Source organism: Martes martes, assembly GCF_963455335.1.
Source record: "Martes martes genome assembly, chromosome: 10".
NCBI classification, from domain to species: Eukaryota; Metazoa; Chordata; class Mammalia; order Carnivora; family Mustelidae; genus Martes; species Martes martes.
The window spans coordinates 5,903,669-6,040,029 of NC_137898.1; the positions used below are offsets into that span (position 1 = coordinate 5,903,669).

At 52.3% G+C, this 136,361-nt stretch overlaps 8 protein-coding genes across 14 annotated transcripts; 3 read left to right on the top strand and 5 right to left on the bottom strand.

Annotated features, from left to right (window-relative positions):
* The first annotated feature begins 5,487 nt into the window (after positions 1-5,487).
* Positions 5,488-10,491, top strand: CTSF (cathepsin F). The gene is made up of 14 exons (XM_080817738.1): positions 5,488-5,800; positions 6,014-6,112; positions 6,409-6,493; positions 6,586-6,647; positions 6,793-6,868; positions 7,469-7,582; positions 7,707-7,852; positions 7,941-8,037; positions 8,117-8,197; positions 8,880-8,999; positions 9,080-9,144; positions 9,244-9,334; positions 9,783-9,841; positions 9,924-10,491. The coding sequence occupies exons 1-14, from the start codon at positions 5,591-5,593 to the stop codon at positions 9,996-9,998; spliced, it is 1,380 nt and encodes a 459-aa protein (XP_080673864.1). The 5' UTR covers positions 5,488-5,590; the 3' UTR covers positions 9,999-10,491.
* A 135-nt stretch (positions 10,492-10,626) lies between these two features.
* ACTN3 (actinin alpha 3) lies at positions 10,627-24,417 on the bottom strand. 3 transcript variants are annotated; one of them, XM_080817656.1, is made up of 21 exons: positions 23,780-24,417; positions 19,787-19,901; positions 19,492-19,611; positions 19,108-19,194; positions 18,939-19,026; positions 18,374-18,452; positions 18,208-18,289; positions 17,426-17,511; positions 17,024-17,116; positions 16,334-16,564; positions 16,079-16,226; positions 14,843-14,993; positions 14,132-14,240; positions 13,894-14,034; positions 13,476-13,658; positions 12,895-13,029; positions 12,619-12,798; positions 12,067-12,213; positions 11,913-11,978; positions 11,007-11,165; positions 10,627-10,924 (listed from the first exon to the last, which is right to left on the bottom strand). In XM_080817656.1, exons 1-21 carry the CDS (start codon positions 23,924-23,926, stop codon positions 10,766-10,768), a joined length of 2,706 nt encoding a protein of 901 aa, XP_080673782.1. In that variant the 5' UTR covers positions 23,927-24,417; the 3' UTR covers positions 10,627-10,765. The 3 variants fall into 3 exon arrangements, 2 of the variants coding, with proteins under 2 accessions (XP_080673782.1, XP_080673783.1); XM_080817657.1 differs by having other exon boundaries at positions 24,079-24,212; XR_013967600.1 differs by lacking the exon at positions 12,895-13,029 and having other exon boundaries at positions 10,632-10,924; positions 12,619-12,684; positions 13,463-13,658; positions 23,780-24,001.
* Positions 24,418-24,792: 375 nt separating this feature from the next.
* ZDHHC24 (zDHHC palmitoyltransferase 24) lies at positions 24,793-30,139 on the top strand. The gene is made up of 3 exons (XM_080817659.1): positions 24,793-25,115; positions 26,411-26,688; positions 29,585-30,139. Exons 1-3 carry the CDS (start codon positions 24,835-24,837, stop codon positions 29,878-29,880), a joined length of 855 nt encoding a protein of 284 aa, XP_080673785.1. The 5' UTR covers positions 24,793-24,834; the 3' UTR covers positions 29,881-30,139.
* Positions 30,140-39,688: 9,549 nt separating this feature from the next.
* Positions 39,689-56,556, bottom strand: BBS1 (Bardet-Biedl syndrome 1; the record flags this gene model as incomplete). Its single annotated transcript, XM_080817658.1, has 17 exons — positions 56,495-56,556; positions 56,077-56,153; positions 55,943-55,977; positions 52,595-52,867; positions 52,434-52,480; positions 52,253-52,291; positions 52,062-52,134; positions 50,115-50,246; positions 48,257-48,363; positions 46,807-46,927; positions 46,496-46,654; positions 45,105-45,174; positions 44,552-44,710; positions 41,935-42,068; positions 40,773-40,907; positions 40,002-40,088; positions 39,689-39,775 (listed from the first exon to the last, which is right to left on the bottom strand). Exons 1-17 carry the CDS (start codon positions 56,539-56,541, stop codon positions 39,689-39,691), a joined length of 1,782 nt encoding a protein of 593 aa, XP_080673784.1. The 5' UTR covers positions 56,542-56,556.
* Positions 56,557-57,255: 699 nt separating this feature from the next.
* DPP3 (dipeptidyl peptidase 3) lies at positions 57,256-92,764 on the bottom strand. Of its 4 annotated transcripts, none has more exons than XM_080815388.1 (18): positions 92,362-92,764; positions 91,030-91,307; positions 79,634-79,723; positions 78,962-79,099; positions 78,373-78,447; positions 77,692-77,785; positions 74,640-74,770; positions 74,397-74,527; positions 74,263-74,321; positions 71,025-71,219; positions 70,732-70,844; positions 70,301-70,393; positions 69,014-69,076; positions 68,790-68,914; positions 68,554-68,674; positions 67,239-67,418; positions 60,853-61,015; positions 57,256-57,805 (listed from the first exon to the last, which is right to left on the bottom strand). In XM_080815388.1, the coding sequence occupies exons 1-18, from the start codon at positions 92,411-92,413 to the stop codon at positions 57,633-57,635; spliced, it is 2,274 nt and encodes a 757-aa protein (XP_080671514.1). In that variant the 5' UTR covers positions 92,414-92,764; the 3' UTR covers positions 57,256-57,632. The 4 variants fall into 4 exon arrangements, with proteins under 4 accessions (XP_080671514.1, XP_080671515.1, XP_080671516.1 ...); XM_080815389.1 differs by having other exon boundaries at positions 91,030-91,304; positions 92,362-92,384; XM_080815390.1 differs by lacking the exon at positions 92,362-92,764 and adding an exon at positions 92,058-92,315.
* A 2,494-nt stretch (positions 92,765-95,258) lies between these two features.
* PELI3 (pellino E3 ubiquitin protein ligase family member 3) lies at positions 95,259-104,645 on the bottom strand. The gene is made up of 8 exons (XM_080817493.1): positions 104,524-104,645; positions 103,233-103,385; positions 102,629-102,700; positions 100,450-100,579; positions 99,699-99,800; positions 98,721-98,915; positions 98,225-98,413; positions 95,259-96,894 (listed from the first exon to the last, which is right to left on the bottom strand). Exons 2-8 carry the CDS (start codon positions 103,382-103,384, stop codon positions 96,325-96,327), a joined length of 1,410 nt encoding a protein of 469 aa, XP_080673619.1. The 5' UTR covers position 103,385; positions 104,524-104,645; the 3' UTR covers positions 95,259-96,324.
* Positions 104,646-115,982: 11,337 nt separating this feature from the next.
* Positions 115,983-119,236, top strand: MRPL11 (mitochondrial ribosomal protein L11). The gene is made up of 6 exons (XM_080817632.1): positions 115,983-116,018; positions 116,197-116,389; positions 116,744-116,839; positions 117,427-117,520; positions 117,607-117,766; positions 118,940-119,236. The coding sequence occupies exons 2-6, from the start codon at positions 116,267-116,269 to the stop codon at positions 119,043-119,045; spliced, it is 579 nt and encodes a 192-aa protein (XP_080673758.1). The 5' UTR covers positions 115,983-116,018; positions 116,197-116,266; the 3' UTR covers positions 119,046-119,236.
* A 10,582-nt stretch (positions 119,237-129,818) lies between these two features.
* On the bottom strand, positions 129,819-134,592 carry NPAS4 (neuronal PAS domain protein 4; the record flags this gene model as incomplete). Of its 2 annotated transcripts, XM_080817706.1 has the most annotated exons (8): positions 129,819-129,847; positions 130,553-131,988; positions 132,110-132,245; positions 132,591-132,700; positions 132,882-133,143; positions 133,262-133,364; positions 133,550-133,701; positions 134,418-134,592. In XM_080817706.1, the coding sequence occupies 8 exons, from the start codon at positions 134,590-134,592 to the stop codon at positions 129,819-129,821; spliced, it is 2,403 nt and encodes an 800-aa protein (XP_080673832.1). The 2 variants fall into 2 exon arrangements, with proteins under 2 accessions (XP_080673832.1, XP_080673833.1); XM_080817707.1 differs by lacking the exons at positions 132,591-132,700; positions 133,262-133,364; positions 133,550-133,701; positions 134,418-134,592 and having other exon boundaries at positions 132,882-133,053.
* Between the last annotated feature and the right edge of the window lie 1,769 nt (positions 134,593-136,361).

Here is a 136,361-nt window from a genome sequence, read left to right on the forward strand (position 1 = left end):
CGCTGTGTCTCTCTCCATCAAATGAAAAAAAAAAAAAGAATTGGATTCAAACCCGGCTTCCCTTATTTACCATTTCTGCAACTTGGGGAAGTTCCTGATTATCCTGTTGTCCGTGTTTCCTGTCTCAAGGGGGCAGTTGTGGGGGTTACATGGGCTAATGCATGAACGTGGTGAGGACACTGAGGGCCCAGCATGTACTTAGTGCTCACAAAATGTTAGACATTATTTTTACCGTGGTTCCTCGGTTGGTGTGCCGAGCACCCTTCTGGGGAACGCCTGTGGCGGGCATACACTAAGGTGACCCCCACGATCCCAGCCTCCTGAGAGTCAGATCTCTGTGGAGTCTCCCCGGTAAAAGCTGCCTCCAGGCAACAGGCTTGAGCAAAGGAATATAGAAAGGGCCCACAGCGATCACCACCGACCACTGAGCACTGAGCGGAACATACCCATCTCAAAACACCCACAGGCCCTAAGCGACCAATGGGCTACTTACAACCAGGCATGGTTACCAAAATAGGGAGAAGTCCCCAGAAGCCCTCACCTTCTTTTTCTTTTTCTTTTTTTTTCTTGTTTATTTATTTTTAAATATTTTATTTATTTATTTGACAGAGACAGCAAGAGAGGGAACACAAGCAGGGGGAGTGGCAAAGGGAGAAGCAGGCTTCCCGCTGAGCAGGGAGCCCAGTGCAGGGCTCGCTGCCAGGACTCTGGGATCATGACCCAAGCCAAAGGCAGACTGAGCCACCCAGGCGCCCTTCGCCTTCCCCCTTTAAATACCACCCCACCCACTGCTTCTCTGTCCTGTCCTCTGCTCCCTTGCTGTATTCGATGTGCTTCTATCTCCTTTGTTTGCCTGGGGTGAATCCTTTCACGGCTCATACCCCGGCTTCCACCGATCATTTGGAGGCCCCTATCTGATAAGGAGAGACACGACATTCTCCCCTCCCTTAGGTGTGAGAAGATCTGTGGCGGGCTTCTAAAACCAGTAACGTACAGCACAGCAGGGCACAGGTAAAAGATACATGATAATGTGTAAGTGATTATTTCAGACAAGGTGGTAATATCCTCACTTTCCCTTACTGGCATTGATGAGGGAGCAGAAGGCTGGCCGAAGACCAAGGACAAGCTGACACCTGCCTCCCACCCCTGGGTGGGGCACAGGTGACATTCTTCCGGGAACCTCCCCACGCTCTTATTGTTAATGCCTTGCTAGAGGGGAAAACAACCTTAACTTGACAATGGCAAGGCCTCTGGTATCTTGCAGGTCTCCTGAAAGTCTTTTGAAACCTCCCTTTTCCTTACTTTCCCAACTCCCCAGTACGTAATCACCATTTCTCAAGATCCCCGAGCAGCAGCTCTTTCTCTCTTTCTGCCCACGGGTCCTGTCCCCGGGCTTTAATAAGACATCTCAGGACATCTGCACCAAAGACATCTCAGGAACTCCTTGGTTGTTGGCTCCAGACCTCACCCCACCGAACCTCACCTATATTCCAAAACCACATCAGCTTTGAGGAAGAAAGTCCACGTTGGAAGGCCCATGTGGCAAAAAAGCTGAGGGCAACTGATCGCCAGTCAGACTGCAAAGAACTGAGGCTTCAGTCCAGCAGCTCTCAAGGACCTGAACACTGCCAGTAACCACTGAGCTTCCAAGCAGAGCTTTCCCTGGGCCAGTCTCCCAGGACAATGCAGCCTCGTGATTCATTTTGCGGTGCTGTTCCCATAGTAACAGATAACTAATACATCACCCCTCACCTTCCAATCTCTTTGCTCCTGTGATTCTCTCCCCTTTCTCCTGAATCATCAATATCTCGCTTTCCATTTGGTCACTCACACCGACCCATAAGCGTGCTCTAGATTCTGCCATCTTTTTCTTTTTTTTTTTAAGATTTTATTCATTCATTTGAAAGAAAGAGAGAGTGAGAGCATGATCAGGGGGAGGAGGAGAAGCAGACTCCCCTTCTGACCAGGGAGCCAGATGTGGGGCTCCATGTGAGGACCCTGGGATCACGACTAGAGCCCGGGGCAGATGTTTAACCAATTGAGCCATTAAAGATTTTGTCAGAGAGAGAGAAACAGAGAGACAGAAAGCCCAGCCGGGGGAGCAGCAGGCAGAGGGAGAAGCAGGTTCCCGGCTGACCAGTGAGCCAGATGCAGGACTCGATCCCAGGACCCTGGGATCATGACGGGAGCCAAAGTCAGACGCGTAACCTTAGAGTCTGCGGTCTTAAAAAATACTCTTCCAATGCCTCTTAACTGGCTAGTTATTATCTTGTTTCTCTAATCTCCCAAATGGCAAAACTTCTTGAGATCCTTGTCTCCAGCCGTTGTCCACATTTCTCAAATTCTCCCCTCAACCCACCACTCTCAGTGAGGTCTCTAGTGACCTACATGTCACCCAATCCAAAGGTCACGTCTCTCTCATCTTACTTGGCTTCTCTATGGCATTTGACACAGCCAGTCACTTCCTCTTCCTTGAAATACACCCTCTCCTCTCCCACTTTATGAACATGACCTTCCCAGTCTCCTCTGTCACTCCCTCTTTCCTGCTCAGCTTCTGAATGTTGGCACGCCCCTGGTTTTGATGCAGACGGGCCAGGTCCAAGGTTCCGAGAGGGGGTCCTACAGGACCAGCCAAGAGGGCCCTTGGCTTCACATAGGATGGAAATCAAACTCGAGCCAGCGGGAGGGGAAAGCAGAGTTCGTTGAAGATACAGAGAAAGCAGGTACACGTGGAGTGTCTGTGAGCCTCGGAAAGCAAAGAAGCATGAGTCTTTGGGTGGGGGGGGGTCTGGCGTACAAGTCCTCTCAGGCATCCAGGAACCGGTGCAATAAAGATGAGCGCTCGGGTGTCCTCCGTCAGTCACTTGTGCCCTGGAGCCAGGGGTCTTGGGGGTCAAGGTGTTTGCAATCAGGGGTCTTGGAGAAGTTTATGACCCCACCCAGTCACTCCTTAAATGTTATCTTGTTTGCTGGAAGACTCCAAAAAATCACTGACTCCTTGGGCACCTGGGTGGGTCAGTTAAGCGGCTGTCTTTGGCTTGGGTCATGATCCCAGAGTCCTGGGATGGAGCCCCACATCTGGCTTCCTGCTCAGCGGGGAGTCTGCTTCTCCCCCTGCCTCTCCCACCCACCCCCACCCGCTTGAGCACACTTGTGCTCTCGCTGTCGCTCTCTCTCACAAAAGTAAATCAAATCTTTTTTTAAAGATTTTATTTATTTATTTGACACAGAGAGAGAGAGATCACAGGTAGGCAGAGCAGCAGGCAGAGAGAGGGGGGAAGCAGGCTCCCCACTGAGCAGAGAGCCTGGATGTGGGGCTTGATCCCAGGACTCTGGGATCATGATTTGAGCCGAAGGCAGAGGACCAATACACTGAGCCACCCAGATGCCCCAATAAATAAAATCTTAAAAAAGAAAAGAAATCACTGACTCCTTCACCTTCACCCAGGGGACATACATTAAGGCCTGTGTAAGGCAGGGGTACACGAATAGGGGCAGGTAAAGGAGCAAGGAAAAAAGACCCAGATTTTTCTCTCATGGGGTCTGCTCAGTTTCCCTGTCTCGGTTTCAGTTTCCTCACTTAGAATATTTCTCTTCCAGGTTGTTGCGAGAATTGCCCAAGGTAACATACATGCGCCTTAAAAAAATACCCTGCTCCCCTACCGATCCATACATTATCATTATGCTCTCCTGCCTCACTCTGCCGTGAAAATGAGCCACCAGACACTTTTCCGGTGGTTCCAGCATTCAGGGAACAAAGTCTGAGAAAGATGACCGTTTCCCACAAAGGCCGACGTGGATCTCCAGAAACCTGGACCTAAGAAAAGTCCCCTGCCTCTGCTGGGGACTTAGCAATCCCTATTTTTAATTCTTTCAGCTTCAGACCTGTCAGGAGATGAAGTGCGTGTGAGCGTGGGAATGGGACCTGCCTTAGATGCAGGCAGGCATTTCCAAGATTCCTCACATCACTTATCCTTCTAGAAAATGAAGCTGTGCATTAAATAACAGTTGGGTGACGTCACGCCCACGCCAGGGCATGCCAAAGGAGTCATGCATTCATTCAACAAACATCTGTTAAGCAGGTATTAAGTGTGTTGGTACTGTGCGAGGTACCGAGGAAGCGGCAGCGAGCAGGACAAGGTCCCTGCCCGGACCCGCTCCTGGCCTTCCGGAGGACAGCCACAGGTGACACGGAAATTGCAGCCCAGTGTGAGAGGAAGTTCAGGGGCTAGGCATCTAGGAGTACAGCGGCAGTGGCAGCTGGCCCAGCCAGGGGCAGTGGGGGTGGCTCAGGGATGGGTCCTGGGGAAGTGTCCTCTACACTGCGAAATGAAAGATGTCTGGGTATACGGCGGAGGGAAGAGCAGTGGGAAGTTCCCGAGGTGTGCAAGAGCTTGAACTTGAGACGCAGACAGACGGAGGCTGACGTTTCAAGTGCACAGCACAACATGAGGACTGACTGGTCGGCACTGGAGGGGCTCTAGATGCTGCATTAAGGACCTGGGATTGTCTCCTGTAAGACACACAGAGGGCGCCCCAAAAAGCTTAAACTGCACAGCAGGGAGAGGTAAACACCTGCTGGAAACCTTCACGCCATCTCATCTCAGAGCTCAGCCAGGCTCCAGCACTTATTTCTGAGTAACTGGAAAGTCACGTCACCTTTTTAGACCTCTGCTGCTGTAACAAGTCAGATTTGGACCGGGTGACATTTAGTGTTAGTCCTCCACGCTCTCTAAGCCCAAACTATCTCCATCCCCTTCTGGGATTTCCTCCATTCCCTTAAACTCTCTCTTCCCTGTTTCTCTCCCTAGCTGGGAACACCCTGCAGGACAATCTAGTTCTCAACTGTCTCTCCACTAGAGCTCCAAGCAGGCAGCGCTGTGCCTAATACAGCTATTCATGCATCTTCTTGCTAGAAGGCCCTGGAACACAGCTGTGAAAGCTTGAATGAACCACAGAACAGTCCTACACGCGGCACCTCGCTTTAGTGGTTACCGAACGCGTGCAGATCTGTGTTAGATCCCCACGACAGCGGTAGGCACTGCCAGTCCAGGGGCTATTACCTGCCATCTTGCTGATGAGCGGAGGAGCCTCAAAGGGGCAACTGAAACGTGAACCGAGGCTCTAAAACCAACTGTTAATTAACTATTGTCACTTTCAGGCCTGCATCCCTTCCCCTCCCTAAAGGTCTCCAAAACCTAAGAGGATTATTCCGAGACTGCAGCTGGGCGGGCCACGTGTCCACAGACTGACCGATCTGCTGCGAGGCTGCAGGGCAACCACCCCCTCCTCCCCCTCCTCCCCCCAACCTCCTTCCCCACTCCCCCTCCCCTCCCCTCCCCCTCTTCCATCCCTCCCCCTCCTCCTCGCGCTTTGGCAAAGACTCGCCTGCGCCGCAGGCACGGCCCACGTGCCTCGCGTAAATAAGCGAGTGCGCAGGCGCACCGGGCCCGCGTCCATTGGCCCGCGCCCCGCCGCCCCGGGGGCAGGGGGAGGGACGTCGGCCCCTCTGGCCGCGGGCTGCGCCGCCCTGTCAGTTGGTCCGCGCGTCCGTCGGTCGGTGCGTCCGGGCCTCCGCTTCGCCCTCGCCATGGCACGCTGGCTGCCGCTGCTGTCGCTGCTGGGGCTGCTCCTGGGCGCCGCTCCCGCCCCGCCCCGCCGAGCAGCCGACGCTCAGGCCCGGGAGGCGGCGTACCCGGAGCTGCTGGGGCCCGCCCGCTTCGCCCTGGAGATGTACAACCGCGGCCGGGCAGCCGGGACGCGGGCGACGCTGGGGGCCGTGCGCGGTCGCGTCCGCCGGGTGAGGACGCGCCTGGGGTGCGGGCTTCCTGGTCCTGGTGCGCGGGGCCCTGGTCGGAGGGTTGGGAAGTTTGGTCTGGGCCCGGGGTGGGGGGCGCGGGACGCCCGAGGGACGAATTCTGGTGGTCGGGAAAGGAGGGGGTAGGGCGGGGCTGTGGGAGGGACCGGCTGCGGAGCGAGGGGATGTGCCCGCCTCACCCGTTCCTCCATCCAGGCGGGCCAGCGGTCGCTGTACTCCCTGAGGGCGACCCTAGAGGAGCCTCCCTGCAACGACCCCACGGTGTGCCAGCTCCCTGTGTCCAGGAAGACCCTGGTGAGTGGTAGGGCTCCTGTGACTCCTCAGCCCCCCCCCCCCCCCCCGTGATGAGTTTGGGTCAAGTGATGAAGAGGCAGCAACTACCCCACCCTGAGTCATTTCCCAAGGTTCTGCGGGCCAGAAACCAGAATGCACTTAAGAGTGGGCATGACAGGGTGCTGACTTTGCCTCACTGTGCACTGTGGGGGGTGATTGCCTTGGAGGGGGTCTTCACGTGAGGCCCTTCCAGCGCCATCTTGCCAAGGCCTTGCCCCGTTCCCAGCCCCCAGACTGGCTTCCTCCTCTCTCTGTAGCTCTGCAGCTTCGAAGTCTTGGACGAGCTAGGAAAACACATGCTGCTGAGACGGGACTGCGGCCCAGTGGATACCAAGGTCACAGGTGCTGGGATAGCCCAAGGATGCCGGCGTCGTTCAGCCCAGACTTCACTCAGGGTTCAGCCTTGACTTCTTCTCTGTTCTCATCCTATCCAGATGACAAAAACCAGACTTTGAGTTCAGTCCTTCCACTGTTGAACAAGGAACCCCTGCCCCAGGTGAGGAGCCCAGCTCCATCTGGCAGCTGGCCGCTGCTTTATTTCCTCTTCTCTCCCCGCCCCCACCCCCCCCCCCCCCCCCCCGCCTGGGTTCCCTGGTGAATCTGTGAAAGATTCCTTGTAAAGATCCCTTTGCCTCTTACAGGATTTTTCTGTGAAAATGGCTTCAATCTTCAAGGAGTTTGTTACCACCTATAATCGGACGTATGAGTCGAAGGAGGGTGAGGACCCAGCCTTGGCTGTGCCTGTCCCGGTCCAATGAAGACCTTACCTCCCTTTGGTACCTTGGTGTTGGGGAGGGGAAGGACACAAGAGGCAGTGCATCCATTCAGGGACCCCTTAAATCCCCAAGTTCTTGCCCAGCCTCATAGGACTGGAGAGCTGCCTCAGGGACCTGGCCTCTTCTCGCATATTTTTTTTCTTGATCAGAAAGCATGGGTCTTCATCATTCTGGGTAGAATAGGAAGGAGCAAAGGCCAGATTTTCTCTGCTGGTACCCCCATCTCCCCAGCATGGTAGTCTTTTCCCATGGCCCCCTGTCTGAGGATACTCTTTGAAGCCTATTTTGCTTCTGCCTTCACTCCTGGGATACCATCAATTCAGTGTGACCCAAAAAATGGTTCCTACCTCCCCCTCATCACTCACAGGTCTGGATCTCTCCTCACCTCCAGCCCTCCCCAGAGTTCTGTCCTTGAAAAGAGCTTGAGGCCTGATCCAGAGCCCACCTACTCCCCAGGGAAACCTTGTGCTTGTTAGTCCCAAGTGCCTTTTATCATCTGCCTGGGGTCCAAACCTTTCCTTTCCTGCTCCTTGGTTCTCAGAAACCCAGTGGCGCATGTCTGTCTTTTCCAACAACATGATACGAGCACAGAAGATCCAGGCACTGGACCGTGGCACAGCTCAGTATGGGGTCACCAAGTTCAGTGACCTTACAGGTAGCAGTGGTGGCCAGAGCCCTCATGGAGCCTGGAAGAGTCAGGGTCTCCTCCCAAGGCCCCCGATCAGGGCTGCCTTATACTTTTCCCCATCCCCCCATCCCCTGCCCACCTTTGCCCACAGAGGAGGAGTTCCGTACTATCTACCTGAATCCTCTCCTAAGAGAGAATCACGGCAAGAAGATGCGCCTAGACAAGTTCACTGGCAACTCTGCCCCATCCGAGTGGGACTGGAGGAGAAAGGGGGCTGTCACCAAAGTCAAGGACCAGGTTGGACCTCTAAGAGGCAATGGTGGGACACGAGGACTGCGCTAGGGTGGGGAGGGGGCTCCGGTCTGACTCTGCCCCTCTCTTGCAGGGCATGTGTGGCTCCTGCTGGGCTTTCTCAGTCACTGGAAATGTGGAAGGCCAGTGGTTCCTGAAACAGGGGGCCCTGCTCTCCCTCTCTGAGCAGGGTGAGCATCCTACTCAACGCCCCTGCCCCCTGCCCAGCCCCTCCAGAGGGCTCCTCAGGACCAGGCTTCTGTCTCCTAGAGCTCTTGGACTGTGACAAGGTGGACAAGGCCTGCCTGGGTGGCTTGCCCTCCAACGCCTACTCGGCCATAAAGACTCTGGGTATGCATTCACGGGGTCAGGAGGGGCAGTGGAGGTCAGTGCGATTCAGTGGGTTCGGGTGTTGGTGTCAACTCTTTGACTTCATCTGTGAAATGGGGCTCATCTTGACCACTTCGTGTAATTGCTCTGAGTATCAAGTGAGGAGATGATACCTAAAGTCCTTGGTGCACAGCAGGGGTTTTGGTGTTTTTGCTGCTTGGAGGTGTGTATTTCTGTAACAACATACCTCATCCGTGAGGAGGTATTGACTTAAACTGGCAATTCAGTTCCGTGGTGGGCTTCAGCGGCCCAGGGATGAAAGCCTGAGGGACTGGAGTGGCTGTGCAGAGACTGGGAGGCCGGCAGGGGTCTGGGCCACCCTGGGAGCAGACTGTCTGAGCAGGGCAAGCCGGCCAAGGCAAAGAGCCCTAAGAGTTCTGGGATGAGTAAGGATCAGAAGTTGGGCGTCGAGTCTCATCTCAGCCGTATTTCTCCTGGTTCCTCCCTCGGCCCCCTTAGTCTGTTTCGTCATCTCTAGAGGGGGGCTGTTGTTCGGAGGCCAGGGCCTTGGTCTGGGGTGGGCGAGGACCTTGAGACCTCGCAGAGGGGCTGAGTGTGGCCCCTGGCCTGGAGAAGGCGAGTGTGTGGCACACAGGGGTCCCTATTTTCTCTCCCGGCCCTATCCGACCCCGCCACTCCCCAGGGGGGCTGGAGACGGAGGACGACTACAGTTACCGCGGCCACATGCAGACCTGCGGCTTTTCTCCAAAGAAGGCCAGGGTCTACATCAATGACTCGGTGGAGCTGAGCCGGAATGAAGAGAGTGAGTAAGGGCCAGGGCGAGGGTGGGGGCAGGCCGGCTGCGGCCTGGCTGTCCCTGACGTGGTCCCTCACATGTCTCAGAGCTGGCGGCCTGGCTGGCCGAGAAGGGCCCCATCTCCGTCGCCATCAATGCCTTTGGCATGCAGGTAAGGCCCCGGCTCTGATGCCCCCGCCCATCCCTGGCCGGCTCCCTTCCCACCTCTCCTTGGAGGTGGCCCCCTACTCCTTATTCTCCCCACCCCCAGTTCTACCGCCATGGGATCTCCCACCCACTGCGGCCCCTCTGCAGCCCTTGGCTCATCGACCACGCTGTGTTGCTCGTGGGCTACGGCAACCGTGAGTTCCACTGACTACCCCCCCCCCCCCGCCATCCTCTGCCCAGCCACTTTGGGTCACGGGCAGGAGTTGGGCCACAGCCTCTCATGACCTCTGGATGGGGAAAGAGAGGGAGTGCCTGGGAACCCTGTCCTTACCCCGCTGTGGGTCTTGGGCCAGGCAGGAGTCCTCTGTCCCCTCTCCGATGGGAATGCTGAGGCAGGGGGATGTTGAACTGTTTCAGATAAGTAACCTGCGGGGGGCGGGGTGGGGGCTGGTTGTCCTTCGCTGACCCCAGAGCCACACCAGGTCTCCGGGAGGGTGGTAGGTGGGCCTGTCTGGCTTTCTGCTCTTTTCCTAGTACCTGTCCCGGTAGACCACAGCAGATACTGGTAGAGTGCAAAGGGCTGGGGGCCCTGACTGGAGAATTGGGGGCCCCTGACCCCCTGCACCCCGCACTGCTCCCCAGGCTCTGGCATTCCCTTCTGGGCCATCAAGAACAGCTGGGGCACAGACTGGGGCGAGGAGGTGAGTCTGGTCTTCCTGGCCCCGGCCCGCCCACCCCGGTCCTGCCTGAGCGCCCTCACCAGCCCCCTTGCCTTCCCGCCAGGGTTACTACTACTTGCATCGTGGGTCTGGGGCCTGCGGTGTGAACACCATGGCCAGCTCGGCAGTGGTGAACTGAGGAGCACCAGCGCGGGACCTGGTGCTGACCAGAGCAGCCCCTTCCTCAGCCTGGCCTGCGCATCCAGGCCCCTTCCCAGGAGGCACAGCTGGCTGAGGGACAGGCACTGGGTACCTCAGGGTGAGCAAAAGGCACTGGGCTAGGGCAACACCCCTACCCCCCTCTCCCCCCGACCCTACCCTCAAGTTCCCCATCGGCACCTTTGTTGACTTGCGGTAGCTAGGAGGCCCTTGGGCTGAAGGATGGTGTCCTGGCAGCTGAGGCTGGGGCAAGAACCTTGGGCTTGGGTAAGGAGCAGGTGGGCAGAAGATACTCTGGTTTCAAACCCAGCTTTGTCCTCGGCAGGCTCTGGCTTCCTGCCCTGCCTTTCCTCTGTCTGATGCTATACATTTCCTGGTTCCCCCTGGATTTGGGGACATTGTTTCCTTCCACATCTAGAGAAACTATTGTAACTGCCTTTTTCTAACAGCAATAAAGAGGTGTCCTAAGCCCCAGTGTGGTGTGAGTGCTTGGTACCTAAGGGAAGAGAGGGGTGGAAGGGACTCCTGGACGGTCGAGGCTGGGCAGCTGGTCCTGCCCAGGAGCCTAAGGGCCCAGCTTCTGCTTCGGGAACCGAAAGAAGAAGAAAGAGAGGCTCACAGATGGGTCTTTATTCAGAAGGACGTGGTTGGCTGTTCTCTGAGGCCCTTGCTCCGAGACATGGATGGGATCGGCCAGAGGGAGCTCCCTCTCCCTCTGACTCCTGCAGAGACCCTTAGAGGTTGCGGTCAGAGGTCACTCTCCCCGTAGAGGGCGCTGGAGAAGGCCACGTAGTCCAGGGCTCCAGCGGGCGCCCCGGAGCCCTTGTAGGGCACCATACGACGGATGCAGTACTCGGCCTGCTCAGCGGGGAGCTCCCGCCGCAGCTCTTCGGGAGTGATGTAGTTCTGGGGGAGAAAGGGTTGTTGAGAACCCATAGACCCTGGTCCCTGTCACAGCCTCCCAGGCCCCTCCACCAGCGGGACTCACCTTATCTCCTGCCAGGATCTTGAAGGAGGCCACAACTTGTTCAGCTGTGTCGGTTTCAGCTGTCTCTCGGGTCATGAAGTCGATAAAGGCCTGGAAGGTCACGACGCCAGTCGCGTTGGGGTCCACCATGGTCATGATGCGAGCAAACTCCACCTCTCCCTGTAGGGACAGAGGCCAGACACCGTGTCTGTCGTGGGTGCTAAAGCCAGAAGTCTCATGTCCCCTCTGGGCACTGTCTAGCTCTGGCTTGACAGCCTGGGTTACAAAGCACTCTCTTGCCTCCATGGACTGTGCCACAGCCTTGGCTCTGGGTGTACGGGGAATCCTCTCTACTCGGCTGAAACCTGCCTCTTGCCCCTGGCAATGCCCCCCGTTACCCTTGGGTCCTGATTTTTTTTTTTTTTTAAGATTTTATTTATTTATTTGTCAGAGAGAGAGAGAGAGGGAGAGAGAGCGAACGAGCACAGGCAGGCAGAGTGGCAGGCAGAGGCAGAGGGAGAAGCAGGCTCCCCGCTGAGCAAGGAGCCCGATGCGGGACTCGATCCCAGGACGCCGGGATCATGACCTGAGCCGAAGGTAGCCGCTTAACCAACTGAGCCACCCAGGCGTCCCGGGGCCTGATCTTTTTTCTGGAGTTCTCTGTAATGCGGTTTCTCTGGGTAAAAATGTTGTAAGCTCAGGCTTTCGGGTCACATACAACCAAGTCCAAATCCTAGCTGGGTCCTTGAGCAAGTTAATTTACCTGAGCCTTTGACATCCCCTATGAGAAATGGGGTCATTCTGCCTAGCCTCAGTGGGCATGCTGAGAACGAAATGCATGTGAAGGTGGGAGGGATACAGTAGGTGATCACGATGTAGGAGAGAGGTACTGATGGGACTCCTGCGACAAAGGTTGGGGGCACTCACCAGGTCATACCCCATGGAGATGAGGCAAGCCCGGAAGTCATCAGGCTCCATCATTCCGTTCCGCTTCTGTGGCACACGAGTGATTATCAGACTTGGTTGTCCAACCCCACCAGCCCCCAAGTCCACCACCCCACAGAGCTGGGCCCCTGCTGACCCGGTCAAAGTGGTTGAAGGATGCCCGGAACTCGTTGAGCTGCTCCTGGCTCAGGCCCTTGGCATCTCGGGTTAGTACCTGGTTCTCCACCTCATTGATAGTGCGGGCGATGGAGGTGAGCAGCTGCTCCCAGCCTACGCGGATGTGCTGGGAAACAAGTGATGAGTCAAGTCAGTTCGAGCTTCACTCCCAGTCCACTGTGTGACCTGGGCAAGTCTGCCACTCTGTTGGGCCTTTGTCCCTATCTGGAGGTTCCCTATGTGCTGAGTGACCATCCTCGGCCCTTCCTGCCTTGAAGTTTGAGAACTTACTATGCACTAAGTGTTGATCACCCAGTCCTGGCCAGTCCTAGCCTGGCTTCAGATGGCTATGTGACTCTGGACAGGTCAGTTTCCCTCGCTAGATCTTAGTATCCCTGCGGGCGCCCTGGGGGACCCAGCCAGGCTGAACTGGCGTCCTCCCTGGGGCACACGTGCTGGGTCCCACCATGGCTGCCCCGGGCTTCCCCAGCCAGCGCCACCTCCCCACCCCCTCTAAGCCGGTGCCTCTCACCTCCATGCTGTAAACCGTGTGCTTGTTGTCAAACACCAGGCTCTCCTGCAGCAGCTGGTGGTCCCCCTCCAGCCGGTCAATGTTGCTCTTGTAGTTGATAATGTTCTGCTCCTGCTGCCGGAGCGCAGCCATCTGGTCCTCCAGAGAGCCGACCATCCCTGTGGCTAGGCGCCCCACCTCCTGTTGGGGGACACGGGCAGGATGAGCACTCCCAGGCCCCCCGTGGACCCCGCCCTGGCCTCATTCCCCGAGACGGCCCCACCCTCCGAGCCTTACCTCCACCTTCCCCTGGATCCAGGGCCCAATGGCATTGGCTTGAGCCGCAAACTGTCGCCGGAGCCTCTCGTTCAGCTGCTGCCGGGCGAGCTCTTCCTGCAGCGTCTGGTCCCGGCTGGGCACCAGCTTTCGGACCTAGGAAGAAGGGTGCTTGTGCCCGGGGCAGCTCTGGGAGCCAGAAGATCACTTTGAGGGGAGATGGGCTCCATCCCCTAGAAGAGCCCCTGCTACTCAGAGCCAACATGTCTGGGCTCATAAGGACAAGCTCTTGGGCAAGTCACATGACTTCCAGGTTTGTTTCCTCATCTGTAAAATGGGGCCAGTGATACAACAAGATGTCCATACCCCAGGCTGAATTCTACTTCATATCAGGCCCGACAGGAAAACACTGCCGTTAGGGCCATTTCGCAGAGGAGGCCGTGAGAGGCAGGGCGATGTATCCAAAGCCCCACGGAGGCTGTGACAGACCCAGATCCGAAGGTGGACTAGACTCTCCGTAGCTCGGGACGCCTGAGGTTCCGGGGTGGTTAGTACGCACAGGGCTGGGTGGGAGGCAGGGAGTGGTCACGGGCAGCACTGACCATGTCCCACTTGCTGTTGATGTCCTGCGGTGTGAGGCTGATGTAGGGGTTGGTGGAGATGGGCCGCAACCCGTACGTTTGGCAGATCTTCTGGATCTCCCCCTGGATCCCCAGGATGGCTCCTCGCTCTCGGTCAGCCTCCGGCAACGTAGCTTTGAATTGCTCGTGCGCAGTCATCAGGCTCTGGGCACGGCGGGCAGGAGGCATGAGCCAGCACCGTCCAGTTCCCACAGCCCACGTGCTGCAAGCCCCCCAGTGGGTCCGCAGTGGGCCTCCTGTCTCCCAGCCTAGCATCTGGGGACTGGGGCTTCCCTCTCATCTCCATGCCCCGGGCACCCAAAGAAAGGGCTGACGGGAATCGAGGCCCACTTCCCTGCCACCCCATCCAGCACCCCCCAACCTGGAACCCTGCATCCACCTGGGTCTCCTCCACCGAGTGCACCAGCCACACGTCCTGCAGGTCCTCCACGGCCCCGTCCAGCCAGTTGTTGAAGGGCGCTGCCCGCCGGGCAAACTCCAGCTGCAGCTGGTCGATGGTCTCCAGGAGCTTCTCCATCCGCTAGGCGCCACGGGGATGGCGAGTCAGCAGCCCGCCCAGCCGGCCCCGCACCAGCCTCCAGTCCCCGGCCCCCAGCTCCCTGGCCCCCCAAAACCACCTCCAGTGCGTCCCTCCTCTTCTGGGTCAGTGTGCCCAGGGTGTCCCACTGGTCGCAGATGGCCTGGCAGCGGCTATTCACGGAGGCCGCCTCGTGGTAGTCCAGCTCACTGCGGGCCAGAAAGGGGATGAGGAGGGGGTCAGACCACAGCCTAGATTTCCCCAGCCACGGTCCTGGGGCTGGAAACTGTGCCCCAGATGGTGAAGGCGCAAGGGAGCCAGGCAGGTGTGGGTGAAACAGGGCATTCATTCCTGGGGGGTGGAGGTGAGGTTTCCAGTGCCTTCGTTGGGTAGGGGGCGCCCGTGGGTCCCGAGCTCCAGTCCCCTGTGGAGCGTCAGTGGGGGGTGGAGGGGTGCGACGATGCGAGAAGGGGCGGGTTTACAGGAGGAGGTGGGGAAGCCAGGGCTGATGGGGAGATTTTGAACTAGCGGGCCAGGGACCGCAGCTGAAGGGGGCCACCAGGTTAGGGGTAGGCGGCGGGGGGTGAGGCAGGAACGGGGAGGGAAGAATGTGGGTGCCGCATCGGGGACAGGGTTAGGGGAGGAGGAGCAGAGCAAGTGGTGTTGGGGAAAGACGTGGCACCAAGGCATGGTTCCTGAACTGGGAAGAACGAAGTCTTGCGTAGGGCAGTGGGGAGCAGGGCAGCAACAGGCAAAGCCAGGTAAGGTAGTTGGGGGGGGGGGGTCGGGCCCAGGGGCAGACCACGCCTACTTGAGCTCCTGGGCCAGCGCTGCGATGTGCTCCACTCGGTCCTGGTGTGCAGCCAGGTCGCTCTCAAAGGCCTCGTGGCGCCGCAGCAGGGCCCGAACCTCCTGCAGGGAGGCCGACTCGTAGTCGCGCTGGCTCAGCATATCCTCCTTCCCTACTCGGAGAGAGGCCCCGGCTCGGGTCACCCAGCAGCGGCCAAGGCGGGAGCTGGGTTTTCGAGCGGTCTGGGTGACCCTGCAGAGTCCTCCCTCATCTGCGAAATGCAGGTGGTTACACCTGCCCAGCCCATCCTAGGGGTCTGTTCTGCCATGCCAGAGTGATAAAGTGAAGGTCCTGGGCATGACCTGTAAATGACGTCAGCGTCCCTGATCCCACACATCTCACGGTGGCCCTTGGTACAGTTTGGGTCTTCCAGGATCATGAACTACCTCCCAACGACTCTGAGCCCAGGGAGCCCCTGACCTGGTTTCCTTGGCTCACCAGGTTCTCCAGAGCCTGGCACAGTGCCTGGCACTTGATAGACCTTCTAGGAATATTTGTTGGATGAATGAATGATGCATGTGAAAGTGCTATGAGAATGAATTACATTACACAAATAAAACCATAATAATAATAATCGCAGCCCCTACTATTTATGGAATGCACCTGTATTTTGCAGAGATGCTATGAGGCTTAAAGATTCAGAAACCTCCTCGGAGTCCCATAAACAGCTGTATACTTAAGGAGTTCTTGTTATATCAGACCCCTGTTATCCTTCATGCCCATAATCCATTACGAACGTTTGTTCATTACTTTAAGGCAGGGCTCACTTATCTGTAGGATTAATCCCTGATAGAAGACAGAACGAACGCTTTCATACGGATGTGATGTATTTGACCCACGCAGTATCCTGCCATGGATATGCTGAGTCCAGCATAAGTGCTGTTAGGGTTGAGGACTCACCTGCCACTGGCACAAACAAAATGCTACATGACCTGTGAGTCAGAGCTGACCTACAGAAGCCCAGAGACCAGAGACAGGGGCCCAAGTTTACAGATGGAGAAACTGGGACCCAAAGAGGAGCCGTGACTCGGCTGCACAGCAAGTCAGGGTGGTTCTAGAAAACAAGTCCCCACCTTCCTGCCAGGACACCTGTTCCTGACCTGTGCATTTTGTCAGGATCCCCCCCCACCCACCCCGCCCTCCTCCCATACCAGTCTCCACCCCGGGACAGACTCAAGCCCCATGGGGTGTACCTACCTCGGGTCCAGGCCTCGTGCAAGGAGGCCTTCTGTTGGAACTTCTCCGCCAGGTGCTGGAGCCGCTGCAGGCGTCTGATCTCCGAGAGCAGCCAGTCCTCGTAGCCCTTCTCCGCTTGCTCCAGCCCACGCCATGCGTTGGCGATGTCCTGTGGGGCAGGCAGAGGCGCCTTCCAGCATGGTTTGCCCCTTGTACAGATGGGGACCCAGAGCCCTATGTCACCTGGAGGATGTGGGCAGAGTGGGGGTGGCTCACCGAGACGAGCTTGCCCTCGGAGGGCATGAAGGCAGGCCGGTGGCTCAGCCGCAGTTTGGTCTGCAGCGTGTTGAAGTTGATCTCCAGCTGGCACTTCTCCTGCACCCGGGGCGGCTTGTGCAGGCGCCGGTAGTCCCGGAAGTCCTCCAGCTTGCGCTGCATGGCCCTCATGCTGGGCTCGCCCACACGGTTCTCCAGCCACGGTATGGTGCGGCGGATCCATTCCAGCAGCTGCCAAGGCCCGGCAGGTGCGGCGCAGAGAGATCAGAGCTGGCCGGCTCACCCCGCCCAGCTCTCACCCACCCACGCCCGGGCTGTGGCCAGAAGGCCAGGCCCCAAGCAGAATGGGGGTCCCCACTAATCAGGGAAGGAGCCCGATGGTCAACCTCTGAGCCTGGTCAGGGACCAATAGAGACTGGCACAGAGCAAAGGGCCATGCGATTGCCTAAATATGGGTGAATGGATAAAGGAAAGAGTGAACGAATGAATGATGAGCGAGTCCGTGAATGACCAGGAGCTTGGACAGCCAGAAGCGGGGGGAGGAGATGGGTGAAGAGGGGAGGGGGAAATCAGGAGGAGGCTGAGGCCACTCAGGGGCAAGGGAGGCTCCGCAGGCCCAGGCCTGGGGTGGCCAGGGCTGGGGGACCACCGGTGTGGGAAGGGGAAGGGCCTTCTCTGGCCTCGTCTCACCTCACTGGCAAGCTTCTCATACTCTTCCATCAGCTTCTCATTCTCCTGGTTCACGGCCAGCACCTTGCAGATCCTATTGGCGGCCGTCTCCGCCTGTCGTGGGAGTCGGAAAAGGCGGGCACTAGAATAAGCTACAGCAGGCACCCCAACCCAGCCTTCCTCTGTAAAGCCCTTAAAACCTGGGTCTGGGCAAATAGGGCAGCACGTCTTTTTAGACGAGGAGGGAGCTTCCAGGCCAGATGCCTCGGCTCCTGAGTTCCCCAGAGACTGAATCTAGGCAGCTGGGACAGTGGCACTCCGACCCACGTGGGGCCCAGCACCTCCAAATGTTGGGATGCCACCAGGGCTGGGCCCCTCGGTCCACACGCTCAGCCCAGGCAGCAGCAGCCGGGGCCCCCTCACCTGCTCAGCCCCGGCGAAGGCATGGTAGAAGCAGGAAACATAGGTCATGATGGCCTTCTCATCAGGTTTTGGGGTGTTCACGATGTCTAGGGGATGGCAGTGGGGTATGTATTGGCCAAAGCCAGCCTTGGGGAATGGGCTCACACCTCTAACCAAGCAGAGCGCTCCCTGGACACAGGAGGGGTGGAGACATCTAGTCACAGCCACCAGCTGCCAGCTACCCCAAACCCAGTGTCTGCCTCTTCCCCGAAGCCCTCTCTGATCGCCTCAGGGCCCAGGAATCTGTCCTCTAGGGGGTGACTGAGCAGATGCACAGGCCTCGAGAAGCAACAGCCCACGCTGCCTAGTGTCTCCAACCATCCCATCGCTCTGTGGGTCCATCCATCTGTCTTTTCCCCAAGTTCTCAGCCATTGGTGCCCACACATCTAGGGCACCAGACAGTCAGCGCTCAGAAAATATCTGCTGCCTCAGTTGACTAGAGCCTTGCTTGGGCAGGACAAGAGGCAGGACCTGCCCCTAAGGAGCTCCCATGCTCCCAGGTGAGCCAGGTGATGGAGATAGGAACCAAAGGGTGGCGACCCAGGGAAGGGGAAGGAGAGGCACTGGCTGGAGAGGGGCGGGGAGCAGGAGAGAGGGCTCCTGGGGAGGGCGGCCTGGGAAAGGAAGGATTTTTTACTAGAGGGCGGACTAAGGAGGGAAGAGCAGGGGCGGAGGGCTGGAGGCTGGACGGTGCCTCTGGTCCGGTAACTGGAGTCCTCGCCTGGGCGGGGCTTCGTCTCACCTTCTGCATCTAGCATCCTGGGGATGTCCAGGTACTTCTCGGCTACCTCGAAGGCAGTGTTAAGGTTGCCAACGGGGTCATCCTAGGTGGGTTGGAGCAGGGACAGGTGAAATGTCAGCCGAGGGCAGAGGCTGGGGAGTCGGGGCTAGGGGTGGCCGAGGCCCACCTTGCGCAGCTTGGCGTAGTCAATGAGGTCGGGGCGGTGTCGGTGGATGAGAGCACAGAGGGCCAGGCCATCCTTCCAGCTGGACGGAGAGAAGGGGGATCAGGCCTGGATTCAAGCTGACGCCCGTCCTCCCCTTGCTCCGGGAGGGTCCCACCAGGACAGCCTCATCGGTCAGATGGAGTGGAGCCTCAGCTCGTCGGCTTGGCGCCAGAGGCCCTTCATTACCAGACTGGGACCATCTCCTCCGAGCTCATCATGATTCCTTCCCATACCCTGTGCCTGGGTCACACCACTAGCCGGATGTCGTGGGGCTCCCGGTTTTTGCTCACATGGTTCCTTGTGAATGAAACGCCCTTCTAGGGATGTCTCCAAGGAGCCCTCCCTCAGGGATCCTCCCTCCCTCAGGGATCCTCCCTCCCCACCCCCAAGTTTCAGTTCAACATCCACCGAGTCCTCCTACTCTCCGACACCATTCCAGGACCTTGGCCGTGAGGGCCCCTCCCCCGGGGCCGTGTGCCGTAGAGCCTGGCAGAGGCCCACGTGCACGTGCCCACCGCAGACAGACCTGGTATGGAAATTCTGCACGTTGACGTTGCGGTAGGGCGCCGTCTTCCGCTGGCACCACAGGAGCAGGCCTTCCTTGGCGGAGGTTTCTGGGCGGGGATGGAGACAAGTGTCAGCTGGGGAGGGGTCTGGGCCAGCCCTCTCACCTTCCTGGCTTCCCCGCCACTCACCCTCCACAGAGATGTCCTGGATGGCGAAGCGCAGGATGATGGTCCAGATCATGCCCAGGGTCATCTTCAGGTTCCCATCCACAATCTCTGCAGGGCGGGGAATGTGCATGAGTTCCATCCGGCATTCAAGGCCGGTACTGCCTCAGCTGCACCCCCCGCCACACCGCGCTCCATGCCTTGGCCCTTGGCCCCCAGGCCAGAGCTGGTACCTAGTCAGTGTTCAATCACGGAACACCTGCTAGTCCCGGGCACAGTTAACAGTCCCTCCTAGGAGGCTCGGGCGATTAACCCCTCAGTAGAGAAGACAGGCTCCCGGAAGTGACGTGCTGATGTCAGCACCGCCCTCTGCTCCCCTCCCGGGCCTCCTCCTGCCCCCCTCCTCACCTTCAGCGCCAATGGACACCAGCTTAACCCCCTTGCTGGCAATGAAGTCCAGGGCCTTGTTGACATTGGCGATTTTATGGAAGCGCATCTTGCCTTTGTCTGGCCTGGGCAGCCTCTCTCCTGGGTGTCAAGGGGAGAGGTCAGGGGCCAAAAGTCACAAGAAGAAGCTGAAGACACTGTCCTCAAACTTCCCCCTCCCCCTCAAGGTCCCCTCATGCACGGGGCTGTCGTGTTCCCCCTGCTCCCTGGGTTCCCCTAGGTCCTAGGGTCCCTGTGCCTTGATTTGCATCCTTACCTGAAATGACCTCCAAGAGCAGCATGAGTTTGAGGCCGTTGCGGAAATCCTCCTCGATGTTTTCAATCTGGGTGCCGGCCTTGCGCAGGTGTGAGTTGCACCAGGCAGTGAAGGTCTGGGGGCAGAGGACAGCACTCAGACCCTAGCCCTGGGTTTGGAGGACACTGGGGTTGAGCTGACAGACCTGGCCCCAGAGTCAAGTCCTGGCTCAACCACGACGTGCTATGTGCCTAGGACCGGTCCCTTTTTCTCTCTGAGTCTTTGTTCTCCTGGAAAAGGAGAAATGGGCTCGAGGTCCCGCACAGGTCCGAGTCTGGACTTGGGGCATGCCAGCTGTGGCCAGTCTTAAGCCCTGGAGGGGTTTCAGAAAACTGTTAGGCAGGGACGCCTGGGTGGCTCAGTTGGTTAAGCGGCTGCCTTCGGCTCAGGTCATGATCCCAGTGTCCTGGGATTGAGTCCCGCATCGGGCTCCTTGCTTGGTGGGGAGCCTGCTTCTCCCTCTGCCTCTGCCTGCCACTCTGTCTGCCTGTGCTCGCTCGCTCTCTCTCTAACAAATGAATAAATTTAAAAAAAAATTAAAAAAAAAAAAAAAGAAAACTGTAAGGCATATACTCCAAAGTGTGAGACCCTCTGGGGGCTGAGGCGGGGTGACACTGCCCTTCTAACGCCTGAACAATCGTGGACTGAAGCACACCCAGTTCTGGGGGGTTTTGCCTGAAGGATTGTGCACCTGCATTATTGTGATCTCAGCCCCACTGACCTCCTGGGGCTGTTGTGAATCTGCCTCCAAGTAGAATGTTGAGGGTACAAGATCTTTCCAAGTCATGGAGGACACAAGGACCAGCCTGACCCAGTTCCCGGAGGTAACTGCCCTTCCCCTCTCCCCAGAGTCAGCCTCAGCCTCCATCCGGGACAGGAGGGCTGCCCTGCAGCTCTGTGTATATTGGGGATCAGGGTGACCTGCAGCCTGATAACACCAGTTCCACCAACCTACTGAACCCTCAAACCCTGCATTCTGCCATCAGCTGTAAGGTGCTTGGTAGAGTCTCTCCTTGGACTCCAAGCCCAGCTGAGACGCTCACTCACCGTGACCTGGGATATACACTTTGCCCTTTCTTGGGCTCATTTGTACAATTAACTGGCCAGACTTCATGACGTCCCAAGTCTTTCTTCCTCCAGTCGGGTAGGATTCTAGAATTCAGAGCATTCCCCCACCACAAAGCAATTAATCCTGGGAGATGGCCCTGGAAGTCCTTTGGGATTATTTCCCTCAGCCAGCTTCCTTCCCTGAGACCAGCTTTTTTGCTGCCCTAGAAGCTGGACGTGAAAGATAATGCTTTAAATTCTTGAAGAACTGTCATTGCTAAGGAAAGGGAGTGAGCTTCCCGTCACTGGAGGTGTACAAGCAAGTGCTGAGCACTACTTGATGGGGCCCCAAGCACGGGAGAAGGCAGTTGGATTCTCTGTAGTTCCCTCCAACCCTGGAGTCTGAGACGCTCTGGGTCTAGATAAAGCAGGGGGAAAGGCGGGACCGGGTGGGGCGTCCATGGCGAACAAAAGCGTATTCTCTCATGTGACAAACATGACTTAATGAGATGGGGTCCTTGCCCTAAAGGAGCTCACAGTCAATCAAAGGGTCATGTTGGTCTGAGAAATGCTGGGAGAGACTAGTGTCGGGGAGAAGAGGGAAGGGGTCTTCGAAACGGGCAGGGGACCTCTTGGGGGAAGGCTCATATTTGATCTGAGCTGCAAAGGAAGATCAGGAATTTTTCAGACAGAGAAGGGCAGGCAAGGGCATTTCAGGCAGGGGCAGCCACACAGGCAAGTGCTCGGCGCTGAGAAACAGTTGCTAGGTTTGTGGGGCGACAGCTATCTGGGTGCCGCTGGAATGAAGCTGGGGGTGTTGGGGTATAAGAGGCGAGAGGCGGGCCGGAGGGGCAGCAGGGGCCAGGTCATGCACGGTCTGGGGTGCTAAGCCAGGGAGTTTCAACTTGATCTGACAGCAACAGGGCATCAGGGAAGATTTGGGGCAGAGGGAGGTGGGCAGAGCTGAGTTGCAGAAAGCTCTTTCTGGTGGCAGAGTGGAGGCAAATGGCTTGGGAGAGCAGGAGGGAGACGTGAGAAGGTGGCGTGAGAAGGTGGCGTGGCGGGGTGGGGGGTGGCGGCAGGGAGGGGTGAGAAGGGGTTTCAGGGAGGGGAATGGGGCAGGGTCAGAGGGATGGGACAGAAGCACTGTTCCTTGCTGCAGGGCAAGCTTCCTGAGGCAGAGGCTTTATTTTGTTTCCCGCTGAAGTCCTGACACCTGACACAGTGCCTGGCCCAGAGGAGGAGCTCCCTAAGAGATACTGAATGAATGTTTTGGAATGAGATTGAACCAAGAGGACTCGGGCATCAGGCAGGAGCAGGAGGGAGCGCTCCGAGTCACGGGCAGGAGGGCAGGGGTAGAGCGGGGCTAAGCTGAGTAAGACGTACTCAGGCTGGAGGAGAAAGAAACTCCAGAATGGCTAACTTCCAGGGATGCTGAGGAATTTACGGAACATCGAGGTTGTGCCGGCCGCTGAATGAATGGACGAAGTGGGTGGCTGTAGGCTGGGTTGGAAGGGTATTCCTGGTATTTTGTTAAACGATGCAGGCAAATTACAGACTAGCATGTGTCTCATGAAGGGCATGCGGACCTGGATCTGAGGGAAACCTGGTGGGTGGGGTGGGGGTAGGAGCTGTTGCAGAGCAGATGGCGGTGGGAGCCAGGGGCAGGGATGACATCACTGGGAGACTGCCAGGCCTAAGGACCGCAGCCCTGCTTGGAGACAGGTGCAGGAGGAGCCAAAAGGGAAGCATGCCACTGGGGGCACCCCAGCTCAGTCAGCTGAGCCTCCGGGACTCTGGGGTCATCTCCTGTCATCCAACCCAGCAAAGGTGCTCTGATTCTAAATCCTAGGATTCTTAGATCCTGCAAATTCCACTGAGTGCTCCTGTTCCCTGCCCCTTCCTGGAGTCACACACTGTTGGCAAAGGCTCAGCAGGGTCTAATGACTTCACGGAGTCCTCCCTCCCCCTGGTCTGCCACTCCCCAAAGTCTGCTCACTCCAGCCCGGATCATTTTCTCTTTTGGGAACCCAGGTGTCCTGCCCCCTCCACTTGGGAAAGTCTGGGAGTGAAAATAGATCAGGAAGGGGGCCCGAGTGCCCTACAAGGCTGGGCCTGGGCAGCAGCTGCCCATGTGCCCCACTCCAGCTCCCCCAAGCCGCTGCCTCAGCACAAAGAGTCCATCTGGCCGGAGAGTCAGGTTACTGTGTAAGGGGACCCAGGCTCCCCTCTTCCTTGACCTTGTGGCCTTTTCAGCAGACTTAGGGCCCCTGTGGTGGGGAGGGGTATCTTGGGAAGGAGTGGGGGTGGGGCAAGCAAGGGGCAAAGACCCTTAGGTTGGGAAGGGAAGCCCTGTTTTCTGAGAGTATATGATTTGGGTCCTATCTCTGCCCTTTTCTGGGCCTCAGTTTCCTCATTTGACAATTGGGATGGGTGGCAATGAACCCCAGGGTGGAGAGGATAGAGATGAGAGAGTCGGAAGGGTTCTGGGATGGTTCTCTCCTCCCCCACACTCCAGGTCCACTACTTGCCGCTGCAAGTGCTCAGGGTGAGGTCTAAGATATTCAACTAGAGAGCTGGGGGTCCGGAGAGAAAGATCATTTTCCCCACACTCCCCGAACTTGGATCTCCTGGGCTTCACCCAACCCCTTTTCACCAGCAGAAGTGGGACAGTGCGTCCAGGGTAATGAACTCGGGGGAGGTGGGGACCCGAGAAACTCTCCTTGTTATCCTAAACCCCTCCTGAGGACTCTGGGAGACAGTGGAGGACTGATGGGCAGAGCCCAGGCTAGAGAGTGGCACTCTGGGTCTAGACGGGCTCTGCCCCCAACTTGCCGAGATGCCAGGGACAAATCGCCCGGCTCCTCAGGCCTCAGTTTTGCCATCTGCAAATGGGTGAGCACTCACTTTCCGCTGCTGCTTCTCCCAGGCCGGGTCGAGCAGTAGGTCGCGGTCCCAGTCCTCCTCCTGTTCCATGTACTCGCCGCCCCCGCTGCCGCCCACGAAGGGCCCCTCCCCGACCCCCAGACCCTCGGGCTGCATAACCATCATCATCTTGCTAGGGCTCCTGGCTCCGCACGGCTCGGCGCTCTCCGGAACACCGGGGCCGCGTTAAGTAGCGCCCGGCCCAGCCCCGGATCGTATTCGCGCTAAATATGGGGGAGGAGGGAGGGGCCGGATGGGGGCGAGGGTGCTCGGGTCTGGACGAGGCAAGTGGTTGCCCTGGGACCAGGGACTGCAGGATTTGGGGGCGCTGGGGTGGATCCTATGGCGGAGGTTCGGGGTTCCCGTTCCGGCGCCGCCTTTTGGGCGCTGTGTGACCGTGAGAAAGCCACGCTCCTCTCTGTTTCCTCACGTGGACAACGGAGATAACGATAATAGTAGCGACTGTAGGCCGCTCTACAAGCTGCGCCTTAGGCCTCCTCCTGACCGTCTCTCTGCGCCGCGCAGGCGGGAAACAGAGAACCCTACCCCCATTTCACAGTCAGAAACACCGAGGTGCCGACCTGTTCGAATGTTTTCTGGGGTGATGGAGACACTCGAGCACGGGGAGGGGTTCCAGGCCAGCTGGATGAGCCGGTGCAGGGCTATTAATATCGGGGCGGCTGGGGGCTGAGGGGGAATGTGCTGAGCTGGGAAACCCCGACGGCACCGAGCCTGCAACTCAATCCTCCAAACCAGCCCGCGAGGCCAGAAGGCGGGGCTTCTGCGGGAGGGGCGGGGCTCCGCGGGTGGGCGTGGCCACAACGAGCAACCCCCGCCGGCTGTAGCGCCAGGGGCATAAGCGTCTCCGAGGCTCCTGCGGCCGTCCAATCACATGTCTGCATCTGCCGGCGCTCCCCGTGACGCTAAACTCCGTTCGGAGCTTCTATTGGTGGTAGCAGGCGTCCGTCTGCCACTATCCCCGCCCCAATACGGAAGCGGCGGGGTACTCGGGATCCGACTGCGGTTGGGTCCAAGCCATGGGGCAGCCCTGGGCGGTGGGGACCGTGGAGGGGGCGCCCACGCGGCTGCCTCTCGTGCTCACCGCGCTGTGGGCCGCGGCTGTGGGCCTGGAGCTGGCCTATGTACTGATTCTGGGTCCCGGGCCGCCCCCGCTGGGACCCCTGGCTCGGGCCTTGCAGCTAGTGCTGGCCGCCTTCCAGCTGCTCAACCTGCTGGGCAACGTGGGGCTCTTCCTGCGCTCGGACCCTAGCATTCGGGGCGTGATGCTGGCCGGCCGCGGTCTGGGCCAGGGCTGGGCGTGAGTGGGGCGCGGGAGCTGGGGGTTGGGGTGGGGGAAACAGGCTCCTTGGATAGGGGGAGGTGCCCTAGGACCAGAAGATGTTAGAACCAGATTACAGTAGGACCCGCTCGTTAGCGCCAGAACACTCTTACAGTCTGGGATGGTAGATCCAGAAGAAATATCATTCATTCACTTACAAATATTTAATGAGCACCTACTGTGTGCAAGGTACTGTTCCGGCCACTGGAGATCCAACAGAATAGATTACTGACCTCCTGGGGTGGGGGGGGCAGGTGATAAGCTATAGGTGTATAAATAAGGAAATTACGTAGAATGTTAGAAGATGGTATGGACACAAAAAGTAGGGCAGGGTAGAGGGTGTCCGGGTTGCAGTTTTAAATAGGGTAGTCAAAGTAGGCATTTGACTAAAGACTTTAAGGACGTGGGGGAGTTAGCCATGTGGGAATCTGGGGGAGAGCATTCCAGATAGAGGGAACAGACAGTACAAAGAGCGAAGCAGTTGTGTGCCTTGCGTGTTCCAGAACAGCAAGAAGGCCAGTGTGGCTGGTGTGGAGTGAAAGGGAGGGCTGGAAGGGTAGAGATAGAAAGACCCTGTAGGACACTGAAGGTTTTGCAACTCACTGCCAGTGAGATGGACAGCCATTGTAGGGTTTTGAGAAGAGAAGGAGGACACGACTCAGATTTTTTTTTTTGAGGTTTTATTTGACAGAGATGACAAGTAGGCAGAGAGGCAGGCGGTGGGGGGGTGGGGTGGGAAGCATGCTCCCAGCTGAGCAGGGAGCCCAATGCGGGGCTCGATCGCAGGACCCGGAGATCATGACCCGAGCCGAAAGCTGAGACTTAACCCACTGAGCCATCCAGGCGCCCCCACGACTTAGATTTTTAAGGATCAGCCTGTCTGCTGGGGTGAGACGATACCAGGAGGAACCGGAGCTGGGATCAATCAGGGAGAGAAGTTAAGAGTCTGCTGTGGTAATCCAGGTTAGAGTTCATGGTGACTTGGACCAATGTGGTGACCACGGAGGAGGTGAGAAGTTGGCTCCCGGATGTTGGAAGCCAGAGAAAGGCCTTAAGACTGGGCTGTCTGAGCTGCAAGAGCCCTGGCACCTTCAGTGCTCGAGCTGGAAGGGCCCAGGAAGGGGTGTCCGGCCTGCGTTTACGTATGATGGAGTTGAGGCTGTTAGGGCAGTGGCTGTGCCTGTTTCCCCAGGATGGGCTCCGAGGCTGAGCGGGCATGATGGGGCGCACTCCGAGCTGCTGGCGGAACTGACGCTGTGGTTCCTTCCCTGCAGTTACTGCTACCAGTGCCAGAGCCAGGTGCCACCGCGCAGTGGGCATTGCTCCGCCTGCCGCGTCTGCGTCCTCCGTCGGGATCACCACTGCCGCCTGCTGGGCCGCTGCGTGGGATTCCGCAACTACCGGCCTTTCCTGTGCCTGTTGCTTCACGCTGCAGGCGTCCTGCTCCACGTCTCTGTGCTGCTGGGCCCGGCCCTGTCTGCCCTCCTGCGAGCCCACGCGCCCCTGCACACCGCCGCCCTCCTCCTGCTGCCCTGGCTCATGCTGCTCACAGGTGGGGAGCTCGGGAGGCGCCCACAGAGGCGGAGGCCCTTGCAGTGGGTCATTCTGGTGGGGGAGGGGATTTCTGGCTGGTTCTCCTGGTTACATCCTGGGGACCCAGTTCCAATGTCATTTATGGGGGGGGGGTGAGGGCAGCCTTGGGATTCGACTGGTTATGCGGTACTGTAGAATACAGGGCCTTGACACAGGTACAGAGTTCTGGCTAGGAGAATCAGGCAAGGATTCTAGGTGTTGGCAGAGAAGGAAGGACCGGTGGGAGTTGGGGGCGGTGTTGGGATGGGAGGGAGCATTCTAAGTGAGGGGGGCAGCCCGAACAAAGGCATGGAGGATGGGCAGGGGGTAGCTTCAGACTGGATGGTGGAGACCATCCCTGAATGCTGGTATGAGGAGAGAGAGCCCTGACTTGCGTGGACACTGGGGAGCCGGTGAAAGTTATAGGCAGAGGGAAGCTCCAGTCTTTGGAAGTTGGGAGGTGAAGGCATGGATCAGGAGGCTGACTGAGAGGCCGTGTTCTGCATGACGCAGTTACTCCTCCCTGACCACTCTGAACAGTGGCCGTGTCTCCTCATCCTCTCCAAGCCCAGCTCTGGCCCTTCCCTGCAGCCCGGAGGGGTTGGGGAAAGGCCTTGGGAGGCCCCGTGGGGTTGTCAGTGTCTTGCTGTGACCACGCTGGCTCCCTGAGCAGCCCCCCACTGCCTCCTCGATGACCCACTGCTTCTGTGGAGACGCAGGCCCCCGGGCTATACTTCCCTGCACCCCACCTCTCTGTAGCCATTGCCCCCTCAAGCCCTGGGCCATGTAGAAATCGCGGGTGGCTGCGCGTCTGGGCGGGCGGCCCACTCAGTGCCTCAGTTGCTCAGCTTCTGGCCCTTCTCTCCATCTGACCCCCTTCACCCACTCCCACATCCACCCTACGCCTCAGAGGCCAAAGTGTGTCACGCCATGAGCTGGTCCCCCTCCCTGTCTGCTCCCCGCCTCCTCGCCCAGCCGGCTCTTACTCTTACACTCCAGGACGCCTGCCCTGTGAGCTCCGGGCCCCCCCCTTTCTGTCCGTGAGCACCCATCCAGCCTAGAGCCCTCACTTCCACTCTCCTGCCAACATCTCAGCCCTCTTGGCTCTGTCCTCCAGGTTGCCTTTCTGTCTTCTGTCCGCTGCTGCTGGGTGCTGAGAGCTGGTACTTTGTGGCCATTGGTCCCATGTCACAGTCATGGCAGCTGACCCCAGCTGGCCCTCATTCGTGTCTGGCCATGCTGGTTTCTCATAAGCTTGCTCCCCCTAATGACTGTGGCTCCAACCTTCCCACTTTCCTGTTCTCCAAGGCCCCGCCTCCCTTGAAATCTGTCACAGAGAAAATGTCAGTTGGTATGTCCTTTGTCCCATTCTCAGATCCGAAGCCAGGCTGACTGCCCCCACCTTCTCCTGGTGTCTGGCCCTTTGTCCCTGCTTGGAAGCCTCACTGTGGCCTGCTTCTTCTCCTGCCGACCCAGGCCCCCTCCACTGGCTTTTCCTGTACAAACCGTCTCGTCCCCACATCCTCCTCCTCCCTAGCTCTTGCCTCCTGGCTCCTCTCTTAGCAGCCACGCTTCTCGAAGGACTTCCCCGGGCTCATAGGCTGCTTTTCCTCACCTCCCACTGACTCCTGTACCTGCTCCAAACTGGCTTCTGCCCCCCTCCCCCTCCTGAGAATGCCTGGGTCCCCACAAAGCCCAGAGGACCCTTTTGAGGTCTCTTTGCTTCACGAGACCTTTCTGCCGCATAAAACTGCTGGCCTCCCACTTCCTGGAAAGGCTGTACCCTGGGCATCTCCAGGAGCTCGTACTGCAGGGTTTCTCCCTAAAGTTTTGGTTTCCCGCTCTTCTCTTGATCGGGTCCCAAAGGACCCGGTCTTCTGATGCTGAGGTCGTGGCACTGCTCCCATCCCTCTCTACACTCTGGCGGGTCTTGGAACAGCCTATGCCAACCACCTGCAGGTCTGCATGTTGGGGTTGGGCTTCTCTCCGGAGCTTCCAGAACTATCCACATACTCGTCTTACAGGCCCCTCTCCATCCTGCCTTAGGACCGTCAAACAGAATGTTTTCTCCCCTCTTTGCCTAGCAAATACGTCCTTCAGACACCCCCCAAGATGTCACTTAATTAAAACAGATGAAATCCACTTCCTTTAGCCTCCGAAGTCTGCTTGGCATTTCCCCACATAGCCTCTCTTTTTTAATGAAGTGGAATTCATATTACATGAAATTCGTCATTTTAACCCCTTCCTAGTATATCATTCAGTGGAATTTAGTGCATTCACAATGTGGTGCAGCCGTCACTGGTGCACCACCATCTTCATCAGCCCAGAACATTTTCATCAGTAGTCACTCCCCACTTCCCCGTGAGTCCCCCAGCCCCTGTGTGTCTCTGTGGATTTGCCTGTTCGGGATATTTCACAGACGTGACATCGTTTATGTGCCCTTTGTGCCTGGCTTCTTTCACGGAGCAGAATGACAGCAGCCGGCAGGTCATTATTTCAGCTGACTCGTAGTGCCCACTGTGGGCCGGAAGGCGCTCTACTTTCCCACTGTAACACACATCCCATCCGTAATTAAGTGAGAAGTCATCTGTCTGTCTGTGAGCGAGACACTGGGGTCAGAGCTGGTGTCCGCATTCCTCCCGGTGTCTGCCACCGCGTCTAGCACGTGGGAGGTGCTCACAGGTTTGTGACGAATGCAAGTCGGGTGTTGGGCAGGGGGCCGCGTGGGCTGGCCAGGGAGTAGCCCCTCGGCGTTTGCTGAGCAGAGGAATGAGCCCTGCTTTGTGGCGGAGGGTAGGGAGAGGAAGGGCAGGAGCTGGGCTTGGGGAGGGCTGGGCCCGCAGCTGCCCCCTGACGCTCTCGCTTTCTCCTTGCAGGCAGAGTGTCTCTGGCGCAGTTTGCCCTGGCCTTTGTGACCGACACGTGTGTGGCAGGCGCGCTGCTGTGTGGGGCTGGGCTGCTCTTCCATGGGATGCTGCTGCTGCGGGGCCAGACCACGTGGGAGTGGGCTCGGGGCCAGCACTCTTATGACCTGGGCCCTTGCCACAACTTGCAGGCGGCTCTGGGGCCCCGCTGGGTCCTCGTCTGGCTCTGGCCCTTCCTGGCCTCCCCACTGCCTGGGGATGGGATCACCTTCCAGACCGCAGCAGATGTGGGCCTCGTGGCGTCCTGATTCCAGGAAGAGCCAGAGGTGTGCAGGGAGAGGGTAGCAGGAGAGGGCGGCTTCTAACTCCTTTCGGGCCCAACTCCGGCCTCCAGTCCCATCCTTGGCCTTGCCCCTGCCCAGCTTGGACTCCGGTATCCAGGGCTTGGGTCCCGCAGCTCTGCCTCTGTTGGCCCCCCCGAGTAGAGCGGATGGTTTGGTAAGGGGCTGCTTGGCCAGCCTAGTCACCCCTTTGCTGGGTTAATAAAGTGCCCACTTGGTTCTTGGACTCCCTCCATCTTTCTGGGTTTCTGGTCCCTCGCTGCTGCCCGGGCTGCTTTTCTGGTTTCCTCTGATTGTCATGCATGGGAACCACAGAATGCCGACGGCTGAAGGGGCTGGGGCTCTGCCTCCTGTGGCTTTGGTGTGGTGGGTCTGGGGCAGCAGCGGACCAGGGCGGCGCGTGGTGATCAGGGAACGAGAATCCAACATCCTCAGGTTCAGGGCTTTACAGTGAGAAGCATCTCCGCCGGGCTGTGCCTCTCGGGCTAAACTGGTTCCAGGGGCAGCAGTTACGAGAGTTGATGTGATAAGGTCATGGGGCAGTGAATGGAGGAGTCAGGATTTGAACGCAGATCTTTGTGCTTTCTCCTTCACCCTTGCCCGGCTGAGGTAAGTGAGTAGCAAAATCGAGGCAGAGAAATCAGGGGGGACGTTCAGGCATCGGCGGGATCCTGCTCAGAAGGTGAAGCTCTTCCTCTCTGGGCTCTTCGGGAGCTCCCTGTTAAACGTCTTTATTTAAATATAGTGAACAGGGGCGCCTGGGTGGCTCAGTGGGTTAAGCCTCTGCCTTTCAGCTCAGGTCATGATCTCAGGGCCCTGGGATCGAGCCCCGCATCGGGCTCTCTGCTCAGTGGGGAGCCTGCTTCCCCCTCCCTCTCTGCCTGCTTGTGATCTCTCTCTCTCTGTCAAATAAATAAATAAAATCTTTAAAAATAAATAAATAAATAAATATAGTGAACAGACTTCCAGTTAAATGTGGCAGGTTTAAACACATGGGTTTACCTCTGTTTCCTTTTAAAATCTAAAATGACAGTAAAGACATAAAACATATACATCCACAAAGATAAAGAAACTAGAAGGGAGACAGGAGTAGACCAGAGAGCCTGATGACATTCTGAAAGATGGGAAGAGGCGGCTCATTTCCTCTCTTAGCAGAGAATTAGAAGTTAATTCCTGGATGGGCCGAGAGGCAGCCAAACTGCGCCCCAGAGCCCTGGAGAGGCTCAGAAACTCCTGGCACCATAGAAGGCAGGGTTTGGGACTGACAGTAGGGACTGACCTGAAGTTTGTATGATGAGCAGCTAGGTTGCCCCTCCCCACCCAGGGCCCCCAGGCAACTACCCCTCTGAGGTACAGGTGGGGGCCACCTGAAGAAGCTTGGGGTCTCAGGGGAAGGTGGGGGGTGAGGGGCTGGACCAAAAATGGGGTTAAGTGAGAAAGTCTGCAGATGCTGCTTTGGGTGGGGGAGATGTCATCCAGTGACACGGCAGGCTTGTCGCCCAGGAGCCCTCAGAGAGGCCCAACTTTCTGACAGGCCCTGTCCATACCCACAGAGCTTTGAGCTGCTAGGACTTCTCGATTTCCCCAAATGGCATGTTCAATTGCTAGTTCTTAACAGTTAGGAATGTGGCATGCCTGGCACTTGGGTGCTGCACAGAAGCACTGGCTGACTTGTTTCCTCCTCTGCTTTCTATTGTTTTTATTAAGTAGTAAGGAGATGCAAGAAAATATTTATAAAACAAACTCCCTCCATCCCCGCATTTAAGAAATAGAGACCACTTCCTTTGACGCCCCCGCTGTGCCCTTCCTGGGTGGAGAAAACACTGTGCTGTCTGAATCATTCCCTTGCTTTGCCTTGTAATTGTATTACCTAGGTTTGTATTGGTTTTGCATACGTTTGAATTTTATGGAAATGGAACCATACCGTGTTTATTCTTCTGTGACTTGCCTTTTCACGCAATATTACGTTTCTGAGATTTATCCAGATGAATGTGTAGAGCTGTAGGGCATTCCTTCTTGGTATATAGTGAGTCACTGACTGTACCACAATTAATTTTTCCACTTTGTCACCTCTGTTGTATGACTCCCTAAGTCTTGGTCCTTGCTCTTCCATATAAATTTTAGAATGCACTTGCCAAGTTCCACCAATAAAAAATCCCTTTGAGATTGTGAATGAAACCCAACTGAGTCTATAGATCAGTTTGGGAAAGATCAACATCCATATGAAATTGAAATTGCATTTTTCAATTCATGAACATGGTATGTCCATTCAATGTTTTCAATAAAGTTATATACTTTTTCTCATAAAGATCATGCCTTTTTTGGGTTAGATTTATTATTATTATTTTGAGAGAGAGAGAGAGCATGAGTGTGGGGAGGGAGAGGCAGAGGGAGAGGGAGAAGCAGGCTTCCCTCCAAGCAGGGAGCCTGATGCGGGGCTCGATCCCAGGACCCTGAGATCATGACCTGAGCCAAAGGCAGACGCTTAACTGACTGAGCCACCCAGGCGCCCCACAGATGGATTTTTAAAAATCTAGACAAGACTGTCTTCCAGTTAAAACATTTTGTCATTTATATTTATTGCAGTTAATGTACTTGGGTACATTATTTCTGCCACTTGAGTTTGTGCTTTCTATTTGTCTCACCCTTTGTAGTTCTTAGTTTTTACCTTTTTTTTTTTAAATTTTTTTTAATTTGACAGAGATCACAAGCAGGCAGAGAGGCAGGCAAAGAGAAAGGAGGAAGCAGGCTCCCCACTGAGCAGAGAGCCCGATGTGGGGCTCAGTCCCAGGACCCTGGGACCATGACCTGAGCCAAAGGCAGAGGTGTTAACCCACTGAGCCACCCAGGTGCCCAGTGTTTTACCCTTTTTATTTAAAGTTCCAGGGTCCTGGAGTCCCAGGATCAAATCCTGAATCAGCCTCCCTGCTCACAGGGAGTCTGCTTCTGGCTCTGACCCATCCCCACCTTTGCTTCCTCACACACTCTTAAATAAATAAAATCTTAAAAAAAAAAAGTTCCATGGGATGGAGTCCCGCATCGTGCTCCTTTCTCTAGCAGGGAGACTGCTTCTCCCTCTACCTGCTGCTCCCTCTGCTCTGCTCTCTGACAAATAAATAAAATCTTAAAATCTTTTAAAAAAAAGTTCCTTTGTGCTGGGTGCAGAATTCTAAGTTAATAGTTATTTCCTCTCAATATGTTAAAAATACTATTCTGTCTTTTGGTTTCCATTGTCGCTGTTACAGCAACTGTCATCTATTGTTTATCCTTTGAACATACTTTTGTCTCCAATGCTTTTAGGATTTTTTGTCTTCAGTATTCTGCAGTTTACTGTTATGTGCGTGAGTGTGGTTTTCTCTGTATTTACCCTCATGAAATTCCTTAGGTTTCCTAATTCTGTGAATTGATGTCTTTCATCAGTTCCAGAAGATTCTTAGTCACACCTTCACATATTTTCTCTGTCCCGAATGAAGCTCTGATGAGACCTTTCTACTCCAGCCTCATATTTTCTATGTTTGGCATTCTGGATAATTTCTACAGATCTACTTTCCAGTTAGGTCTTTGTTCAGCTGTGAAACCCATCTATTGACTTTCTTTTTTTAGCGGTTGTGCCCATTCCTCCATGAGTTTTACACATTAAATATTTTATTCTCATTTCTAGTTTTGTTTGCTTCTTTTTCAGATTTGCTTGGTCATTTTATATCTTCTCTTGCTCTCTACTTATATTTTAGGGTTTTTTTTTCTTTAAATATCTTGAAGACACACATCTTACATTGTTTGGTAATTCCAATATTTTAAGCCTCTGAAGCCTGAGTACACGGGCTATTGTTTACGGTGGCTCCTCTTCACAATGTCTTATTTTCTTGCAATTTGTGGGTCTGACTATGAGTTCATATTTCTTGGCATTTTATAAAGGGGGATTGTTTTTGGGAATGGGTCAACAGTAAATTCCTCCAGAGAGGAAAATGTGTTTCTAAGTCACCTGATGACAAATCCTGCACCACTTTATTTTTTAAAAAGATTTTGTTTGTTTATTTGAGAGAGAGAGACAGCAAGAGACAAAATACAAGCAGGGGGAGTGGGAGAGGGAGAAGCAGGCTTCATGTTGAGCAGGGAGCCCGGTGTAGGGCTCAGTCCAGGACCTCAGGATCACGACCTGAGCGGAAGGCAGTTGCTTAACAACTGAGCACCCAGGTGCCCCTGCACCACTTTATGCTAACTTTTCAGCTGTGGGTCTTTTGGACCACCCAGGTATTGTCAGTTTAGGTTGTAAACCTAGTCATGCGGGCTTATGGGCAAAAATTCTCAGGAGATGGGGCGCCTGGGTGGCTCAGTGGTTTAAGCTGCTGCCTTGGGCTCGGGTCATGGTCTCGGGGTCCTGGGATCGAGTCCCGCGTCGGGCTCTCTGCTCGGCGGGGAGCCTGCTTCCTTCTCTCACTCTCTCTGCCTGCCTCTCTGCCTACTTGTGATCGATCTCTCTCTCTGTCAGGTGAATGAATAGAATCTTTAAAGAAAAAAAAAAAAATTCTCAGGAGAGGTTTTCCTCCTGCTTCTACCTCGCATTAGACTTGGAGATAAGCAGTTGCCCTGCTGGTTCTGATGAGATTTCCGAGAACCAGCTTTTAGTTTTGTTGATTTTTCTCTACTAATTTCCCGTTTTCAATTTTATTGATTTCTGCTCTAATTCTTTTTTCTTTTCTTTCCTCCTACTTACTTTGGACTTATTTTGCTCTTATTTCCTAAAGTGGAAAGTTAAGTTATTGATCTTAGATCTTTCTTCTTTTTTAAAACATGCATTCAGTGCTGTACATTTCCCTTTAAGCACTGCTTTTGCTGTGTCCCACAAATTTAGTAAGTTGTGTTTTCATTTTCATTCAGTTCAAAAGATTTTTAAATTTTTCTTGAGATTTATTCTTTGACTCATGTGTTATGTAGAAGTTTGTTGTTTCATTTCCAAGTATTTGGGGATTTTCCAGCTATCCTTTTGTTAGTGATTTCTGGTTTAATTCCAATTTGACCTGAGAGCAATGTATTCTTTTGATTATTTTAAATTGATTAAGGCATATTTTATGGACCAGAATGTGGTCTGTTTTAGTGATTGTTCCATGTGAGCTTGAGGGAAAAAATGTGTATTCTGTTGTTATTGAAGTAACTCGCTAGAAGTCAGTTGTTGACTGATGGTTTGCTGGGCTCAACTATGTCTCTGAAGAGATAAAATAAAGATTGAACAGAGAACAGAAAGAGTTGAGAATTAAAATAATAGAATTTTAAAAACAGTTCCAGAGCAGAGCAGAAAGATAAAAATCCCTCAGACAGAAAGACAATGTGAGAACAGAGAGAATTAAAATAGATGATCAATCCTCTTCTCTCTGGAATTAACCATTTATCAGGTGCTGGGTTTAATGAGAATTCCAGAGCTAACAGAGACAATGGGAAAAAATCATCAAGAAAACAAAAGTTTGTAGAAGTGAAGGATATACATCTCCACACCCCACAGCACAACAAATAATGACACACAGTAAGGCATGTCCTGACATTTTAGAACCTCAGAGAAAGAGAAGGTCAGGAGCAAAAATGGTATGGAACTTCTCAACAGCATTACCAGAAATCTGAACACAAGGGAATAACTGCCTTAAAAATGATTTTTTTTTTTAAAAAGATATTTATTTATTTATTTATTTGACAGAGATCACAAGTAGGCAGAGAGGCAGGTGGGGGGCGGGGGAAGGCAGGCTCCCCGCTGAGCAGAGATCCTGACGCAGGGCTTGATCCCAGGATCCCAGGATCATGACCTGAGCCGAAGGCAGAGGCTTTAACCCACTGAGCCACCCAGGCGCCCCAAAAATGATTTTCTTGTGTGAAATTATTTTCAACTTCAAATTTTATGATCTGCTATCACACGTGGATGAATGGAATAAAGATTTTTTTAGACCATGTTTTAAAACTTTTAAGTCTAGTGACTTTTTAGAGAAGGTACTTGTGGATATGCTTCACCAAACGAGGGGTAAAAGAACTATGAAAGCTGAAGGCACGGGGCCCGGGAACCAGAGGATCTACTCAGGAGAAATGCTCTGCAGCCGTTTTAGGGAGCCAACAGTTCTCACTGAGCCAGGGGATGAAGGAAAGTGTCCGGAAAAAAAGAACCGTTAGACTGGAAGGGGGAAGAATGAACAATTGGTATATATACAAAACAAAGCAAAGGAAAGAAAAAAAAAAGGCAATTGTTAACTCCATGAAAAATTCAAAAGTAATTGAATTATATCCCAATTTTTGACTCTGCAGTGAATAACTTTCACATTGTACTATAAATAGCAATTTAAACAGTGAGTATTAATTTACCTAAAAATTGAGGCAAGAAGGGAGCAAGGTCCTGTCACAAGGGAGCTAAAGGCTCATCTGTTAGAAGAGAGCCAACAGTGTCTAGAATGAGAAATCAAGCAAGAGTAGTATAAGCAAATATATATATATATATATATATATATATATATATATACACACACACACACACACATATATTATATATACATATATACACATATATATTATATATACATATATATGTGTGTATATATGTATATATATACATATATATATATAAATTTTTCATTTTTTTCTTAGAACAAGAGCAGGGGGCAGAGTAGGAATAGAGGGAGAGAGAGAATCTTTTTTTTTTTTAAAGATTTTATTTATCTATTTAACAGACAGAGATCACAAGTAGGCAGAGAGGCAGACAGAGAGAGAGGGGGAAGCAGGCCTCCTGCCAAGCAGAGAGCCCAATGTGGGGCTCAATCCCAGGACCCCAAGATCACGACCTGAGCCGAAGGCAGAGGCCCAACCCACTGAGCCACCAGGCGTCCCAAGAATCTTTTTTTTTTTTAAGGATTTTATTAGAGAGTGAGTGAGTGGAAGAGCTCAAGCAGGGGGAGGAACAAAGGGAGACGGAGAAGCAGACTCCCCGCTGAGCAGGCAGCCCGATGTGGGGCTCGATCCCAGGACTCTGGAATCATGACCCAAGCTGAAGGCAGATGCTTAACCGACTGACCCACCCAGGCGCCTGGGAGAGAAAGAATCCTAAGCAGATTCCTTGCTCGGTGTGGAGCCCGACATAGGGCTCCATGTCCTGGCCCTGAGATCATGGCCTGAGTCAAAAATCAAGAGCTGGATGCTTAACCCACTGAGCCACCCAGGTGCCCTGAAGCGTATTTTTAAAAGAAATAGCTAATGGGGCGCCTGGCTGGCTCAGTCAGTGGAGCACGTGGCTCTTGATCTTGGGGTTGTGAATTCAAACCTCACGTTGAACTCAGAGAAATTACTGAAAAAAGTAATAGCTAAGAGAACTGACAATGACTGTAGCAAGGGAGCAGTCGTGGGTAACGGGGAGAGGCTATTTTCTTGTAAACTAACTCCGTAGTTCTGAGTAGGTACGTTTTTAGAAAAAGACCTTTTACAAAGACACCAACCGCCCTCGTCCCCAGTGCGGACAGCCCCCTGAAGCTCTGACTGGCGAGGGCGCGGGGCGGCGCGCGTCGCCCTGGCTCTCTGTTGCTCCACGTGTCCACGGGGACACAGTTCGCACAGGTACGGCGTATCCCACCACACGGACTCTCAAGAGGCACTGGGCTTTGGAAGTTTCTCCACTTTCCTCATCATGAAAGAGCTACGAACAGAATCCAGATCAGACTCTCTGTTCCAGGTTCACATAGTCGTCCCTTGATCGGGGTAGAAGAGAGTCTACGGTCACGTGGCCCAGCACACACACCCTGCGAAGAGCTAGCCCCGTCCCAGAGACAAGGGGCTCATTTCCTTCTAGAGCAGGCCTTTCCAACTCTGCTAAGCTCTCTCAGGAAGTTCTTCAGGTTAAGTTAAAATCTCTCCGACGGACGGTGACACTCGCTGTGTTTCTCTCTCCATTTCCGGGTGAACCGCCTGCTTGCTCCGACCGCGCCCCACTTGGCTCCATCTAGAGAGCCCTCACCGTTCTGATGCAACTGATCTATGTCTGCGAGCGGCCAGACTGTGCACAGAGGAGGGGGATGGGCTCTCTCTTGGGTCCAGACCTCATGCTTTCTCTTTTTTAAGTAGGCTCCACACCCAGCAAGGATCCTAACACGGGGACTGAACTCCCCACCCTGAGATCAAGAGTAAGATGCTCAACCGACTGAGCCCCCCATGCACCAGCCCCCCTTGCTTCTCTTAACCCGGCCCCAGAATGCATTCCTTGGAAGGGTTAGGGGGTGGGCTGTGAGCTGTGCACGCCAATCCCTCACTGGTGTCCTGGACACAGAGGCCACTGCCTGGGCACAGCAGTTAGGTTGGGGCCCTTGGTATCAAGGGCCAGAGCTCTACAGTTATCCTGTCAAATATCTCCTTTCTGCAGTTGACTCATTTCCTCTAGAGGGGCTGCCCAGCTCCCACCATGCCAGAGCTGAATCCGCTCAAACCACCTCCTCCTACATGTGGGGAAAGCAAGCCCGGAAGGGATTGGTTACTTCCCACATGCCTGAGATACCTACCACATGCGAGGCTGCTCCCGGTCAGACAGAGGAAGATCCAGGTCCTCAAGGGGCAGGGTCCTGGCTCACAAACGGCTCGGGCTGGCCCTGGTAGCACCAGCCTTGCAGAGGGCTGAGAGGTGGGCCAGGCAGACCGGCCAGGGCTCCAGGAGGCCCCGAGGGCCAGGATTGTGGGTCTCTGGTCCTTGTGGTCTAAACATGTGCCTTCCCTCAAGATTAAGCCGCACTCAACGCCTCTGGTCCATGTCTTCCCAGCTCATTCTCTCACCCTGCCGCACTGCCCAGTGAACTTCCCACTTACATGACTGATCTGGGCTCCAGGGCACAGAAGAGCCATCTGGGCTTCTGCCTCCTGTGCACCTCCCCAGGACCCCAGAAACACCCGTGCACCCCAGCCCCACCTCTGCTCTAACTGAGCCTTCTTCTCCTGGGATGCCCTTTCTGGGCACAAACATCCAAATCAGGACAGCAGCTGTGTGCGCTCCAGAAGCCTGGTGGGGGCAGGGGTCACTAGCTCCCTGCAGGGCCCTCTATGCCCTCCTGCACCAGTTCCTCCCTTGGGTATCGTCACGGAGCATCACAGGCCTGAGACCTTGGTTGAGCCCAAATTTCAGGAAAGCCCCCTGTGGGGAGCCAGCCACTCCCCTGGCCCCCTGAATAGAAAGAGGAGGTCCCTTGTTTAGCTCACAAGGAGAGCTCAGAGCACGTGATTTGCCTGTCAGCTGAGCTAGGCATCAGCCAAGCCTCTGGAACCCCAGGCAGCAACAGGGGGCTCAGCCTTGCTCAAAAAAAAAAAAAAAAAAAAAAAAAAGCCTCTGATTATCCCAGGTCAGGCCGTAGCCAATTCTGGCCTCGACCTGCAGCCACACAGGCGTAAATGTGTCTAAGGAAAGCAGCGAAGGAGAAGGCTGGGCCTATGCCCCTCCTCCCGCCTTTACCGCTTCCGAGATCTTCCTTCAGCCCCGGGTGTGATTTCCGGAGCAAAGTGGGGAGATGGAGGAGCGGCAGGCATCCAGGGGGCAGATGCCTGGGATTTCCTGAGGGGAAGGAGCTGAGCCTCCTGGGTACTCACTGACCTGCTTCTACAGGTCACCCAGCAGCCAGGGTGGGGAGAAAGGAGACACACAGGAGAAGGAAACTGTAGCCCCAACACACTGCTGCTTGGGGAGTGGGCCTGGGGCCCCTCGCTCTGCCCAGCTCGGTGCAAGGGGCTGTATCTTCCTGGTCCCGATTCCGCAGGGCTCTTAACACCAGTCCGGGGGTCAGGCGGCTGCCAGCCCCTCGCTCAGGGGCATGTTGATATGGGCACTCAGCAGGGGTGCGCTCTGGCCTTCTCGGAGCACCAGCACCTACAGAGCAAGTGCCCGTGGCAGGAGGGGCAGGGCCCTTGTCCTCCCTGCTCCCTGCAAACCCAAGCCTGGCCTGGTCTGCACCGGCCCCCGTCACGGGCGACCAGGGCTCTGTCGAAGGGGACTGGGAGGCTGCAGATAGCCACCCTGACCCGGCAGCCACCCGAGGGCCTTGTCCACCTCGCTCTCACTGGCCCCCCGTGTAGTACTCTCACTGGCCACCTACCTTGATGATGTCTGAGATGCCCTTGTCACTGAGACTCTCCACAAAGGTCTCCAGTGGGTAGCTGAGTCCTGGCACCAGCAAGGGGACCTGAGTTTGGGGACAAAGAGGTAAGGAGATCAGCCCTCGTGCCCGGACAGTGTTTGCCAGATTCCAGGGCGCTCTCACGCCTGCTACAGAAGCTGCGTTCGCTGTAGCCTGAATCCAGGGGGCAGCGCGGGCAGGGCAGGGCAGGCCCGTTCGCGGCGCATGGGGTTCAAGGAGGGGAGTAGACGCTCCAGGACCACATGGATGTCCAGGATTAAACCCAGACCTCTCGACTCTCAACCAAGTCCCAGAGTCTTTCTCGGGTTCTGGTCCTCCCAACTTAGGGTCCAACCCGGACCCGGCGGGAAAGCAGGCCCCTCGCTGTGGGAAAAAAGTCTCCTTGGGGCAGAAAGAAGCTCCCAGTCCCAGTGCAGGTATGGCTGCAAGGCAGGACGGGCTCTGGGATCCCAGGACTGACAGGTTTCTGAGAGAGGCACAGGTGGGAGCCCGAGTCTAGCTGTTCTCCCAGAACCTTCCGTGTGGCTCCCCGAAACCTCTCTCAGGCGGGGAGAAAAGCAGGGGGGCACGTCTTGGGCGTTCTCCCCAGAGGTCTCTGCCTTGCCCCAGCCTGGTCTGCGGCTGCAGCCCCCGGCCAGCTCCCTCACCACCGGTCTGTTTGGGTCTGCGGGCACCTCCCCAGGCCCTAGCCCGGTCTTTCTCACTCCGTGTCTCAGTGAGGCCCGGTACCTTGAAGAAGGCCCGGGGCAGAGCATAGAGCGCCTCGTTGTACAGGAAGCAGACCAGCAGCCCCAGGATGGGTCGGGCTGCTGACGTGTTCTGCAGGTGAAGTGTGAGCTTAAAGGTGGGGCCCAGGCCCTGAACCTGTGGAGAAGGGGGGTGGGTGAAAGGCCTTAGAACCGGCAGTCCTGGGCGCTGAATCCCGTGTGCCCTGCCCTCCAGCTTTCTCACCAATGTCCTCGCGTCACCTTTTTCCAACTGCTCGAACGCACTGTCCTGCCTTTCTTCCAGGGCCCCTCGGAAGCCCAGGAGGCCAGCTCCTCTTTGTACGGGGACCAGCAAAGGCCCAGAGAGGGGAAAGGGCTTGGTGCAGGCCACTCAGTTGTCAGAGGCAGAGCTGGCTTGGGGACGGAAGCCCCAGCTCCCACCCGTGGCCCCACCACCGTCCCTGCCCCTGTCTTCCCAGGCTATCCCCACTGCCTGCTCTCGTCCTGTGGTGGCCACAATGACTTCTTTTTTCTCCCTCTTAGCCTCAGTTGCTCTGCAGCCTGTCCCCCACTCCCCCCACTTCCTTTAGAGAGAGAGAAATCAGAAACCCGGTTGGGTCAGACAGCACACCTCCGGGACCCACTGAGCCCTGGCCAGAACCCAGATGTCCTCGTGGGTCCCAGATGTCCCAGATGTCCATGTGTCTGAGTGCAGGGCTCTTCCTCCTGTGTCTGGGCCAGTCTCAGGACTTCCCCTCCCGGCACCTGACAGTCCCAACACCTCAGGCTGCCCGCGGGTACTCCAATGAACCGCTTTGTTCCTCGTCGCCTGGCTGCGAGAGTCCCTCCAGTGCCGGGAAGAAATGTCCCTTGGTGGCTACTTGTGAAGCCTGGCCCAAATCTAGGGGCTTGTGTGAGGCACAGCATGGGAGCCAAAGGAGCTGGGGAGTCCGGCCCACTCTGCAGCCCGCTGAGGAAGAGGCAGCACGGCAGGGAGGAGAGACGGCGCCCGCTTGAAGGAAGATAGAGACTTGGTCTCTGGGCCTTCGGGGCTGAGACGTAGGCACAAGGCCTCGTGGGCTCCGAACTGGCTCCGGGGCTGAGGGGTTCCTACTCACCCTTGACCTCTGTCCCTCCAGCCCCGAGGTGGCCTGACTGGCCCCCACCCCGGGGTGTTCACTCACCACAGCGTGCAGCTTGAGGGGCTCCCGGGCTGTCACGGACACAGGGTTCAGGCTGGACTCGAGGGCCTGCACGTAGGCACGGGCGGCCCGGAGGCGCAGCAGGTAGAGGTCGGTCTGGAAGGCCCGGTGCATAGCTGAGGACAGGGGTGATGCCAGAGGTCAGGAGGGTAGGAGGGGGCAAAGGTGGGGGAGAGGGGTCTCCCGCGTGGGCAGCTGCTCAGACACGCGAGAGGAAGGCCGGCTCTGCGCGGCAGGGAACGTGAGGAAAGGGAGGACGGAGGTGACGTGGCCTGGCCTCCCAGTGACACAGGGCGCTGTGGGCCACACGCGGCTCCCTCCTTCCTGATTTCCGACCACAGGGCTACCCTCACGCACAGTCCCAGTCTCCCGGACCGCCCCTGCGACGCTGCCGGAAGGGCTGGTGTCCCCTCGAGTCTTGCCCTCCGTCCCCCTCCTCTGGGCGACCCTAACGTCCCACCAACACCTCACACTCAGCACCGCGGAAACCCACCTCGTCTCCTTTCCTGAGTCACCACACCCCACACCCACCAAGTCACCCAGGCCCTGCCCTCGAGGCTCGTCATTTGCCAAGGCCCGAGGCCTCTTCCTCGAAGCCGTCCCCGGAGCCCACGCTCCCTCTGTTCCCCCGCTAGGACTCTTCCAGACTTCGCACGCTGGCTTTCCAGGCTGATTCGGCTCCTTTCCTTGTGTGCGGGGCCTTCTGCCGCTCAGAAGTTTTCTGTCTTTACGGTAGCCCACCATTAATCTTTCCTTTTTCCTCTGGTACTTTTACAACTTATTTTAGTTTACCCAGAATGAATGTTTGCGTTTGGTTTGAAGTAGAGTTCTGTTTGTTTTTTCTAGAAGCAAGTTGTCCTAATCATGCTTTTTGGACAGTCTCTCCTCTCCCCACTACTCTAAAACAACACCTTTAACATATACAGACCTACTTGGAGGAGTGTCCGTTTTTGGACTTTCTAGATGTGGCCCGGATTGGCGGCAGTTCCCATAGTCCTACCACGGCTGCCAATTCCTACAGCCTCATAGATCATTCTCCTGACGGCCAGGTCCCCTCATTCTTTAATTCCCCCCTCCCCCTGCCAATTCTTAGATTTACTTTTAAAATCAACTGGTCAGGGGTGCCTGGGTGGCTCAGAGGGTTAAGCCTCTGCCTTCAGCTCAGGTCATGATCACAGGATCGAGCCCCGCACCATCGGGCTCTCTGCTCAGCAGGGAGCCTACTTCCCCATCTCTCTCTCTGCCTGCCTCTCTGCCTACTTGTGATCTCCTTCTGTCAAATAAATAATAAAAATAAAATCTTAAAAAAAAAATCAACTGGTCAAGTCCCCAGAGTAAACCCTACTGGGATTTGCCCTGTAACATCGTTATGTTCCTAGATTAATTTTAGAAGCTGTTAATTAATTAATTAACAGCTTTAAGGCATTAGGTCCTGCTACCCTGAGCCTTGCGAAGTCTCATCACGGAAATATTCCGGTAGTCTTTTATGTCCTCGAGAGTTTTATAACTTTCTTTCTTAGACTGCCATTTTCTTGTTAAGTTTATTTCTACGGGTTTTGTTGCTATTGTGAATGGAAACTTTGCATTATATTTTCTGACTGGTTACTGTTGGTATAGACCAAATTACTGATTTTTTTGGTATATTTTACATTTGCGTACCTTAGAGAACTTCCTAATTATTTCTCAAATCTTTCAACTGCTTCTCTTGGATTTTCTAGGCTGTAATAGCCTGCTAGCTCTTTTATCCTCTAATTTCTCCCTTAAAAGTATAAGCAAGGTCCTTTTATGAGACAGAGCTGGCTGAGTTACTGTATTTTTCTGTTTGACGTCCTTCCCAGCCCCCACTACCTAGAATTGACCAAATATCTTAGCTCTGCACTCCAGGCCCTTCGGAGCCTGCTCTGACCTGCCTTGCCAGCCTCTGCTCTGGTCACCCGGCCTTCCTGCACGGCGCCTGGGACTATGTGCAGACGCTCCTTGGATCCAGGTAGGGTCCTGTGCCTGAATCGCCCTTACCCACCCCTTTCTGGTGGGTGGACTTATCATCATTTCAGGGTGAAGTCCAACGTCAGCTCTCTCTGAAGCCTCTCCCAGGCTCCCAGGCCAACTTCCTCACTCCTGTGAGCCCCACCAGAGACCTCTTTGCAGAGACCTCTTCTATACCTGCCATGCAACATGAAATTAGCAAGGGAGACGGGGCTCCTCAGGTCGGGTCTAGCCTATTTCAAGGCACCTGGCAGAACGTCGGGCATAATCCCAGGTATTGGATGAATGCAAGAACGATGCCAAGAGCAGGGAAAAACCGAATAGGAGAAGGAAGAACCCTGGTCCAGTTCTCCCTCTCTCGTAAGAGTTCCCGCATCTAGAAGCAACTGTTTTCTCCTCCGCATTGATAAGGCGCAAGCCCTCACCCGTGGCATCTTCCACCTGGAGGGAGGTACTGCAGACAGAGTGCACCTGCTAGGCTCTCTCTGCACTTCCAGAGACCTGCCTGGCTGCCCATGTCTCCCAGGGCTTAGGGCCCCCAGGTGGGTTTACCTGTTTCTTGCTGCTTCAGAGCCACGAAGAAGGAAGAGAAAAGACCTGGTCTGAGTCTCACCGGTGCCAGCCTCCCGCTCTCGCAGTGTCTGATCCACATACAGCCGGGTCTTTCGGGGCACACTGAGTTTCATCGCCTGGGCTGGTGGGGGGCCCGCCTCACCTCCTGCTTCCACAAACACCGCCGTACGCTTCAGGATCTTGATGATCAGGCCACCGCCTAGGGAAGTGGACAGACAGGAACCGATCTGTCCTTCCTAGTTCTACCCAACATTCCCGGTCTGTCCTCCCCAAGCAATCTGCCTCAGATAGATACGTTTCTGTCCACGACGTCTGTTTTCCTGCTGAGATTCTGGGTTTCTAGAAGGAATACAGTGTGTCTTAACAGTGTCTTACCATTCATTCCTTCATTCATTCAGCAGTTACTTATTGACTGTAATGTTCCTGGCATTGTGCAGGCTCTGGGGAGACTGGGGGGAACTGGAGACACTGTGTCTACAGGCCTTGCTTCCAAACTCAGGCCTGCCTGGGCTTCACAGCTACCTCTTCCCAGGATCTGGCTCATCACCTTGGCGCTTAACTCTAAAACCCCTGCCCGGTCTGAGTCCGCTTACCCCGCGTAGTCATGATGAGGGTGTTGTCTTCCCGCCCGTAGCGGCCGAAGCAAAGGCTGGTCACTGCATCCTAGGATGGAAACACCAGAGTTTAGGGGGGAAGATAGCTTGGAGAGGAGAGCAAGACTGGGGTGGGGTGATAAGGCTGGGAGACCCCAGATATGATATCATAGAGAGATGTCAGGTAAGGCCTGGGGCAATGCGGCCTCCCAAATAAGCCTTGTATTTCTCACTGCCTTTCAACCTCACTGCCACAGCCACGGTTCCAGAATAAACGTCACCGGGCTTCTGGGGTCAGCTTTCTAATAGGCCCCCAGCCTAGTGTTTCTCCCCAGGCTGTCCTTCACATTGCTGCCTTTCAAAAATACAAATGTGATCATGTCTATTTTCTGCCAAAAAACTTCCAATGGCTTTTATCCTTCCTGTTAGAACAATTTAAGGCTTTCCACATCTGACTCCAACCTGCCTTTTCCGTTCTCCTCTACCATTCCCCCAAACCCCACCTCGCCTGTCTCCCAACAGCCTGCGGTCCAAACCAGCTGCTTTCAAACCTGATACTGTGACGTAGGACACTTTATATATACGTATATGCAAGTGTCACATGTGATATACTCTGGGCTTTCTTCTGCTGCTGGTTGTGACCCATTAAATGAGTTGAATAAGTCACAACTCAGTGTTTGAAAAATTCTGGTCCAAACTCATCAAGCCACCTGGATTCCTTAATCAAGAATACTTATGCCTCTCAGCCTTTGCTCATGCTGTTTCTGGTCTGGAAGTTTCTTCCTCCATATACCCACTTGCCAAACTGTTTTGAGGCCCAGCAGAACTGTCACTTGCTCTGGGAAATGACTTGTGAGTTCCACCCCCATCCTTCACCACCACCCCAGTCACCAGGCCCCCTGAGCTCTGTCAGTCCTCTGCTCGGCTTTAGTCTCGCTTGTATTTGAATTAGCTGTGTCTCTGGTTGGCTGTCACCTTAGATTATAAATTCCCCGAAGGCAGGGTTTAGACATCATTTTATCCCCAGAATACAGTGTGTTATGCTTATGAGATGCTCAACAAATGTTTCTGAAATACATCAAGGGACACCTGGGTGGCTCCGTTGGTTAAGCGTCTGCCTTTGGCTCAGGCCATCATCTTGGGGTCCTGAGATCGAGCCCCATATCAGGCTCCCTGCTCAGCAGGGAGTCTGCTTCTCCCTCTCCCTCTGCCTGCCTCCTTCTGACCCGCGCCTCTGCTCATGCTCATGCTTTTCTTCTCTCCAATAAATAAATAAAATCTTCCCCCAAAATGCATCAAAAGTCAAGGTCATCAGGTGGAGTGGGATCAGGAGAGGCAGCTAAGAAGCCCCAGAGGTGGAAATGGGGGGCAAAGAGGAGCGAGCAGCTCACCGGGGTGCGGATGACGTTCAGCAGGGCCTTATCATGGTAAATGCGGACTTCTCCATTGGCCAGCCCAGCCATGACGGCCTGCAGGCCCCGAGAGCGCTGCTCTAGGAGGTTCATGGTCAGGATGGCTGCCGGCATCTGCACTGTCCACAGCTTCTTACCCTGGGAGGGAAGGGCTTCTTAACTTGGGAGGGTTCAGGGCACGGCGTGGAAAGAAGGGGTGGCTGGAGTTGCAGGGAAAGGGACGCCAGAAGGAATCCCTTGCTAAAGGGGAACCAGGGAGACATACGTGGACGGCGTGGGGAAAGCCACACCTTGTGGGTGAAGCCATGCAGGCTCTCTTGGGTGCTGCCGACCACCAGGACCTTGTGTACCCGGACGAGCCCCACAGGCTGGGCGCTTAGCTCGATACAGTACTTGGGGCGTGTGGAGTCTCTGTGGGATAAAGACACACTCTCCAAGCCCCAAAGAAACCTTCTCTCCTTCCGTGGCAGACCCTCCTCTTTCTAAGCCTCACAAACTATCCCAGAAGGAACCTTGGCCCCAAAGCAGATGACCGTAGCAGTATTTCCACCTTTACCACTTAGCGCCTGTGTGACCTTGGATAACATAAAGTGTGTTTTCTTTCCCGGTCTCCCTGCTGCCTTCATGGCAGTGATCTGTGTGAGAACCTGGCCTTGAACAGTTTACAGTGAGTGTACCTTAGGCTAGACGAGGTGCTAGAGGACTTCGGCAGTTCACCAACTCATCAGAAATGCATGAGAAGTCTGCTCTGTGTAAATGCCCTGTTTTCAGTTTTCTGGCTTCTGAATCTTAGTTTCTCTTATCCAGAAAGAAGGGGTAATTCCAGCCAACCAATCACAGGCTATGGCTCCCCTTTCTTCATCACCAAGTCTGATGATCATATCCCATCTGAGAGCCTCCCTCTGGTCTCTGGGCCTCCTTCCAATCTACTCTCCACCCAGCAGAGCAACCTCTTAAAAATATAAATGGCTCGCGTCATTCTTCTGATTAAAACCCCATAATAGTTTTCAAATTCTAAATCCTGACCATGTCCTAGCAGGGCCATGCACGAGTCAGACCTGGTCTCCACACACCTCTTTCCGCCCTCCTCCTTGCCCATCAAGCTTCGGGAGCACACACCAGTATCTTTCCCATCTTGAATTTGCTCAAGGTTTCTCCGCCTACAACACTTCTTCTCCACTTTTCGAACAAGTGGCTTCTTCTTAACCTTCCACGTTACCTCCGCAGACGGGTGTTCACCGATCACCCCGGCCCTGCTATTTCTTCCCACTGAGCTTGTATTTTTCCTCCAAAGCACGCAGGGACTACATTTATATTGTTTAACAATACATCAATACATCCCTGATACCTTACATAATGCTTAATACATAGTGGTTGCTCAAAGATATTTCTGGAATTGGAAGACGAATGTTGTAAGGAATATCAACCTAATGCGTAAAGACACGTTCCATACCTATAAAGCCAGACGGCAACAGGAGGCTATTTTTACTTCCTCCCATCTCTGGCTGTACCTCTCATGTGTTATAGCTGCCCTGCCCAGTCTCTCACTTTCCCAGTCCCCATCACACAAGCCTCCAGATGGCCCCCTACGCACATGAGCTCAGCCTTCTCTGTCAAGTTCCCAGCTGGGGAACGGCAGTAGAAAGAGCTTTTCCATTCCCGAATACCAGCTCCAAAGCCCCTAAAACCACCGGGGTTCTGAGATGCTCCTCCTGGCCCCAGAGACCACGATGCAGCTACCTTCTCAGGATATAGATGTTTCCATTGCGGCAGGCGGCGGCGAGCCGGAACTCTACATCGAATTGGCCAGAAACCTCCAGGAAGACAGGCACACTGGGTAGGCTCATCTGCAAAGGAGAGGCTCAAACATTCCAGTTTTCCTGGCGCCCCTGTTCTTCCTCACCTTGAAATAACTCCTCCGAGTTGGTTCCTGTCCAAATTCCCAATCTCCTCACTCACTGTGGGTCAGTTTAAGCTTATCCAGTTTTTCTGGAGGGAAACTTGGCAACACGCAGCAAAAGCCTTCAAGTCTATCCCCTTTGACGAAGCAATGCCACTTCTAGGAATGTATCCTAAATAAGTATTTCGATGAGGACGCACAGAGGTTTGGGTAAGGAAGTTTACTGTGGTGGTGGTAATAATCGTGGAAACCGAAAATAAACGTGCAATAGGTGATAAGGTAAATAAACCATAGAACATTTATATAATGGATATTCTGTGGCCTTTTTTTTTTTTTTAACAACAAATGCTTTTTTTAGAAAGATTATTTATTTGACAGAGAGACACAGTGAGAGAGGGAACAGAAGCATGGGGAGTGGGAGAGGGAGAAGCAGGCTCCCCGCTGAGTAGGCAGCCCGATGTGGGGCTCGATCCCAGGACTCCAGGACCATGACCTGAGCTGAGGGCAGCCGTTTAACGACTAAGCCACCCAGGCGCCCCATTCTGTGGCCTTTAAGAAGGCTGATATGGGGGCGCCTGGTTGGTTCAGTTGGTGGAGCTTGCAACTCTTGATCTTGGGGTTGTAAGTTTGAGCCTCACACTGGGTACAGAGATCGCTTAAGTGAATAAACTTTAAAAAATAACCAAATAAAGTAAGTTAAAAAAAAATTAAAAGGTTGGGGGAACCTGCGTGGCTTAGTTGGTTAAGCGTCCAATTCTTGATTTTGGCTCAGGTCATGATCTCGGGGTGGTGAGACTGAGTCCCGTGTTGGGCTCCGCGCTTCAGATTCTCTCTCACCCTCTCCCTCTGCCACTCCCCTGCTCATGCTCTCTCTCCCTCAACAAACAAACACCCCCCCCCTTTTTTTAAAAAGATTTTATTTATTTGTTTGACAGAGAGAGACACAGCAAGAAAGGGAACACAAGCAGAGGGAGTAGGAGAGGAAGAGGCAGGCTTCCCGCTGAGCAGGGAGCCTGATGCGGGGCTCGATCCTAGCATCCTGGGATCATGACCTGAGCTGAAGGCAAATGCTTAATGACTGAGCCACCCGGGCACCCCCCCCCCACCCAAAAATCTTTAGAAATAAAAGGGCGGGTGCCCAGGTGGCTCAGTCATTAAGCGTCTGCCTTCGGCTCAGGTCATGATCCCAGGATTCTGGGATTGAGCCCCATGTCAGACTCCCTGCTCAGCAGGGAGCCTGCTTCTCCTCTCCCTCTACCCCTCCTCCAGCTTGTTCTCTCTCTCTCACTTGATCACTCTCTATCAAATAAATAAATAAATTCTTTTAAAAATCTTTAAAAAAATGGCTGGTTTGGTTTTATATATACATATGGACAGACATTGATGGGCTACTATTATGTGAAAAGAGCAGGTTACACGATCCTCTACCACTAAGTCATTTTTGTAAAAAAATGTATTTATAGGTTATATATCTGTGTCGCAATATGAAATTTCTGGAAAGACATACCAATACTTTAATAGTAGATACTGTGGGTGGTGGTATATTCTTGGACGTATATTTCTTTCTTTATGCTTATCTATATTTTATGTTTTCTACCGCATGTATTACCAAGAACTATGGGCAGGAGATGTGGGGGAACAGAGGGAGGGAACGCAGCCTGGGCCTCAGCTGTGCCCAGGGCCAGGCCCCACACTGACCTTGGTCAAAATGGTGAAGGCCTCCGGGTCCAGTACCAGGAGCTCCTTGTTCTCGGTGCCCAGCACCAGGCAGGACACAGCATCCTCGTCGGCCAGGTTCTTCTTTAAGGTGGTCATGGTGGTGATGACTGTCTGCGGGAGGACTTCAGCAGTCACCCAGGGGATCCCCAAACGCCATCCCCACAGACGCCCCCAGAATACCAAAGGAGGGAAGAAAGAGGGCAAAGGAGGAGGAAGAGCACCAGAGATGGGATAGACATTTCATGTGCAAAAGTGTTAATTGCAACAAATCTAATTTTCCAAAAAAGAGGCTTGTTTAAGTCAATTACAAATTTCCATTTGATCAAAAACCATATAGTGACTTTAAAAAATCACATTTTAGGGGCACCTGGGTGGCTCAGTGGGTTAAAGCCTCTGCCTTCGGCTCAGGTCATGATCCCAGGGTCCGGGGATCGAGCCCCGAGTCGGGTTCTCTGCTCAGCGGGGAGCCTGCTTCCTCCTCTCTCTCTGCCTGCCTCTCTGACTACTTGTGATCTCTCTCTGTCAAATAAATAAATGAAATCTTTAAAAAAAATTTTAAAAAAGTAAAAATCACATTTTAAAGGAAGATTCAATGGCAGCCAGAACATTTCTAATGTACTAAGAAAGCAAAATAGGTAAAGCGTTATGTCAGTATAATCCTAGCTTAGAAAATATCTGAATAAAAAAACATGCCAGAAGGCTAAACTCATAAATACAAAAACTGGTTATCTCTGGACAATGAAATCACAGGTAATGTTTAATTCTTCATTGTGCCTTTCTAGAATTTCTACAGTGTGCACATGTTCCTTTTGTGATTGTGATTGGAGAAAAGCAAAAGAGAAGAGGACGGCCCCCTTTTTAGGAATTTCTCCTACGAAAATAATCTAGCAGGACCAAAATACCTTTTTTGTAAGACAAAACTGCTCATTGTGTGATTATCTTTAAGATTAAAAAAGAGGAATCATTCTAATGCCTGGTGGAAAGAGAAAGGTTATAGAAATGTGGATAGTAATGGCGCCCAATTATATAATCATGACACATACATCTTGGAAAGATTTCTTCCCTCCCCCAAACTGCATCTTTTAAGCAATAATTAATGTACTTCATGATTTTTTAAGTGCTCAAAGATATTGATAACTGTGGATCCGAGCTGCTGGTTGGCAGGAGAGAACAGCGTTGATTTAAGGCTAGCCAAAAACTGACGCATGCATTGGTCCATGCGTTTGGTTCGAGCGGCTTCTACAGAAGGGGAGGGTTCCCATGAGGCTTTCAAAACCACAGAGAGCAGCTCTGGGACTGGACTGAGGGTCAGCCCCCAGGTCAGTAACCACCAGACTTTTATGAACACGTTCGCCAATAAAACCATTAAAATCATAACTAAGAAAAATATGAAGTGAATAAAAGGGATACATTTCTTATCCAGTATACATGAATAGTTCCATAAACTATGAATGGAATAAGTAACAATCAATGAAATAATTAAGGGGCCATTAAGAATAGAGTTCTTAAAGACTATGTAAACGCTCAAGATACACTGTTATGTACTCAAGGGAAGCAAATTATAAAGCATATTTATGAAGAAAATGTACCCAAATAGTAAGAACGAATACTTTTGGGTGGTGAGATTATAGTCATTTATATTTCTCCTTTATACTTCTTTCTTCGCTAATGAAAACATATTACCTTTAGTCTTAAGACAAGAGAAGTTATGTAAAGTTATGTAACTATGTATCAATTCAAAGCTGCCACTGTCAACCGGACACGGAGAAGGCTCCGTAGCTTTGTGACCGTACACGTGTGCCGCAGGCTGCAACTGCAGAGTGAACCGAGTCGGGTTTGGTTGCAGAATCTACCACTGATGTTACATTGTCTTTTAAAAACTGTCCATACTTTTTAACAGGGAAATCAAGAGAGAAGGGACGTTACCTGCCGCTTGATGGACTTGGACTTGTGCTGGCTCACGAATGCCTCCATTTCACTCAGCTCCAGCTGTAAAAACCTGTATGCACAGAGAACTGGCAGGTGCATGGCCTGGGCTACTTCCCTCCACGGGCCACTCCTTAGCCACCCCTGCCCCCCGGAGCCTTGGGAGCCCTGACCCTCCACGGGGCCCTTACCTGAGGGACTGTACAGACAAAGGCACCTCTGCCTTCTCCCTGAAAGGAGAGGGGCAACCAGGGCAGATTTAGTTGAGGAACAGGATCCTGGGCATCAGACGGAGAGCACTGGGATGAAGGAGAGGGGCTGGGGGACTGCGGGAGGGGTGGGAGGCATATGAAGGGGTAAGTGGGCTCTCACCGGATGCCTTCCAGCATCTCCTTCAGGGTCAAGGGGTCAATCCGGTCCTACAACAGCAAGGAAGAAAGGTAAGCCTGTGAGCTCCAGCGTCAGGCAGGGAATGAGGAGGACTCAGTGGCCGCCGTTTTTGCCTTCTTATTCCCACCCCCGATGGCACTTACCTCTTTGGCCTGGTTCCAAAGATCTTGCTCCAGGGGGTTTGGAGGCAACTGGGGCAGGCTGAACTTGAAGTAGGGCCTAAGATTCTTATATACATACACACAAGGGCCTGAGGCGAGGGCTAGAGCTGGCGTCCGGGGCTCGTGTTGCTCCATGAGGAAGGTGGCGGCCGCAGCTGGCAGTGCAGGTAAAGGACTTTCCGTCAGCACTGTGGGTCCCTTGAGCACCTTCAGGCGGGGATGCTGCCCACCGGGGCCAAGGTCCCCCACCACCAGCTGTAGAAAGAGGCAGGCTTATTGGAGGCTCAAGATCTAAAGATCTAAAGACCCCTCCACTGACTCCCTTCTCAGGCTTAGCCTTTCTTATTTTATTTTATTTTAATTTTATTTATTTATTTATTAGATTTAAATTTTTTTTTTCAGGTTTAGCCTTTTTACTGGCGCACATTCATTCACTCACACACCAGTGCACCAAGTCAGGGGCAAGGAGATTTTATAATAAGGCTTGCAAGACGTGTGACCTTGGGAAAGCTGATTAAACTCACTGAGCCTCAGTCTTCCCACCCGCAAGAGGGGACTATCTACCTCATGACGCTTGCAGTGAAAATCAAATGAGGTAATGAATTACGGAACCTGGTGAGTGCTAGTGAGGAGTGGGTGGCAGACGATGTTTTCATTATTCATTCAGCAAACGTTTCTTCAGAGTCCATGCTCCATGCCAGGCACTATTCTGGACAGTGGAGGGTGGCTGAAGTCAGTGGGGTGCTGGAAACTCCTATCTGGGGCTCTGAAGCCTGGTTTCCAGATGGGAACCGAGCTAAGGAAACACGAGCACGCACGCAGAGTCCGATGTGCTCTGTGGACAGACAGGAGACTCAAGCTCCTCGGTCTCTCTTTTCCATCCTCTCTAATCCATCGTCCAAGCCACTGTGGCTGCCACACAAGCCCATTCTCTCGAGTGAGGCTTTCAAGGCCTCTTTGATCTGGTTTCCAGCTTCTTTTCCATCACCTTCCCATCCATGCTATGCTCCAGCCAGAATGCGGGCTGTCACAGAATGGCTCGATTCTGAGAATGCTCAGTGTGCCAGGAGCCACACCAGGAACTCCATGCATCCTTTCATTTAATCCTTTCAACGATTTATGAGACAGATGCTGTTATTAGCCCCATTTCACAGATGGGGAAGCTGTGGCTCAGAGATGGTAGGTAAAAGTCACTCAAGTAAGTGGTAGAGCTGGGACTGGACTCTAGGTTTGTCTGAATCCCAGCCAGTGGTCTTAACTACTATTTTTAAAAAATATTTTATTTAGGGGCGCCTGGGTGGCTCAGTGGGTTAAAGCCTCTGCCTTCAGCTCGGGTCATGATCCCAGGGTCCTGGGATGGAGCCCCGCATCGGGCTCTCCGCTCCGTGGAGAGCCTGCTTTCTCCTCTCTCTGCCTGCCTCTCTGCCTGCTTGCAATCTCTGTCTGTCAAATAAATAAATAAAATCTTTTAAAAAAATATTTTATTTATTTATTTGGGAGAGAGAGAGAGAGAGAGATCACAAGTAGGCAGAAAGGCAGAGAGGGGGGAAGCTGGCTCCCCGCAGAGCAGAGAACCCGATACGGGGTTCGATCCCAGGACCCCGAGATCATGACCCAAGCCGAAGGCAGAGGCTTAACCCACCGAGCCACCCAGGCGCCCCTTAACTACTATTTTATATCAATTTTCACTTTCTAACTCCAAATTTACTCTTTCCAAATATGCTACAAACTTCTAAGCCTCTGTGCCTCCACTTGTACTGTTCCTCTGACTGGAAAGCTTTCCCCCTCCTTCCCTCATACATTTCACTCATTCTTCAATACTCAGTTCACTTATCACTGCCCCTGTTACCTCCAGATAGATCTCACCATTCTCTCCCTGCTGCTCCCATCCTTTCCATATTTTTGATTTCAGCATCCACTCGTTTACTCCACAAATATTTACTGAGTACCTAATGTGTGCCAGGCACTAGGGTAGATGCTGGGAATCAACAAACTAACCATTAAAAAAGTGATTACACAAAAGCAGCTTATGTTTCATGCTAGTTATTGAGGCTGCGATTTCTCTACCTTTCAGTGCTATAAACCCAGTGCCAAGCATCAGTCATTATCATTGTCATAATACTGACCAATCAGTCAATATCATGGGTAAACTGAGGCCAGTGTCCTATCTCCTCCCGACAGTGTACTGATTCATTTCTTAGTTTAGTGTCTGCGCAATGTGTGACACACAATAGGGGTTCGCTGGACGCTTGCCCAATTGCAGAATGCTTTATGGACTGGAATTTGGAGGCAAAAGTCCACCGAATTCTACTGTACTCGTCGTGAAGGATGTGATTCCAGAGCTATCTTCTAACGGCCCAAATAGCATGCCCACTGTGGCTTCACTGCCCACCGCTGAGCAACAGTGGAATAAACACATGACCGGGAATGTGACAGGCCCAGGTCTGCCACTTTTTACAAATTCGCTAAGTTTACTCATCCTCTCTGAATCCATTTTCCCATTAACAAATTGGGAACAGATAATATCTATGTGTGGGAAAATGCTCAAAGAGGGTCTAGCCCAGAAAGGGATACTAAAATAGGTTAACTACCTTTCTGTAAGCCCAAAATATTTCTCAATCTTTAAAAAAAAACCTGTACCTTTAATTTTTAAATTAATTAATTAACATTTCATTTATTAACAAGTAGGCAGAGAGGCAGGTAGAGAGAGAGGGGGAAGCAGGCTCCCCACTGACCAGATAGGACCCCGGGATCATGACCAGAGCCGAAAGCAGAGGCTTAACCCACTGAGCCACCCAGGCGCCCTTATCTTTATGTTTTAAACTAAACTTAAAATTCAACCTTTTTATTATGGAAGGATTCAGACATATACAAAAGCAGAGAGACTCGTGTAATGAACCTCCAAATACCCAGTATCCAGCTTCAACAATTATCAGCTCATGGCTAATCTTAAAATCTATGCCCTTTCAATAAACATAAAACTCCCACTTTCCTCTCTTCTCCTTTCTCTCCAGATTCCAATGCCACACCCCCAGCCAAGGGATGTGCCCTTCCAGCAAAGAATTACAAGTCAACGAAATTAAGAGGCTTTGTCTTAGCAGAATCCCCAACAGCATATCGTGGTGCTTTCCTTTGCGTGGTCCACTATGAAATCAACAGGTTCTCTTGACTATCCACATAAAAATAACACTGGACACTAAATGTACTTTTTCAGGGTACACATGGGTTCCAGATTACGCTGAACTCTTCTGGAGCCATCAGGAAATGTCAGTTCTCATGCTCCCCCCCCCCCCCGCCCCAGTTCTCTTTCTGCCGGGGTCAGGTGCTTACCTTGTACTCCCCATCCCCGTGCAAATCTGCCAGCGCTGGAAAACACAAAAGGGCCGTAAGCCAGAGTTTCCCAATCCTTGAGACTTCGCTACAGAGCCGTTACTTTGCTCCAGCTCCTGGTCCCAGAGACTCACCCAAGCAGGCGGAAAAGGTATGGATGTTGGCCATGGGGTCGTAGTGTGCGTCCAGCCATTTCGAACTTGCCTCATTGCTGCGAGAGGAGGGGAAGAGGTGGCGGCTGAGTCCCAAGGGAGGGGAAGAAACACTTTGCGGGATCTAGTCTCTGAGCGTGAGGTGTGCAGGGGGCTCTGAAATGGGGGTACAGACGCCTGGGGCCAAGTCCAGGCTCCTCCAGAGACTCACTGAGTGACCTCGAGTCACTCACACAAGCACATTCATTCACTCCTCGGGGCTCAGTTTCCCTATTTGGTCCCTAAGATCCCTTCAAGGACTGCCAGCGCTTTTCGAGAAGCGAAGGAGCCCAGATCCCGGGGCCCAAGCCCCCCTCTTTACATCTGCAGGAAAGGCGGCCTCGAGGACCCCAGCCTTCACCTCTCAGCTCTGCCGCTGTCGGAATCCGACGAAGACGCAGCAGCCATCTTTGCAGGCGTCGCCTTGGCAACCGGCTCCGGCCAGCCGCCGCGCAACGCCCAAAAGCGCCCGGGCTCTGGGAAGCGCACTGGGAAGAGCGCGTACAAAGGTTCCGGGCGCTCAGCTTTCCGGCCCAGGGCTGAGAGGCCACCACGCAGGCTGGGAATGCAGGTCCCTTAGCTGGTTTAGCCTGCGGAGACGCAATCCCTCATCCCAGATCGTGTGGTTTCTCTTTGCTCCTTCCCAGCTGGACCCGCTGGGCCCTGCACCCTCTGGATTATTGGCAGGACCCTCTCGCCTGCAGAGCAGCCCTTCTAGTGTCCCTGAGAAGTGAAACTAATCCCACACCCCTTTGTCCTCACGGTTAACACAATTAACCCGGCTGTAAAGGGGGTATGACCTTTCTTCCCATCTTATTCTAGAGGTCTGGGTTCAGAGAAACAAAGCACAGGGTTGAGAGATTAAATCCTAGGATGGACTGAAATTGAGAGTTTCCAGTGTTAGGGTTCCTGGAATATTTTAAAATGCAGGATATGCCACAAAGGAGGACTGTAAAAATTGTGCTACGTTCCTCCTTGCGCCTGTGTCTCATCGTTTAGAGGTGATATCAAAATCCTGTTGTAGAGGGGCCCTAAAACTGACCTTCCCCAGGCTTTGATCCCTTTACCCTGCTGGGAGCAAAAGAGAAGTGAGGCAAGGATTCGCACAAATCGCAAAGATGGTGGCTGTTTCTTATGTTTATTTTCTGGTTATAAAAGTAACACATGAAGAGCACTGGATTGGGAGGCATTTTGAGTCCTGTAGCATCTAGACAGGTCACTTCTCAGAACTTCCATTCCCTCATCTGGGAAGCAGGGTAAGGAGCTGGGTGGGCCTTGCCCACTCTACCAAGGGCAGCACAGATCAAATGAAGTAACACAGGAGAAGCACTCGGGAAACTGGAAAGTGCCGACAAATGGAAGGGGTTAGTGTCACCACCCTCGGCTGAGGTAGCACCAAGGTCCGAGCTCCAGCTCCTCCCCCAGCACACCCAGGAAAGGGGGGGGCTACTTGTGGCCCTGATTTGATGGAGTTGGGGGAGTTGCTGCATAAATCTGTCTCAAGCCTGGCCAGATGGGGCCTCACTGGGGAACTTCCAGAAGCGGGCATCGGCTGTGGCCAGCTGGGTGAGGACCTCCTCCAACTTGGGCCCATCCTCTGGGAAGCGCTCAGAGAAGGATCGGATGAGACCAGCAGCCGAGGCCTCGTACTCGAGAAGCTGCACTTCTGAACCTGCGGAGATGGAGAAAAAGCAGCAGGAAAAGGTCTTAATAGGAAGCAGATAATCACAATCATCATCCTAGGAGCAGGTGGTTTTTCCTAACCTCTTACCCTGTGCCAAAAAGTGCTCAGTGTTTTATTATCTTATTTAATCCTTGCAAGAACCCTATGAAGAAGGAAGCATTAAAGGGGGAGTATTCAGTGAATTGTTACGTTCATTCACTCATTCATTCACTTAATAAGTATATACTCTGGTGTCATGTTAGGTTAGACAGACTGTCCTTGGCTTCCGGGAGCTTACAGTCCAACAACTGTTTTATCTGTCTACTGTGGGATCTTGGGCAAGTTTCACAACCTCACTAAGTCTTATTTTCCTCACCTGTAAAGTAGGGGTGAACACAATACCTCCTCTCTTAAGAAGCTGCGTGATTGGGTACAGTAATGCCTTGAGTGAACGCTCGAGGACTAGCTACCACTAGCAACACTCTCTCGAGCACCCAGCGGATCCGAAAGGGTACCCACTGAACTCATGGGCTGTTCCAAAGGTCGCCTGAATGCTCATGGGAAGCATTTCCCTTCAACATAGTTCCACTACTCCACCCACTCACAGGGCCTTGCTGTGCTCCTGTGCGGTATACGTAGCTAAGAGCACAGCTTTTGGGTTCAGACAGCACACGTTCAAATCCTGGCAAATGCATGGCCGCTCAGTGTCTCCGTTTCCAGCTGAAAAATGGGGGCAATAACTTCCTCCTGGGGTCGATGAGTTCATCCATCCAAAGTTTTACCCAGTGACAAGCACATAGACGTCCTCAAAAGTTCCTTATCATCTTCACCATCATCACCATCATCATCCCCATACCTCTGAAAACCCTACCTGCTCTTCAGGCTTAGTTTAACCACTTCCTCGCCAGAACCTTCCCTGATTCCCTCAAAGGTGAACGGGATCTTCCCTTCTCTAAGTGTTCAGACCACTGTTTGGGCCTCTTGGGTGCTTATCAACACTCCCTGGGTATAATGATTTCTCTCCAGGTCTTATTCCTAATGGACTATGGACTACTTGAGGCAAGGGCCTGGATCTGATTCATGTGTCCATCTCCAAGGGCCCACATAGGGCCGGGACAATCAAAGCGATGATGTTGTAATGAGCACTTACTAGGTGCCCAGCATGATTTGTCTATTTCCTCATTTGACATGCACTGAGCGGCTCCTGTGTGCCAGGCCCTATGCTAGCTACTTGCTGGGGATGTGCTGTTCCTGCTAATGCGGAAGCAAAGCAGACGGGAAAACAGCAGAGTTATGGTGCATCAAGGGATTGCTTTAGGTGGAGGGGTCGGGGACAGCCTCTCCCAGGAGGTGTCACTTAACAGAGAACAAAATGACAGGAAAGACAAACCAAAGACTGGGGGAGGACTGTGCCCAGCGGAGGAGACAGTGAGTGCAAAGGCTGTGGGAGCAGGACGAGCTCAGGGGGTTGGAGAAATGGAAAGACATGAACCTGGAGGCCAGTGAGCCGGGAAGAGGGGTCCCTGAGGCCTGCCAGGGGTCAGGACCAAATCCCCTGGGGCCTCTGGAGTGTAGCACAAAGAGTCGGAAATAAGCCTCGCAAATGTGTTTTCCTTGCCAGTAGGAGGTAACTATTTCATTTAACCTTCCCAACTGCCCGTGACTGTGGGAGCGAGAAGCATTCTTTTTTTAAAGTTTTTTTTTTTTTTTTTTTTTTTTTGACAGACAGAGATCACAAGTAGGCAGAAAGGCAGGCAGAGAGAGAGGGGGAAGCAGGCTCCCTGCTGAGCAGCTCGATCCCAGGACCCTGGGACCACGACCCGAGCTGAAGACAGAGGCTTCGACCCACTGAGCCACCCAGGCGCCCCGCGAGAAGCATTCTTAATCTAACTCTAGGTTCCTCCAGTAAAGAGCCATAAGCCTCAAGCGATTTTTGTCTCTGGGCCTCTGTTTTCTTAACTGTAAAATGTAAACTGTAACTATCTCATTGGGTTATGGTGAGGATTTGTTTCATTTTAATTTTATTTTTGTAAGTGAGCTTTAGGTCAATGTAGGGCTCGAGGGGCACCTGGGTGGCTCAGTGGGTTAAGCCTCTGCCTTCAGCTCAGCTCATGGTCTCAGGGTCCTAGGATCGAGTCCCACATCGGGATCTCTGCTCAGCAGGGAGCCTGCTTTCCCCCCACCCCTCGTCTCCGCATGCCTCTCTGCCTATTTGTGGTCTCTGTCAAAAAAAGAAAAAAAAAAAAAAAACAAAAAAAAAAAACGTAGGGCTCGAACTCACGACCCCAAGATCAAGAGTCGCATGCTCTACCGACTGAGCCAGCCAGGTGCCCCCATGGCGAGGATTTAAAGAGTAAAGCCACGGAGAGCAGTAAGAGCTTGAAGGAAGGACCTCATTCAGGCTGGCTGCAGCCTCAGCACACAGCACTGGCTTTACGGACGAAGACCAGGTCACAGCACAGCTCTAAGGCTACCCGTACCACCTTGGCTGAGGTGCCTCAGTGACAGGTGTCAAGAAAGACGGGTCAGGAGGAGAGAGAAAAGTGAATGCAGCAGGGAGCCTCTAAGACGACAGGTCCAAGTGCAGCCTAGCCAGGGTCAAGGCTTTGGAAACAGAGTCATCACTTGAGAAGGGAGGGGGGCCCCGGGGCTGCTCATCTCTCTCCTGGGCTCTGCAGAGTCACACAGTCCCCTGAGTTCCACCAGCCTGCTGGGTTCCACCTCCTGCCTGCCCCTGACCTCGACTCCACACACCGACCGGCCTGATCCTCCAGGACCATGCCTGGCCTCCCCATGAGCCTGGGGTCTGTCTCTTCCACTCGGCCCTGCTCCGCGGGCCGTCTGCAAACCTCCAGTTGCTGTCTTATAAACAGCACGGCCCTGTATTGGGGGGCGGGTGGTAACAGATGCTAAGGTTTGGGCCCTAGGTTTGGGCATGGGGAGGCCTTGGGCAGGGAGGGAGAGAGGCAGGAGTCACCCCAGGTAGCCTTTGCTGAGCCCAGAGATGGGTTCCAGGCCTCCTTTGTCCATCAAAGGGGGCTTGCGGGTCCTATTACCTTCAAGGCGAGTGTTGGGCTGAACGATGAGCTTCCGAGATTCCTTACGGAGCAGGACTGTGTCCCTGAGGGTGAGGAAGCACTCAGGAGGCGCATCAGTGACCGCTGCATACCCCTCGTACAGGGCCCGGCCTCCGGCCACATCTCCTGTGGACTTCAACACCTGTGGGAAGGCAGAAGGAATTAGTGCCTACGATGGACAACCCTCCCCGAATCCAGGGGGCTTTGCCAGGGGCCCCAGACGCTTGGGCCCACCTCGGACAGTATCTGCTCTCTCACCATATAATTATGCTTATTACGGGAGAAATACAGATCAAGGGCTTAGCTCCTGGTAGGGGCCTAGGAAAGTGAAGCTAATGTTTCTCATTTGAATTTCTCATTTGAACTGGAGACAGAGAAAACATCACCATCATGCTCTTTAAAAAAATTTTTTTCACACGTACAAAATATGTAGTATATATATAGTAGGTTATAATATGTAGGTTGTAAAGAATACTTAGGTTATTAAAAGAAAAAAAGACACCCATATAGCTAACACCCAGCTTAAGAATTAGTTCCCTCCTTTTTGTAAATTAAAAAAGTCTTTTTAAATTTTTATTTAATTTATTTAATTTTTATTTTTTTTAATTAAGTAGGCTCCATGCCCAATGTGGGGCTTGAACTCACAACCCTGACATCGAGAGTTGCAAGCTTGGGACGCCTGGGTGGCTCAGTCTGTTGAGCCTCTGCCTTCGGCTCAGGTCATGATCCCTGAGGCCCAAGATCGAGTTGCACTTGCAAACACCCCACCGGCGAACCCCTTCCCAGGACAGGGGCCGCTTCTGCTGTGGGCCACTCAGTTGTGCCACGGACACCCCGGGCGCCTCCTGACGGACGGAAGGGACAGATGCAGGTTTCTCTGGGAGAAGCCATGGTTGCAGGTCAGGTGGACGCTCCACCTTAGACAAGCCCACGCACCCATGTCACTCTCCCGAGGTGTTGCACAAGCTGATGCTCCCGGAGGCAGCGGCTGGCGGTCCTCACTGCTCTGGATGCCAGGCTGGTGCTGGCACTTTTCCATGTTTGCCAAGCTGGTGGGAATAAGGCTCATGTGGTTTCAGCTGTGCTTTCCTGATCGTTCAAGAGGTTGAACATCTTCCCAGAAGCTGACGCTTTTTTCATTTTCCTCTTTGGGTCATGAGTTTTGTTTACTTTTCTGCACGGTTGTCTATTCTTCCTCTCCTTTTTTTTTTTTTTAAAGTTCTTCATATATTTAAATATTAACCTTTTGTTCACACATTATGTGGTAAATATCCTATCCTCGTTTAAGACTCGTCTTCTCACATTCTTTATGGTAACTTTTGATGAATAAAAACTACTGTCGTTTGTATTTTTAATTTTATTTATGCATTTATTTATTTTTAAAAGGCTTTATTTTTAAGTCATCTCTACACCCAACGTGGGGCTCGAACTTACAACCCTGAGATCAAGAGCCACATGTTCCACGGACTGAGCCAGCTAGGCACGCCCCCAAAAGCTATTTTTGAGGTAGTTAAAGGGTCTGATCTTTTCTTTGATGGCTAGTGTTTCTTGTGCTTTGAGAAGTTTTCCTTCACTCTGAGGTCCTGAAGATACTCTTCTCTGTTAAAAACTTTGCCTTTTCTATGTAAACTGTTAAGCTCCTGGGATTGTCTTTGTGTATGGCAGAAGGTAGAAATCCAGTCTGTCTCTCCATGAGGATAACAGGTTGTCTGAGCACAGCTTGCTGAACGGTCCCTCCCTTCTCTACTGGTCTGCAATGTCCCTTCCATCATATACACAAGTCGCTGCTGCTGCTTGGCTCTGGTTCCACTGGTCAATTTGTCTATTCCTGCCCCAGGGCCACACCGAACTTACTTATCTTAGGATAAATTTTAGTATCTGGTAGAACGAGTCTCCCAACCTATTTTGCTTCAGGAGTGTCTTGGCTCTTACTGGTGATCCTTTATGCTTCTGTCTAAATTTTACATTAGCTGGTCAAGTTCCAGAAAAGCCCTCTTGGGACTTGGTTTTTCTTTTTTTTTTCAGTTTCTTTTCTTCTTAAGATTTTATTTATTTATTTGAGAGAGAGGGCAGAGTGAGTGAGAGAGAGCATTTGAGCAGGGGTAGGGGCAAAGGGAGAGCGAGAAGCAGTGGTGCTCAGTGGGGCCCGATCCTAGGACCCTGGGATCATGACCTGAGCTGAAGGCAGACGCTTAACCCACTGAGCCACCCAGATGCTCACGCTTTAGGACTTTATTCAACCTTGTGAAACTCACTGATTTCATTGATTTGTTTGTATATTCTTTTGACTCGCTTAGCCAAATAATCTGCAACGTAAAGAGTTTTATTTCTTCCTTTCTAATGCCTAAACTTCATTAATTCGGTCTTGTTTCCTTCCAAAAGCTAAGTCCTTCGGCAAGCTGTTGATCAGAAGTGGAACTAGGGAACATTTTGGTATCTTTTTCTGATTTTAATTAATTAATTAATTAATTTTTTAAAAAAGATTTTATTGATTGATTTGATAGACAGAGATCACAAGTAGGCAGAAAGGCAGGCAGAGAAAGGGGGAGGTAGGCTCCCCGCTGAGCAGAGAGCCCGATGCGGGGCTCAATCCCAGGACCCTGAGACCATGACCCGAGCCGAAGGCAGAGGCTTTAACCCACTGAGCCACCCAGGCGCCCCTGTCTTTTTCTGATTTTAAAGGGAATATTCTAGTGTTTGGACAGATTACATTTTCATTTTCTGAGACATTCTTTATCAGTTAAGAAAATTCTTACTGGGGCACCTGGGTGGCTCAAGTCAGTTGAGCCTCTGATTTTTGGTTTTCACTCAGGTCATGATCTCAGGGTCACAGAATTGAGCCCCAAGGCTCTGCACTCAGTGGGGATTCTGTTTCTCTGCTTTTCCCCCTCCTGCTTTACTTTTTTTTTTTTTAAGATTTGTTTATTTCATTTTATTTTTAATTTGTATTTATTTAATGCCTCCTCCCACCTTCTCACTCTCCTTTCCTCTTGGGGGATCCGTTTACACACCCTAGACTTTTCTGCACTGGCCCCCACAACTCTTTACCTCTCTTAAATTTTTCTAACTTGGTCTCTGTGCTACATGCCATATACTTTCTTTTATCTTTAGCTGGATCTCAAACCTGTCTAACCTATTTTTAGTTTCAGTGGTGTTACAGTTTATTTCTGGGAGTTCCATTTGGTTCTCTTCCAAATATCTGACATTTTGTGGGTCTGATCCTTACTTGGGCTGCTTGGCAGGTGGCGAAGTAGGACTCCTCCTAGGGCTCCCTCTAGCTAAGCCTCCCGGCTCAGACCCAGGGTTACAAGGATTCTCCAGAGGGGTGCGGGGGGGATCCTCCAGGGGGACAGTTAAAGAGAACATCTCGCCTTCCTCTCTTCCCAAGAAGACTGAGCACACAGATAGTGGAGACACACTCATGAAGCTGACAGATCGGATCCCACCAGCTTAAACTGGAGAGCTGGTGACCTCGATGCCAACAGGAGGCAGGACAGGTACAGGGAAGAGGCCTGGCATACTGGAGAGTCATGCCATGTCCAAAGGCCAGAATGTGCTGGCTGCTACTCAGTTTCAGCGTCGTTTACATGGGACTTGAGCCTGTGGAGGCCAGTACTTCCAAGAAGCCAGAAACACAGATCTATAGCCAACCCTGCCTATTTTCACGATACAAGGTGGGCCCAAACAGGCCGCCTTGGTGACCCTGGCGGGAGCCTCTCCTTATAGAAATGCCTTCCTCTTCCCTACCTGCTGTCTCCTTGCTGTGCTCTTGGCTTTTGCTAGGGGCCTGATAAGACAAAGAGCCAAACCACCAATGCTTCCATATTCTGTATCTTCCGTAAAGCTACTACTGAGGTGTCTGTCTGTCCTGCTGAATGACTCCTCTTACACAGAGACCCAACTGGTTCAGTCCCTAGAATGGAACATTCTGGGCTTGTTCAATACTCAGTCGCTGTTCAACATTGGACTGTGATCTGGCAGATTTGACTCCTTCATCTAGTGACTTACTTTTACTATTAACAAACCAGAATAATTCAAGATAGAAAAGCTGCAAAGATAGAACAGAGAGTTTGCAGATGCCCCTCGGCTAGTTTCTCCTGTTGTTAACACTGTACAAAACTGGTGCATCACTATCAACTAAACTCTAGGCTTTTTTAGATTTCATTAGTTGTCCCATTAATGACCTTTTTCTATTCCAGATCTAAGACCCATATTGCATTTTGTATCTACTGATTTTTGTTTTACGATTTTATTTATTTATTTGAAGGAGAGAGAGAGTGCAAGCAGGGGGAGGAGCAAAGGGAGAGGGAGAGAATCCCCAGCAGACTCCATGCTGAGTGCAGAGCCCAGTGTGGGGCTCGAGCCCAGGACCATGAGATCACAACTTGAGCTGAAATCAAGAGTTGGATACTTAACCGACTGAGCCACCCAGGCGCTCCTGCAGCTACTGATTTTTTTTTTTTTTTTTAAGGTTTTACTTATCTGAGAGAGAGCAGAGCGAGAGAGCACATGAGTTGGGGAGAGGCAGGCAGAGAGAGATGGAGAAGCAGACTACCTGCTGAGCAGGGAGCCCGATGCAGGACTCGATCCCAGGACCCTGGGATCATAACCCAAGCCAAAGATAGATGCTTAACCGACTGAGCTACCAGGTGCCTGATTTTCTTTTATTAAAGATTTTATGTATTTATTTGACACAGAGAGAGAGAGAGCACAAGCAAGCATAAGCAGGGGGAGCGGGAGAGGGAGAAGCAGGCTCCCCGACAAGCAGGGACCCCAATGCGGGTCTCAATCCCAGGACCCTGGATCATGACCTGAGCCAAAGATAGATGCTTAACCAACTGAGCCACCCAGGCACCCCTAATTTTTAATTTCTAATTTTCTTTTACTTTAATGGCCAAACACATATCTTTCATTTAAAAATGCCTTAAATCTGGGGCACCTGGGTGGCTCAGTGGGTTAAGGCCTCTGCCCTTGGCTTAGGTCATGATCCCAGGGTCCTGGAATCGAACCCCAAATCGGGCTCTCTGCTCAGCAGGGAGCTTCCCCCACCCCCTGCTTGCTCTCTGCCTACTTGTAATCTCTGTCTGTCTAATAAATATATAAAATCTTTTTAAAAAAATGCCTTAAATCCTTTCTGGAAACAGGTGGGAGTATAATCACAGAACTCTTTGCTGAATTGAAGACTAGGCCTTCTAACAGTTGAAAAAGCCAGCAGGGGGTGCCTGATTGGCTCAGTCATTAAGCGTCTGCCTTTGGCTCAGGTCATGATTCCAGGGTCACAGGATCAAGCCCCACATCGTGCTCCCTGCTCAGCGGGAAGCCTCCTTCTCCCTCTTCCGTTCCCCCTGCTTGTGTTCTTGTTTTTGCTGTGTCTCTCTCTGTCAAATAAATAAATAAAATCTTAAAAAAAAAAAAAAAAGAAAAGAAAAGCCGGCAGCACCCAGTTCCAACAGAAGGTCCTGCACAGTAAAGAGTGGGCCTTGAGTGGTTCTCAAACTTTGCTGAATGTCAGACTCACTTGGCAGGCAGCTAAACATGCAGATTCCTGGGTCCTGATCTCACAATTTCTGAATCAGGCCTGGGGTGGTCCCAGGAATCTGCATTTGTAGGCTGCTTCTGGGTGATGTGGATGCTGCTGGCCCACGGACCACACCTAATGTCATACTGGCTTGGATCCAGAACATTCTACTTGCTCAGTATGTTGTGTCATCTGCTTCCTGCCAGGTGAGGAAGGAGATGTATCCCATTTAACAGATGAGATAAGTGGGGCCCAGCAAGGCAGAGTATGTTGCCCTAATTACATGGCTGGTTAATACTGACATCAGAACCCCAAAAGGTTCCTACGTGGGAGGGAAGCCAGGGCCATGCGACCGCTGTCCTTCACCTACTAAGCTCCAGGCCTCCTTCTGTCCCTCAACCCACGAAGCTCATTCTGGTCCCCACTCCAGACTGAGCTTTTTGTTTCTTCTGCTCTCGGACCTTCTCATAGCTGGTTCCTGCCTGGCACTCAACTTGCAGCTTAAACGCCATCTCCTCCAAGAAGCCTTCCCTGACCACCCAGGCTAAGGAGGCTCTGCATTCTTTTCCCCTCCAATTTCACTTGTTATCGTATCACCAAGTTTTATTGTCTTTACAGCTCTTGTCATGATTTGAAATCATCTCATTCACTTATCGTTTATACGTTCACTACAACATAAGAAACCATTCAGGGCTTATGCTCAGTGCCCCGCACGATAACACTCTTTATACACACTTGTCCGATGAATGAATGAATGAATGAATGAGCTGATGATCAGAAGGCTACGAGGCAGTGCTAGAGGGTGGGGAGACAGGGTGAGGCTGGAGGGCAAAAGGGCTCTGCTCACCTGAAGTTTCCTCAGGAACCGCTCCAGGGCAGGCTTGCCCACAGACCGAATCTTGTCGCGGTCCAGGCGGACCCGGGCATCTGGGCGCCCATCAGCCCCTGTGGTGGGAGTGACAGTAACGAGTCCCTCGCCAGCCTCCAGCAGGACCCTCAGGATCACAAACCGGGCCTGCATGTGGGCCTGCCAGAACCAAGAAGAAAGGAATCATTTACATGCTGATAAGGCATATCAAAAGTCTGCTCCAAAGCCTCATATACAGTATGTGCTCATCAATTAACTGTCAATTATTCTTACCACTTAATTCTCCCTCACCCTGTGGGTCTTTCTCTGCTCTATTCCTCTCCCCTTAAGTATTTCCTCCCCTCTCTGCTCATGAGGGAAGGCAGGCTGCCCTGGAAAACAGGCAGGCCACTTCCAGGCGGGTCCCAGAGCCCTGTGCTCCCCCTTGCCAGCCGCCGTGCCCTTCGCTGCTCCAGAACACCCCCAGATGATACCAGATACCCACAGGGGTCCCCCACAGTCCAGGTCACCAAGCACTCTCTCTTCTACAATCTTGTTTGCACTCAACAGTGGGAGCGAATGCGCATCATGAACCCCAGTTTACAGATGACAAACCATAGCCCCAGAGAGGTAAAGTGACTTGCTCAGGGTCACACAGCCATTAAGGGAGATTGAGGACTCAGACCTAAGCTTCCTGACCCTAAAACATGTGTTCTTTTGATGACACAAGACTGACATAAGACTGATGACATAAGTTTATCAAAACATACTTGTGTGACTTTGAAGAACATTCCTATTGTTAACCCTATTTCCCAAGTACATCTTATAAGTGAGCGGCCTCGCCTAACCACTCTGGAGGCAGACTACTTGGATTTGAATCCTGGCTCTGCTACTTACCAGCAAGTTACTTAATATCTTTTGCCTCTATTTCCTTATCTCTAAAATGACAGCAATAACAGTACCTATGTCCTAGGGTTGACATGGGGAACAAAGAGTTAATTCAGATAACGGGCTTAGAACTGTGTGTGGCACAGAAGAAGTCTGTCGCAAGCCAGCTATGAGCAGGCATGGTAAAATCACCTGGTCTGGTTTCGCCCTCAGAGGTGGGCAGGGAGATTATTATCCCCATTGCACAGACAGGGACACTGAGGCTCACGACGGTGTGACTTACCCCCATAAGGAGTGGAGTCTGGGATTAAACCCAGTTCATGTGCCTCTTTGGTAGATATAGTTGTCCCATCCCTATACCTAGAATCCTGACTTCAGACCCCACTGCAGGCCTACCCCCCACCCCTGGTTCCCTGCTGGCCCCCACCTGTCTCCAGCTGGAGGTCTCCGGGGTGTAGAACTCCAGAGCAAGCAGCCCAGCCCGAACCATGTTGAGCCAGTTCACATAGATCACATCTTCTGCATCAGCCCCCTCGAAGCCGAAGATCCTGGCGGAGGGACAGGGAGGAGGCAGGGGCAGTCAGAGGCTGCCTGGGTGCTGACCCCCACCAGTACACCCTCTGTCCACAAGGGAGGCCCGCCCCCCAAGCCTGTTGCCCATACTCCAGCACTTGGGGGTTGAGGCAAAGGTAGAGGCCCACACTTTCAGCCCGGCACTCTTCGTAGCTAGAGGCGATGGTGCTGAACTTGCTGTCCCAGGTCTCCCCGCTCCGGTACCAGCTCTGAATCTGGGAGGGGAGGCCCAGGAAGTAGGCTTAGGAACAGCTGCTACCCCAGCCAAGCCCAGCCCCCCAGCACCACGGGGGCTCCGCCGAGGCCGCCCTCACCTGCTCTCCCGTCTCTGGGTTGATCACGGTCTCCTGGTCAAAGTTAAAGGCTCCTTTCTCATCCTGCAGAAGCGTCAGAACACGGGGCAAGTGAGGGAAAGGTGTCTCTGCCCCACCCCAGCACCTCAGCCTGGGGATTCCAGTGCCAACCATGTGCTGCCGCCTCCAAACCAGAGTCCTGTGACCCTGGCTGCCCTCCTCCCACCCTCAAGCCACATGAAAACCCAGACCCGGGATCTCCGGACCCCAGATATGTGCCAGTGGATGGGCTAGAAAGCTTGGCTGCTGCTCCCCTACACTTATTCCTCGCACCCCCGCCCCCCGGAAGGTTCTATTACCCCACTTCACAGAGGAGGAAAACGAGGTTCAGAGACTATGAGCCCCAGCGTGGAATCAGAGCACATAACCTCCACACACACTATCTCTTGACAGTAACCCCACTTCCAAAGGGCCTACTGTGTCGGCAACCCTAGGGCTTTGCGTTAATCCTCACAATGGCCCATATGGTAGGAGGCAGGGTTCCTGTTTTGCAGATGGGCCAACTGAGGCTCAGTAAGGAGGACTGACTTGCGGAAGGACACAGAGTGGCCACATTTGTCCCCACTTCCCTGTGACTTCAAAGCTTGGACAAGGCTCAGGGCCAAGCTGCTGCCCCCATTAGCTGCTCTCTGAATGGTCCTGACCTCCAGCCCCTCCCGACTCAGTAACGTGCCCCACCTCACAGGGAGCAGACCCAAACGGAACCCCGCTCTCTCTGATGCCGGGGCCCCGCCCGCCTCTGGTCATCCTGTCTGGCCAAAGGCTGTCTGTCGTCTTTGTATCCTCTGAGTGGGGGCATCACAGGGGCTCCAGCCACTCTGATTGGCTGGCAGGAAGGGGCGCTGCTCTCGCGAGAAGTGACTCACTCCTTGTTAATATCTGGAAAGGTACGGGTTCCAGGGAATAGTAGTCCAAGACAGACCATGCTGCAGCCTCAGGACTGGGAGCGTGCAGAGACTGCCCTCACAGCCTCCCTGTCCCTGGGGCTGTCTGAGTCACACCTCCAGGACAGGCTTCCTCCGCCTGAGCCAAGCCACCCCTCCTGCGCAGGGGACCTCAGCTGGACTGTCCTGCAGGCCCCGTGCCCTTGGGGCTCCTGGGACATCTTGGGGGAGGATGAGATAGGAACTTCCCTCCTTTAGGGGCCATTTCCCCCACCTAATCCGAAGCCGGTGAGGGCAAAGATGGTGCGGCTTCACCCTGGGTGGGGTTGATCATGGGGGAGGGGAGCTGCGCGCACGTTCTCACCTGCACGAAGAGCTTGCCGCTGCCATGGCCCAGCAGCTCGTGCAGTCCCACCTGCACGTCAAAGGAGGGCCCCTTCCAGCGGATGTACAGGTCCTGCCGAGACACGCGGAGGCCCATGCTGTCTGCCGCCCCACCACAGCCACATGGCCTGCTGCCGCCCCTGCTGCCAAACTGAGGGCCAGTGGCCTCCTTCCCACCAGGCTCCACGGGGGGCCCCGATTCGCCCATCGCCTCTTTGCAACGGTGGAAGGGACCACCTCCACCGTTTGACGGGTGAGCAAACAGGCCAAGTCACAGGGCCACCAGGCCGGGAAGGGGCAGAGCCAGGACGGCAGCCGTGCTCTTTCCTCTCCCCACACAGGGCCCCCTATCTTCCTGTGTTGGCCGTGAGTCCAGGCCCCGCCCCCAACCCTTGGGCTGCCGGTGCCCACCTTGTCCTCCTCCTCCAGGAAGGTCAGCTTCTCCCGCTGCGTGGCATAGGCCACAGCCAGCACGTTCCCCAGCGACACATTCTTGAAGCCGTCTGTCTGCCTCAGGTCGTCATCTGCAGAGGGTGGGGAGGGAACCAGGGAGAAGGGGTTAAAAATCAAGGGCCACGGATAAGGAGTCTAGACAAGAGGACCAGGCTGGGATGGAGAACTGAGCGGGGCACGTGGCCAGGCCAACTGTGTGCCGGGGGAGGGGCGACTCTCAGGGGACACGGCTGCGGCTTGAGGAAGCTCACAGTTGGGGATGTTGATGCCAGCAGGGATGCCAGAGCCAGAGAAGGTGAGAACATCCAGGGAGGTGAAGTCGGGGGTGAGGAACTTGTCCTTCTCGAAGGCTGGAGGCCAGGGCAGCTCCTTCAGCAGCTGTTCTGCACTTGCCACCAGGCACTCGAACTTGGCACTCATGGCCTTGTTCACCATGGCCACAAAGCCTGTAGGGAGGGAGGTGGACTGTGGGCTGGCAGGATTTGGGAGGGGTCCCGTACCCCATTCCACCCCGTGACCCCTCCAGCCATCATGCATGTTTCAAATGTCCGCTGTGTGCGGTACCCTTTGCGGGCTGGTGGGGAGATCAGGGACCCAGGCCTGGCCCTGCCTTCATGGAGGTCACTGGAGGGGGTGGGATGTAGAGAGAAGGCTTCACTGGATAGCCTCTGCCATGGATCTTAAAGGAGAGGGTGGGGAGTGCATAGAGGGTGGTGGGTAAAGAGAAGATTCCCAGTCGAAGGGACTCCTTGAGCATAAAACATGTCCTTCTTTTGGGGGGTAACTGAACTCTCCTGCAAGGCTTCGGTATTTGGCTTACGAGGGGGTGACTGAGGCTGCACACAGGAGGCCTGGGATTGATCTTTTTAGGTTTAATGTGGTTGGAAAGCCTAGCTTCCATTTCTGTTTCCAAAGTTGCACTCCATAAAATGCAGTTTCTATGAGAGCCTTCCTAAAAAAAGAGCTTCCTGGTCAAGTAAGTTTGGATAATTCTATAGGCTCTATCTCTAAATTCTTAGAGATTCCTAACGTACGTTTGCATATTAGAGATACCGAAGAGTCCTGCAGGCAAGACCCTTTGCCTCTTAGCACTGAACCCTTCTTGGTGTAATTCCTGTGCCCCCTACAGGAACTATACTTAGGAGAGGCCCAGCCTAGACTGCATGGTCAGGCTCCTGCACAGAATGGATTAATTTGGCCAAGGGGTTGGAACCGGCAAAGCCTCCCTATCTGGAGCCACTGTGTCAGGTGGAATTGACATACCAGGTCAGGAAGACAGGATGATTAAAATAGCGAAGAGGGGGCTCAGTGGGTTAAACGTCTGCCTTCAGCTCAGGTCATGATCCCAGGATCTTGGGATCAAGCCCCATGTCGGGCTCCCTGCTTAGCAAGGAGTCTGCTTCTCCCTCTCTCATTGCCCCCTCCCCGCCCACCTGCCTATGCGCTCTCTCTCTCTCTCTCTCTCTCAAATAAATAACACCTTTAAAAAAGAAAATAAAAAATGAAAAGAACAGGGTGGAGGGAGTCCGGTTGGCTCAGTCCTTAAAGCACGTGACCCTTGATCTCAGGGTCATGAGTTCAAGCTCCATACTGGGCGTGGAGCCTACTTAAAAAAATAAATAAGTACAAACGAAAGGAACATGGTAGGTCTATGTGTACTGATATGAAAAGAGATCTAAAATGTTTGGTGAAAAAAGCAGGTGGTAGAACAATCCATAGAACATACTTGCATCTACTTGGATAAGTTAAGTTTCACGTGTGTGCTTAAAGCTCTGGAAAGACCCGTACTCAACTGTGTGAACTGTGCTGACCTCTGGAGGGGAGGGGCACAGGGGGCCGATTTCACATTTCATCCTACATACTTCTGTATTGTTCCAATTACTTACAAGAAGCATGGATTTTTAAATCTCACACACACATACACATACACACACATTTTAAAGCATTATTAGCTCTATCTAAAAACAAAAAAAAAAGGGGTGCCTGGGTGGCTCAGTTGGCTGAGTGGCCAACTCCTGGTTTCAGCTCAGGTCATGATCTCAGGGTCCTGGGATTGAGCCCCGCATGGGGCTCTAGGCTCAGCCACGGAGTCTGCTTGTGGATTTTCTCTCTCCCTCTGCCCCTCCCCCCTCACACTCTATCTAAAATAAATAAATAAATGGGGGGGGACCCCACAATGTGCACTCCCAATTCTAACCTTAAGGTGGGAGCAATCACGGATGATTTTGTTAGTATATATTCAAAATTTGTGACTGTGAACCTGGACTACTTTTCCTTTTTTTTTTTTTTTAAGATTTTATTTATTTGACAGACAGAGATCACAAGTAGGCAGAGAGGCAGGCAGAGAGAGGAAGGGAAGCAGGCTCCCTGCTGAGCAGAGAGCCCAATGCGGGGCTCAATCCCAGGACCCTGGGATCATGACCTGATCTGAAGGCAGAGTTGCTTTAACCCACTGAGCCACCCAGGTGCCCCTAAGATTTTATTTTTAAGTAATCTCTACACCCAATGTGGGGCTCGAACTCACAACCCTGAGATCAAGAGTGACACACTCTACTGACTGAGCCAGCCAGGTACCCCTGGACTACTTTTCTAATAACCACAGTGAGTTAGGTAAAGAGGGGAGCCTCTGAGATCAAGGCTGCTCAAGAGGTTCTGGGGTCTTGGCTGTCAGAGAGGCCTGGACAGTCAGGACCCAGGCAGAGAAGCTGCAGGTGTGCACATGTGTCCTCCCTTCTGGTCCCTGAACCACCTGCGCCCTGGGCCTGCATCTCTGGGTTTAGATCTAAGCTTCCCACTGGCTGCTGGGGCTGTCCTCTCTCCTCCCAAGCCAATCTCTCTGGCTTCTAGAAACTGGATGCTCTACACTCTATCCCCAGAGGCTGGGGAGGATAAGGCTTTGTACAGAAATCTAAATCCTCAGGCTGGGTCCAGTCGGGGTATGGATATAGGCATGGGGCGGGGCCAAGACAGCCTCCCACCTGCCCTGGGATGACAGCAGCCAAGTCAAGTTCACTATCATGATGGCAATTATGCTCCCATTCACCCAGGACCTTTTATGTGCCTGGAAATCTGCTGAGCAATGTCTCTTCCCACGACACCCAGAAGGGAGTGACCAATGCTCAGATATGGGGTTTACCCAGTTGGGGAGGTCACACAGCGGGTCAGCGGCAAAGCTGGGCTTGGAATGGCCGTAGCCTGTGCCGGGATTAGACAGCAGAGGCAGCAGAGCAAAGTGGCTCAGAGCCAAGGTACCACACTTGGCCACTCACAAACTATACCTCGGTAGCCACTTCTGTAAAGTGAGGATAGCAATTGTCATGGGAGGACAGTGTCCAGATGAGCTCCTGTAGCTAAGTGCCCAGTGTCTGGTAAATCGTCAACACTGGTTCTGGTTACTTGTATTATTATTGCCAAGGGCAGAGGGGAGAACCCTCAGGGGACACTAGGGATAAGCGTTTGCAAGCTGACCCCCCTCCTCCCAGAAGTTACCTTCAAACTCTCCACGGGAACCAAAGGGGTCTCGGTAGCTCTCGATGAACCCGATGTAACTGAGGGAGTAAAGGGCAGAGATGGAAGAGGGGCAGGCAGGAGGGGGGCAGCCGGGGTGAAGGCTGGTGCCTCACCTCTCCACGATGGGGCCTTTGTCCTGTATCCAGAAGCGGGAGCCCCTCTTATGGGCCTCGATGGAGCCCTGGGTGAAACTCTCTATGTACTCGGCCAGCATCTGTTCCTGCCGGCTGTTGGCTGCATACGCCTGGGGGTGAGCAGGGGTCGGTCAGCCTCAGGCCACCCACCCGTCCCGATACCTGTCTTTGCTGCCCAGAGGGATCTGGAGCTTGCGACCCTCAGCCCCCAGCCAGCCCTACCTTGGCCTTCTCCAGGTGCTCCACCACCTTCTGGAGGATAGGGGCATAGTCTCCCCGAGTCACCTGGAAATGGCTCCCCCGGAATTCGTAGCTCTTCAGCTTGGAAGTCATTTCAGAATGCAGAGCAGGCTCTGAGGGAAGAAGATTGATCGCTCAGGGAAAAGGCTAAGACACCCCAGCAAGCTTCTCACCGTGATGCTCTTACTCTAAGATCTTCAATGACTCCCCACTGCCTACAGAAATAGTATAAACTTTCATTTTCAAAAAAAAAATGTATATATATGTGTGTGTGTGTGTGTGTGTGTGTGTGTATTAACTATGTATACAGTTAACTCATTTACGCCTCACATCTACTCTGGGGAGTTATCTCCATTTTAAAGATGGGGAAACTAAGGCACGGAGAGGTAAAGTAAGTTTGCAAAGGTTGCCAAGAGCAGGATGTAAACCTAGGGTGGCAAATGTATTTAGAAAGACAGTCAACCCGAAATGTAAGGAGCCTTATAAGGAAATGAGAGGGTGAACAGGAAGTAGGAGACGGGATGAGAGAAGATGCTGGAGAGAGGGCAGGAGGGGGATGGGACATGAGCCAAGGAAAGCAGGCTGCCTCTTGAAGCTAAGAGCCAAGGAAATAGGCTGCCCCCTGGAAGATCCAGAAGGAACTGGAGTCTTGTTTCTGACTTCGGATCCCCAAAGCAGTAACAGAATAAATTTCCGTTGTTTCATGCCACTACATTTGTGATGATTTGTTTCATTTTGCTTGTTGTCCCTGACCAGTAGCATACACTTCTAGGTTATGTTGTGAAAAAGAAAAGATAAGCACGGTGTCTCCCACCTCCCAAGGTGACATCCCCCACCGGGATGCGGGGGCTCTTTGCCCTCCTCCGGAAGCTGGGCAGGCTTGTGACTCTAGCAGAAGTGACACCAGGGACTGCCGAAGGGGGTCCAGCTTCTGCCTGGCGCTCTCTGCATGCTCCCTCGGGGAGGCCAGCCAACATGAGCAACGTCAGGAAGCCCTGGCCCATAGCCCCTGCGGAGGTCCCAACTGATGGCCGGCATCTATCGCCAGGCGTGTGATGAGTTCACCCGCAGGGCATTCCGGCCCCTGGCCGCTGATGGCACCCCGGCCTCTGAGTCTCCCAGGCTGAGGCCTCAGTCATTGTCACCAGGCACAAGCTTTTCCGATCGTGCCCCATCCTGATTCCTGACCCACAGTCTGTGAGTGTGAAGAGGTGGGTTTATGTCCCTAAATTTGGGAGGCAGCTGCACACAGCAGGAGGTAACACAACCGGTACTCAGGCACCAGCGCCTCCCTCTCGCACCCTGTCTTGCACACTGTAGAGCATACGGAACTATGGGCTCGGCTCACATTCCCGTGTGATCGATTCCTAGTCCCATGGACCCGGCGTCCTTTTCCACAGTCAAACCCAACAATGTGCCAATTGCTAAACTTCCTCTCCGCCACGTTCTGGGGCGCACACTGTTCCCCCCACCAAAGGTTCGGGTGCCATCTTCATCTAGTCCCACACCAAAGATCTGAGTTTCTGCCAAGTGCTAGCCACTGGGGGGACCGTGGCCGGTGAAACACACAATTCCTCCTCCTGAGAAGCCCGCGTCAACAGTGACAACAAAATGCCCACACAGTTGCTGGGTATGACGATGGAAAGGGGACGAAAGTCATGGAAAGACCGGGCAGGGTCCTGGAGTAGCTAGTGAGAAGGTGTTCGTTCACGTGTAGACGGGAGGCAGGGCTTCGAGGCGGGAAAGGGGACGGACTGTGCGAAGTTCTGGACAGCAGATGTGACAACAAACATGGGGGTTTTCAGGGGATTGTAAACCGCTAAGCATGGTTGGGGCCCAGAGTCTAAGTGGGAGGCGGGCAGGGATATAGGGCTGGGGGCTGGGAAGGGGAAAAGGGAGGGCCCACTCGCAAAGGTCCTCATAGGGGCCTGGCTATTTCTGTCCACACTGCATGCATTTCCCTCTCACCTGGTAACAGACCCCAATTTTCATCTAAGAATCCCCTGCCCCCCACTTCCAAATCGGGTGCATGGGCGGGGCTGACCTCATTGTCACCTGGCTCCCAGGTCGGCTTGGGATCAGGGTCCAGATAATGAGAGATCTATCTGTCCCTTGACCACAGGGACCGTTTCACAGATAAATATGGGACCCACAATAGAGAAACTAGAGCCACTCCCAGACCTTACTGAAGAAACTTCTGGGAGAAAAGGGCCCTCTTTCTGCTGGAGTGGCCAGGCCGGTGACTATCAGGCCCCGTGTGGGAGGAACACGCCGTGGATGAAGTGAGAGAGAGGAGGCCGGAGGCAGAGAGAGAAATCTCTCGGAATACGGTCTGAGCAGCTGGGTCCAGCTGTGCCTGAAGCCATCCCGCTCTGGGCTTCTTAATGTCCCAAGCCTATTAAGTCTCCTTCTGGTTTAGGCAAACGTGGGCTAGATACCTCACTTGGGAAGAGTTCTGAAAGACAGAGCCCTCAGAGGTGGATTTGGGCTTTACCCTGAGGGTACTCAGAGACATTTAGGAAGCAGACTCTAGTATGTTCACCATCTCCCCTTTCCACGTTCTCCCGAACCTCCGAGACCCCTAACGTCGCCTCCTTCACTAAGCCTGCACGGATGTGCAGTTTGGACTTCTCGTCTAGCCTGTCATGGGGCAGGCGGCCCAGCCTCTGTTCCCACTGCTCTCATGGATTGTTATTATCTTTTGTGCCACTGCCTGAAGGATGGGGACTGTCAGAAGCCTGTAGCGGTAACATCCACCAAGTGGCATGGAACCCCTCTCCCTGTCCTCAGGTCTCCCCCCGTATCTTTACGGTCACGGCCGGCCCTGGGGCTAGTGTCCCCCTCACAGGCAGCACTAGATGCAGAGCACAGCAGGGACCACAGCGCCAGGAAGTCCGCCATCAACATCTGCGGTGACCATCATGCCTGTCACTCCCGGCAGGACCCACTAAGCCCTGCCCTCAGTCCAGCCCTGTCCCCGCCCCGGGGCAGAGGTGCTGAGGAGGGAGCGGAAGGGCTGTGTGAAGCAGCTCACCCGGGCCGAGCACCGAAGCCAGCCGCACCTCGTAGCACGGCTTCCCGTCCTCGAGGACGCCCTTGAAGAGTCGCGTGTTGTAGGCACTGAGGTTCTGGAAAAGACCAGGGCAGGGGTTGGGGGAAGAAGAGTAAGTCCAGAGAGGGCTACAAGGCGGGACGAGGCAAAGGGGTTCACACCAGGAAGAGGAGGTCCAGAGGCAGAGCAGGCCGGGGCGTGCGGGGGAGCCTGCCTGAGTCCGCAGCGAGGGGAGAGAGCGGGCGGGCAGCCCGGGCCGGGCTCTCGGAGAAGCTCTGCTCTGCGCGCTGAGCGCCAACATTTACTAAGCGCTGACCCAGGGCAGGCGACGCAGCAGACGTGGAAACTGCTTACACAGCTGCTGGGGGGTAAATGCCACAAGTGGACTCTGGGGCCCAACCGGAAGTGGCGCTGAGGTCTCTGCTGTCCTGCCCACAGGCTGTCACCAAGGCCTCCAGCCTGCGGGGGCTCCGTCCCTGGCACGTGTGGGAACGTCGGCCTCACTGGAGCCAGGCCAACTCTTAGACAAGGATTCCCGAGTCTTTCCTACTTCAAACGCCCAGGATGCTGTGTCTCCGGACCCAAGCTGAGACCCGGGAGTGGATGCCAGTGGCAAGGGGGGACCCTGTGAACCCCCTGTCCCGAGTTCCCTAACCCTCAAACCTGTGAGTCCAGAAAGTCCTGGGCCAGCTTGGCGTCTTCCATGGTACAGTCCCCAGAGAAGTAGGTGGTGATTCCCTGTCGGGGAAAGGGACAGGTGGGGAGGAGGAACTGCTGCGGTCGGGACACGCTCCTCCAAGCCCCCGCACCTCCTCCCAGCCCCCTCCACCCTGCCCCCCTCATCTCTTTCCAGGGGAGAAAACCGTAACACAAATCGCACACAGAGGCCCATCTCCAGCCTTCCTGCAGCTCTGCTCCAGCTTTGCGCGGGTGGCCCACCCGGAGGCTTGCCACGTCCCTCACACCACGTGGCGGCCAAGTGGCCTCCAGAGGCGGGAAGCCCGGGCTCCTCCCTTTCCCACTCCCCCTCCACAGCTCCCTCTCTCAGCTCTTCTCTCCCTCCCTCCTGCACACACCACCCCAGGCTGCTGGAACGGGAAGGGCATTCAGAAAGCATCCCACCCAGCCTGCTTCCTGGCTTACAAATGACAGAACGGAAGCCCACTGCCTCCCTACCCGGTACCCTTCCCTGCGCGCCAGGTGACTTCCAAAGGATGCCCTCCACTTTCCTGCATGACTGGGGGGTCCTCACCTCCTTCCCCAGCCCGAGGTGTCGAAGCCGCGGCTCCAGAGAGAACATGACCTCCCTGCAGGTCTGCCAGAGGCTCCTGACTTCTTCCGGGTGCTGCCTGGCCGCCTTACTCCCCAGGATCACACGTTCCAGCTTCTCCTGCAGGGGGGGATGCCACTGGCTGGGCCACAGCGCCCAAGCCTGTCTTCTGCACCCCCCACATCCACCCCCCAGCTCTTCTCCCGCAGCCTAAGGCCTGGCTCAAAGTGCAGCTGAGCGACGAGCAGCATCAGTGCTGTTGAAGGAATGCTGGAGCTCAGGCCCCCCGCAGACCCATTTGGTCAGAAGCCACATTTCAACAAGTCGGCCAGGCGACTTGGGTGGACAGTGAGTGCTGCGAGCCCAGGAGTAAGAACTGCTAATGCCCCAGATGGGCCCAAACTCCAGAGTCCCCCCCTGCGAGGGACTCACAGCACCCAGGCCTCTCCACCATCCCCAGGGATGAGATGACCAGGCTCCCTTTTTGCAAGCACTAAAGTTCACACACCCTTCCCTTGCCTGCCCTCAGGTTAGCACCATCAGGAAGACACACTGCTTTCCCTTGCTAGGTGAGGAGCATGGCAGTGACCAGGCCCCTACTACCATCCCACCAACCCCAAATTCTTCACCTCCCCTGGCCCGCCCTCCACTCACCTTGGGCAGGTTGGGAACAAACTTGGTGTCGCCAAAGGACTTGTAGTTGCCCATGTTGGAGTAGATACCCGCCGCATAGACCAGGAACGCCTGGAGGGAGGTGGGCATCAGAGACCCAGAAGCACAGTGTCCCCCCGCCCACCAGACCCCACCCCAAGGAGGTTCCCGCCTGAGATGTTAACACCCAGAGGAACCAGTACAGGCGAGGCTGGGAAAGCTGGGGGCAGGACCCAGATCCCAGGAGGCCCCAGTCTGGCCCCAACATACTTTCACAGACCCAACTTCACACACCCAATGTCCAGCCAAACTGGTCTTCTCTGCAGCCCCCAAACACACCCACCTTTGTTCCTGCTATGCCCAGCACCCTCTCAGCCACCCACGGCCATTCCACATGAACTCTGAAACACTGCGCCTCTGCCTCCTTGTGCAGAAAGCCTGTCTTCTGCTTCCAGCCAGCCAGGGAGCTGGCATCGGAAGCATCAGATGTTAGAGTTGGAGGGCCCTTGGTCATCCGGACATCATCACAGGCCCAAAACTTAGTCTCCCTTCTTCTGGCAACAAGACCTCAATCTTCCTCTTGGGAAGGTGGGGGGATCTCCCTTCCCTGACTCCGGGGGTAGGCCCGGGCTCAAGCTAGATGGTAAGAGCTCTACCTAGGCAATTTCCTAGTGCCAAAGAGCCTCTGTTTTTAATACCAGGGATCATAGAGCCTGGAGCCCCTGGACCTCCCCGGTTGCAGTCAAGAAAGAAAGCCAAGCTGAGAGATGAAGACTGCATCAATATGGTATCCCTGAGCCCCTGAATCCAGCCATGACTGAAGCCTGCTCTAGCCCTGGACTTTCAATTATATGAGTCAGTAACGTTCTCTTTTTCAAAAGAGACTTTATTTTTTAGAGCATTCTAGAGCCACAGCAAAACTGGGCAGAAAGTATACAGATTTCCCATGTACCCACTGACTCCCCACACGAACAGCCCTCCCCATCATCAACGTCTCCCACTGGAGTGGCACATTTGTTACAACAGGGGAACCTACCTGGACACATCACGACCCAAGACCACAGCCTACGTAAGGGTTCACTCTTGGTGCACACTCTGTGGGTTTGGACAAATGGATGGCATATGTCCACTATTACATATAGCACGTTACTCTGTACTACAGAGTAGTTTTAGCGCCCTACGATCCCTCCCCTCAATGCCTGGCAACTACTGATCTCCTCTCCTATCTCCATGGTTTTATCTTTTCCAGAATATTGTATAGATGGAATCACATGTACGTAGGCTTTCAGATTGGCTTCTTGCATTTAGTAATATGCACTTGACCTTCCCATGTCCCTTCATGGCTTGATACCTCATTTCTTTCCAGCACTGAATAATATTCCATTGTTTGGATGGATCACAATTTGTCAGCTCAGCTACTGAAGGACATCTTGGTTGCTCCCATCATTGGCAATTGTGATAAAGCTGCTACAAACATCCATCTGCAGGCTTTTGTGCCGACCTAAGTTTTTACCTTCTTTCAAGATTTCACTTCAGTCAATAACCAAGAAGCATGATTGTTGGATCCCACAGGAAGAGTAGATTTCTTTTGCAAGAAGCTGCCGAACAACCTCCCACAGTAGCTGTATGATTCTGCATTCCCACCAGCAATGAACAGGAGTTCCTGGTGTTGCTACCCTTGCAACAGCATTTGGTGTCGTCCGTGTTGTGGATTTCCACAAAGCTAATGGGTGTGTAGTGGTTATCCCATTACTTTATTTATTTGCAATTTCCTAATGACATATGATGTAGAACATCTTCTCACGGGCTTATTTGCCATCTGCATTCTTCATTGGTGAAGTATCTGTTACAGTCTTTGGCCCATTTAATTGGGTTGCTTGTTTTCTTATTGTTGAGTTTTAAGGGTTCTTTATATATTCTGGCTAAGAGTCCTTTATCAAATATTACCTTCTACAAATATTTTTTCCCCAGTCTGTGGCTTGATTTTTCCTTCTCTTGACAATTTGTTTCACAAAGCAGAACTTTTTAATTATATCGAAGCCCATTTTATCAACTATTTCTTTACGGATCAAACTTGGTGTTGTACCTAAAAAGTCATCTCCGTACCCAAGGTTATCTAGATTTTCTGTTATCTTCTGGGAGTTTTACACTTTTGCATTTAACATTTGAATCTGTGATCCACTTTGAATTAACTTTTGTGAAAGATGTAAGGTCCACATCTGGTCTAGATTCTTTTTTTTCTCTTCTTTTTTTCTTTCTTTTTATCAAGTGGATGTCCAGTTGTTCCAGAACCGTTTGGTGAAAAGACTATTTTTAGGGGCACCTGGGTGGTTCAGTGGGTTAAGCCTCTGTCTTTAGCTCAGGTCATGATCTCAGGGTCCTGGGATCAAGCCCCGCATCGGGCTCTCTGTTCAGCAGCGAGCCTGCTTTCCCCTCTCTCTCTGCCTGCCTCTCTGCCTACTTGTGATCTCTCTGTCAAATAAATAAATAAAATCTTAAAAAAAAAAAAAGACTATTTTTACTCCATTGTGCTGCTTTGTTCCTTTGTCAAAGATCAGTTGACTGTATTTATGGGGGTCTATTTCTGGGCTCTTTATTTTGTTGCATTGATCTGTTTGTCTGCCCTTTTGCCGACACCACACTGTGTTGATTACTGCAGTTTTAGAGTAAGTCTTGAAGGTGAGTGGTGATCCTCCAGCTTTGTTCTTTTTTCACTCTTTCCCCAATATTGCGTTGAAAATAAATAACTGGGATTTTTAATCACATTGCACTGAATCTATAAAGTTGGGAAGAACTGACACTTTTTTTTTTAAGATTTTATTTATTTATCTGAGAGACTGAGAGCACAAGCAGGGTGAGGGGAAAAGGGAGAAGCAGACTCCCTGCTCAGCAGGGAGCCCAACGTGGGGTTGATTCCAGGACCTCAGGATCATGACCTGAGCCAAAGGCAGACACTTAAATGACCGAGCCACCCAGGTACCCCAAGAACTGACATCCTTATAATACTGATTATTCCTATTCATGAACATGGACTATCTCTCCATTTTTTAAGTTCTTTGATATCTTTCATCAGTTTGTAATTTTCCTAAGTTTTAAACACGTTTTGTTGTATTTTCAAACTATGTATTTCACTTCCTTGTGTGCTATTTAGAAATAGTATTATGGTTTTCATTTTGAATTTTTATTGTTCCTTGCTGGTATATTAAAAGCAACTGACTGGGGCGCCTGAGTGGTTCAGTGGGTTAAAGCTTCTGCCTCTGGCTCAGGTCATGATTCCCAAGGTCCTGGGATCCAGCCCCCGCATGGGGCTCTCTGCTCAGCGGGGAGCCTGCTTCCCCCTCTCTCTGCCTACTTGTTATCTCTGTCTGTCAAACAAACAAACAAACAAACAAATCTTAAAATAAAATAAAAGCAACTGACTGGGGTGCCTGGTTGGCTTAGTTGTTGAGCGACTGCCTTTGGCTCAGGTCATAATCTCAGGATCCTGGGATCAAGCCCCACATCGGGCTCCCCGCTTGGCAGGAAGACTGCTTCCCCCTCTCCCACTCCCTCTGCTTATGTTCCCTTTCTCGCTGTCTCTCTCTCTCTGTCAAATCAATAATAAAAAAAAAAAAGCAATTGGTTATATCTATCTATCTATCTATATACATATTTAAAGATTTCATTTATTTATTTGTCAGAGAGAGAGGCGGGGAGAAAGCACAAACAGGGAGAGAGGCAGGGAGAAGGAGAAGCAGGCTCCCTGTTGAGCAAGGAGCCCAAGGTGGGACTCAATCCCAGGACCTGGGATCATGACCTGAGCTGAAGGCAGACACTTGACAGCTGAGCCACCCAGGTGCCCCTGACTTTTGCATATTAACTTTGCACCCTACAACCTTGCTATAATCGCTTATGAGTTTCAGGAGTTTTTTGGTCAATTCTTTTGGATTTTGTACGTAGATGGTCGATCATATTTTCTGTGAATCAAGACAGTTTTGTGTCTTCCTTCTTAATCTGCATACGTTTTATTTCCTGTTCTTGCCTTATTGCATTAGCTGGGACTTCTGGTAAAATGCTGAAAACCAGTGAGGGGACTTCTCTGTCTTATTCCTGATCTAAGTGGGAAAGCGTTGAGTTTTTCACCATTAAATATGATATTAGGTGTAGGGCTTTTGTAGATAGGCTTTATCTTTATGAAGTTGAGGAAGGTCCCCTCTATTTCTAATTTGCTTAGTTTGATCATGAACAGGTGCCAGATTTTGTCAAATGCTTTTTCTGCATCTACTGGTATGATCATGTGGTTTTCTTCTTTAGCTTGTTGAGGTGACGAATTATTTATTTTCAAATGTTGAGACAGATTTGCATGCCCAGGATAAATCCTACTTGGTAATGGTGTATGGTTTTTATACATTATTGGATTTGATTTGCTAATATTTTGTTGAGGATTTTTCTATCTATGTATATGAGAGATAATGGTTTGTAGTTTTCTTGTATTGCCTTTGTCTGGTTTGGGTATTAGGATAATGTTGGCCTCACAGAATTAATTAGGAAGGATTTCCTCTGTTCCTCTCTTTTTTAAGGATTTTATTTATTTATTTATTTATTTGACAGCAAGAGAGAGGGAGAGAGGGAACACAAGCAGGGGGAGTTGAAGAAGGAGAAGCAGACTTCCTGCTGAGCAGGGAACCTGACTCGGGGCTCCATCCCAGGACCCCGGGATCATGACCTGAGCCGAAAGCAGATGCTGAACGACTGAGCCACCCAGGCACCCCTGTTCCTATCTTTTGAAAGAGATTATAGAGAACTGGTATAATGTTGTCCTTAAATGTTTGGTATAATTAACCAGTGAAACCATGTGAGCCCGGTGTTTTCTGTTTAGGAAGGTTATTAATTATCGATTCAATTTCCTTAATGCCCATGGGATTTATAGTAATTTTTCATCTTTCATTTCTGATGTTAATAGTTTACAACTTCTCTCTTATTCCCTTAGACCGGTCTGAATGTTTGTGTCCCCCATCCCAATTCACACATTGAACTCTAACCCCCAAAGTGATGCTATTAGAAGGTGGGGCCCTTGGGAGGTTAGGTCATGAGGGCAAGGGCTCTCATCACTGGGATTACTGCCCTTATAGGAGACACCAGAGAACTGCTTTATCCATCCACTGTGACAGGACGCAGTGAGAAGTCCACAGTGTGCAAACTGGGAGGGCTTTCACCAAAACTTGACTGTGCTGACACCCTGAACTTGGACTTTCAGCCTCCACAGCTATGAGAAATAAATTTCTGTTTATACGCTACTCAGTAGTATTTTGTTATAACAGCCCAAACAGACTAAGATATCACTTTTGGTGATCTTTTCCAATAACCAGCTTTTGGTTTCATTAATTTTTCCCTACTGAATTCCTGTTTTCAATTTTATTGATTTCTGCTCTAATTCTTTTTATTTCTTCTCTTCGGCTTACTTTTTAATTTGCTCTTCTTTATTCCCCCCCTAAGGTAGGAACAGTTTATTGATTTTAGATCTTTCTTCTTTTCTAATATGGGCTTCAATGCTATAAATTTTCCTCTAAGCACTGCTTTTACTGCATCTCACAAATTTGATAATTTGTGTTTTTCATTTTAGTTCAATATACACATATGTATCTTAAAGATTTATTTTAGAGACAGAGAGAGAGAATGTTGTGGGGGAGGGAGGCAGAGGGAAAGGGAGAGAGAGTCTTAAGCTGATTCTGTGCTAAGCCCAGAGCCCAGAGCCCAACATGGGGCTCAATATCACATCCCTGAGATCATGACCTGAGCCAAAACTAAGAGTTGGATGCTAACTGACTGTGCCACCCAGGTGCCCAGAAAAAAAAATTTTTTTTAAGTAGGCTCCATGCCCAGTGTGGAGCCCAGTGTGGGGCTTGAACTCAAAACCCTAAGATCAAGACTTGAGTTAAGATCAAGAGTCAGCCACTTGGGGGTGCCTAGGTGGTTCAGCTGGTTAAGCATTTGCCTTTGGCTCAGGTCATGATCCCAAGGTCCTGGGATCGAGCCCTGCATCAGATTCCCTGCTCAGCCGGGAGTCTGCTTCTCCCTCTCCCTCTGTCATGCCCCCTGCTTGTGCTCACTCTCGCTCTCTGTCAAATACATAAATAAATAAAACCTTAAAAAAAAAAAAAAGAGCTGGCCACTCAACTGATGAGCCACTCAGGTGCCCCTTAGTTCAAAATATCTTTAAATTTTTCTTGAGATTTTTTCTTTAACCCATGTATCATTTAGAAGTGTGTTGTTTAATCTCCAAGTATTTGGGGATTTTCCAGTTGTCTTTCTATTATTGATATCTAATTTAATTCCATTTTGATCTGAGAGCAGACATTGTATTATTTTCATTCTCTTAAATTTGTTAAGGTGGGGGTCACCTGGGTGGCTCAGTGGATTAAGCCTCTGCCTTTGGCTCAGGTCATGATCTCAGGATCCTAGGATCGAGCCCCACATCGGGCTCTCTGCTCAGTGGGGAGTCTGCTTCCCCCTATCTCTCTGCCTACTTGTAATCTCTCTTTCTCTGTCAAATAAATAAAACCTTTTAAAAATAATAAATTTAGGGGCACCTGGGTGGTTCAGTGGGTTAAGCCTCTGCCTTCGGCTCAGGTCATGGTCACAGGGTCCTGGGATCGAGCCCCATGTCGGGCTCTCTGCTCAGCGGAGAGTCTGCTTCCCCCTCTCTCTCTGCCTGCCTCTCTGCCTGCTTGCAATCTCTCTCTCTGTTAAATAAATAAATAAATAAATAATAATAATAATAAATTTGTTAAGGTGTGTTTTATAGACTTGAATGTGGTCTATTTTGGTGGCTCTTCCACATAAACCCAAGAATACATATTCTGCTGTTGTTGGATGAAGTGGACTATACATGTCTTGGTATCCAGCTGACTGTTGGTGTTGAGTGCAACATGTCCTTACTGATTTTTCTGCCTGTTACATCTGTCTGATAGAAGGGTGTTAATGTCTCGAACTATAGTAATAGATTCATCTATTTTTCCTTGTATCGATTTTTGTCCCAAAGAGTTTGATACCCTGTTAGACACAAACACATTAAAGACGCTTGTCTTCTTGGAGAACTGACCCTTTTATCATTATGCAATGCCCTCTTTATCGCTGATAACTCTCCAGGCTCTGAAGTTTGCAGAATTAATACAACTCTTCCCACTTTCTTTCGATTAATGTTGGCATGGTATATCTTTCTCTATTCATTTACATTTAAGTGGGCTTCTTGTAGACAACATATATTTCAGTCTTGTCTTTTGATCCATTCTGAAAATCTCTGTCTTTTAACTGGTACATTTAGACCACTGATATTCACAGCGATTACCAATATGTCTGAATTAGTATCCACCATATTTGTTACTATCTTCTATTTGTTGTCCTTGTTCTTTGTTCCTATTTTTGTCTTCCATTCTTTTTCTGCCTTTCGTAGTTTTAACTGAGCCTTTTACGTGAGTCCACTTCCTCTCCTTTCTTAGCTTACCAGTTATACCTTTTTACTTTTTAGTGTTGTCCTAGATTTTGCAATATACCTTTATAACTAACCCAAGTCCACCTTCATATAACACTATACTGCCTCCTGGATAGTATGATACCTTATAATAACAAAGTACCTTATAATAACAAAGTACCTTATGATAACCTTATAATAACAAAGTAATTCTAATTCCTGTCTCCTCTCCCTTGCATCATTGCTATCATTTATTTCACCTATATAAAAGCACACATAAGTTTTATATATGCATAAATGTGTAAATTATATATAATGTAGATAAACGTAAGCATACATAATCAAATACATTGTTGCTATTATTTTGAACAAATGGCTATCTCTTAGATCAAGAATCAAAAAAAGTAAGTTTTATTTTACCTTCACATTTTCATTATCCAATGTACTCCCTTTCTTATGTAGATTTGAGTTTCAGAACTATAGCATTTTCCTTTCCCTGAAGAACTTTCTTTTTAAAGATTTTTTTTTTTTTAACTTATTTGACAGACAGAGATCACAAGCAGGCAGAGAGGCAGGCAGAGAGCGGGGGAGCAGGCTCCCTGCTGAGCAGCGAGCCCATGCGGGGCTCGATCCCAGGACCCCGGGATCATGACCTGAGCCAAAGGCAGAGGCTTTAACCCACTGAGCCACCCAGGTGCCCCAGAACTTTCTTTTTTTAAAAGATTTTATTTATTTATTTGTCAGAGAGAGAGCGAGCACAGGCAGACAGAGTGGCAGGCAGAGGCAGAGGGAGAAGCAGGCTCCCCACCGAGCAAGGAACCTGATGTGGGACTCAATCCCAGGATGCTGGGATCATGACCTGAGCCGAAGGCAGCTGCTTAACCGACTGAGCCACCCAGGCATCCCTCCCTGAAGAACTTTTAACATTTCTTGCAAAGCAGGTACACTGGCAATACATGACCTCGATTTTTGTTTGTCTGACAAAGTCTTTTCTTCCTTCATTTCTGAAGGATAACCTCACAAGGTACAGAATCCTAAGCTGGTGGCTTTTTTTCTTTTTAAAGATTTTATTTATTTATTTGACAGAGAAAGAGATCACAAGCAGGCAGAGAGGCAAACAGAGAGAAAGGGGGAAGCAGGCTCCCCACTGAGCAGAGAGCCCAATGTGGGGCCCGACCCCAGGACCCCGAGACCATAACCGGAGCCAAAGGCAGAGGCTCAACCCACTGAGCCACCCAGGCACCCCTGGCTGGTAGCTTTTTCTCGCAATACTTCAAATACTTCAATCCACTCTCTTCTTGCTTGTGTGGTTTCTACGGAGCTGGATGAAATTCTTATCTTTGCTCCTCTAAAGGTAAGATCCGTTTTTTCTCCGGCTTCTTCTAGGAGTTTTTCCTTGATTTTCTGTCATTTGAAGATACGCCTAAGTGTATTTTTTTTTTTTTTTTGGCATTTAATGTTTCACTTAGTGTTCACTGGGCTTCATGGATCCATGGTTTAGTATCTGACATGAACCTGGGGCAATTCATTATCGTTTCAGGTACTTCTTCATTTTCTCCTTCTTCTTCTTCCAGTATTCCCTTTACTTAAACCTTACACCTCCTGAGTTGGCCTACGGCTCTTAGGTACTCTGTTCTGTGTTTCTCAGTCTGTTCTCTCTGCTTGTCAGTTTTGAAGATTTCTATTGAGATATCTCAAGCTCAGCAAGTCATTCCTCAGCTGTGTCAAGTCTACTAGTGAGCCCAGCAAAGGCGTTCTTCATTTCTATGTCTTCTGACTTCTAGCAGTTTGGGTTCTTTCTTAGGATTTCCGAGTCTCTGCCTACCCGTTCCTGCATGTTGTCTGCTCTATCCATGAGAGCCCTTTAGCGTATCAGCCATAGTTGTTTTAACTCCTGGTCTGGTAAGTCCAACATCCTCGCCACGTCGGAATCTGCTTCTGATGCTTTCTCTGTCTCTTCAAACTGTGTTTTTTGCCTTTAGTATGTTTTGTCATTTTTTCTTGATAGTCAGACATGATGCACTGGTAAAAGGAACTGCTGTAAATGGGCCCTTTAGTCATACGATGGTAAGATGTGGGAGCAGGTGAAGCATTCTCCAGTCCCACGATTAGGTCTCGGCAGTTTCTCAGTGAACCTTTACCTCACTGAACTTCACATGTGCCTCTCTGTCCCATGTCTCCGCCCTCCTCCTTAGGTGGGACAGGACAGTTCTTGAACTGTCTGAAATGGGATATTCTCCTCCACCCAGGTCAGTTAGGCTCTAGGCTCTGCTGATACAGTTTCTCCCGAGAGCTAACTGGGAAGAACAGAATGTTCTGGCATTTTTCAAAAATGGTTCCCTTGCCCCTCCCCCTGCCAGAAGCACAAGGGGCTTTTCCTCTGAAATCCAATCCACTGTGAGGACCAAGATCCTGGAGGTAAAATTCCCCAAATTCCCGAAAGTGTGGAGACCCCTCCTTTGACTGGGTTCTCCTGGAGTTTTTAAACTCTCAGAGCTGCCCACACTGAGCCTCCAGCAATCTGTCAATCACAGTTCAGGCTTTCTGACTCCAGCACTGGTTCTGGGGGAGGCTTCTGCTCATGAATTTTTGCACTGGTGAGTTGCGATTCTCTGTACCCACCTGTCTGTCTCTCCCATGTGGGGGCAGCAGGAAGCCCTGCGGCCTCACTTACTTAAGGACAGATGAAATGTTATTGATTTTTCCAGCGTATTCCACCTTTTACTTGCTAGGACAGACTGGTGACTTATGAGCTCCTTACATACCAGACTGGAAACTGGAAGTCATGATTTTCATTTCCACTCAAGCCAGTCTGAGGCGGGTTTCTGCTATTTGCGAGCAAAAGTGTCCCACGGAGAATAGCAACACTCAGGTCGCACTTCCCCAGCCATTAGCTCTTTTAATAAGCCAAGCTCTAGAGATGGGATGTGATCACTAAAAGTTAAAGAAAAGGAGAAGAAACAGCCTGGGCCTCAGCTCAGAGATAAGCAATCCAATCCCTTTATTTTACATGTAGAAACACAGGCCACTTTCTCATATATCCTTGGTGAAACTTTTATAAAAGATGACCTAACAACATCGATCACTTGTAAATGTACAGAGCCTTTGACCTGGCAATGCTATTTCTAGAAATAGAGCCTACTCACACATGTGCACAAGTATGCTCACTGTGGCACTCTTTCTAAGAAGAATCAGGAACAATCCAAATGTCCAACGAAAAGGAAAAGATTAAACCGATTCTGGTGTACACTGCAGTAGAGTGCTTCACGGTCAACAAAAAGGATGAGGTGCATTTCTATGTACCCCACAGAAGTTCTCCAAGACATGGTGTTCAATTAAAAAAAAAAACAAAAACAAAGCAGGACTCCTAAGAACACGGAGAGTATGATCTCATTTACGTAAAAGACAAAGGGAGGAACCGGTGCACATGCGCATGTACACGTAGAGGAATGCAATACACAGACAGAGGATTTGAAAGGCTGTACACCCCACCATCCAGTAGGCGATGTTCATGTTTCGTTTTGTGTCTTTCTGCACCGCAGCAATGCACTACGAATGCGTCTAAGTAATTCTTGGCCAATGAACCCACAAACAAACAAAAGCCAGGGCACATGCAGGGACCCACAACATTGTAGAGGAAGATCTGGTCCAGAACTCACACCTCCTGATTCCTACCCTGGACTCCCTCCTCTACCATCTCTGAGTGTCCATTGCTGTTTCGTTTACTCACAGCGGCCACTATTTATCTTGGAATCAGGTCACTGCAACCCCAGGAGGTACAGACTACCCTCATGCACACTTTCTAGATGGGAAGACTGAGGCTCCCGGAGACGTTCCTGTATTTGTAGCCCTTGGTCTACTCTACAGAGAAGGACCTTTGTACCCCTGCTTGCGGTCCCTCATACCCAGAAGCCATTCAGGAAATGCCAAATGACCTAAAAGAACTGACCTGATACTCCTCCTCAGTAAGGCCCTCAGCCAGGGCGAGCTGGCGCAGCTGGTCGGGGTCCTGGGCGCGGAAGAGGCGGCTGAGCAGGGCATAGATGTAGGGGGCCTCAGGGGAGGTCTGCAACAGCACTGCCAGGCCTCCATACCAGGCGGCCCGTGATAGATGGTGGGCATAGAGGCGCTCTGTGGGTGATAGCAGGCGGAAGGCCTCCCGGCAGTCCAGGCTAAACACACCGATGTCATTGGGCAGGATGTACTGGGCGTCCGCCATGGGCCCTGCTGAAAACCATCACCATCATCACAGCCATCATTTACCACACACTGACTACACACCTAGCTAAGCACTCTCATGGTCTCATTTAATCCTCCCCCAAACCCATTCGCAGGTATGTTAACTGAGGCTCAGAAGTTAGGCAACACACGCAAAGATATTACAAAACACACCGGTAGGTCATATTTGGCCTGGGGCCCTCAACCTTAAAGACTGAATTAAACTACCTAGTATTATCGGTGGGGAAATTGAGGCCCAGAGAGGCTAGGAGCTTTGCCCACTAACACAAGGGAGAGGTCAGAAGCAGAGACCTGCATCTCTAGACTCCCAGCCCAGGCCCTTCGGGCGCCCCTACTCCTTCCCTGACTCCTAAGCCTCCTCTTCAGAATTCTCCTAAAGTTCTTCAATTCCACCCAGCACTGTGGTGGCAAAGGTAGAGTTCCAGGCCACGAGCTGGAAGACCCAGGTTCCAAACCTGATTCAGCCCTTAGCTCCTAAAGCCAAGTCAGTTGTTTCACTTTTCTGTGCCTCAGTTTCCACCTCTATAAAATGGGGGCCATGATAAGTCCAACCTCACCAGGAGGGTGCGCAATCTGTCTCACTCTCATCCTTCTAAACACCTTTTCTTTGACCCTCCATCCTCCTACCCGCTCCCTGTGTTTGGCCAGGGGAACTACAGAGCCACGTTAGTTCGGAGCTGGAAGAAAACTCATTTTACAGACAGTGAGACTGAGGCTTAGAGAGACCAAGCGACTTACCGAAGTCTCACAATCCCGCTGGGACACGGGATCTCCCAACCCAGGACATTCTCCACACCGCCCTCCCCTCCCGGGACACGGAGTCCAGCCTCCCCTACCGCTCCGGATGCCCCGCCCCAACAGCACAACCCTCGGCGTTAACTCTTTGCTGCCCGGAGGGTTCCTTGGCCTCGGGGCCGCGGTGAATGTGGAAGGAGTACTGGATGGAAGGCAGAAAAGGAATAATCCTGCGTTCGGTCCAGACTCGCCCTGTCCCCCGAGGATGACGCACTGTGACCCCGAAACCCTGGGCGCCGCTCCTCACCTGCAGCTGCCGCTCTCATCACAAACTCACTTCCTGCTTCCGGCTCCCCCATTCATTGGGGCTCCGCGAACTCCGCCCCCCGCGGCCAATCGTCAGGCTTCGGGGCCCGGATGGGCGTCAGCTCCGGCCAATAGGCGCCCCTCGGGGCGCTCCGCCCGCCCGCCGCTCACCGCTCCCCGGCCCTACTGAGTCGCGCGCGGCATGGCCCCTGCGGCCTTGGCCTTTGTCCGCGAGGGTACTGGCGCGGCGGCCGGGAACCGGAGTGGCCGGCCTGGCCGCGGCCTAGTCCCGGCAGACCGGGCTGACAAGGTCGCTTCGAATCCGGGCGGGGCGGCATGGGTGTCATGTACGGAGCAGCGGGGAGTTCCCCACAGAGCCCCAGCGCCGCCCTCCTTTGGGTCCCGGGACCTCAGTTTTGCAGGTGGGAACCTGCGCTCGGGAAGTGATGTGACTCTCCCTCCCTCACTGGATTCGAGGGTCAGGGGGTGGAGACTCTTAGGACACTGGGAACCTACAAGGTCAGCTGCCGAGCCTGAGCCGAGGCGATCACACCCGTGCGGGGACAAGTGCTTCACTGCACCGCCATCCATTCGCCAGGGCCTGGAAGGCAGCCACTAAACGTCTCTGAGCCTCAGTTTCCTCAGCACAAAGACGCGAGGGTCCTGGAGCTTGTTGGTGCTCGCCCGATGCCTGATGGAAGGGAGAGCTGCCTGTGACCCCAAAAGGCGGCCCAGGACCGAGCTGGGCCTGAGGTCCACCTTTGCACGTCTGCGTTGACTCACAAGAGGACGACCTGGGTCAGGCATGGCATGTCCAAGCCTTGGCGCCAGGCCTGGGCTCAGTGGGGAGCATTGTGAGGGGCCTGGGTCAGCGTGGGCGGAGCCAGGCCATCTAAGGCCGAATCCGCCGCCATCATTTACTGGCTGTGTAGCCTTGGGAGGGACGCTTTACCTCTCTGAGTCTTGGCTTCCTCAGCCAGAAAACCCAGCTAACAATTGCCTCCGGGAGTAAACTGATGACTGGGCAGTCTGCTCCCTAGTGTTGTGCCCGGAGGGACTGGAGAAAGGGAATACCTGAAATCCACACACTCTCCTTGCCCTACCTTTGCACACCTGTGTCTGGGCTCACAGCAGCATCTGCCCACCATTGGTGCCAGTTTCTCATTTATGAAAGTGCCCAAAGCCGGGCTTGACACACTGTTGGCTCCGATGGTGACTATCATCACAGAGAAAAGCTCAATAAATTCCCTATGTCCTTAGGAAAGTCACCCCTCTTCTTCCGTGTGCCTCAATTTTTATTGTCTTTAAAATGGGTATACTCCCCTGACTTGGGTGAATTTGAGCTGGGCACCAGTAAAGGTGGTGGTGCTCTCTAGCCATCAACGAGCAGCTCAGGCTAGCAAAAGATCTCAGGACTCCTGGGACCCTCCAAGAAGCTGTATTTTTATGTTCACGGTTAACACACAAGGTCCTATGCTAGCAGCTTAACATGGAGGCTATTTCATTCTTGTAGAAACCCTGATAGGATATCACCATTTTACCCATTGTAGGAGATGGAGAAACTGGGGGCTATTAGTTTCATGGACTTCCTTGAGGCCCCCCAGGCTGTCCCTGAACTGGGGTCTAGCCTTCCTGAGACCTTCCACCACGCGGTCTCCTCCACTGGCCCCAGCACACACACACACGCATAATCACACGGAGAAGTCCACTCACTGGAGCCACGGCCATCCCTAGCCTTGGTTCTTCCCCATGGACATGCAGGAAGGGCAGGTGAGGAATGAACATTAAATACCTGCTGTGCTACAGGTGCTCTCGGTACATTCACAGCCATCTGGTCATATAGAAATTGCTGTTCCATTTAAAAGGTGAGGAGACTGATGCTCCAAGAGCTGGAAAGGCGCAGAGTTGGGCCAAGATCAGGGCTGTCTTACCCGCCACCACTACCTCCAAGTTCTCCCTGGGGCGGTACCATGCTCTGTGCTTGTCTCTTCTCTCTCCTCCCCCTGCTGGAAACAGGATCAGAACATCCCTTACCTGGTTCCCAACAGGGCCAGAAGAGAGAACTGGATTATCAGTGTTTTGTGTGTGCATGGAGGGCTTGCAACATTCCCACAGCTGCTTGAGCCTCCCTATCTGGGCTCCCCCACTGTGGTATGTGGGGCCCTGGGAGCAGGAATCTCATCACATCCCCTTTTCACCACCCTCAGGAGCCCTCTGTCCTCTCGAGAGCCCTGGGTCTGGTCTCTGTGGCCCCCACCAGCTGTGCGGCCTGCAGCAGGCCCTCCCCTTGGAATCTATACTCCGTAAGGCTCTGGCGGCTGTCTTCAACTGGGGATGATGCCCAGGAGGCCTATACTTAGCAGTCTCTCTTCCAGATTTTTTTATATTTCCAGAATCTCCATCTACCAGTCACCCTAGCTTGCCCCCCCCAGGAATGGTCTAAAAGCAACCCCAGCGGCACACCGAGCCTGCCTTGGTTCTCAGGGAGAGGTGCTGCTTAGCCAAGATGAGTCAGGGTCCAGTTCTGTCTTGGTCTCCATGGCAACCAAGGGCCACAAGGCCCTAGCCCAATGTCCTCACCCCTCATTTCTCTTTCCTGCCCCTTCAGACCCGGCTCCTTTGTGGGTCAAGCATATTCCCTGCCACACATTTGCACACTCTGTGCCAGTGACCTGGGCTGCCCGCCCCTCCCCTACCACCCCCATCCAAGGAAAGCAGCCCAGGGTGATAGAGGCGGCCAGGCTGAGGCCAGGCAGGCAGTCATGGATCTGGGTCCTGGCTTGGCCACTTTCTAGCTGTGGGACTTGGCGCCTGTGCCTTAATCTCCCTGTAAACAGAAACAGTAACCCCTCCCCGCCCCCATCCTGTTACTGTGAGCATTAAATAGCAAAACCTTCTGGTTAGTTAATAGATAGTTATTAGCAGCAGCAGCACAGTGAAGGGCACGGTGGGCACTTGGTAATAGTGGCCCTTCTGTCACAGCCAGCACTCCGGGACCCCAAGTCCCCTCCCCGCCCCCGGCTCCTGACTGTCCACAAAGGAGGTTCCAAAGCCTCCATCCAGCATCTTCCCCATCAGGGCAGCCCCAACCTCTTGCTCCAGCCCTCTTTCTGCCCCCTCTGCAGCCCCTTCTCCAGCCCCTCACTCAGGTCCCTGCTTCCTGACACCCTCGCCTGTGCTCAGCCTCCCCCCTGCCCAGATCACCCTCCCCTTCCAATAGGGAGTTCCCACGCGAGCCTCCCTCACTCTCCCGCCTGCTTGGGAGACCCGCTCCGCAGCCCTTGACGATTCTCTGATCCTGGTGCCCAGGAAACCGTGTTGTCATTCGGTAACTGGGTCTGTCGTCCACTGGACTGTGCCTTCCACCGGGCAGGGAACCAAGTCCGATCGTCTCTGTGTCCCCAGAGCACACTTGGCGTGGAGTCCAGCCTGGAGTGGGTACCAGCAGATGCCGGCCCCAGCCTGCTGCCCACCCTTCACTCATGCAGGGGCTGGCGGCACCGCACGCATGCCGGACACGTGGGATCTGTGAGGGCAGGCTGAGCAGCGAGATTTATAGAGGAACCCAGGGCAGCAGCGGGGGGAGTATCTGGAGCTGGGTCGGCAGGCTCAGGGCACGGCCAGCCTAAGCTGGGGGTCAGGGACCCATGGCCCCTTCACGCCCCCAGGGACACAGTGTAGGCGGCATGATGTGGGACACCCCAGGAAGGGCCAGGGCATAGGGATGGGCTTCCCTCCATCAGCCCGGGACAGAGCTGGTGCTGAGGGCCCCGTCATTCCAACTGGGGTAGGGGTTTCAGGGACCGGAGTTAAGAGGGGAGGAGCATAGCCCATCCATCCAACACGTCCATCTGGTGGCTATGTGCCAGCGGGTAGAGTCCCACATGCAGAGCTCCCTCTGGGCTGCAGGAGGTCGGGGATCTAGGTGGGCAGGTGGGCGTGGCAGCCGGGGCCCCGGGGGAGCCTAGTCCAGCGGCCCCTGGAAAATGAGGCGGACGCAGCCATGCTCGCCGGTGAGCCAGGCCCCACAAAAGGGGCAGGCAGCATGGAAAGCGTGAGTGCCGTGGGGCAGTGGTGTCTGGGCCCAGTAGCGGGCAGTCTTCTCCGAACACACATGGCCACAGGGTGCAAAGGCATGGCTCGGTGGCCCGGGGTCCAGACAGAGGCCTGCCTCCTGGCCAAGCCACAGGGGGACGTAGGGCCCCACGAGGCGACAGAGAGGACACTCGCGCTCCTGGGGGCCCCGCTCTCTTCTGCAGCCCCAGCCGTGGTAGCCGTGGACGTGGCCACACCGGACGTAGACCCAGGGCTGCTGCTTGTCGGGTGCTGTGCGGCCCCGGGCCGGACTCGGGAAGGCCAGGGTGCTGAGGCCCACGGGGCACTGGGGCCGTGCCGCGTTCGCCTCCTGCCGCTGGGCCTCCAGCTGCTTCAGCGTGGGGGCCCTCAGCAGCCCCGCCGGCGTGCGCCACAGCAGAGTGGCCCCACACAGGTCAATGAGGGAGCCGTCCTGCAGCACGTTGGACTCATTTTCCACCTGCCAGAGACAGCAGAAGGGCCTTACTGCTCAAGAGGCCGCCCAAACCCTGGCTGTTGGGCAGCCATCCCCTCAGCCAAGCCACCTGACCATCCCACCAAAGCACCCTGGAGAGCACACCCTGGACAGGGGGGCCGGCTAGGCCAGAGGAGACAGCAGGGCTGCGGCAGATGAGGGGCGAGGATGGAGGCAGAGGAGCCAGGAGGGCGGAGAAGCCACACAGGAGGGCAAGTCAAAGTCTCCAGGCATGCACTGTCCCTCACAGTGGGATGGGGACTTAGTCATGTCATAGATCAAATCAGGAGATCTGAACCAAAATGAGGTGTCCCCCCAGGCTCTCCCCTAAGGGCACAAATGGGAAACTCTTCTATCTGAAACCTGGGGACTCGGCCCAAGGCAGCTGTCCTCTTGGCTGTGGCTAAAAACAAGGACTCTAGAGCTAGCCTGTCTGGGTGTGAATTCTGGCTTCACTGTCTATAACTCAGCATCCCTGGTCGAGTAACTCAACCTCTCTGCGTCTTAATTTCCTTATCCTCAGGCTGGATGCTACTTCCCATACTTCCCGTTATCTCAAGTGGTTCTCACGAATCAATCACTGTAAACGCTGGGAACGGAACCTGGAACGTCGTGGGTACTCCGCAAGCGGATGCTAGTGAAATTCACATGCACAGTGTTTTTAAAAGTAACGTTTCCCCAAATTTCCCGGGAGAACTGATGCTCTGGAAAGAGAAGCCCTGCTCTTCCCTGAGATTTCGCCTCCGCGGGCCCGATGTGCTCACACGCTGAAGAGCTCTGCATCATGGCCCGTTTGACGAGCTTGGCCCCATGACCTTGGGCTGGCCCCTACTTCTCTCTAGGACCCTCTCGCAGCTCTGAACCTGGGTTCTCTCATCTGTGCCGCGTGGAGCCTTCACTGTCCCCAAATCAGAACTCCTCCAAGGGCCCTTCCGGCGAGGCGAGGATAATAAGGCTAAATCCGTCTGAACGTGAGAGACACCTTACAGACTGCCAACACTTTAGGCTATAATCCGCTCACACATGGGCCAAGTGTCATCCTCGTAAGAGGCTGTGATTCCTCCAGCTGCCAGGCTCCCTCAAGCCACCGGGTACTGCAGCATTCACATCTGCTCTAACACACGCCACCCCACGGGCCTCCGGCAGCATGTGGGCTACGTTTTGGAGACTATGGTCTGGCCCTTTCTGTGGGGCAAGTGGTGCACGGCCCCTAGATGGAGCCTGTTGGGGCTCCTCTGGGTAGGAGGGGAGGAGATCAGGGGGAAGGGCCCGGCAGGGATGAGGGGAGAAGGTGGGCAGGGAGCAGGCCACCTACCAGCTTCCCTCGCTGCTGTGCAGAGCGGCTGTCCCTCAGAGTGTACACGTTCCCACAGACGGATATCTCCCTCCAGACACCCGGGGCTGAGTCCTCCGAGAAGCCCCCTGCTGGGTGCATCACCAGGACCCCATTGGTGGTTAAGCCGTCCATCAAGCCGTCGGGGGTCCGCCACTTGGCCGCCCGCTCCTGAGACCACACGTGGGATCAGATCCTATTTCCGAGTGGCCCCCCCAGCCAGCTGTGAGCCAGGGATGCTGCCCTTCTACCCTCACGGTCAGAGGTGACCCAGACAGGACTGGAATGGACGCTGCACAGCTGGAACTCTCGGAGCCTCTCAGTGCTCATTTGTTAAGTGGCATCACTGGTCCCAGCACAGGTCCTGGTTAGGATGGCTGCCCGCTGGTCCATCACCCCAGGGTGCTGCCCCTCCCTACCCGACCCTTCTGCTCACTCTCAGATGACGTCCCAGTCCCTGCCTGGGGGGCTCACTCACTCCAAGGAAGATGTTGCTGGAGGCATCGAAGCCAGCGGCATAGATGCGGGCAGTATAGGGCGGCCGGCGGTCACACAGGATGCGGCAGGCGTAGCGGGAGATGGTGCTCTGGGCTGAGGGGCCCTCGGCAGCCCCTCCCCCGGGGGATGTGTCTGTTACCACAAAGTCGATCATGTTCTCCGTGGAGCGGCCAATCTGTGACGAAGCGGGGAGCAAGCCCAGGGATGCTATGTGTGCAGGTCAATCCCAAGGGCTTCCCCCAACCTCCGCCAGCCCAGGGTTCCCGGCAGCTGCTCTGTAAGCAGGGTCACCAAACAACGAGGAGGGAGCAGTACCATCCCAGCTCCCCAGGCCCTCTGGGCTCTCAACTGGCGTCTCCAAATCCAGTCACTGGGGTCTGGGGCTTCTCTGTCTTCCCTACTCAATAAACATGAGTTGATTTTTTTTTTTTTGAATGATCAGTGGAAAGGGGACACCCAGTCTGGAGTGAATTTTTTGTAGGTACTAGATACCAAGCCCCGCGCTTCACATGCAGTATCTCAGCTGATCTGCCTGATAGTCCATGGAGTGGTACGTTATGGGCCCACTGTAGAGAGGAGGAAACTGAGGCCCAGAGCGAGTGAGTGACTCTTGCCCAAAGTCACCCAGCTGGTAAGTGATGGAGCTGGGATCTGACCCAGGCAGTACGACTCTCATGCCACACTCTTAACCCCTAAGCTGCGTGGCCTCCTGTGGCCTGGGTGTCTGGTCTTGGGTTTTTAAAATTTCGATGTGGCCACTGATTTGCTGTGTGGCTCCCGAAGTCAACAGCCCTCCTTGGACATCCTGCTTCTTCATCTGGAGCACAGTCGACTGTACTGGGGGCCCCCAGAGACCGTGGCCTCGGTCTTCCAGGTTCACCCTGGAACGCCCACAGAGCTGGACCTCGAGGCCTGGTGGCCCAGTGACCAAGAGGTGCACAGAGGGGCCTGAGCATACCTGGAACATGTCCGTGTCACTGTCATGTGTGTACTCGACGATGACCGAGTGGCTCCGGGACAGCGTGTACGAGATGCTGTGCTGGCCGCGGTTACTCAGTGCCTGGTGGGGAGAAAGGAGAAGTCATTTCCCAGGGCATGTGGCCAGAAGAAGTGTGAGCCTCGGAGCCAGAGGCTAGAACCCAAGGCCCCCTGGCCAATCCCAGCGAAGGGCCTGCTCTACCCTTGCCAAGGGAGTGCTGTGTGGCTGGCACTATATGCAGGTTACCTTACTTGACCCCTACAGCCACCCCAAGAAGGAGGCATCGTTATCATTCCCATTTTACAGCTGAAGGAACCGCAGCTCAGAGAGGAGAAGAAACTGGCCTAAAGACACACAGCTAGACACGGAGAGCCTGTATCTTAACCCAAGTGCGCTGAAGCCAAAGGCTTTTCCTTGGCCACCGCTGTGTGACTGTCACGTTCCTCCTCTGAGCCGTGGCTGCCTCAAAATGATGCTGATCATTTCCATTCAATGGCTGGGGTCTGGTCATCAAAGAGACATTTTGTGAATTGTAACGACAGTGCGCCACAAGGGATCCCCTCTCTGCACCATTTCTCCGGCAGCCCAAGGCCTGAAGTGAGTGAGGACACAAGGGGGCTCCCCCGCTCCAGTGCGGTCGAGGGCGGGTAGGACCCGGAAGGCTGAAGACCTGGGACTTGGGCAGGGAGCACAGGACCTCTGTCCAGGTCCTCTGGGACAAGCTGCTTGCCTTGGAGACGAGCGGTGTGGAGATGTGGTGCATGACGTCGGGCTTCACGCCATTGGCATGGGGCCGGCGGCTCAGCGCCAGGCGGCTTCTCCGGCGGCCCTTGTCCCCACTTGCCAGACACCCGTTGTAGCTGTGGGTGTAGGGGGTTAAAGAGAAGGGGTTGCCGGGAGAAAGAGAGAGAGAGAGAGAAAGAGAGAGAAAGTGAGCCCCTGAGAGATTTGGAGGAACTGCCAACTTCTGGGCAGTCTACCTTCATAAACCAGCTCTATAACCAGCGGAAACTAGGAGACCATTCCCTACCAGTCTGCGTTTGGGGAGTAGGATGAGGGGCAGAATATCTTCGAAAGGCCTTTCATTCAATTATCCAGTGTTTCCTGGACACCTGACCGGTCAGCTGCTGGGTGCTGGGGTGCCACGGGGGGCACACCGCAGGTCAGTTCTATCCCCTTGGTGACAGGGAAGGGGTGTCCTGAGCTTTTCAAGGAAGCTGGGCACGAATTGTACCACAGGCCCAGAGGCAGGAGAAGGGAATTCTCAGATCAGGTTTCGGAGAGGGGGGACACCTTTACTAGGCCTTGAAGAACCGGAAAGGATTCACCTTTACCGCAAACTTTCGTTTACGACACCACAAGTACGAATGGAAACCAGAATGAAAGAAACAGACAGACCCACAATGCCACCAGCTCCATATATCCATACATGTCAAATTTCTACCTTCCTTCCAGCTTTTATCCGGAGGGAGTGACTGTGAAAGGCAAAGATGGGGTGAGTCACAGCCTTGATCACTGCCATGGACTGGAGCCTCCTGTGTTCCTGGAGTTTCACGTTAATAATTACCTAATGGAATCTGTACAATGTCCTGCCAGGCAAGTATCTTTCTTCCCATTTTACAGATAAGGAAAATTGAGGCTCAGGGAGGTAAATTGACCTGCCTGAGGTCCCAGGCTAGTAAGTGAAAAAGTCAGAGATCTGAACTCGGGTCTGTCTGACTCCGGCCTCTCTTGCAGAAGCCCTTCCAGAGGGAAGGCTCGCCCCAAGTGAAGGGCCTGAGACTGGCAGGGTTTGGTGAGATCAGGGAGTGGAGACTTGGGTGGTGAGCTGAAGTAGAGGCAGATGAAGCTGGGGGAAGGGCCTTGAACACCAAGCTTAGGAGTCTGGACTTGATTCTGTGAGACTAGGGAGCTACAGAAGGTTTTGGAGCTAGGAGTGCCAGGATGAAGAGGTGCCAAATACAGACTAAGACCACTTGATTCAGAGTTTTCTTGTGAGCTTGTTAAAATGTAGATTCCCTGGCTCCACCCATGGAGACTCTGATTCTGTAAGTTTGGGATGGGACTGTCAGGGGGGTCTTTTCAGTGTGCTCTCCAGGTGGCTCTCTCCAGCGTGGGGCTTCATTGCTCTAGCAAGCATAAACCGCAGTGAAGAGGGCCTCTACCCTTAGGTCTGCACTCTCCCTCATCAGTGGCCTCACCCTCAGTTGAAATTCTGCCCTTCCTTTGGGACACCCAGCAGCTGTTTTTCTCATGCAAGCAGCCCTGACAGGGGCAAAATCACTTTTGCCCTCCTAAACTCTTCCCACTTATGAGGTGTGGGCCAGTTCTGGACACAGGCTCGGGACTCAGATGGGCCTGGCTTCAATCCTGGCTCTTCCACTTACCACATAACCTCTGTAAAACGGTGCTAATTAATCAGGACCTACCTCGCAGGTTCATTGTGAGAACTAAATGAGATAAAGCATTTGAAAATGCTTGGCACAGAGTTTGACATATGTAGATAGCAAGCCCTTGATAAATGTTAACTTATTAGGAAAAAGCACATGATGTGTACATGTCAGCAAACGGTAGCCACTATTATTTCTAAATAATCATAATGATAGCATAGCTCATCAAATATCTTCTTCCGTGCAGATGGCAGAGAGAGAGGCCAAAAGGAAGTGTGGATGGGGGAGGAAGAAGAGGGATCTGCGCCTGGGGGCAGCGCTAAGTGGGTGGTGCAAGGATCCTGGTCAGGGGGAGACCAGGAAGGGAATGAGGTCTACCCAACCACCAGCTCACATCGCTTCCCTTCTCCTGGCCTCGGTTTTCTCATCTGTAGCACGAGGGTCAGCTGTGGCTTAGTCAAAGTGCACTCGACCTGGAGTGAGAAAGACCTAGGTCCGAATCCCAGCCCTGCCACTTACCAGCTGTGTGCCCTTGGACCAGTCACTTCCCCTCTCTGAGCCTCGGTTTCCTCACCTCCTTCCTCACAGCATCTTTGTGAAGATTGAAATGAAATAATGTCCATGAAAGGGCTTGGCACAAGCCTGCCTCCCAGAACACCTGATATGTGCCAGGCACTGTCCTACGTGCTTTACAGAAATCACCTCCTTCATTCCTCTGACAACCCTCTGAGGTATCATTATCGTCCCTACTCGTAAGATGGGGAAATGGAGGCACAGGGAAGTTAAGCAACTTGCAAAGGCAGGATTTGAACCAAGCATTTTTGCTGGAGAACCAGAGTTCTTCACGCCAGCCTACATCTGCTAGGTGCTTTTGAAAGGCAGATGGTGCTGCTTTTTTTCTGATCAGAAACTTAGGTGGGCAGTAAGAGATTTCTCAGTAATTTATAAAAAATGGGAAGATAAAATAACAAGAATAGAGGTGGGTTTGATCAACTCTGTCTCTCAGCTGGGAAGGTGAGGAGGGACAAACAGCAGAAGGTCATACGTGGGGAGAGCTGGGGCCCTTGGTCTGTTGCCCTGGGGGTGCCTGGTGCCCTGCCCCACCTGGACCAGGGTCGCTCACCCCAGGACGATGAGTTCGCCATACTTGATGGGCTCCTCGCCTGGCTGTGCATCTTCACCAGGAGAAGAGAGGACACAAGAGCCCTGGGTCCCTGGATGCCGGAGGTCTGAGGTTCGGGGAGACCCCACTTCAGGGTTTCCTTCTAGCACCATTCTGGGCAGAGTGGGAGAGGAGAAAAAGAATTTTGCAACCTCCCATCCCAACCCCCCTCAATGCCAGCTCAGGCCTGCTGCGGGGCCACCTAGGCTAAGTGACCTTTCACCACCTCTGTTGCTATGGCAACTGCTCCACCTCTGCCTCCTTTAAACTGTCCCGGGGTTGCCAGGATACCAGGGAAGGGAACCGGGTGGGATGGAACCAAGGGGAGAGGGCCCCCTATTCAGAGAGTCAGGATCTCTGGTGGGGCCATAGGGGTGGACCAACATGGGGTGGCCAGAGGCTTCTTTTTGGCCAGGACACCAGTCTGGGATCTGCTTAGAAGAGGGACACCTCAGGAGTTGGAGGACCCTTATTCCTCATCTTAGACTTAGTTGCTGAGTTGGCTCTTGGCCCAGTGGCCTCTGAGTAACCCTTCTGTGGGGTCTTTGGAATCTATCTATCCATCTTAATCATTCAGCCCCTTTGCAGGTCTAGGCCTCTTGTCTGTCTGTCTTTTTCTCAATGACTCTCTGCCCTCCTGGGCTGTCCTTTTTCCGCCGTCTCTCTTCCCACCCTCCTCCCCATCTCCGTCTGTCTGGCCACCTTCCTCTCCCCATCCATCTGCCTCAGTCTCCCCACCTTGGCCTCACCGGGCCGGCAGGCCTCTGGACCCCTCCCGGGTGCGCGCCCCCTCCCTCCCTCAGGTGTCTGTCTGCAGTCCCAGGGCCGCCCGGGTCTCTGGAGGCCTGTGGGGGCGGCGCTCCCCCCTCCGGCTGGGGCTGCAGCAGAGCCCGTCTCCGCAGGAAGCCTGTTTGGAAAACATCCCCGCGCAGGAGGGACTGCGCCGGGGCAGGCCCGCGCCCCGCGCTGGGGGCAGGCACAATGACGGCCCAGCGCATACGCAGATACACACCCGGCGGCCCCTCGCCACAAACACGCGCGCGCACGCACACAGTCCCGCACACCCCGAGCCCCGCGGGCAGTGCCCGGACGGGGGCCGAGCCCACCCGGGACCCGAGAGCGCGCAAACAGCACCCCGGCTGCCGCCCTCGGACCCACTCCCCCTGCCGCCCCCAGACACGCAAACACGCCCCCCGCGCCCGCCGAAGCCAGCCCGGCGCAGCCCCCGCCCCCTCCGCCCCGGCGGTCTCACCTGACGGCGCTCCCGGTCCCGCTCAGCGCCTCTCCCTTCGCGCCTCGCCCCTGCTCGGCCCCGGGGCCGCTGCGGCGGGATGGGCCCGGCCCGCGGCGGCTCCGCGCTGCCTCGTCACGGGGACACCCGGGGCCGGGGGAGGGGGCGAAAGCTAACCGCCACACTCCGCCCCCTGTCCCGATGCCCCGCCCCGTTGAGCCCGCCCCCAGGAGCCCCGCCCCACCGAGACCCCGCCCCTTGCGGCGAATCTTAACGCTAGTCTACAGAGCCCCGCCCCCCTAGGGGAGACCACGCCCCCTCCCTCAGCCCGCCCCAGACTCTGGGAAGCCCCGCCCACCCCTCTGTCTCAGGAACTCCCTAGGCAGTCTTCACCGGTTCGGGGACTCCCCGGTATCTTTGAGATCCATCCCCGGGTTCTGGCTCCCCAGACCCCGCCCTCATTTCTGGGGACTTACGGGTTCTCCCAGAGACACGGGCACCCCCTCCCCCATCGCAAGTCGGAGACTTCGCCCTGGGCGCGAGGCCCCTTTTACCCCCTTTGGCCGCGGGACTCTCCACCTCCTGCCCAAGACCCCGCCTCCCAAATGGGAACCGGTGGAATTAGAGGAGAATCGAGGGCTGGAAGGAGAGAAGGAAAATACTAGAGGAATCGGAGGAGGGGTTGTCCTTTAGCAGGAAGGACGAGGAAGAATGCTGCTATTGACTCGACTTGAAGACCTGTCTTCAGCCTAGCTCAGTCACTTTCTCGCGGGGTGACCTCTGGCCGGCTCTGGACCCGGGGTGTCCGGGAACACCTCCCTCCTTCCCTCTAGCACTCACACACTACTCGAGAAGCCAAAAAGGGGATGGAGACCTTGGGGAGCACGCAGCTCCTTCCCGGCCTGCAAGAGATCTATCAGTCTATGCCAGGTGCCATGCTCTGTGCTTTGAGCGCAATAAAACTTTTAATTTCTGGGAGGCGGGCACGATAATCCCCCATTTTACAGATGAGAAAACAGAGTTGTACAAACTTAACTTGGAACGTGGTTATCTTGCTAGAAAGGGACCAGGAGTGGATCTCAGCTGTGTGACTCCAAAATCTGGACTCTTAACTTCTATACCTTGTTGTTATGATGAGGAATGGCAGGATGGGGTTCAGAGGTACAGAGCAGGAGAGACCCAGAAATGCATCAGATAAGATCCCTACAGCACATTATTTCTCAGTATGTTTGGAACCATAACCAAGAGCTGGGGGAAGCCCACAGGGTAGACCTTTAAATACTCTCTGGAGAATTTATTGAGGAAATCAAGGAAGGCTGTACAGAGGAGGTGTCCTTTGGCTCCAGTCATGAAGGAGAAGTGAAAGTTTGTCCATACATTCCTGAAAGAGAGCATTCTTCCTCGTCTCCCCCCATCTTGTTGCTTGTGAAGCTCTTGTCTCCTGGACCCCCCTGGGCCCCACCACATCCACACACCCCACTAACTCCCCTACCTAAAAATAGTCCATGATACCAACTGCTTTGCCAACTGTTTGGGGGGCCCAGCAGCCAGATGAAACTAGAAGGCAGCTAGCAGCACGTCCTTTAGGGACAAAGACACTCATTAATCAAAGAGAGGCTCCCTGAGAGGCCACCACTGAGGAGGCCGGACTGCTGGGCTGTCAGCAGCAGATCTTACAAATCCTGCATCACAGGAGAGCTGCCATCCCTGAATGTCTGCTATGTGCCCACCTCGATGCCACGTACGTACAGCCACCATGGGACACGGGACAGTGGGACAGTCTCACTCACTCCTCTTCGCGTTCCCAGCTTCCAGCACATTGCCTGCTAGAGCAGGCCCTCAGTAAACATGTGCTCAATAACTATTAGAATCTCCAGTTTACAGAGGAGGAAACTGAGGATCGGGGAACAGGGGAAGAGATACTTGCCCCAGGTCACACACTCATGCAAGCACATAGCTGAGCCCCAGGGCTACCATCTGACAGCAGACTGCAGGGAGGAAGGACTGAGAGAGATTCCAGGGCACTGCAGGAGGCAGAGATTTCTCCTGTGGTACAGTGCACCTGGGACCAGAGCTGCATGGTGAGCATAGCCAGACCACAAAAGGCCTCCTGAAGCCTGGGGTGAGCCTGGTCCCAGCATTGTCCAGGTGGGAGAGAGGAAGGGAGTGTTGGGACACCACCAACAGACACCAGTTCCAGCCTTGACTTCTGGCTCTGTCTTAAGAACTCCAGCTTCTGGGGCGCCTGGGCGGCTCAGTGGGTTAAAGCCTCTGCCTTCGGCTCAGGTCATGGTCCCAGGGTCCTGGGATCGAGCCCCATATCGGGCTCTCTGCTCCGTGGGGAGCCTGCTTCCTCCTTTCTCTCTCCACCTGCCTCTCTGCCTGCTTGTGATCTCAGTCTGTCAAACAAATAAATAAAATATTTTTTATTTTTTTTAAATTTTTTTAAAATTTATTTATTTGTTAGAGAGAGAGCGAGCGAGCACAGGCAGACAGAGTGGCAGGCAGAGGCAGAGGGAGAAGCAGGCCCCCCGCTGAGCAAGGAGCCCGATGTGGGACTCAATCCCAGGACACTGGGATCATGACCCGAGCCGAAGGCAGACACTTAACCAACTGAGCCACCCAGGTGTCCCAATAAAATATTTTTTTAAAAAAGAACTCCAGGGCCCCTGGGTGGCTCAGTGGGTTAAGCCTCTGCCTTCAGCTCGGGTCATGGTCTCAGGGTCCTGGGATCGAGACCCACATCAGGCTCTCTGCTCGGCGGGGAGCCTGCTTCCCCTTCTCTCTCTGCGTGCCTCTCTGCCTACTTGCGATCTCTCTCTCTGTCAAATAAATAAATAAAATCAAAAAAAAAAAAAAAAAGAACTCCAGCTTCTTAATTTCTCCAGACCTCATGTTCCTTATTTATAAAATGGGAATAATAATAGTACCTACCTATCATGGGATACAAATTTGCACTATTGTTCTGAAATCTCTTTGTTCAACTCCTGCCTTCTCTCTCTTCAATCTAGATCTTCAAAAAAAAAAAAAAAAAAAAAAAAAGAAAAGAAAAAGAAAAAAAAGAGCAACAAAGAAAGGAACAAGACACAACCTCTATTTCTTCAATTCTTGGGTCCAAGTGTCTGAAGACAAGTGGCTGGCATTAAATTTGGAAGAAAATTTGTGTATATATTTCAGAAAAGATGTTGAAGGAAAACCAACAACAAGGAACTCTCTGGGCTAAGAGATCTGGAGAGAAGGAAGGGCTAAGATGGTGGGCTGTACCTCTGAGACCCTTGTAAGTGAGAATGGGGGCTGGGGAAAAGAGCGAACCCTCAGCTAGATTCAGGGATCCAAACCTTATCCCTTTAAAGAGACCAAATTTGATTGGATCAGTTTATGGAGAAATTTATGTCCCAGGACATTGTTGAAAACAATAGAGGACTTGGCAAGCATTGAGTGAACATTAACCGCTGGGTGTGGCCAGGGAAAGAGTCAGTCAAGGAGAGCTGCCCAAACCACTGTCATCTCAGGGTGACTGTGGGCACACCCAAGGCTGCACTTCCTCAGGATCAAGACAGGCTTTATATTTAGACTGGGAAGTGGGGGAGTTGGAGGGAGATAGACTTCACTAAAATAACCCAGCCAGGGGTGCCTGGATGGCTCAGTGGGTTAAAGGCTCTGCCTTCGGCTCAGGTCATGATCCTGGGGTCCTGGGATCGAGCCCCACATCAGGCTCTCTGCTCCTCAGGGAGACTGAATCCCCACCCCCCCGCCCCTGCCTCTGCCTGCCTCTCTGCCTACTTGTGGTCTCTCTCTCTCTGTCAACTTAAAAAAAAAAATCTTTACAATAACCTACCCAGGGGCGCCTGGGTGGCTCATGGGTTAAGCCTCTGCCTTCGGCTCAGGTCATGGTCTCAGGGTCCTGGGATCAAGCCCGCATCAGGCTCTGCTTAGCAGGGGGCCTGCTCCCCCCCCAACCCCCGCCCCGCCTGCCTCTCTGCTTACTTGTGATCTCTCTCTCTGTGTCAGATAAATAAATAAAAGCTTAAAAAAATAAAATAAAATAACCCAGCCAGTCACTAAACAGACAAATGACCATAACAAGCCTCAGAGGGGGTAGACCAGTACTGAGTTGCTACAATATAGGAATTAAAATATTCAGTTTCCAACAACAACAACAAAAAGTAAAATTCTTGCAAAAAAACAGGAAAGGATGACCCATAGACTGGGACAAAAGCAGGCAGGCGTTGTCCGGATGTGGGGAATTTGGTACCCTCACACACTGCTCACAGGAGTGTAAAATGGTGCAGCTGGTTAGGAAAACAGACCAGCAGTGCCTCGAGCAGTTAAACATAGAGTTACCACATGAGCCAGCAATTCCACTCCTAGGTGTACACCAAGAGAAATGTAACCTTAGAAATAAAGAACTTTAGGGCACCTAGGTGGCTCAGTGGGTTAAAGCCTCTGCCTTCCGCTCAGGTCATGATCCCAGGCTCCTGGGATCGAGCCCCACATCGGTCTCTCCGCTCAGCAGGGAGCCTGCTTCCCTCTCTCTCTCTGTCTGCCTCTCTGCCTACTTGTGATCTCTGCCTGGCAAATAAATAAATAAAATCCTTTTTAAAAATTAAAAAAAAAGAAGAAATAAAGGAAGTCAAGGAAGTCAATAGTGCAAAATTCAGGAAGGTGGTCATAATTGGGAAGGAGCTCCCGCGAGGGGGGGTGGGGGTGGGGGCCGTGCGGCTTCAGGGAGCTGTCCATGGTGCTGTTCAGTTTCTTGACTGAGTGGTACTCACCTGGGTACTTGTTTTGTAATAGTCAAGCTGTACATTTATGTTGTGTAGGCTACTTGTTTGTTTATGATATTTTAAAATAGAAGTGTTTAAAATAAGAAGATTTGGTTCAACCAAACTCTCACACTCTGCAATTTGAACAGGCAGGGACTTGTTCCAGCTGAAACTACAGGGGCTTTCTTTTTCTTTTCCTTTTTCTTTTTGCGCATGAGCATTAGTAAGAAAGACATTTTTATTATGGTCCCATAGACACACAGGCACACCAGGGAAACACCAGTGTGACGAGACAATACATATCTTCGCTCCACGTGATGTACTTGACTATGTTCTATTCCGTTCCATTCTATGTTGTTAAAAATGTTACTTGAAATCAGTTTGATAGTCCACTGATAGTCCACAATGCTAGTTTTTAAAAAGTGTTGTCTCGGGGTGCCTGGGTGGCTCAGTGGGTTAAGCCTCTGCCTTTGGCTCAGGTCATGATCTTAGGGTCCTGGCATCGAGCCCCACATTGGGTTCTCTGCTCAGCAGGGAGCCTGCTTCCCCTTCTCTCTCTGCCTGCCTCTCTGCCTACTTATGACATCTCTCTCTGTGTCCAATAAATAAACAAAATATTTAAAATAAATATAAATAAATAAAAAGTCTTTCTGAGATCAAGGTGTCAGCAGGTCTGGTTTCTTTTGAGGCTTCTCTTCTTGGTTTACAGATGACCACCCTCTTGCTGTGTCCTCACATGGTCTTTCCTCTGTGCATGTCTGTGTTTTGATCTCCTCTTATAAGGACATCAGTCAGATTGTTAGGACCCAACCTAACTGCCTCATTTTAACTCACCTATCTTTTTGTTTTGTTTTATTTTACTTTAAAGATTTTATTTATTAATCTGAGGGAGAGAGCACAAGCTTGGGGAGGGGCAGAGGAAGGGGTAGAAGGAGACTCCCTGTTGAGCAGGGACGGGGGCTCTATCCCAGGATCAGGACCTGAGCCAAAGGCAGACACACTTAACCAACTGAGCCACCTGGGTGGCTCCTACCTCTTTAAAGACCCATCTCCAAAAACAGTCACATTCTTAGGTACTGGGGGTTAAAGCTTCAAGATATTACTTTGGAAAGGAGAGAACTTGGCCCATAAGAAACACCTTCCTGAGAGGTAGGGAGGCAGAGGGAGTCAGGAGAAAAAGAAAGAAAGAATTTCCAGGTCTATACATCTACAAATGGGGGGGGGGCATAGGGCAACAAGGGAGTGTACACTCTGGTTAATTGGATGGTGAGGTATGGAGTATGAGGTTGGAGAAGGTGGCAGGGGCTATGAAGTGTAGACTTTAGTTTGAAGAGTGATGAGTCCCAGCAGGATCCCCTGGAGGGAGATCCCAAAAAGCTGAACTTAACAAATGTTTCAAATGGACCAAGACCCACACCTGGGAAAAGAAGCTGTAGGTGTCTCCGACAAGCTTTAGATGGGGCCTGTCACTGGCTGACTTGGAGAGGATAGACTGGGGGGGGGCGGGGGCAAGAATGGAGGCAGAGAGGCCATAGCAAGGGCTGCCCTGAGTACCCAACTGACAATACTAGTAGTTAGCTTCCATAGAGTACTTACTGGATGCCTTGAGCCAAGCCTGAGCTAAGTACCCTGTTTATGGAATCATGTTAAATTCTCTCAACAGGGAACGTGGGTGGCTCAGTGGGTTAGAGCCTCTGCTTTCGGCTCGGGTCATGATCCCGGGGTCCTGGGATCGAGTCCCGCGTCGGGCTCTCTGCTTGGCGGGGAGCCTGCTTCCTCCTGCCTCTCTGCCTGCTTGTGATCTCTGTCTGTCAAATAAATAAATAAAATATTTAAAAAAAATTCTCTCAACAGTCCTATATGGTAGGTGCTTTTTAATTCTTATTTCACAGTTAAGAAAACTGAGGCACAGACAGCTGCAAGGATTCGCCTCAAGTCACGGAGCTAGGGAGAAGTGTGTGTTTGGGATGCCAGCCCTGCTCTCTGGCAGTCACAGAGGAGATGGCAGAATTGGTGGGATCAGTGGTGACATAAGTGGGTGGGATTCAGGACAGATTGAACATGGGGGCTAAGGGAGAGTGGTGAACTGTACGTGGGCAGTTCTGGGTCCTTAACGCTCCGTATCTGCAATCGAAAGTGGAAGGGGGCTCAGCTTACTCCTTCTCCCTCTGCCTCCCCCTTCTTTGCCTGCACTTCTGTGCTGCTCCAGGGGGCTCCCAGGGTACCAGGAACAGGGCTGAGCATTGCTTGTGTGACAGGTACAGATCTTAGTTCATACTTCCTGCACATAAGATACAGAATTTGCTTTTCTCTGACTCAACTTCGTCTCTGTTTCTATTGGTGGAAATTTGGAGTTCCTTTCCTTTACCCCAGGAGGACACAACTGGCACCCAATGCTGTCTGTTCACACGGGTCCCCGATGAGATGGCTCGACAGGACCTCCACCCTAAGAAGGCCTCTGTCCAGGCAGCCTTAATCTCCATGGCCGGTGGCTTCTCTGCTCTCTCCCCATTACACCATTCCTGTGCATTACAGGAATGCACAGGCATTCCTGCCAAGCATGCCTTTGTCACTGCACAGCTGTTCCCTCTTTAAGGTCTTGTGCCTCCTCGCGGAAGGGGATTAGCCACCCACTGACTCCTGGCCTAAACCGCTTTTCTGGGGGTCCACTACCCACCTGGAGAGCTGGCATCAAGCTTTGCATCTGGGACCTCCTAAGTCTCTCTCCCTGTCACTCCACATCCCTCTTTTCTCTTCTTTGCAGCCCATGAATCCTTCTATGCCATGTACATTGGAGGTCACAGTAGAAAACCCCTACTTATAATGTATTGTCCAGGCGTTTTCATTTTCTGCTGGGCGCAGGCTCAATTTTAGCTTGATTTCTACTTCTTCACTTCTTTTTCTCAGACTGCTCTCCTGCAGCTTCCGATACGCCATCTCCTGGCCTTCTAACTCTGTGGCTGCTCCTTCTTGGTTTCCTTTGCTTGCTCTCTCTTCTCTTCTTTCCCCTTTTTAAATGCTGACTTCTCTCCTTTCCTCCTTGGGTGATCTCAGTCCTGGCCCTGGCCCCAAGGACTATCCGTCCCCATGCTACAGATGCCAGCATTTCTGTGTGCAGCTCAGGCGTCTCTCCCAGACCAGGCCCTGTGGCTGAGTGGCCCACATGCAACCCTGTTGTGTGCTAGTCCCAGCCAGTGTTGTGGCTGGACAGGCCTGGTGGTTTTTTGTTTGTTTGTTTGGTTGTTGTTGTTATTTAGAGAGAGAGTGGCGGGGGAGAGGAGCAGAGGGAGAAGGAGAGAGAGAATTCTTTTTTTTTTTCCTCACAAAAACTTTTTTTTTTAAAGATTTTATTTATTCATTTGACAGATAGAGATCGCAAGTAGGCAGAGAGGCAGGCAGAGAGAGAGGAGGAAGCAGGCTCCCTGCTGAGCAGAGCGCCTGATGTGGGGCTCGATCCCAGGACCCTGGGATCACGACCCGAGCCGAAGGCAGAGGCTTTAACCCACTGAGCCACCCAGGAGCCCCTCACAAAAACTTTTTAAAAAATATTTTATCCAGTTATTTAGTTGACAGAGAGAGAGAGAGAGGCAGTGAGAACACGAGCAGGGGGAGTGGGAGAGGGAGAAGCAGGCTTCACACAGAGCAGGGAGCATGACGTGGGGTTCATCCCAGGACCCTGGGATCATGACCTGAGCTGAAGGCAGATGCTTAATCACTGAGCCACCCAGGCGCCCCGAGAGAGAGCATTCTAAGTAGGCTCCACGTCCAGTGTGGAGCCCAAAGTGGGGCTCAATCTCAGGACACTGAAATCATGACCTGAACTGAAATCAAGAGTTGGGCATTTAACCGACTGAGCCCCCCCAGGTGCCCCCCACCATATGGTTTATAATTTGAATGGAAGATGCCTTCAGGAATACCATCAGGGAACTTGGGGTGGGAATTTTTATTACAAAAAAATTTTTAAAAAATTTTAAAAAGGTTATTACTCACAGGTCCTGGAAATTGCATGGCTACACAGCCAGTTCTCAGGAGGAGAGAGAGAAAGGGGATCATCTTGAGTTCTGCTTTTATTGGGGTCCAGGGTGGGAGCCTAAAATTTCACAGACACACTATTTACTGGAGAATTTAAAACAGAAGAGCTGGAATTCAAAGCACGCAAAGACTAAAATCAAGCAGTTCGAATGCTCAGTTACCAAGATCTCTAAAACAAAGGAACCTCAGGGAGAGAGGGGACTTGACCTGAGTCTTTATATCTAGACTTGTGGCTGGCAATGTGTTTAGACAGCCATCTCTGAAATGAATGTCTCCTTGAAGTAGATGCCTCCATAGTGAAAGCTTAAGCCAGGCACTGACATTACAAAAAAGAGAAACCAGCTGTCTAGGCTTATACTATACTTCCTAATGCAACTCACCATCTTCCACCCACACATACAGCTCCTATGTTCCAACACTGAAAGTGAAAGACCTTATCATTCATTTGCCCAAACTCTCCATGCCAGAATCCGGAGTATCACCCTGGATGCCTCTCTCCCTCTCCCCAACAAATCACCCACCAAGCACGAAGTTCTGTTGATTGACAAGACAGCCTAGAGAGTGGTCAGGTGCACTAGAACCAAAGGTCTGGGTTCAAATTCTGACTCTGCCACTTTCTAGTAGCATAAGTTTGGACAAGTGACTTGACCTCTCTGGGCTTCAGTTTTCTAGTCTGTAAAGTGGAGAATGAGGATAGCACTTATACTGGGGCGCCTGGGTGGCTCAGTGGGTTAAAGCCTCTGCCTTCGGCTCAGGTCATGATCCCAGGGTCCTGGGATCGAGCCCCGCATCAGGCTCTCTGCTCAGCAGGAAGCCTGCTTCCTCCTCTGTCTCTGCCTGCCTCTCTGCCTACTTGTGATCTCTGTCGGTCAAATAAATAAAATCTTAAAAAAAAAAAAAAGAATAGCACTTATACTTCATAGGATTATAATGAAGTTTACATGAGTTACTATTCATAAAGACTGACACAGTACATACTGCACAAGCATTTCTTGACTAAAGTATATTTCTACCTTCTAAGTATCTCTTGAATTGGTCCCAAGCCACCAACATCTTTCCACTGTCTTCCTGCCCTGGCCTGATGGGTCTTCCTACATCCAGGCTTGCCCTCCTCCAATCCCTCTACCTACCCAAGCTAAGGTCACCTTTCAAAATGCAACTACTTAACCCTCTTCAGTGATTTCTGCTGCAAGCCACAGCCTTAGCAGGGCTGACAAGACTTGTATGATCCGACCCCCACTTGCCTGTGGCGCTGCCGTTTTCACCACTGAACACTCTGACCTCACATGTTCCCAAAGCTAAAATAGGAAGTTGCTTCCTTAACATCTATAAGAGCTGGAATAATCAAAACTATCCTTCCATTGACAGAAAGTGGAAATTGGCAACAGAACCCACTTTGTCCCAAGCAGCTTTCTTGGCTCCCTGAGCACCTGCCATGCCCATCTGTTTCCTGATTCCTTCATTTAGGAAAGATTTATGTCTTTATTTGTAAATAAATTTGTAAATAAAGTCTGGGAAGTGTGGCGTGCCCAGAGATAAATCTTACCTAGCTGGGCTTGTTCTGGACCGGACTCTCTTCTAAGCACTTCAACTGAATTCACTAATTTCCTGGGAGGTTGGTACTATTATTAGCCCCATGTTACTAGTCAGTAAACCAAAGCACAGGGAAGTTAGTTATTTTGCCCAGGGTTTTACAACTACTAAATCAAAGAGCCAGCTTTATTACAGACTCTTGCTGAGGCTAAGGAGGTAGAGCGTTATATAAAGACCTTGATAAACTTCAGAAGCAGGAACAATCACATTTAATTAGCGGGAGTCCAAAAAAAATCCACAATAAAAAAATCTCACAGTTTACAGTGTGGTTTAACACAGATTATCTCCTTTTACTAGATGAGGCAATATAGAGTCATGGTATATGGCACAAGGTCTAGAATCAGATAATACCAATATTTATTTCCCAGCCTTGTCACACACATAGTAAGTGTTTTTTACTTTTTTGTGCTTCAACATTCTCATTTTAAAAGGGGCATAATAAAAGAATTTACCTCATGCCATTGTGTTGATTAAATGAGATAATAATGCCCTTAAAGCGCTAGCACTGTGCCTGGAATGTAGCAACTGCTAAAAAAATAAAAAATAAAATGACATAATAAAACGCTCCCTTATTTTTATTATCTTATTTTACAGGCATGATGAATCAAACATGATCTGGGCCTGTTAAGCCTCACTCACAACAGCCCTGTGAAGGTTTTGTCCTCATTGTACAGTTCACAGCACATGCTTACTAGGTGCCAGGCATTGCTGTAACACTTCGGTAACTCAAACCTTACTACAATCCCTAAAGCTATGTCTACATATTATAATCCTCACTGAACACGGGGGGGACACTGAACGTAAGTAACTTGAACAAATTCACAGCCAGCAAGGTAGTTGCTTCCTGGGTGTGTACTCTTAACCATAGTGCCTTTCAACAACCGGCGAGGAAACAGGCGAGGAAAGAAAAAAGAGATTCTCACGCGGGAGAAGGTGTTCTGTGTTCCTTTCAAATCCAAGGATTATAATCACATCCAGCAGATGGCGCCCCAGAGCGTAGCAACATGCGGGAGTTGCATAAGCGGCCAAAACTACCATGACCACAATGCCGTGCGAGCATTAAGGTCCTCCTCCTCCTCCAGTTTAGCTGTCCGAGGTATTGCCTATGTGTGCTGCAGGAGGAATGTGAGTATCTGAACCATTGTGCCTTCCCCTATCTCCATTTCGCGAGTTAAAAGGTTTTTCCCCTTCACATTACTCTCCTTGTCTTACTGGTTGGAGTACAGAAGGGCTGAAATAACGCTCCTTTTTATTGGCTTCACCTGCCCAAACCTAATTCGAGGACCCTTGACCTCTGACCCAGGATGGCGGCGCCCGAAGCCGTCGCTCTTGCTGTCTCCCTGAGGTGAACGGCGGGCCAGGATCCTCGCGTCATGTCGAAGCTGAGTCGGGCCACTCGGGCCCTCAGGAAGCCCGAGGCCGGCGGCGTAATCCGGACCATCGTGCGGGCAGGCCAGGCCATGTCCGGGCCCCCACTAGGTCCCATCCTGGGTCAGGTGCACCCGTGGCTGGAACTGGGAGCGGGAGGCGCCGCGGGGTGGGAGCCAGTGCGCGGTGGAGGGTGCGGGCTCTGACGCCAGGGAGGCTTCGGTTTAAGGCGCGGCTCTGCTGCCCACACGCCTTTTGTCCTGGCGTTCGGTCCGTAACCTCCTCGAGCTTCCTCGGTCCTTCCTCAGCGGGCTGTCGGGAGGAGAGGGGCTGATGCGTGCCCATCATCGCGCGTGGAGTGTCGGTTGAGTCTGGGTAGCGGAAGGAGTGTGGGGACGTAGGGACGTGGAGACGAAGGGGGAAGCGGACAGAAGACTCTCCTGGATGTCCTCGCCGCACTAACGGCCGCGCTTCCCGCCCAGAGAGGTGTTTCCATCAACCAGTTCTGCAAGGAGTTCAACGAGAAGACGAAGGACATCAAAGAAGGCATTCCTTTGCCGACCAAGATTTTTGTGAAGGTGCACGGTCGGGACTCTGATCCTGTTTGGCTTTCAGTTTTTAGTTTAGTCCCAGTCAGTATGCAGTGTTATACTCGTTTGGGGTGTACAACATAGGGATCGTCAGTTCCGTACCTCACCTGCCCCGTGCTCGTTGCCACAAGTGCACTCCTTAATCCCCATCACCTAGTGGTCCTGTTTATTTTTCTTTGCCTTTGCTCTTCTTAGTTCCTGAGGGACTGGTCCCCTGGGGTTGCTGCTCTGCTTCTAACTTTGGGCGAGGCGCTTCCCATTAGGGACTCCCACTTTGCCCATTTACAGGGCAGAGACGAGGCGGCATCTTTTCTGAGCCCATCTTGCCCTATTGCTGTTCCTCCCCTTGCCTCTCCATTTCCCTGGGGCTTCTAGAGCAGAGTTGGGCCTGGACTAGAGGTGACTAAGCTGTTAGCTACAGATTTATTTTCCCTGTGGTTTCATGTTCTCTTAGACGGACACCGTTGGAAGATGAGTCAAGGGAAGAGGGGACAGAAGTTAGAGGTTCTCTGGGCTGAGGCAGCAGGGGTTAAGGGAGACAGGAGATATTCTCATGTATTTTCTTTCCTATTAAGCCCGACAGGACATTTGAAATCAAAATTGGACAACCCACCGTTTCCTACTTCCTGAAGGCAGCTGCTGGGATCGAGAAGGGGGCCCGGCAGACAGGTAGGGGTCAGGGTGGGCACCTGGGATTCTGGGGGCTCTGGAAGGAAGCAGGGACGCCTGAAGGCCGACTTGTTTCTTCCTCCTAGGGAAGGAAGTGGCAGGCCTGGTGACCTTGAAGCATGTGTATGAGATCGCCCGAGTTAAAGCTCAGGACGAGGCCTTCGCCCTGCAGGATGTGCCCCTGTCCTCTGTGGTTCGCTCCATCATTGGCTCTGCCCGTTCCCTGGGCATTCGTGTGGTGAAGGAGTGAGTGTCTCGGGAAGGTGCAGTGTGAGGGGAGGGCTTAGAAAAGTTCTTGACTCTGAGGCAAAGCTGAGAGGGCCCATTACAGTGGGAGGGTCAGCTTCTGAGTCAAGGACCTTGGCTTCTTGGGAATGGGGAGCCTTATTCATCCGTGTGGAATAAGAATATTAAATACTTGTTGTGGGTTAGACATTGTTCTGGACATCGGATACAGCTAGGAACGAGGTAGCCATGCTTGGCCCCACTCCTACGGAGCTCCGAGTTCAGGGCTGGAGGCAGATGCTTAGTGGAGCATTAGGCTGCTGGATGCTCCGTGTTGACAAAAGGAAATGCAGGTGTCTGGAGAACAGAGAGTAGAGTTCCTGATTTGGCCTGGTGTGTCAATGAGGACTTCATAGAGGAGGTGACATCTAAGCAGAAAAGGAGGTCAAGGACTGGGGCAAGCATTCCAAGAAGTGGAAAGTTCCCTGTGAAGGACAGAAGGTGACAAAGTAAGCAAAGAAGTGCGGTCTGCTCTGGCGTGTGGTGCTAGAAGCAGAGTGGGGAATCGGAAAAGAGGTGAGACAGAAGGACCAGTTGGGAAGGCCGAAGGCTGTTTCTAATTGTCTCAAGTTCAAAACTGATCCCCAGGCCAACAGGGGGCCCCCTCTTGGGATGACCTCCGGGATTATTTCTTTGAAGTGAGATGGCCGGGAGGGCATCTGACTCAGACAACAGCAGGGGCAGCACTTGGTCCTTTATGGGCCTCTTGCTGCTGACGTCACATCCCATGCTGAGGCCAGCGGTTGTTTCCCCGAGGGAAGTGGGGGTTAAGCACGGTATAGGGACAGACTTGACTTTTTGCAAATCTTTACTTTTACTAGGAGTGCAGAGGTGAGTCAGTCTGACCCCCGCTTTTGGGGGGCACAGGTGCACAGCCTGATGACTTCTTTGTACAAAGTGTTTGGGGGCCAGAGGAAGGGGGGCAGTTAATCTGGACTGGAGTATAGCAGAGGCCTCAAAGGACTGGTGGGACTTCACAAAGGGAATATAAGGTAGGGGTAGGGGGGGAGGCAAAACTATGGAAGATAGGGAGTTCAGGGAGGGAGAAGGGGCTCTGAGACAGTGGTGTGGGCCCTTGTGAGCTCCCCAGTAGTGACTGGTCACTCACTCTGTTTTTCTGCACCTGTTTGTCAGCCTCAGTTCAGAAGAGCTGGCAGCTTTCCAGAAGGAGCGAGCCGAATTCCTGGCTGCCCAGAAAGAGGCAGATTTGGCAGCACAGGCGGAAGCTGCCAAGAAGTGACCCCTGTCCCCCACACTCCAGGATTTTGAAGGGAGCAGCTGGAATGGAGGCCAGTTGGAAAAGCTGTGCCAAACGGGCGAAAGGGAGGCAACACCAAGCTGATTATTGTTTCCGTGACTTTAAATTATATATTTTTACATGTATGACAGTATCAAGAGATCGAGCTTAAATAAACACCCTTTTGTCACCCACCCTTGACTTTTGTCTTGGGACCCGAGGGGAAAAGGACCAATGCCCATGGTAGTCAACGTGGACAGATGTCAGCTGCTGTAAGGAGACAGGGTCTTCATGCTGTTCTCATGCTGTGTAATCCCATCCTCAGCCAAGCAGAGCACCGTGCCCAGGTTCTGAATGGGGGGCAGAGGTAGCAGAGCTCCAGCCTCCTGATTCACAATCAGAGAGAACGGGAGGAGGCCGGGGATGCGGAGGCTTAGATGTACAGAAGCAGCACAGGTTGCTTATGCCTCCATCGAAAATAGCTCAGGTCTTTGGACCTCAGCACCTCCCCAGAAACAGACTGCCCTGGGGACTAAGTCACAGCCCTGAGCAGAGTTCCTGCCCAGAGCACCTCAGGTCCTAGGGGCTACTTCCGGCCCGTCTACTAAGGTGACCCTTGTCCTGGGAGAGGTGCTAGCTGAACGTGAACTATTGTGGAGTTCATGACTGTGGGCCCACAGAAGCAAAGCTTCAGTGCACCTGCCCAAGCTGGGGGAGGCCTTTGGGAAGCCCCTGGCCTTTTGTTTTCCTCATTATCCAGAGCACCAAGGATTCCTGTCTTCTCAAAGAGAGGAGGAGATGGGGTACAAATGGGATTCACATTTACCAGGCGTCTGTTTGGTGCTAGGAGCTTTGTTTCACACCAAGATTTGGAAAGCATAGAAAAACACCTACAACAACTAAACACCTCCTGTAATCCCACTGCCCAGTGAGACTCCTGCCAGTATTTCGGTGTATATCTTTTCTACTGTGTTTCTTCGTGTGTGTATATAAATATATAACTATGTACGACTTATTATATATAAATATATAAAACTTTTTTTCTTTTGAGAGAGTGTGCCGGAGTGGAGGGTGGGGGAGAGGGCAGAGGGAGAGAGAGAGAATCTTTGTTTGTTTTTTTTAAAGATTTTATTTATGTGACAGAGAGAGCCCAAGCAGGGGGAAAGGGAGAAGCAGGCTCCCCACTGAACAGAGAGCCAGACACGGGGCTTGATCCCAGGACGCTGGAATCATGCGACGCTGGAATCATCACCTGAGCCGAAGGCAGACGCTTAACTGACTGAGCCACCCAGATGCCCCAAGAGAGAATCTTAAGCAGGTTCAATGTGCAGCTTGTCGCAGGTCTCAGCCTCAAACCTCAAAGAGGTTTGATCTAAGATCATGATCTAAGCGGAAATCTAGAGTTGGATGCTTAGCCAACTGAGGCCCCCAGGTACCCCTATATATAAGATTCTTTTTTTTTTTTTTTTGGCATATATAAGATTTTTTAAGAAAACAAATTGGGCTCGTACTCTGGATGCTGTTTTTTTCTACTTTTACTTGTTTTTTAAAATCTATTTATTTTTTTATTAAGTAAACTCGTGGGGCTCAAACTCAGAATCCTAAGAGCCATAGTTGCTCTACTGGCTGACCCAGCCAGGTCCCCCTAGTCTCCTTTTGCTTTTAAGTTGGCAACTATTTAGGGGGACCTGGGTGGCTCAGTTGGTTGAGCATCTGCCTCTGTCTCAGGGTGTGATCCCAGGGTCCTGGGATCAAGCCCTGCATTGGGCTCATGACCTGAGCCAAAGGCAGATGCTTAACTGACAAAGCCACCCCGGCATCTCAAACTTTTTCTATGCCTATGTTTTATTTTTTATGTCTATATTTTTAAGATTTTATTTATTTGACAGAGAGACACTGAGAGAGGGGACACAAGCAGGGGGAGTGGGAGAGGGAGAAGCAGGCTTTCTGCTGAGCAGGGAGCCCGATGCGGGGCTCGATCCCAGGACCCTGGTGTGGTAAGCCACCCTCCAAACTGTCCCCAAAGATTCTCACCTTTTAGTCATTAATGCCCATCCACATTGTTCCAGGGTTGGCCTATGTCACCAGTAGACTACGGCAGAAGTGATGTTATGTCACTTCTAAGATTCGGTTATAAAAGACCCCATAGTTCCCATCTTGGTTGCTTTCTCTCCTTTGTTGTCAGACCCACCCCCCCTCCCCTGCTAGCCCTGGTCCTTGCAGCCACTAATCTGTTCACCTCCCACCTCTCTGAGAGAGAGGTCTTTGTTCTCATTTCTAGAACGTTATGTAAGCGGATTCATACAGTATGTGTCCTTTTGAGATTATCTTTCTTCTCACTCAGCATAATGCCTTTTTAAAATTTAATTTCTTTTCAGTGTAACAGAATTCATTGTTTATGCACCACACCCAGTGCTCCATGCAATACGTGCCCTCCACAATACCCACCACCAGGCTCCCCCAACCTCCCACCCCCCGCCCCTTCAAAACCCTCAGATTGTTTTTCAGAGTCCACGGTCTCTCACGGTTCATCTCCCCCTCCAACTTCCCCCAACTCCCTTCTCTCCATCTCCCCATGTCCTCTGTGTTACTTGTTATGCTCCACAAATAAGTGAAACCATATGATAATTGACTCTCTCTGCTTGACTTATTTCACTCAGCATAATCTCTTCCAGTCCCGTCCATGTTGATACAAAAGTGGGGTATTCATCCTTTCTGATGGAGGCGCAATACTCCATAGTATATATGGACCATATCTTCTTTATCCATTCATCCGTTGAAGGGCATCTTGGTTCTTTCCACAGTTTGGTGACCGTGGCCATTGCTGCTATGAACATTGGGGTACAGATGGCCCTTCTTTTCACTACATCTGTATCTTTGGGGTAAATACCCAGTAGTGCAATTGCAGGGTCGTAGGGAAGCTCTACTTTTAAATTCTTAAGGAATCTCCACACTGTTCTCCAAAGTGGCTGCACCAACTTGCATTCCCACCAACAGTGTAAGAGGGTTCCCCTTTCTCCACACCCTCTCCAACACGTGTTGTTTCCTGTCTTGCTAATTTTGGCCATTCTAACTGGTGTAAGGTGGTATCTCAATGTGGTTTTGATTTGAATCTCCCTGATGGCTAGTGATGATGAACGTTTTTTCATTATTTCTGGTAGCCATTTGTATGTCTTCATTGGAGAAGTGTTTGTTCATGTCTTCTGCCCATTTTTTGACATGTTAACTGTTTTGTGTGTGTTGAGTTTGAGAAGTTCTTTATAGATCCTGGATATCAGCCTTTTGTCTGTACTGTCATTTGCAAATATCTTCTCCCATTCTGTGGGTTGCTTCTTTGTTTTGTTGACTGTTTCCTTTGCTGTACAGAAGCTTTTGATCTTGATGAAGTCCCAAAAGTTCATTTTTGCTTTTGTTTCCTTTGCCTTTGGAGACATATCTTGAAAGAAGTTGCTGTGGCTGATATCGAAGAGGTTACTGCCTATGTTCTCCTCGAGGATTCTGATGGATTCCTGTCTCACGTTGAGGTCTTTTAACCATTTTGAGTTTATCTTTGTGTATGGTGTAAGAGAATGGTCGAGTTTCATTCTTCTGCATATAGCTGTCCAATTTCCCCAGCACCATTTATTGAAGAGACTGTCTTTTTTCCACTGGATATTTTTTCCTGCTTTGTCGAAGATTAGTTGGCCGTAGAGTTGAGGATCCATATCTGGGCTCTCTACTCTGTTCCACTGGTCTATGTGTCTGTTTTTATGCCAGTACCATGCTGTCTTGGTGATCACAGCTTTGTAGTAAAGCTTGAAATCAGGTAGCGTGATGCCCCCAGTTTTGTTTTTGTTTTTCAACATTTCCTTAGCAATTCGGGGTCTCTTCTGATTCCATACAAATTTTAGGATTATTTGCTCCAGCTCTTTGAAAAATACCGGTGGAATTTTGATCGGAATGGCATTAAAAGTATAGATTGCTCTAGGCAGTATAGACATTTTGACAATGTTTATTCCTCCGATCCAAGAGCATGGAATGGTCTTCCATCTTTCTGTGTCTTCTTCAATTTCCTTTATGAGTGTTCTGTAGTTCCTCGAGTACAGATCCTTTACCTCTTTGGTTAGGTTTATTCCCAGGTATCTTATGGTTCTTGGTGCTATAGTAAATGGAATGCCTTTTTTATTTTTTTTTCAAAAATTTTAAGTAATCTCTACACCCAATGTAGGGCTTGAACTCAAAACCCCAAGATCGAGAGTCACATGCTTCACCGACTGAGCCAGCCAGGCGCCCCTCGGCATAATGCCTTTAACATCCATCCAAGTCGGGGCGCCTGGGTGGCTCAGTGGGTTAAAGCCTCTGCCTTCAGCTCAGGTCACGATCCCAGGGTCCTGGGAGGCTCAGGTCATGATCCCAGGGTCCTGGGATTGAGCCCCGCATCGGGCTCCCTGCTCAGCAGGGAACCTGCTTCCCTTCCTCTCTCTCTGGCTACCTCTCTGCCTACCTGTGATCTCTGCCTGTCAAATAAATAAATAAATAATCTTTAAAAAAAAAAAAAAGATCCATCCAAATCGTCGTGTATCAGTAGCTCATTCCTTTTTATCGCTAAGTAGAATCCCCACGCGTGGATGTACCAGCCGGTCCATCATCCATCTGTTGGAGGCATTTTGTTGTTTCCACTTTTTTATTATCACAAATAAAGCTGTTATGATCATGCCTGAAAGACCAGAATTTTCATTCCTCTGGACAAATGTCAAAGAGCACAATTGCTGAGTTGTATAGTAAGCGTATATTTAGTTTTTTAAGAAACGGCAAAATTTCTTTTCAGAGTAACTGTATCATGTCACATGGCAAGCAGCAACATGGGAGAGATCCAGTTTCTGCACATTCTCACCAGCACCTCACGTTGCCATCGTTATTGTTCGTCTGTAGTCGTTCTGATAGGTGGTTAGTGTATCTCATTGTGCTCTTAATTGATGTTTTCCTAATGGTTAGTATTGTTGAGTATCTTTTCATGGGCTTATGCATATATATTATACATATATGTTCTTTGGTGAGATGTGTCTTCATGTCTTTTGTCTGTTTTCTCATAGATTTTTTTTTTTTAACTGTGTGTCTCGAGAGTTTTAGGTAGGAGTCTTTTGTCAGATACGTGGTTTGCAAATATTCTCTCCCACTGAGTAGCTTGTCATTTTATCCTCTGAACAAGATCTTTCACAGAGAAAACTTTTGAATTTCAATGAAGCCAATTTTTCAAAAAATTTTTTCTTTGATGGATCGTGCTTTTTGTGTCACAACTAAGAACTCTTCACCCAGCCCCTAGTACCTAAGCACCTAGGATTTTCTTTTGTGTTTTCTTCTACAAGTTTTTTTAATAAAACATTTTTAAAAGATTTTATTTATATATTTGACAGACTGAGATCACAAGTAGGCAGAGAGGCAGGCAGAGAGAGAGGGGGAAGCAGGTTCCCTGCTGAGCAGAGAGCCCGATGCGGGGCTCGATCCCAGGACCCTGGGATCAGGACCTGAGCCAAAGGCAGAGGCTTAACCCACTGAGCCACCCAGGTGCCCCTTCTTCTACAAGTTTTATATTTTATAGTTGTTGTGTTGTTTTGTTTTGTTTAACTCTCTGTCTGCACCATAAAAACTTTTTCTTAAATGGCCATGTCCTCTTAAACCATACCCACAGTATAATTAATATTTTACATTGAAATCTGTGACCCATTTTGAGTTCATTTTTATTTTTGTTTTGTTGAGTTAATTTTTGTAAAAGGTGTCAGGCTTAGATTAATGTTCTTCCCTCCCTCATCCACCCCCACCCCAAGGATATCTAACTTATACCATTTGTTGAAAAAACTATTCGTCCTCCATTGAAGCGCTTTTGCAGTGTGAAAGGCCCATTTTTCTTCAGCTCTGAAAGACTAGGGGGGATTCCATTCTACCCCTCAGAGGGTTTGAGCTTAGCATCCCTCCCCATGCAAGTTTGAAATCTGGCAAACGTCCCGATGGGGGGACTGACCATGTGTTCGGACAGGCTCTCTGCCTCTTAAGCGTCTTTCGCCTTTGGCACCATGAGACTAGGGGGGATTTTTTTTTTTTTTTGTCTTTTAGCTTTCATCTCTGTCACCCAGTCTTTCCACACCCCAGTGTGGAATTTAGCAACGACTCCATGGGGGAAAACAGACCCTGCATTTGGGGGCTCCTCCAATTTCCAATCCATTACACCAGCCCCTGCTGGCCACCCCAGCGGATTCCCTCGGTGTGGACTAAACCAATCCGCCTGCACCCAGAATAGGAACATTTCTCCAGGGAAGAAGATGATGGGACTGTCAGCTCGCACGTGAAAAGGCTCTCTCCTCTCTGGGATTTTAGTAATTCTACTTGTTGTTTCTACACTCTCCACACAACAGCCAGAGGGATGCCTAAACGTGTCAATCATATCATGTCCTTCACCTGCTCAAGCGTACTCAATGGATTCCTATTGCACATGACATCAAGTCTGAGCTGCTTACCAGTCGACAGCCCTTGGTAATCTCTTCCGCTTTGCTGACCTTGACCCAGCCACACCGATGTCCTCGCTATTCCTTAAACAGGTCACATCATTTCTTTTTAACACCTCTACTCTGGCTTTCCTTTGGTCTGGAACATTCTTTTTTTTTTTTAATGTTTATTTATTTATTTGACAGACAGAGATCACAAGGAGGCAGAGAGGCAGGCAGAGAGAGGGAGTGGAGGAAGCAGGCTCCCCTGCTGAACAGAGAGCCCGATGTAGGGCTCGATCCCAGGACCCTGGGATCATGACCTGAGCTGAAGGCAGAGGCTTTAACCCACTGAGCCACCCAGGTGCCCCAGGTCTGGAACATTCTTATTTCCGTTTCTCACCTTTTAGGTCATAGCCCGATGTCACCTCCTTATTTTTTAAAATATTTTAAGAGTTTTCAAAAGTAATCCCTACACCCAGTGGAGGGTTTGAACTCACAACCCTGAGATCAAGAGTCACACGGCTCTACTGACTGAGCCAGCCAGGTGCCCCAGGGTTAACTCCCTATAAAATTTTTTTCTGACCCCAATGCTACCTCCTTATAAAAGTTTTTATTTTCTCTTTTTTTTTAGATATTTGATTTATTTATTAGGGAGAGAGGAAGAGAACACAAGCACGGGGAGCAGCAGGCAGAAGGAGAAGCAGACTCCCCACTGAGCAGAGAGGCTGACCTGGAGCTTGATCCCAGGACCCTGGGACATAACCTGAGTCGAAGGCAGACACTTAACTGACTGAGCCAGCCGGGCGCCCCAGTGTTAACTCCCTACAAAATTTTTTTCTGACACCCACTCTAAGTTAGGTGAGTGTCCAAACTAGAGCTGTGGTTTTCTATCACTGGACCCGGGTGCTTTCCCTTATTGTACATTCTGTACACTCTTTTTAGACTGCTTGTTTACTTTTTGTTATGTCTCCTTACAAGTAGAATATGAGCTCTGTGGGTCCAGGGACCTTGTCTGTCCTGTGCACCACTGTGTCCCCAGCATGCAGCACATTTTCTGGCACATACAGATATTATAAGTTTTTATCACATGGAAAAACGAAGCTGCGGAGTCCGCACTTGAACTCAGTCTTTGACCCCAAAACTTGAGTCCTTTCTCCTACCTTCTGCTCCCAGGCCAGAGTTGGTACTGGTGGGAAGGGACTTGGCTGAGAGTAGAACTGGCTTCTGCAGTGACTCCGGGAGAGCCATCGTGCAAGTCCTTTCCTCTCTCCCAGCCTCAGTATATCCATTTGTTTCTAGTTGTGATTCTCTGAGCCGCAGGGACCTTGCTGGTGAGAACAGAAACAGATCCCTCTCTGTCCAGCAGGGGGAGCAGTTGGCTTTCCTATTTTTTTCTCTGCGCTGGACAGTGCTCCTGCCTCCCGGGGACCTCTGGTTCGGGATGATCCCTGGTGCCTCCTCATTAAAACGCTATCACCCGCCACCATGAAAACCACCAGTGAGGTAATTCTTTTTTCTCATATATTTTAATTTTTTTAATTTTCATTTTTTTGATTTTTACTTTTTAAAAAACTTTTAATTTCAGCATAGATATAGATTCGTAGGAAAGTTAAATATACTCCCTGCCTATTATTTCTGCCATTATTAACATCTTGCACTTATTGGTACACTTGTCACAATTAATGAGCCAATACTGATACATTATTATTAACTAGAGTCCATAATTTATTAGGATTCCTCCCTCTCTGTCTCTCTCTTTTTAACCTCTGCCTTTTTCTGTTCCGGGATCCCATCCAGAATAACACTGCGTATTTCACTGTAATTTTTTTAGGCTCCTCTCGACTGTTTACAGCTTCTCAGATTTTTCTTTCCTTTTTGATGACCACCAGGGAGGTTTTTAGATGAGACTCTAGTGTGCGTCTTGAGTTTATGTTCACTTAAGATTTGAAGCTGAGAGTTACAACCCTTTGCCTTCTGAGGAACTCGGGAACAAGTTTTTGGGGTAGAAACTGGTGACTTTCTCCTCAAAGCCTTGGGCTGCTCTTCAGAAATGGTCCTCTCAATCAAATATTTCTCGTGTGCCTGCGATGAACTCAGCCCTGCGCATGGTGCCTCAGGGGAGGGACGCTAAGACCGGGTCCCGGGGCTCACAGTTCGGTTCTTCTGTCCAAGGGGGAGGACAGATGCACAGGAAGGCAGAGGGCAAGACTTCGCCTTTCCTGTTTCTCCCAAGGATAAATCCAAGGTGCAAAAGGGATGACAGGTCCCTGGAATGTCTTCCTTCCTGTGGGACCCTCTCAAGGGCACGATCCTGGAGCTGGAGGATTTGGAATGAAAGGAAACTTAGGGGATTCTCAGTGTCATGACATCAGCTCCTGGAGTCCAGCCCAGTATTTCACTGGAGGACGACTGGAGTGTCCTTCCTCTCCTTGGGAAAGAAACTTCTCTGAGACTCGGTGGTCACCAGTGCCTTCTCACTCACTTTAATAAGCTAAGTCTGTTCTGTACTCCTCTTATAAAGACCCAGTTGAGTTCTAGCAGCATCTTTGAGAAGTTGACACCTTTTTCTTCAGTCCCGTTTTAGCTGTGAAGAAACTGAGGCTCAGGTCTCACTCAGCAAAAAATTGTTGGAGGTGGGATTCGAATCCAGGTCTTTCTGTCTCTTTTTTCATTCTCCCACCCGCCACCACACCCTGTGGCCATTGGGCACTCAAGTTTGGAGGAAAACAGCATTTTTGAGAACTTTTTCTCTTGACCCAGTTAGTTATATTCCACACCCAAGCTGGGGGTCTTTTCTAGCTTGTAGACCTGGAGGAGAAGAGGCTCCTGCCCCAGCCCAAGTGTGACCTTCTCAGGTGCTCTGCCGTGGGACAATATGAGCTGGTAATTCAGCAGAGGAATCCCAGTCCTTTGGGAACAGAGGGGACAGCCCAGAACTCAGATGCATTGATGAGGGTATGTTGCCCACCTGCGTGGGGCAAATCACTTGTTACCTGAGATCCTGTTTCTCCGTTTGGGAAACGGTGCTAATATGCCTGTCTAGAGGCTTTATTGTAGCGAACAAGAGATGTGAAAGTGTTTATCCACTGAAAGTCCCATGCAGAGATAACGCAGGTGGTTATCATTTCCAGCGAGAAGATGCAGAGCCCCCAAGGGAAGTTGCTTCCCTGCAGGACCAGGCTGAAGACAGACTCATGTTCTGGAACTTCAAACCCATGTCCCGGAAAATGTCAAGTCGAATCCCCTGCCCATCCCCAGGCCCTTCTGCTCCCTCCCACACTGTGAGCACTGTGAGCCTGGAGCAGGAAGGAGACTCCAATACCCTCTAATATTTTATGCCAAAGCATCTTGAAGGCAAGAGGCAGCATCTGTTTGGGCTCCAAACTCTCCAGCTTCTAGCACAGAGTGGGCCACACCCTGCACGCTCGTGTTGAGTGAAGGAATGAATGAGTGCATGAGTGGAGGAGGAAACCCCAGGGCTGTCAGTAGGTCCAGACTTTGCCTCCTGACCTGCAGACTCCCACCTGGGCCTCCCAACCTTCTCAGATCCCCACCCTTCCTTTTTCAGAGCAGTACATGACACCAGTGGTACCAAAAAGGCAAACTGGACTTTATTATAAAGTTGGCTACAAAGTCACCGCAGCACCACGCAGTGGCCACCTGGGCAGGCCCAGGCAGTCTGGCAGCCGGGTGAGTCCCGCACCAGGTACACGCACTCGTGCAAGCACACGTGTGACAGCGGCAGGTCTGCCTTCCTCCATCGGAAAGGAACGTAGCGTCTCTTCGCGCCCCCCACCCCAGGCGCGGGGCGCAAAAGTCACAAGAAGGGCCGCCAGGGCGGCAGAGTCCATCGGAATTGAAATCCCGTTACTGGTGTGTAGAGAATTCTACGTGGGTGTCAAGAGCCCCTGAGGGCACAGGCTGGCCCAGGTGGGCGCTGCCTTTCCCCCACCAAGGCCCAGGGGTGGCTTGGCCCCCCAGGAGTGGAGAACTGGCCCAGGCCCATGGGGTAGTGCGGGGCGTGGGGAAGTGAGACTCCCCCATTCTCCGCTTGAAATCCCATTCAAGGAAACTCACTACGAGTGAATACAGATTGAAATGGAAACTGGGATTGCTTGAAGTCTCTAAGTTTTAAAAAGAAGCTCCCCTCCCTTGCCCTCCCACCTCCCCCCCCCAACATCCTGCAGGGCCTGGGGAATCAGATATATCCCCCTCTGGCCCCCAGAATCCCCCCAACAGTCCCGGGGGGGTGGAGAGCGGCTCCACGTCTTGATGACAATATGCCATACTTGACGACGTTAAGTCACAGACTTATTCAAAACGTTGGTTCCCCTCCACTTCCATCTGCAGAGAGAGAGAGAGAGAGAGAGAGATGACAGTCAGTAAGGTCATTGGGAAAGACAGGTTGAGGATGTGGCACACTGTTGGCACAGAGCACAGGCCTCAGATATGTTGGTCCAATGACTGAGTGACCACCAGAGGCTCAGCAAGAGAAGGGACCAATCTGGGTGAGGGAGTGAAACTACGACTATTGTTTTGGAAAGGAGGGAGCCATGGGCAAGGAGCCTCCAATGCGCCAGGGGCTGACTTTCACTTTCCTCCTTTCCCAAACTCTTGCAAACTCTGGCTCTGTATTCTCTTTAGGGGGCAGGAATACTGAGCTAGAACTCTAATCCCTCTTCCCTCAGTTTGTTGTATGACCTTAAGCAAGTTTCTTTAACTCTGGGACTTTGATTTTCTTCACCTGTGAAATGGGTGGTGATGGCTGATCTAGGTCCCTCCCAGAATGAAGAAGCACAAGCCATTAACCAAGGATTCTCTTGCACTTTATGCTGCATCCCTGACCCCTGCCCTCTAGGCCTACTTGTCCAGAACGTCTATGCTAAGTTTTTTCTAGTTCTTCTCTTCATTGCTACCCTGGGCAGTAAGGGTTGTTATGCCATTAATAAAATTAAGGTACAGAAAGGGGAATTTTTACTCATCTAATTCTACCAGCATCTCGTTGGCAGGGCAGGGACTTAAGTTCCCAAACACTTCGGCCGGACTCACCTTCGTGGAAGCTGTCTTGAACTTGGCTCTGGAGTTGATGCAACTCATCAGTAAACCCATCGTAGGGGAACGCTGAGACACCTGTCTCAAAGGCGGTTTCGTATGTGGCCAGGTCCTCCAGGAAGCTGTGGTCTTCTGGGGACAGGTTGTTGCAAGGCGGTGAGGCCCCTCCTGGGACCGTTGCCTCAGGATCCCCTGAACTCCATTCCCCATTGGGGTCTGGGGTAGAGAGATCCATGAAGATGTCTTCCACGGGCGTCTCTTCCAGGAATATGTTATCAGGGTCAGCCAGGAAATCCAGCTCCTGGCATTTCCAGGGTTTCAGGTCCAGGCTGAGCACAGGGGGACCAGCCCCCGGAAGGGACAGGTTGGAGTCCAGGGGCTCCAGACCTCCAAGTGGCTCCAGGCCACCCGTGCCAGCCTCAGCTGAGAAGGGCCTGTCCATGCCCTGAGCCAACTGGCTGATCTGCTGGATGAGGCGGTCTATCTCATTCTGCTCCTTCTCAGAGTAGTGGAAGAAACTCTGCTTGACTGGAGAGGCCTCAGGTGTAAGCAGGCCTTCGGGCACCAGAGGGACATCCACAGAGAGGGGTCCCCGCAGCTGGGCTAAGGCCAGGAGCGTGCAGTCCCCATTACCAGGGCTGCTAGGACTCGGGGGCAACTTCTCATAGAGAAAACTGCATCCCTCCTGGGTGAAGTAAGTCTTGGTGGGATTGGGGCTCAGTTGCTCTGGGAAAGTTTGGCTGGGGCTGTTGAGGTGTGCTTGGAATGCTGTGCTGGGAGGAGTCAGCTGCTCGTGGGCAGGGCTGCCCAGAGACTCTGGGAAGGTGGCAGTGCTGGGAAGGAGCTGGTCTGGGAAGGCAGAGGTGCAGGGAGTCAATTGATCTTCATAGCTTCTGGCTGAGGTTTCGGTCAGCTGGCCCTGAAGTGGGCTGGTCAGTGGATCTGGGAAGGTTGCACTGCTGGGCGTCAGTTGATCAGAAAATGTTGCGGTGCTTGGAGTCAGCTGTTCTTGGAGAGAGCTTGAAGGAGTGGACAGGTGGGTCTGGAAGGGCTCGTGGAGGCTGAAGAGGAAGGCACAGCCTCCTGGCTGGTGAGGTGTGTAGGGTGGGGTGCACACAAGATCCTTGCTCAGGTCTGCTTGAAGAGAAGGCTGAGAGCCAGACGGGAATGCCAGGTAACTAAAACCCAGCTCTTTTTGGGATTGGGGAAGCTCTTCTGATGTTGAGGCAGCACCCAGTTCTGGAGCACTAGGGAAATTGGTGCTTCTGGGAACCCCCAGGGCTGGGGTGAAGAGTGGGTTGGGGCTGGAACACTGCTCTTGGGAGAGAATGTTCTCAGGGAATGAGGGCAGCATTGTTGGGGTGCCCAGGACATAGGCTGCCTGGGTGTTTTCAGAATTCAGCTGCTGGCGGAGGCTCCAGGCTTCCGTGTCACTGGAGAGGAGAGAATAGGCAGATGGTAAGGGTTTGGTGGTCTTTCCCAGAGAAGTTCCCTGATTTGTATCTCCTCTATGTCCATCTCAGCTGTCCTCCAAGCCCCTGCAGTGCAGCTCACCTGATTGGGTAGTTATTAGCAGTAATGGGGCCCTCTGGACCTTCTGAGTATAACAGGCAATAAATCCATGCCCAGCCTCCAGGCTTGGCCTGCAGTCTCACGACCATCTCTGCCTGAATATCTCCACTCTCAGCCACTGGAGGGAAAGAAGATATGAAGAATTAGGACATCCATCAGGCAACAACACCTAAACTCCCCCCTTGCTGACCTCTCCACTGAATTGGGATATCAATGACATCTCTATTTCTGACTACCCTGACCTGCACCACTCAGCTCCCCACCTTGACCTCACCACTTGGAGTCCCCCAGTTCTGATTCTATTCTCACTTTGACTCCTTACCCTAAAGTTCATCCTATAGTATCCAAAATTGTTGGCCTCTGGCATCTCCCCAGCTAAGTCTTGAACACAGCCCTTCTTGGTTGGGTCTCCCATCACCTTTCCCAGCTCCCTGTCTTGTCCCCGGCCTCTCTGGACACTCACACAGGCGGTAGTGTTGAGCAGAAGCGTGGGCCAGGTCCTCAGGGTGCAGAAGTCCATACCATGATTTACAGAGCAGTTCACTGCGCTCAAAGCCCAGGTAGATTAGGACACTGGGAAGGTGGAAAGGGTGAGGTCAGCTTTCTGTTTTTCCTGCTTTATACCCAGGCATCTCACTCCCTCCCAGGTCCTCTGCCCCCTTACACCCCATCCTCCCTGCCCCTGACTCCAGAATCTAGGGTCCCCTCATCTCTGGCTTGCCTTCCTTCTGGAGTCTGAATGTTCTGGGCTTACCTCTCGGAGATGTCCAGTAGTGCCAGGTCCTTAGCATGACGGCTCTGGAACATGGCCAGGAAGAGTGAAGCAGGGCCAGGGCCAGGACCAGGACGAGGTCTTGGTTCCAGTGGGGCACAGAAAGCTGTAAAAACAGGATTTCCTGCCCAGTAGGCTCCAGGTGGATGAGCATGGAATCGGCCTCGAATAAGCACCAGTTTGTTGCCTGCACTCTGGCGCCTGAGAGACTTGGAGGTGTTGAAGCGGCAGCGGAAGAGGCGATCTAGGTACATGAAGAGAAAAACTGATAAGAAGGTGGATCGTTGCAAGACATAGCAGGTGGGGAGAAGCAGGGAAGCAGGAAGGAGGTTTCATTGAGAGAAGGAGAAGGGAGTTCTTACCAGTGTCCAGGGCAGAGGGCAGAGTGAGCTGCTGGCGCACAGTTAGGTGGTCAGCTGGGTCAATGATGTCATAGATACTGTCACCCTGGGCAACCAGGTCCACCTGAAGAAAGGTGAAGAAGAGATGAGATGATATTTAGTGAAGGAAGAAAAGGCCAATCCTTGACACATAGTGTCTGTCAGGGTATAACCCCTCTCTCCTCAGTAAGTCTCAGATTCTCAAAAGTGGAAAACTCATTGTGTCCCATATGTGCCCCAGCCCAAACCGAGAGGACTCTAAGCACTCACCATGGAGTGGCCCAGATGTTCGCTCACACTCTCAGACAGATAAAGTAGCTTCCCCTCTGCTGTGAACACGAGTAGAAATCCAGGTAGTGCCGCCACTATGTCTTCAAGCTCTTGAGATGAGAGAAGTCCTGTGGGGCCCGCCAGAGGAGTGCCTGCAGGGTAAGAAGACATGGTGGGTCAGGAGTAAACTGGGAGGCAAAGCATAAGTGAGGAAAGCATGGACTGAGTTTCAGAAAATCCGGAGGAATTTTTCATGAACCTGCCTCTGCACGAACCTGTTGACCCACTGCCCACAGCTCTTGCCAGGGAACCTGTTGCTGGATCTCCCTAGCCAGAGAGCCCTTTGACTCCTAAGTCAGGGCTGGGTCTTTCTTGGCCCCGAATTTCAGACCCACGGACAGCGCTCAAAAACCGACTGGGTGTTCAGCACCGGGGGCAGCGCCTTGCTGCACGGTCGTGCTATCAGCACCGCGGACAGCGCTTCAAAGGCGGCAGAAGAGCCCACTTTCAGCGTAGAGAACCGTGGAAGCACTTGCCCGGGTTTTGGTAACACCATCCCTGCAACTTCCCGGGCTTCCCTCCCCGGGCTCCTGGAGCGCCTCTGCGCTTGTGGGAACTAGGGCCATTCTTTCCTGGCTCTCCTCCTTCCGTAAGTCTGGCACCGGGGACCTTATCCAGGCTCTTACCCACATCCAGAACTAAGCCGAGGTCTGAACAGAGCTCATGAGGAAAAGTAGGAAGTCCTGAGTTCCCCAAGTCTCCCTTCTCTCCCCAGCTCTCCGCCACACTGCCCTGGACATGCAGCAGTCCCCGTGGGTTCCCTTGGCTCCATTGCCCCCCCAGTTTCCAGCAGCCCCGGTTTGCTCACCTCCAGCGAAGAAGACGCCCTTGCGGGTGTAGATGCAAGCAAGGCTCATAATGTGCAGGTAGGACAGCCGGACCTTGTCCGCTTCGGCCAGAGGCAGCAGCTCCTTGAGGTTCCGGATCTCAGCGTTGATCTGGTCGCGGCGCGCCTTGGAGGCGCCCTTGGTGGAGCGGTACATGACTAGCGGCTGCAGAGCTCCAGCTCCGGTGCTCCGAACACCTGCGCTCTCGTCCAGACGCACCGGTGGCTTCTTCCTTCTTGCTTCCCCGTCTCTCGCTCAGGCTCTCTCTCTCCTTCTCTCTCCTCTCCTGGGCTCCGCTCGGCTGCGCTGCCCCCGTCGCCTGCTTCGTTCCGCCTTATATAGCTCCTGCTAGGCGTGGGGGGTTCGCTTTAGAGAAAGGGGGGGCGGGAAAGCAGGAGGCTGGGCTAAGCAAGCTGCAGCGGGAGCCGCTGCCTGGGGAGGGGGGAGCGCTCCTCCTCCCTCCCTGGCTCCCAACGTCATCCCATGACGTAGAATGAGAGCGGGAGGGGGGACGGGAGGAGGGGGAGAACGGAGGCTGCGGAGGGGGCCGCGGCTGGCAGCAGCTGAGCCGAGAAGCAGGCGCTGTGCTAGGAAACCCTGAAAGGGGGTGCAGGGAGCCAGGGGTCCAAATGCATTCAGCTGAGGGAAGGGACAGGGCAAGGGTTAGGGCGGTCTGAAGCCCCTGGCAGGAGAGTCTGTAGAGGGGAGGGAGGGACTGTTTCCAACATCAATTTTTCTAAGGAGATAAGGAAATGGGGGAGGCGCGGGGTCGTCTACAAATTCCTCCCTGCTATTCGCCAGACAAAGGTCACGTTCACACGTGGAGAAGTAGGACCCTCCTTGGCCTCTGCGGGATGGGTCGCAGCTGAGGTTTCTCTCTAGGGATTACTCAATCTGGGATTCCCTTAGTCACTTTCAAAGAACCAATCTCCTCCCCCAACCCTTTCGAAACCCAGGTCTTGGCATTTAGCAGGGGGCATTACATGGAAGTCTAAGTCCCTAGGGTGGGGTGAAAAGGGGGTCCTGAGGGAGAGGGACTGGCTGAATTTGGCCTCGGTTCTAGTTTCCCACAACCAAGAATAGCAACGCCAACACCAGCGCTGCGGTCTGCAGTGATTCTCGGTTTCCCTGTCAACTCATTAACTGCAGTCACTAACAAGGGAAACTGAGGCAGGGTCCCAGGGCACCGTGAGGATCTCGGTCTGCACCTACGTATCCCTTCCCCCACCCCGTTGCCAGCCCCCAGAGCGAGCGGTTCCCCCCGCCCGACTGCAAGCCTCGGTCTCCCGGCGGGCCGGGGGCGGGGGCGGGGCCGGGGGAATCCCAGCTCCATATTAGGACAGGAATCCTCCGGCGGCTGCCGCGGCGGCGGCGGCGGGCGGGGCCTGGCTGCCTCCGCACCGCTCCGGAGGGCTCCCCCCGTCTCTGGCGGGGAAGATGGGGAAGCAGCAAAGAAATGAGGGGGCTGTGCTGCACCCTCCGAGATCCCTGCACCTGCCAGGGACCCCGTAGTTCCGTCGGGCTGTCCTCCGTACCCCTCTCCAACCCCCTCCCCATCTTCCGCACTAGGACTCCTTGTTCTGTCTCTTAACCTTCAACTCTCCACATCGTCCTCCCTCGGCCCCGACTAGTTTCTGAATCTCATTGCCTGCCTGGTGTTCTGTCTCAGCTTTGTACCCCCCCCAAAAAAATTTCCCCTTCTGCTCTCTCCAGACTCCCTGCCTCTCTTCATCAGTTTTGTCTCCACGTCCTGTCACCTTTGCCCTCTATCTCCTTCTTTCTTTTTTTCTCTTTTCAGCACAGATAGTTGCTGTCCACAGGGGCTGAGGGGAGCCTTTCTTTCCCCTAGACTTCCATAAAAGGAGAAGGATGTGGTCTAGGGGACATTTTATGTGAAATCTTATGGTAGAATAAGGATCTGTGTG

What these genes read in the sequence shown, in the direction of transcription:
- ZDHHC24 (XM_080817659.1), top strand. Translation starts at nt 24,835, where the DNA reads ATGGGGCAGCCCTGGGCGGTGGGGACCGTGGAGGGGGCGCCCACGCGG. An exon ending in GGTCTGGGCCAGGGCTGGGC is followed by an intron (nt 25,116 to 26,410) that starts GTGAGTGGGGCG and finishes CCTTCCCTGCAG; the next exon opens with TTACTGCTACCAGTGCCAGA. An exon ending in CTGGCTCATGCTGCTCACAG is followed by an intron (nt 26,689 to 29,584) that starts GTGGGGAGCTCG and finishes TTCTCCTTGCAG; the next exon opens with GCAGAGTGTCTCTGGCGCAG.
- DPP3 (XM_080815388.1), bottom strand. Translation starts at nt 92,413, where the DNA reads ATGGGGGAGCCGGAAGCAGGAAGTGAGTTTGTGATGAGAGCGGCAGCT. An exon ending in AGGACTTTCTGGACTCACAG is followed by an intron (nt 77,786 to 78,372) that starts GTTTGAGGGTTA and finishes GGTCTTTTCCAG; the next exon opens with AACCTCAGTGCCTACAACAC. An exon ending in GGTTCCTGAGGAAACTTCAG is followed by an intron (nt 61,016 to 67,238) that starts GTGAGCAGAGCC and finishes GCCTTCCCACAG; the next exon opens with GTGTTGAAGTCCACAGGAGA.
- ACTN3 (XM_080817656.1), bottom strand. Translation starts at nt 23,926, where the DNA reads ATGATGATGGTTATGCAGCCCGAGGGTCTGGGGGTCGGGGAGGGGCCC. An exon ending in CAGGATGCTAGATGCAGAAG is followed by an intron (nt 17,512 to 18,207) that starts GTGAGACGAAGC and finishes GCCATCCCCTAG; the next exon opens with ACATCGTGAACACCCCAAAA. An exon ending in ACTCGGTGGAGGAGACCCAG is followed by an intron (nt 13,659 to 13,893) that starts GTGGATGCAGGG and finishes CGCCGTGCCCAG; the next exon opens with AGCCTGATGACTGCGCACGA.
- CTSF (XM_080817738.1), top strand. Translation starts at nt 5,591, where the DNA reads ATGGCACGCTGGCTGCCGCTGCTGTCGCTGCTGGGGCTGCTCCTGGGC. An exon ending in ACAAGGAACCCCTGCCCCAG is followed by an intron (nt 6,648 to 6,792) that starts GTGAGGAGCCCA and finishes TGCCTCTTACAG; the next exon opens with GATTTTTCTGTGAAAATGGC. An exon ending in GACGTATGAGTCGAAGGAGG is followed by an intron (nt 6,869 to 7,468) that starts GTGAGGACCCAG and finishes CTTGGTTCTCAG; the next exon opens with AAACCCAGTGGCGCATGTCT.
- PELI3 (XM_080817493.1), bottom strand. Translation starts at nt 103,384, where the DNA reads ATGGTGCTAGAAGGAAACCCTGAAGTGGGGTCTCCCCGAACCTCAGAC. An exon ending in GGCGAACTCATCGTCCTGGG is followed by an intron (nt 102,701 to 103,232) that starts GTGAGCGACCCT and finishes ATCTTCACAAAG; the next exon opens with ATGCTGTGAGGAAGGAGGTG. An exon ending in CACAGCAGCGAGGGAAGCTG is followed by an intron (nt 96,895 to 98,224) that starts GTAGGTGGCCTG and finishes TGTCTCTGGCAG; the next exon opens with GTGGAAAATGAGTCCAACGT.
- MRPL11 (XM_080817632.1), top strand. Translation starts at nt 116,267, where the DNA reads ATGTCGAAGCTGAGTCGGGCCACTCGGGCCCTCAGGAAGCCCGAGGCC. An exon ending in TAGGTCCCATCCTGGGTCAG is followed by an intron (nt 116,390 to 116,743) that starts GTGCACCCGTGG and finishes CTTCCCGCCCAG; the next exon opens with AGAGGTGTTTCCATCAACCA. An exon ending in GGCATTCGTGTGGTGAAGGA is followed by an intron (nt 117,767 to 118,939) that starts GTGAGTGTCTCG and finishes CCTGTTTGTCAG; the next exon opens with CCTCAGTTCAGAAGAGCTGG.